This window comes from Chenopodium quinoa, unplaced genomic scaffold (genome assembly GCF_001683475.1).
Source record: "Chenopodium quinoa cultivar QQ74 unplaced genomic scaffold, ASM168347v1, whole genome shotgun sequence".
Classification (NCBI taxonomy): Eukaryota; Viridiplantae; Streptophyta; class Magnoliopsida; order Caryophyllales; family Amaranthaceae; genus Chenopodium; species Chenopodium quinoa.
In genome coordinates this window covers 6,501,327-6,645,505 of record NW_018742418.1, presented here as the reverse complement: position 1 = coordinate 6,645,505, position 144,179 = coordinate 6,501,327, and the positions used below count along the sequence as shown (strand labels likewise).

Genomic DNA, 144,179 nt, shown 5'->3' with positions numbered 1-144,179 from the left:
TGCTGTGCTTTGGTGTTGGTTGGTACTGTGCCTTTCCCAAACACTTCCTTGAAGTGCGTCTTCAGAAAAAGCTCATGAGCTGTTGGGAGCTGGCCTTTATTCTTTGTCGCCTTTGATTATACATGCAGAAAATGATAAACTTTAAATGTTAGAGCACCTTTACATAGTAATACACAATTCTCTTCTATTTTACCTGCCTATTAAACAATCTTACCATCCGTTTAGCATGTTGTACAGCTGACATCGAACCCTGGTAGTGGGTAGCTTCAATCGCATTTTCCATTGAGTCGCCCCTCCTATTCTTCTTGTTTTGGGCCGACCTCTTCTTGTAAGTTAGATCAGTGGAAACAATATCCATCATTTACTTGTGGACATCCTCATTGAGCCAGCCTGGCTTGGCGCCTCTCATCTTGTGCGTGACTGTGTAGAACACGTCACGTAGCCAAGTAGCAAATTTCTTTTCAAAAGTGTGCTTCACATCCTCGGTCAAATGAGGTGCCCATGTGAATTCTTTCTGCAAATGATAAACTTTATAAGTCATATACTCAACTTCATCTCATACTTTTCATAAAACATGTATTAATTAAGTTTAAAATAGCTTACGCTGAATAAGTTCCGCCAGTGTTGTTTCGTTGCTTCATCCACCTCTCCGTAATTCCTCCAAGGCTCTCGATAGTACCCGGTTAGCGTCCCGGAGGCCGCATTCCTCACCTTGTTGTCGTCAAACCTACATTTAAAGACGAAACCACAAAGTTAGATGATCATCAACAAAAAGTACTATAAAACTTGTTACAGATAATAAATAGGTTAATTTCTCAAAATTAAGAATATAAAACCAATTCATTGAATGTATGTACGTACCAGAGCACAGCAGGGTCTAATACCGGCAACTATGAATGCTCCGGTGTCTGATCTTGTGATGAGCTAGAAGTGGGCTCCTGAGTAGCTCTCAAATCATGTGCATCCGCATCCGCGATGTCCTCATCGGAGGAGTCGATCTCCATTGTCCGTTTACCTTTATCTTTACCGCCCGCCATGATCACCTGAAATAGTTGTTAATAAATAATAACATGACAACATATTATAAGTTACAAGTGTAGTACAATGTAATAAAATTTCAGCGTAAAAGTAATGATTTATTATAAGACCAAGTCAATTGTCTATTTTACAATAACAAGCAAATTTAAAGAAGGAGAGTAACATATTCTCCTATTCATTAATGTCATCACTACTATCACTACTGAAATCATCACTACTATCATCTAATAATACATCGATATCATCATCCTCGTCACTATCACTAGAGTTGATGCTAGATTCATCATCTTCATCGCTTGAGATAACAAAGCCATCGTCATCATCATCATCATCATCTCGGACATAGTCTGAATATCATTCGGTGGGCAAAGTGTTGCATGTACTTGTGGGGATGGTGCCTGCAAAAACTCTAAGTCCACCGGAGCATCAACCACCGATCTTGCCTGTGTTTTAAAAACAGCCCACCATTGTACTCGATCCCGTTTCAGGCTAGGGTATAATGCGTAGTACACTTGAGTCACTTGATAAGATAAAACAAAGGGATCGTACTTGGGGTATTTCTTAGTATGATTCACTTCGACAAACTTGTACTGTTCATGTATGTTCATTCCCCTACCACAATCCATCCAACTACACTTAAACAAAATAGTCTTGTACTCTTTTTCGGGACCAGTGTAGACCAGTTCAATAATGTCGTCTAAAATGCCGAAGTACTCTCCACCATAATTCATCGTAGATTTGTGCTTCCATGTTTGAACACGCTTGAAAGGGCGCATGCACAATGCTCGCAGCACATCCGAATTTGGTTCCTCCTCAACAACCTATCAACGTTTTGAATATAACCGTCACACTTCCCTAATTGAGTAAATTGAATAGCAAGGAATATTAAATCATAATTATGTCACGTTTAGACAGTTTATATCACCTTGCGATGAAACCAATCAGAGAATTCAACTTTACATTTCTCCATTTACTCGTCTCGGCCTCCATGTAAACGTTGAGAAGACGGAAGTTTTCTGGCCCATAGAGGACCCAAGTAGTCGTCTCGTAGATGTCTTTCCTCTAGATATTGCTCGTCCTATGCATGGTGTTAAGTTGCTTGGTGGTCATGTTAGTGCAGATTCCTCTTTTTGTGGTGAGCTTGTTTTGCAAAGAGTGTCGAAGACCATTGTGCTAATGGATGTTGTTGCTGAGCTTGATGATCCCCAATGTGAGTTGTTACTAATTCGTGCGTGTACTGGGGTTTCAAAACTCTACTTTGCTATGTGCACTTGTCCCCCTCATCCTTTTGAAGCGGCCCAGCTTTCTTTTGATCTGGCCCTTCGCGCTTCTTTCACTACTAGAAATAGGCCGTTTTCCGACGGATCTTAAAATTCCGTCGGAAAATTACAAATTTCCGACGAAATTTTATCCAACGGAATTTCCCTCGGAAATATTCCGACGGAAATTAATTCTGTCGGAATAAATAACTTCCGACTGAATATTCCCTCGGAATGTTTCCGACGGAAGTTAATTCTGTCAGAATTACAAGCTTCCGATGGAATTTTCCCTCGGAAAATATCTTTCGACGGAAAATTCCGTCAGAAGCAATTACTTCCGACGGAATTAATTTCCATTGGAACATGTTATCATCACATAGGATTCTCAGCCATAGGATTCCGCCTCTTTTTCTTTCCTCTTTCTCTTTCTCTCTCCTTCTCTTAAGAATCTGCTTCTTCTCTCTCCTCTTTTATTTCCTCTTCTTCTCTTTCCTCTTCTCTTTCCTCTTCTCTCTCCTCGTCTCTCACCACCGCCTCTCATTTTCTCTCTCCTCTCCTCTCATCTCATCACAAGCCTATCACCGGCCACAACAACACCGAGCAACACCTACATCCTCCAGCAAATTCGAGCCAAATCCCCTCATTTTCGAGCAAAAAAACGAACCAAAAACCCTAGGAAATATAAGCAAAGAATGAACCAAAAAAATCAAGAAAAAATCCCCCCATATTTGAGCAATGAACCACATAATATTCAATGAAAAAAATTAAGGAATTTCGCAACCCAATTCTCCAGCAAATTCGAGCAAACTGTAGCAAAAATAATTGAAATTCGACATGCACCACTTCGTTTGTCCAGCGTGTGCAGATCTGTTATCGCCTAATTTCATTCAATTTTTTTTTCGTTTTTTTCTATTTGTATTCTGTTTTTCAATTAATTTGCATAGATCAGGTGTTTTTTCAATATTTTTGTTTTGTTCCGATTTATATTCGTTCGTTTGCTCCAATTTGTATAGAATACGATTTTTTTGTTCCGATTTGTATTATAATCTGTATTTGGTTTCAATTTGTATAGATTTGTTTTTTTCAATATTTTTCGTTTTTTTTTTGTTTTTTTTGTTCCGAATCGTATTCGGAAAAATGGATTAGTGGAATGTGGTTACGGTGGGTGATCTTGGCTGGTGGGTTGGGTTAAATGGTGGCTACGGTGGGTGGGTGGGTGGAATGGTGAATACAATGGGTGGTCTGGGTTGGGTGGGGTGGGTGGTTGGGGGTTAGGTGGGTGGTGGTGGTTTGTAGATCTGGCGAGGTGGGTGGTGTGGGAAAAGGGGTTAGATGTGGTGGTGATGGGTGGTGTGGGCTGGTGGGGGGATGGTGCTAGCTGTTTTTTTTGTTTTTTATTGACTTTTTCGACGGAAATTTCCGTCGGAATATACCTCTTCCGACAGAAAATTCTGTCGGAAACCTCTCCAACTCTGACGGAAATTTTCGTCGAAAAATTGCGATGGAATTTCAATTAAAGTAAAAAAAGCGCCGAAAGAAATAAATCCGTCAGAAACTAGCCTTCTGACTGAAATTTCGTCGGAAAAGGTCGAATTTCCTACAAAGGGTTTTGCGACAGACTGATTCCGACAGAATTCTGTCGGAAGACCATTTTTTGACGGAATTTTCAATGTTTCCGACGGATTTTTTCCGTCAGAATCAAGCTGTTTTCTTTTAGTGTTTGGAGCGCATTGTCACTGCTTCGGGGCCTGGTTTTGGTGATTGGAAATGGAAACTTGCCACTTTACCTTTTGCTTATGGTGGATTGGGTGTTTATTCAGCGGGTAATGTTCGGCACTATGCTTTCCTTACATTGCGTTTGCAGTCTACTGGTCTTCAAGCTACGCTTCTTCTCAATTCAGGTATTGTTGGTCGGGGACCGTCCTTCGATGATGCTCTTAGTCTTTTTCAGAGGACTGTGGAAACTGACCTTATGAGTAACCCTAGTGAGATCGCTGCCCCTAAACTTATGAATAAATTGGCAGATATGTATTTCACGAAGGTTACTGCATCTGCAACATCTATTTTCTCCTTATCTTCGCGTCAGGTTGCCTTATGGAAGTCTCAGCAGGGGGATCACTATTCTGCCTGGTTACGGGCGGTCCCAATATCGGGGTTGGGTCAGACTATGAATGGTAAGGCTTACCGTTTTGTTCTTTGCTACCGGTTAGGTGTTCCTTTGTTCTCCGTTTCGACGCCGTGTTCTGCTTGCTCAAGGATTTTTGATGGGGATATTTATGGGGATCATGCAGGATCTTGTGCTGGGATGGTGGGTATTAAATATCGACACAACGTTGTTCATGATACCCTTGTTGATATTTGTTTTTGTTCTGGGATTTCTGCAAGAAAGGAGGTTAATGTTAGGTTGAGTGGAGGGAACGATGGGACTTTTCGACCTACAGATGTGTTGCTTTATTCCTGGGACAGAGGTCTTGATACATGTATTGACTTAGCGGGGTCTTCTCCTTTAACACAGTCTGGGTTGTCGGCTGCAGCTCAGCGGAAGGGGGAGAAGTATGGGGCGCGTTGCAGGGCAATTGGCTATGGTTTTCTTCCTTTTTTCTTTTCTTCGTTGGGGGAATTAGATAAGGATGATATTGCGTTGCTGAAGCGGATTCAGGCGTTCGCTAGGACTCGAAAAGTTAGAAGTTTGCATTTGTAAAGCATATATTCGTAGATTTTTGCAACTCCGTTGAGAAAGGATAATTATTGCATGAGACATATTACAGGGTAGAAATTAAAAGAAAATTAGCCAAAAACATCGGTTATTCCGGGAGTAATGTCTAGTGGCGGCCCCTCAATGATCGTTGACTGATAATGGTACTTGAATATCCCTCCCACCAAAGACATTACATACATTAATATCAAAGCAAAGATTTATGAATATAGAAAAGTTCCACTAACCCCAAAACACCACAAACATTTGGAATTATATATGATGCAATATAATGCGTACCTTTTTTTTTTTTTGTTGGGCCCCCTTACAAACAACTAGTAAAACTTACGCCTAAAGATAACTATTTCATCTATTTATACCTTCATATTCCCTTTACAATCTCGTTTTTATTATGTGTGTTTATAAGACATATTGCAATTTTTTGGTCTATATTTCTACAAAAATTTAAACTTTTCTCTGTTCGACTTAATTTACAGACTACTTAAGTGGTTATTATTAAAGATACTTATTACGATTATGGAAAAGAAGTTACTCATTTGTGATAAACAACCCCCTAAAAAGATCGAGGAGGTGGGAAAAGTTGTTTAGGGTAAAAAACTTAGGAAAACTTACTCCGTAGTAAGTAGTTGCATGTGTGAAAAGAAAAGGGTGATAGAACGTCGTTGCATTGCATGTTATAGTTTCTTGGAGGAAGATAATTAAGTGGGGTTTAAATAATTTGCTTTTATATTTTCTCTCCACTAACGTTATTTCGATTCCAGATGATATATATGCGTGCTTTTCCCTCCATGCATGCGTCATCGTGTTCTCATCAATCATCATCTTTTCCACTCCTCCCAACAGACTACAGTATATAACGCTCTACGTTTGTGTTTAGTTTTTTCTTTCGGATGAACATTAATTTTTTAGGTCAAACGAATAGTGTATTTTTTTTTTTTAATTCTGTAAGATACAGAGGATCCCCCACCCTATCACAGAAATGGGGGAATGAGGATCAAGTCCCCAACCACTTGGGGGGAGATGGAGTGACTAACCATCCCTCCATCTCCTATACCCTCAATCAAATGAATAGTTAAAAATCATCTCTTCCATCATTTTAAGCAATGAAACACTAATATTACACCGATCATATATATATATACTTCCTCCGTTTTTTTTTTTACTTGCAACACTTTGATTTTTCTACTATTTACATATCTTACTTTGACTAGCTTTGGTGATTTATAGGTTAGGAAATATATAATCTTGTGGGATCTTGTTAAACTCGTCTCGATTTATACTTTTATAATATCAAATTTATATGTTCCCTCCGTTTCAGTGTACAATGATGTTCTTATTTGGAATATTTTGACTTTTAAAAAATAAGTGAGAATGTTCTAAATTTCTCTCAATCTATAAGAACACATATAGTCAAATGGAATCTAGTTTGATTCGTCTTAGTGATTACATTATTAATATCTAACTTTTATAATTTTTGGTAGTGTGAGATTAAATATATTTAATTTACGGTCAAAAATTTGAAAAAAACTTGCATCGATTTACGTAAAAAGAAACATCATTCTAAAACGGAAGGAGTATTAGTAATTAAAGATATTAACGATTGAATTAGTGCATTGACAAGCGTGAAAAAAAATAAGTGTTCTTTTTTATTTCAATAGTATTATATTTTCGAAAAATAATTTTTGATTTCCAACAATAATTTTTTAAAAATTAGTTTTTGATTTAACAAATTATATTATTAAATTAAAAATTAAAATCACAAAATAATATAATATTCAATTATTTTCATACCATCATTTTTATGAAAAGTTTGTACGTGTTACATTTAAGAATGAAATTTGTTTCAAATGGAGCAAGAGAATTAATAAGTTTAAAGAAGTGTACGTAAGCAATGCAAGAGGCTAGGAGAAAGAATATTAGATGAGCATGCATGTGATTATAATGAGTGGAAATGGGCAGAGTATGCATGTGAGTGTGGGAGACTAATGAAAGTTAGTAATATTAAAATCAAATTAAATTGAATTTAGTTTAAAATTAATGGTGACTAATCAACATTAACGTGTTGGGACGAGAGTTAGTGGAGATAAACTGAGAGAGAATAGCAACGCAATATACGAGAGTATAGTTAGCATGCAGGGCGAGTGCCGGCAATTGTCAGCTTGGTTTGTGTTCCAATTTTTTGCATTGCCCGATTCATCTAAAAGTTTTACTAAAGTTTTTTATAAGTTTTAGGCTGGTCAAATTTAGTAAACAAATCCGTAAGGAGTGGTTTTCCCCGATGAGACTATGTTAAAAGCAAGTGCATGAGTAATATGTGTTTTTAATTAAAAGGTGAAGTAATGAATTTTCGCTTTATAATCTAAATGAAGGATCTACTTATTATATTCGCAATTGATTTTAGGATGAAACTCTCCTTTCCTTGTCATCTCTTCTCTATCTGTGGTATATATTTGAGTTAGGTTCCGTTGAATAAGTCGCACTTGTAATGAACGTTTTCAATCTATGTTAGGACTTGTGCCGATGAGGCCAGTACGTCTAGGCGGTGTCACCACAGTAATACAATAATGATGAAGTGTATATATACAACAAAAGAGGCAAAGTCAAATAATCATTTATTTTCACTTTCACAAGTAAAATTTTCCATCAAAGTAATGTTGTCAACGCGAATGGCAGTGATTGAGTATGACATATGTATGGGAGCAGAAAGTGAGGGGTGGATTTTGTTCTCATTTTTATTGTATTTTTACTTTTTTTTTTTTTTTTGTGCATTTCAATCGACCTTTGCTTCCAAACTAGGCAAACAAATTGGATGTCAGAGAAGTTTGAACTAGAAATTTCAACTGTTTTTAGTAAAGACCGGACGAGGTTCCTAATTCCAATTGTCATCCACAGGAATACAATCCGTAGCGTAGCTACTAGCTTGTTTATTTTTATTGTCAATATGACAATATCATCCGATTTTGTATCAATTTACATTGTTTGGGAAACTTGTTACCCTATAAATAATTCCACCATATGCCATTAATTCTTGTTACCCTATAAATAATTCCATCATATGACATTAATTAATGTGCACTTTATCCTTTAGCTTTATTTTAGTATCTCATAATCTTTACGGTTCAAGTTAAATGCAACACTTTAACTGACACATTTGTCAATGCACAACTTTAAATGTTGATATCTTTGATTATCAATTAATGCTCCCTTTTCAGAATAATTGTCACATTCAAACTTAACATATACATATCAAGTCATTTTATTATTTTGATCCAAAGGGCTATGTTTTTTTTTTATATAATTCTGTAGTAAAAATTGAATTTTTGACTAGCATTTGTGCAATGTCGGGACGACAAAAGTTAATTCCACTTCTACTATCAATTGCTTCAAATTTAGTTTGATTTTAAAACTAGAATAGATTGAAAGACCCCCTTATGAAAGATTGTATATATCAAACAATGATTTGAAAGAGATATTAATCAATAACATATCTCATACACATTGATTTTTCCCAATTAGAATTTTAATTGACCCAATTGATTTTATATTTGCTAGTTTTGATTTTATTATAGATGCCTAAACTATCCTATGGTTAATACGAAGTAATGTTAGGAAAGTTGGTAGGTTTAACAAATTGTTTGTTCTTCATTTTGATTAGGAAAGTAAGACCTAATTAGCCTTAACAAATTGTTCACTAGAATAATGAATCTCTATCTAAGAGTCAATTTAATCTATCAATGTTCAAATGGTAAAAAAAAACTTGTCATTGAAATAGCCGTGTTTGTGAAAATCCCAAAAAAAAAAAAAAAAAAAAAAAAAAAAAAAAAAAAAAAGGGCCGTCTTTATATAAAACTTGTTCTATATATTCAACTTATTTTCGGAAAGTTGTTCAAAATGAACTCCATATATAAATATAAATGAATATTGCATGAAGGTTTCACGCTCATCTATGGTAGTCATTTTATACGATCGAGTATGCAGTAAAATGGCAAAATTATCCAAATAATTAAAAGGAGGTCCATTTAAACCCTGATTCAGGAGTTTCATCTTTTTGAATAAATTGACAAATATCATAATAACATTGAGAAAAATTATAATTTAGAGGGTCCTCAAATGAATTGAAATTGCTGTAGATCGATAGATAGATGGTGGATGAAAGAAAGAGTATAATTTAATATATTAAAAGATAGATAAAAATAATAATGCGATGATAATACTTGAATTGTAACTCATTATTTGTTAACCTTTTCTTTTTCTTCGTTAGTGGATTGTGGGGAAGAGTTTCCTTTCCAAAGTGCAAAAGGCCACTTACTTTCTGCATGCTTCTCACCATTTCTAATTTTTTTTTTCTTTCTCTTTTTACGTTTTTAAGCATTTGCATGCTTTCTCACGTCTTCCTATTTTGTTTTTTTCAAATTGCATACTCAGCTATATATTTAGAGCCAATAGAGAAATTGTTAGTTTGGATGAACTACTACGATAGAGGGGCGAATTGTAGTAGGTTCCAATTAGGTCAATCTTTTTCAGAATATAAAAGCGAAACTTAAAAGGAACTTAAAGCACACAGTAAGTTTTACGAGGAATCCTTCCAGGGTCCAACTGGAAGTAAAACCTCGACCCTTCTCGAGATTTTCACACCAAAACTTCACTATAATAGAGCAACTCCTAGTTACAACCTACTAGACACAAACCTTTCTCACAAGTTCCTCCACGGCAACTTGCTACACTCACAAGTTCCTCCACGAACACTTGCTACCTGATAGGACCTTATCCTACCCAATCTAAGTCTCACACTCAGGTTCACTCAGCACTCTCAGAGTGCCTACACTCTGCTTCACACTAGAAGCTCACTCACTGTGCACTCACAGCTACAATCAAATTTTAGAGAATTCAAACTCACACCTACAATTGAATTTTAGAGAATTCAAACTCACACCCCAAAAACCAATTATAACACAAAGACTCGCTCTAATATATAAATGAAAAGCTACACATGAAACCCGAAATCAAAATGATAAAGTTTAAACCTTTGGCAAACTTACTCTTAAGCACTTAGTGGTTTTCACGCTTAAACTCCCACTCTACTTCAAAGAGCTTATTCCTTATTTATAGAAGATGTTAACTTAGTAAAGTAGGGTTTTGATAAAAATGATAAGTTCAAAGATAAATCAGAATTTCAACCTTATCATATTAAAACGAAAATCAAGTAAACTTAATTCCATTTTTCAAGAAACCTTTCCTTAGCTAAATCCATTTTATAAAAGATAGAGTTTTACATGTAAAAGATAAAACCAAGTACACCAGATTTTAAGAGATAAAATCAATTAAATTCTTTTTCATAAACTAAAGATAATCTTTTACAAATTAATTAGTTTGCCAAGCTTTATCTGATTTCTAATAAGTTCAATGCATATAAACCAATCATATATTTACATCAACCCTAAATAACAAACTTATCTTTAATACAACTTAAATTATGAAGTTCATCTTTCTGGTTAATATCTTGAGCTCTGCATTGGTTCTTAATTCTTAAAGTCACGTTCCAGCGTTACACTGAAACTCGCAGACCAAGTCAATACAACCTGTTGTCCTTCTTCTCCAGCATTACACTGGAACTTGCTTCTGTTAGGAAGCCCTTGACATGTTCCTGTTAGGGAACACCTTGTAGTTCCATCCAGCTTTGTTCAGAGAACTTCTTCCTAGAACTTTTCCTCTGATCTTACTTACCATCCTTAGTCTTCTTAAGTTCCTCAGTTTCAAACCTCACTTCAACTCCCAGAGATTACTTATTTTGCAAACATCAAAACACTATAAAACTTTTATTAGATAGAAGTTTGCTCAATCATCAACATCAAAACCTCTTAAGGGTCAACAGGTATATTCATGCATGAAAGAAAACATACACTTATTTCAGCTAATAGGTAGATAGATACTCGTACAGACTTACACAACTCCATCATCGATTTATAATATACTAATAACAAATTTAATTATTATGGATTATAATAATAATGCATGACATAGAACTATAGAAGACAAGACATTAAACATGATTATGAAAGTCAGAGTCAAGACATGAATTAGATGGTTTCAAACACCAAATAGGCATCTGAAGTCATTTAGGAACTTCGGATCGGATGCACCTTGAATAAATGAAAGAAAGTAATCCAAGTAAAATTAAGAAAAAATTACCACATCATACTAATCTACTAACAACAAAGGTCTTGTTCTTTTGAGTTGTATCTTTAATTTTTGCTCTGCTTAGCTCTACTGAAATCTACTCTGCTAACTATTATTATTATCGCTATAAGTGTCGTTATCAATTATAATTAGTAATTAATGACAACCCTTATAATAATAATAATAATAATAATAATAATAATAATAATAATTAGTTCCTTTGTCGGTGGTTGTTGATGAGGACCTTGATTTGGAAGAGCGTAATATCAAGCAGTGTCGTAGGAAGATTTGTGATGGCCATTACACCACTACAGTCCGGGTTCTTTCTTCTTCTGGCGTTGCTCCTTATAATGAGGCCACTCTTGTGGATTTACAGTCAAAGCACCCTTCTTCCCCAGCTCCATCCTTGCCTAATATACCTGTTGATCACTTTCATCTCGTTACGACTTCTGCTGTTGTTTTGGATCGGATTAAGAGTTTTCCTCGTGGCACATCATGTGGTAGGGATGGTTTACGTGCTCAAAACCTTATGGATTGCTTGAGTGGTGCTGCTGCGGCAGTCTCAGATGAGTTGGTTGACTCTATTACTGGGGTGGTTAATCTCTTTCTAGCTGGAAGATGTCCTTTGGAATTAGGAGGGTATATTGCTAGTGCTCCTCTAACACTACTTGTCAAGCCCGGCGGTGGTATTCGTCCTATAGCTATGGGTACTATTTGGAGACCTCTGGTTTCGAAGGTGGGTGCTGTTATGGTTGGCCAGTCTTTGGGAAGTTACTTTGATGGTTTTCAATTTGGTGTTGGGGTTTCTTCATGGGTGGTGAGGCAATTCTTCATGTTGTGAATCGGTTGATAGAGGATCGTGGTTCTGATGTTGGTCTTTCTATGTTGTTGGTGGATTTTCAAAATGCCTTCAATCTAGTTGATCGTACAATCATGTTACGTGAAGTTCGTTATCAGTATCCGGGCATTTTGCGATGGATTGAATTCTCCTATTCTAATCCAACCAAATTGTATTATAGGGACCACTCCTTATGGTCATCTCAGGGGGTGCAGCAGGGTGATCCCTTTGGTCCTCTTCTTTTTGCTTTGGTTTTACAACCCCTTGTATGTCTTCAGGTCTGGTATTTAGATGACGGCACTGTTATTGGTGACACATTGGTGATGGGGATGGTTCTGCAATTGATTATGGAGGAAAGACCTCGTTTTGGGTTACATCTTAATGTGGAAAAAACTAAAGTTTTCTGACCTACAGAAGACCCTCGAAGCAAGCTTGTGGGTGTTTTTCCACCTAATATTTCTCGACCTTTGCGTGGTGTTAAGTAGCTTGGTGGTCCTGCTAGTTCCGATTCCGGTTTTAGTGGTGAGCTTGTTGCAGAGGGTGACCCAGACTATTGCGCTTATGGATAAGGTTGTTATGCTTGATGATCCTCAGAGTGAGCTATTGTTACTTAGGGCATGTACCGGAGTTTCTAAACTCTACTTTGCATTGCGTACTTGTCCTCCTAATACTTTTGAGACGGCTCAGCGCACATTCGCCGGGGCTCTTCGATCTTCCTTGGAGCGTATTGTTACTGCTTCTGGGCCTGGGTTTGGTGATTGGCAGTGACGGCTTTCCACCTTACATTTGTGTTTGGAGGGCTCGAGGTATATTCCGCAGGTGATGTTCATCAGTATGCTTTTCTTGCTTCTCGGTTACAGTCTGCTGGGTTGCAGACAAAGCTTTTACGACATGCTGTCATTGTTAGTCTTGGACGAGCCTTTGAAGATGCGTTGAGTCTGTTTAATGGAATAGTGGAGTCTAACATTATGAGTAATCCTAGTGAGGTCGTTGCCCCTAAACTCATGAAGAAATTGGCAGATATATATTTCACAAAGGTTACCGCTTCTGCAGAATCCGCCTTTTCTTTGTCTCCTCGGCAATCAGCATTGTGGAAACGCAGCAGGGAGATCACACCTCTGCTTGGCTTCGGGCAGTCCCTATTTCTGGGTTGGGTCAGACGATGAACGCAAAGACCTACCGATGTGTGTTGTGCTAGCGGTTGGGTGTTCCATTGTTCTCTATCTCGACGTTGTGCTCTGCTTGTTCTCGGGTTTTTATTGCGTATATTTTCGGTGATCACGCGGTGTCGTGTGCTGGTATTGTGGGTATTAAATATCGGCATAATGTTGTCTAGGATACCCTTGTTGATATCTGCTACAGATCTGGGATTTCAGCAAGAAAGGAGGTTGACATAGGGTTGTCTTGAGGGAATGATGGGGCCTTCAGACCTGCAGATGTGTTACTTTAAACCTGGGATCGTGGTCGCGATGTATGTGTGGACTTAACAGGGTCTTCTCCTTTGGCACAGACATGGCTATCTGACTTTGTTCCTGGACGGGTTGTGGCTGATGCAGTTCATCAGAAGCGGGTGAAATATGAAGCTAGTTGTCGGCAGATTGGATATGGTTTCATTCCCTTCTCCTTTTCTTCGATTGGGGAATTAGAGAAGGAGGTTGTTGCGTTGCTGAAGCGGGTTCAGAGGTTCTCGATGACGCAAGACATTGGGGCTCGTGCTACAGCTCATATCTTCATTAGGGTAGGCTTTGCTATAGCTAGAGGAGTGGGGGCCTAGATTGTATCTCGGCTTCCCACTAATTTATTGTAGGTTGTATGACTTTGTCTATTTTTTTTAATAATAATAATAATTATTATTATTATTATTATTATAATAATAATAATAATAATAATAATAATAATAATAATAATAATAATAATAATAATGCAGTCTTCTGGCTTGAAGAAGCTTTTATGACATGTTGGTATTGTAAAATATTGATCGTGCCTTTGATGATGTGTTAAGTCTATTTAATAGAACTGTGGAGACTCACATTTTAAGTAATCCTAGTGAGATCGCTGCCCCAAAATTTATGAAGAAATTGGCAGTTATATATTTCCCAAAGGTTACTGAGTCTGCAAAATCCACTTATTCTTTATCACCTCGCTAGTCAACTTTGTGGAAGTCACACTAGGGAGAACACACCTTGGCTTGGCTTCGGGCAGTCCCTCTTTTTGGGTTGGGTCAGACGATGAATGCTAAGACTTATCGCTATGTGTTGTGTTATCGTTTGGGTGTTCTTTTGTTCTCTATTTCGACGTCATGCTCTACTTGCTCTAGGGTTTTTACTTTGGATATTTTTGGGGATCATGCGGTGTCGTGTACTAGTATTGTGGGTATTAAACATCGATATAATGTTGTTCGTGATATCCATCTTGATGTTTGCTAACTAACGGTCTGGGATTTCAGCAAGAAAGGGTGTTGACATTGGGTTGTCGGGGGGGACGACGAGGCCCTAAAACCAACAAATGTGTTACTTTACTCTTGGAAACGAGGTCACGATATGTGTGTTGACTTTACAGGGTTTTCTTCTTTGACTCAGTCAGTGTTGTCTGACTTTATTCCTGGGCGGGTTGTGATTGATGCGGCTCAACGTAAACGGGTCAAGTATGAAGCTAGTTGTCGTGCAATTGGGTACAAGTTTCCTTCCTTTCTCCTTCACTTTTCTTGGGAAATTAGAGAATGAGGTTGTTGCGTTGCTAAAACGAGTCCAGAATTTCTCGAAAACTCAAGATAATAGGGCACGTGTTGTCGTCCATATCTTCACTACGGTAGGCTTTGCTATAGCTAGAGGAGTGGGGGCCTAGATCGTATCTCGGCTTCCCCCTAATTTATTCTAAGTTGCATGACTTTGTTTTTATAATAATAACAATAATAATAATAATAATAATAATAATAGTAACTATTTTATAATTTGCTCTATTCTGTTGACACTACTAGAAAACACCTGATTTATGACGGAAAAATTCCGTCGGTACACCTTGTAAATCCGTCGGAACACGTTGTCGGAGACCAATTTGTCGGAAAAAACGGCCATTTTCGTCGGAAATTCCGTCGGAAAACACTATTCCGACGGAATTCCGTCGGAATTTTTTCGTCGGAAACGGTTTTTCCAGTACCGGAAAGTCCGTCGGAGATTTCCGACGGAAATTCCGTCGAAAAATTTAATAGAAAAAAAAAAAAAGCCCCACCCACCTCCCCCACCACCACCCCACCACCCCACCCCCCACGCCCCACAACCCAGATCCCCACCCACCAGCCCACCCCCACGCCCCACAACCCAGATCCCCACCCACATCCCCACCCACAAAACCCCCACAACCCAGATCCCCACCCACACCAGCCCACCCACCTCAACCACATTCCAAAAAAAAAAACAAATTCAAAATCAAAAACAAAAACAAAATCAAAATAAAAAAAACCAAAAATAGAAAATTCAGAGAAAAAAAAACAAATTAAACTGACAAATAATTCAAGAAAACGAAAAATCGGAACAAAGTGAACGAAAAATGGCGAAAAAAAAAACAAAAACACAAATTCAAAATTCAAAATCAAAAACAAAATCAAAATAAAAAAAAAATAAAAAAACCAAACATAGAAAATTCAGAGAAAAAAAAAACCAAAAAAACAGAAAAATCCGAAATAAAACACGAAAAAAAAAAAAAAAAAAAAAGGTAAAAATGCCGAAAAAAAAAAGAGAAAGAAAGTAAGAGAACTTACCTTAGATTCCATCAAAACCCCTAAATTGGCTTGAAATTGGGTTTTAAAAGTCAAATTCGACCATGAAAACCCTAGATCTAGGGTTTTCATGGTCGAATTAAACATAAAAAACCTTAGAATCGGTGGTGGAGGCTTTGTTGAGCAGCGGCGACGGTGGTGGTTTTGTTGAGCAACGACGGCGATGGTGGTTTTGTTGAGCAACGACGGCGATGGTGGTTTTGTTGAGCAACGGCGGTGGTTGTGGTTTTGTTGAGCAACGGAAGGAGACGGAGGGAGGAGGGAGGAGGAGAGAGACGATGGGAAGGAGGGAGGAGGAGAAAGAAACGAGGGGAAGGAGGAGGAGGAGAGAGAAACAAGGGGAAGGAGAAGGAGGAAAAAATGACGCTGGGAGAAGGAGGAGAGAGAAACGAGAGGAAGGAGGAGGAAAGAGGAAAGAAGGAGAAAGAGGAGAGAGAAATAAGAAAATCCGGGGTTTTTTTTTATATATATTAAGACTTTCCGACGGAATAATCCGTCGGAAAATTTTCGACGGATTAAAAATCCGTCGGAATAAGTGGCTTTTCCGAGGGATTATTCCGTAGGAAAATTCCGACGGATTTAAATTCCGTAGGTAAACCAACTTTCCGACGGAATATTCCGTCGAAAGCCTTTTATTCCGAGGGAATTAATTTCCGTCACAAAAGTTCCGACGGAGTTTCCGTCGTAAGGAACCTTTTCCAACGGAAAGTTCCGGCAGACCTTAATTCCGTCGGAAAATTCGGATTTTCCAACGGAATTTAGTTCCGTCGGAACGATTCCCTCAAAAAACGGCCTATTTCTAGTAGTGTGAAATCTGCTTTACTCTGCCTGCTAAGCCTTATTCTACTAAACTCAAAAGCTAAAAAAGACAAGGCCTAATCTTAATCATCAAACGCGAATGTAAACTGCGTAAGATAAAATTTGACTCCATAATTATCATTGATGAGCTACTATACGTGGTAAGATATTTGAAAGAAGGGTTTGTTTAATAATTGAAGTGTGGGGCAAATAAAGGAGGAAGGGGGACAGAAAAACGCACTGCGTAGTTTTGCATGGTCACAAAACCCCAAATATTCCAATCTTGTTTAATTTGATCTATCTGTAGTACGACTAATATAAACCCTTTTTAGCTCTTTCTTTTTGTACCTCAACGTTAACGTTTCCCCACTCAACATCATCACCACCGCCTCATCATTTTTAGCTCCTCTCTTTATTTCTTTCTACCATACCTTTTGCTCTAAATAATTATTCTGATGAAATACTTTACGATATTGAATAAAATTTCTGATTTTTTAAGAGATAAAAAAAGTTGAAGTAAAATGTTAAAAATAATATAAAATTTTAAATAAGACCATCTTATAGATAAACTAGCCAAAAAAACAGGGGAACGAAGATAAGGGTCACATACTTACAATGACTTACAAGTAGTCTTATAATAAATTAATAATATATAAGACGATCTTATGTAAATATTTCTCAAATAGAAAATAGAGACAATGAAAGTACACTTCTAATTTTGTATCACTGGCATTAGGGCATTACGTGCAAGAGTGGAGGGATGTCCGCCTGTTCGGGTTCCTATTAAAATTAACTAGTTTAGGTCCCGTGCCATGCACGATAAGTCTATTTTTTAAAAATATAAATAAATATATATAACAAATAAAAGTGACGCTTTAAAGTAATTTCTTTAATATCAATAATATGAATCAATTTTGCATCAAATAAAAAAAAAATATGAATCAATTTTATCACGGAGTATTACATTTTTGGCAAAATCTAATATCACTATGTTTTATCAGATAATTAAAAAGGAGTTGGAATAATATTTTAGGTAAATGTGTGTGGAAGAATTATGAACACCAAATAAAAAGGAATATATTTGTTATAAATATAATATAAAAGATTTGGAATGATATTATTATAGTATATTAAAAAAAAAAAAAAAAGGTTATAAAGGAAAGGGGAGTTTTGGAGGGAAAAAACAGCACCAGGATATGACACGTGTCACTCCCGGTGTGTTTTTTTTTTTGGTTCATATGAGCCACTAGGGCGGGGATGAGAATCGATCCCAGGATCACCTGAAACCGGGAGGAAAGCTCTTACCAGCTGAGCTATCCCTCACTCTCTCACTCCCGGTGTCTGTTTTAGTATTAAGTTATTGATTTATAACAAAAAATTAGCCTATAAATTTATTTATTTTCCTGTGACAAGATAAAAAATTGGAGTTGAATTGGCTAGATTTAGTTTGGTTACTGTCTGAAACAAACCATATACATAATCCCCTCAATTCCTAAATACTTATTATAACACTTGCTTCTTTCAACTGTTTCTAAATACTTACAACACTATCTAGGGGATATAATCAAAAGTGGAGATATTTATAGAAATTCTAATTAATCCCCTTTTATTTTAGGTTAATGGTGCTTCTTCCTTAACCCTAATATTTAGCTTTGAAAGTTCACTTAGCTTGCATTAATTAGGAGAGCACATAAGTTTTTTAATAATGAAATTAACTATATGAATGATGATAAATCGCAAGCCAATCGATATTAATATTTATATATAGTATTACAGCCTTATTGGCAATTCTCATGTTTTGGGATGTATAAATCTAATTAATAAATATCAAATATATAAATTAGAGATTTTATGTTTTATAATGTATCTCAAAAATCATAAAAGGTCAAATGAGACAAACAAATAAAAGTGAGGGAGTATTATTATTGACGATGCTCCTTGGAGTCCTTGATGACTTGATTGATCATCATTGTACATTATACATAGTTAACTATGAGCTTGCATGGATCTTACACGTTATCCTTGTGTTATTCACTTATTTGTCGATTTAAAACTCTAAGCATTAACATTATTACTTATGTATAGGTAAAAATTATAAAAAGTTAAAACTTTAATCCATCAGCTGCCTCTCGTTGTCTGCATAAGATATTCTATTAGATCAATTGACTGTTGAAATTTTAGTGAATTGAATGAATACACGAAACAACTAACTAACAATTAGGGATGTGCACCCTGGAGTGACGAAATAGACCTAATTGAGAGATTTCCGTCTATGATCCTTATAAACATATAAAATTGGCTTGATCTTGTCTAAACTCGAAAAAAATCAAGTTCAAATTGAAGACTCTTATTAATTTGTTTTATACTAATTTATTTTAGTGAAAATATTGAACTTATATATGTTTTATTTATTCAACACTGACTTTGCATTTTGATTAGGATGTTTTAACAATTTTGTGAAAAGAAAAAAATTACAAAATGTTTTTAGAAGTTTATAACCATGAAATTGGTTCAAAACTAATTTCTAAAGTAGGACTAATTTCTTAATCAGTCTGCTAATTAAGTGGACGATTAGAGTATTTCGATCCATCCGGTTTAGGACCGTACCGATGCACAATCCTAGCTTCCAACAATTAGAAGTGAGCTACTAATGCCATTACCAATAATTCTAGTAACAATGATGTTTCGGGTGAAAACAATGGGACCTTGCCGAAGGTCCGCTGAAACGGAGAAGGCTGGATTCGGTCCAAGTTATGTTGGGCCGAAGGTTTCCTGCACAGTAAACACACGTAAACTAGCCTCGGGGGTGTTGCCGAGGAAGGCCCCTCCGATGCTAAAGTCAGTACAATGTGTAAGAAGAGGACACTATGCAAGAGAGTTTGTTGCTTGAGGCTTTGATGGAATATATCAGAATATATCAATGAACATATGAATGAATGAACATATGAATGAATATCTGAAATGTATCAATATTGATGGCTTTTATACCTCATCATACATGGAGAGGTTGGGCCTTAGCCCAATTGGCTTGCTTTGTGGGCTGACCTTTGACTTTAGCACAATTGGAGAGTTGAACCTTGACCTTGGGCTTTTAATTGGATCATTTAATGCCTAGGCCCAATTGGACTAAATTGGACCCAAACAACTTGCCCCCCAGACCCGATTTGGAAGGATGACGGGTCGGGTTTGATTTAATTCAGAAAAGGAGGGAAGTAAATGATTTAATTAATCCAAAAATTTGAATTTAAACCGTAATTAATGAGATAACAACGGTTAAGGCGGATGATTGTGGAAGTTGGACGGATAATGGGCAGTTTAATCACAAGATCATGTGTTTAACGGTTACTTAGTGGAGTATTTAAGAGAAATTAAAATGCAGACTCCTCGTATCCCATTCCTGGAGATATAAACAGAGGCGCGTCATCTCTCCTCACTTATTCACCAACACAAACCCAGAATTCTCGAGAGAGAAACCAAGAACCCGCATCAAAACTTCGCAAATTCCCCGAGCATTAAGCTTAGAAACTGAGACTTGCCACTACGAACTCGTAAATCGGCAACTTTCGCTTCAGATTAAGGTAAATTCCTTTGATTTCAGTTTATTTTTCTTCGAATTCGAACTCCTTCCTCTTTTCTTTCGACTTTTTTCTTCGAAATAATCAATGGCAAGAGGAGTTAGAGGTAGAGCCCGTGCTCCAAGAAGAGCAAGGCCGATTCCCGATCCTAGGAACAGGATTGGGACCTGGAATGGACAAAGGCCAGAGTCTGACCCTGCTGAAGGGATTAGGGCGACTCCCCTTTCCTCGGCTCCTCCTCAGAGAACGGAGGAGCCGAGCGCTTCTGGACGGGATGATGAAGTTCCCGCTGTCCTTTGGGATATCCTCCCCGGGTTTTCAGAATGGGAGAATGCCGAAGTCGCTTCGGCCATGATAAAGAACCGCCCCTACCCATGGTGGGTGGAGAATGCCGATCAATATCGATTTGCCGAGCAAATTGAGTTGCATTACGGCATTTTTGAATCTGATGGGTATTGGTGCCGAATGCCCTCGGCATCCGATAGAATCCATCGTCCACCCCCGGGGTATATGGGGGTGTACACAAGACAGCTTCAGTACGGGCTGAGGTTCCCTTTGGACGTATTCGTCCGAGACTTGCTGATCCATTACAACATCTCTCTATGTCAGTTAACTCCCACCAGCATCCGAAGGGTGATGACATACTTATGGGTCTGCAAGTTCTTCAAGTATGTGCCGAACCTGCACTGCTTCAAAAAGCTCCATCGGCTAGTGCCAAATATTCAAAGTGGGCACGGAAGCCATGGTTCTGGGTGGTACCGGATTGAGTCCCGGCCCCAATACCTAACCATGTGGCCAAACGACTCTTCAGACAAGGACTGGAGAGGTCAATGGATTTGGGTTAGGGCACCCACAGATCCGGGCCACCCTTGCGTCTTCAGCGCTCCTCGGTACCTCGCTGAGCCTGATCCCGAAATGGGAAGTCTAGGTCCCCCCGCAGATAACGGGGCGGATCCGAACCTTGATCAGCAACATATCTTCGGCAAGCTGCCGAACCGGGGGGGCAGTGGCCGAATGCAGCATATCCCGGAGACTTGGCTCCCCGATACGCATTACGTTTTCCAAGAGAACATGCTAGCAGCTGTTGGCCTCAGCCGAAAGTTTAAGGATGGTAAGCTTCTTCGGCTGGGGCCGAGACTTTTTAATTATCTCTTTTTCTTCTCTCGCTTCTCTTTTTTATGATGTGCCAACCTATCTGAACTAACCTTTCCCCTTTCCTTTTTCAGAGCGGGACGAGACCAACGTTGGCATTAACTACGCTCGTCTTGGTGTCAACCGAGAACGAGTTGTAACTGAACGGGCCCCATCTATCACTGAGCCGAGGCATAGGGAAGTTCATCTAGACTCTTCCCACTTCCAAATTGAGGCTGTTGCTCTGTATCAGAGGCAGAAGCCTTGGTGGAAGAAGAGAGACCCCTGGTTTCAGCTGCTGGACGAAGAAGCTGAAGCTGCCCGCACAGCCGAAGAGGTTGCACGGGTTCTCGAAGCTTGCGAAGGAGGAGAAGGGTCCTCTAGAGCTGCTGAAGCAGAAGCTGCAGCTAGAGCAGCTGAAGAAGACGAGGCTTTGCTGAAGACCTCGGTGAGCTTTCAGACTTAACTTTGTCTTTCTTTTTTCTTTTCTTTTTTTTTTTTTTACTCACATTCTTCCTCCCCCCTGTCTGTTACAGTCTGAAGAGAGTAACAGACATAGAGAAGGGAAAGCTCCTGTTCGTCCCGAAGACCAAATACAAGGAGAGTCTTCAGACTCAGATATGGACGAGCAGCCCCTTCAGAAAAGGCGCCGAAGGATGGCCATCATCGGCCCTCATGACTTTCAGCGGAGGCCGATGACCATCGGCGTTGCAATAAGGGAACCCGAGGAAGGCAATGGATCGCCGAGGGTTCCCCGGCCACCACCCCAATCACCTCAAAAGACCCCTCCGCCACCTCCTGAGATGGAGGTGGATCAGAGAACTCCCGAATCTAAGGGAGGGGTCCAAGAAGAAATTAAGGAGAGTGCTGCTGAGCACGAAAAAAAGGATGCCGTGATGTCCAGTGCTGAGGGCTTCACGGCAGACATCGCAAGAGAGGTTGAGGCTTTCGTCCTCACCCCTGAAGAAGAGGAGGTCATAGTAATTGACTCCTCTGAGAAGGATGATGCTGAGCCATCCAAAGCTAATCAAGCTCCATCGTCATCCTTCCCTTCCTTCCAGACTCTGCAATCTGGAGAAATGGGTTTCTCGGCCCCCCGAATTCCAATCCCAGACCACATCTGGGACCTCATATGGGGTCAGAACCGAGAAGGAGCTGCAGCCTACTTCGGCGATTTTGCTGGCATGTCCGAAGTAGATAGGGCAAGGATCTGGTCGCTGAAGGCCACTGCTGGGATGGGCGAATCCAGCAGATCAGTTCCTGACCCAGCCAGGTCTAACCAACTGCTGATGATGCAGGTAATTTTCCTTGTCTTCATTTCCTCTGAAATTCAGCTCTATTTTTATTATTATAAATATATTTTTTTTTATTTATTATTTTTTTTTTGTCTTCCTGTTTTCAGTTCGTGCACAATCAGACTCTCACTGTAGAGCTGATAGATACCCTACAAGATAGGGTAGACGCTGCTGTGCACGACAAGAAGGTAGCTGAAGAGGAATTAAAGCTTGCTAAGCTGAAGCAAGCAGCAGCTGAAGAGAAGCAGCAGAAGGGTGAGGAGTACGAGAAAAGAGCTGTTGAAGCCCTCAAAACCTTCTGCGACGCTATGGAGAAGGAAGTTTTTCCCCCACTGATGGAAGGGGAAAAATTCCTCCAGGAGCATATGGGAGTGGACGTCTCCAAATTCAAGGCTGCTGTTGAGAGCCGTATTCAGGAAGGAGCTGCTGCACAAGCTGAAGTGCAGCAACGTCTAGAAGCTCTTGAAGCCAGCCGAATGGCTGCTGATGAGCTGCTCCAGGCCAAAGATGTCCAACTCTCAGAGGCTGCTGCTGCTGCCGAAGCTCAGAGAGCTAAACTCCATGAGGCTGAGGATCAACTGATGACCAAAAAAGTTGAAGTGGCCCAGGCTCAGACAAAGGCTTCCCAAGTTCAGCAGGAGCTGAATGAGCTGAAAGGTTCCTCCTCCAAGCTCGCTGATGAGCTGAAGAAATCCAAGGAAGACTTGGAGGAGACCCAGAAGAAGCTGGCTGATGCTGAGGCTCTACTCAAAGTCCGTGTCTATACCCAAGAGGAATATGAGATGGGTTTCAGAAACGGGTTCAGAGTATGCCGAAGAGTCTGCCTTCATGCTGAACCGAAGCTGGACTGGTCTAAATGTGTTGAATGGGTCCAGAATCCCGAAGACCCTCATATGAAGTATGCAACTCCAGTCGAAGCTGAAATTCTTAAGGCTGAGGAAGCCGAAGAGGAAGCTGAGAGAATGGAGTTGGAAGCTGAACAAAGGGAAAGGGAGGCTCGGCAGAGTGCAAAGCCCGCTTCTTCTGCTGCTGGGGCTGAGGCCACCATGGGGCTCAACGCTGATCAGTCTGATCCTCAGGCTGAAGCATAGGAACTCGGGCAGTCGTCTTCAGAATCTTGCGGTTCATCATGCGCTTAACTTTAGACTTGCCGCTTTCTGAATTTTTTGCCTTGTTTTTTGCTTCAGCTTGCCTTGCCGTACAACAGTTTATTTTTTTGCTTATGTACGTATTTCGGCAGCTGTTATTTTCCGCTTGTGGGCGGCTGCCGATACAGTTTAATTGAACTTGTAGCTCAATTTCTGAGCATCAATTTCTTCAGTTGCTTTGTTTTTGAATGCTTTACTGTTTCTGTTTCTTCAATTCTGCCGAACATACTTCAATTCTGCCGAACATACTTGCACTGAGAGTGCTTCTTGCCCCCCCAGAAATTGAAGTATGACTTCAGCTGAATAAGCAATTTCTTCACTTCTTCAAAATGGGTATCCGAAACACAGGGCCAACTGAAGGCAATGCTTCTGGGATACAAGTCTTACTGAAGATTTACTTCATCTGAAAGTTGGATATCCGAAACACAGGGCCAACTGAAGGCAATGCTTCGGATATTAGCTTTCTGGGATACAAGGCTCAGTTAAGGCAATATCCCAGAATTGTCCATGGACTAATGTCTTTGGAGAACAAGTCTTACTGAAGTTTGACTTCAGCTGAAAGACCAGTGTTCTTTAAAAAGACGAGTTTCGTCAGCAATCTGAAACCCAGTTACCCGAAGGCGAAGGTTTCAGACGAGGCTGATTTAAAAATTTTCAACTGTTGCTGTTATCCTTGATTTTCTGTCTATCTTTGAAAAATGGATACCCGAAACACAGGGCCAACTTAAGGCAATGTTTCGGATAATGGCTCTCTGGGATACAAGGCTCAGTTAAGGCAATATCCCAGAATTGTCCATGGACTCATGTCTTTGGAGAACAAGTCTTACTGAAGTTTGACTTCAGCTGAAAGACCAGTGTTCTTTAAAAAGACGAGTTTCGTCAGCAATCTGAAACCCAGTTACCCGAAGGCGAAGGTTTCAGACGAGGCTGATTTAAAAATTTTCAACTGTTGCTGTTATCCTTGATTTTCTGTCTATCTTTGAAAAATGGATACCCGAAACAAAGGGCCAACTTAAGGCAATGTTTCGGATAATGGCTCTCTGGGATACAAGGCTCAGTTAAGGCAATATCCCAGAATTGTCCATGGACTCATGTCTTTGGAGAACAAGTCTTACTGAAGTTTGACTTCAGCTGAAAGACCAGTGTTCTTTAAAAAGACGGATTTTGTCAGCAATCTGAAACCCAGTTACCCGAAGGCGAAGGTTTCAGACGAGGCTGAATAAAAAACCCTTAAAGAGTAGATAGAACAAAGAAAATTTTGAAAGGATAAAAAGTTGTAAACATTTATATAAATGGCGGCTCCAAGGCCTTTCATTAATTCAAAATGTACTTACAAAGATTGTTCTGCCCCGAAGGGTTTACACATGGTATTTTTTCAGTACATCAGCGTTCCAGTGATTTTTCAACTCAGTTCCATCCAACTGTCGAAGTCAGTATATGTCCCTGGCTGAAGCTCATCATAAATTTCATAAGGTCCTTCCCATGCAGCTGAGAGTTTCCCATGGATTCGGCCTTTCTGAACTGCAGCAGCATTCCGAAGGACAAGGTCTCCAATTTTGAGAGGCCATGCATGGACCCTTCGGTTATAAAATTTGCTGATTCTCTGCCTATAGGCGGCCATTCTGTCTCGGGCTGAGTCTCTTACTTCGTCGAGGAAATCGAGAGATTCCCTCATCAGTCGCTCATTCTCAGCCGAGAAGTGGTGCACTCGAAGGCTCTCAGAGCCAATTTCCACTGGAAGGACTGCTTCGGCACCATACACCAGTTCAAAAGGTGAGTGGCCCGTTGCCTCTTTTTCAGTTGTCCGAAGGGACCAAAGGGTTCCAGGGAGCTCCTCCAGCCACTTGGACTTTTGATCTTCCACCCTCTTCCTGAGGGCATTTAGGATCTGTTTATTTGCAGCTTCGGCTTGTCCGTTACTTTGCGGGTGGCATACCGCTGAATATGCCAGTTTGATGCCGAACTGATCTGTATACCGCTTCAGCGGCAAGTTATCGAATTGCCTCCCATGATCGAAGACAAATACTCTCGGGATGCCAAATCGAGTGATGATATTCTGCCAGATAAATTTTCTGACAGTTTGCTCTGTAATGTTCGAGGCTGCTTCGGCCTCGATCCATTTACTGAAGTAGTCGACACCAACTATCAGCCATTTTTTCTGGTACACAGCCTCTGGAAATGGTCCCAGTATATCCAGTCCCCATTGGGCAAACGGGAGTGGATTAAGGATCGGCTGAAGATCCCTTGCTGGCTGATGGATAATTGGAGCGTATTTTTGACATTTTTCGCATTTTCGAACCAGCTCCTTAGCATCTGCGATCATGGTGGGCCAGTAATATCCAGCCCTCAATGCCTTGTGGGCTAAGGTTCTTCCCCCAATGTGGTTCCCACAGATGCCGAGGTGAATCTCCCGTAGGATATAATCTGCATCTGTTGGTCCCACGCATTTCAGCAATGGGGCTGAGAAGGACTTTTTCAGAAGTTCCCCCCTGAAGACAATGAACCTAGAGCTGGTTCTCTTCATCTTGGAGGCCAAACCTTTATCTTCAGGAGTTTCTCCCCGAAGCTTGAAAGCTAGGATGGGGTCCATCCAACTAGGCTCTGGGTCAGCGCAGCACACTTCAGGTGCTTCGTCGAAACTTCTCTCTCGACGCACTTCTACATATACAGATCTCTTCAGCTCGGTAAAAGATGAACTAGCAAGTTTGGAGAGTGCATCGGCTTGAGTATTCTGACCCCTTGGGATCAGCTGAACCTCAAAAGTTTTCAGCTCTGCAATGACTGACTTGATCTTGGCAAGATAAGCTATCATGGAGGGCTCTTTGGCCTCGTAGCTGCCACTGATCTGATATGCAACTAGCTGAGAGTCTGTTTTTAAGCAGACATGATCGGCTTCCAGGGAGATGCACAATTCTAGGCCGGCGATTGCTGCCTCATACTCGGCTTCATTGTTCGAGGCCTTAAAAGAAAACTTTAGTGCATACTCAAAGGATTTGCCTTCGGGAGAAGTTATCACTACTCCTGCCCCTGAACCGTTTTCGGTGGAAGATCCATCCGTAAACACGGTCCAAACTTTCTTTTCACTGTCTAGCGCTTCTTGGTATGAGCATTCGGCCAGGAAATCCGCTAGAGCTTGAGCCTTAATGGCAGCCCTCGGACGGTAGCTGATGCTGAATTCGGTGAGCTCAAAAGCCCACTTGGCTAGCCTACCAGATTTTTCAACCTTGCCGAGAACTTTTTCCAACGGCTGATCAGTTAAGACCACTATCTGATGGCAATCAAAATAGGGTCTCAGCTTCCGAGCAGCTACTACTACTGCGAAAGCAACTTTCTCGAGTAGTGGATAGCGAGTCTCGGCATCCGTCAGTGTATGACTGACGAAGTAGATCGGTTGCTGACTTTTACTCTCTTCCTTCAGCAATACTGCGCTGATGATGGCAGGACTAACGGCCACATATAGGTATAAAGTTTCTCCTTCAGCTGGGCTAGCCAGCGTTGGGAGTTCAGCCAGATGCTCCCGAAGCTGTTTAAAGGCGTCTTTTTGCTCTTCCTCCCAAACGAGCTCTTTTGTTTTTGGGAGTTTCAAGGCTTTGAAGAAAGGTAACCCCTTATCCGAAGCTCTGGAAATGAACCTCGAGAGGGCTGCCATTCTTCCGGTGAGCCACTGAACATCCCGCTTTGTTTTCGGCTCAGGAAGGTCGAGTGCCGCTTTGACTTTAGAGGGATTGGCATCAATCCCCCTTTTGCTGACCATGAACCCAAGGAATTTCCCTGACTTCACGCCGAAGACACACTTCTTCGGATTCAGCTTCATTTGATGCTTTCTCAAGGTGGCGAAAGTTTCAGCCAGGTCCTTTACATGGTCCTCTAGTTTTTTGCTTTTGACGATCGAACCGTCAACATAGACTTCCATGTTTCGGCCCTTTTGATCGGCGAAAACTTGATCCACCAGCCTTTGATAGGTTGCCCCCGCATTTTTCAATCCGAAGGGCATCATTTTGTAATTGTACACCCCAGCGTTCGTGACGAATGTTGTCTTTGCTCGATCGTCGGGGTGCATAAAGATCTGATGATACCCCAAGAATGCGTCCATGAAACTAAGCAAGGCATGGCCACTTGTCGAATCGACTAGCTGATCGATCCTCGGCAAGGGATAGAAATCCTTTGGACAAGCCTTATTTAGGTCCGTGAAGTCAACGCACATCCTCCAGGTACCATTGGGCTTCTGAACCATCACCACATTTGCCAGCCATTCTGGATATTGGCAAGGTTCGATGAATCCTGCCTCCAATAATTTTTTGACCTCGGCTGCGATGTCTCGGTTCTTATTGGCGGAGTAATTCCGCTTCTTTTGCTTAACTGGTCGACACGTCGGGTCAACATTAAGCTTATGGGAGATGAGGTCTGAACTTATCCCGGGCATATCAGCTGCCGAGAAAGCAAACACATCTCTGTTGTCCCGAAGGAGCTGAATAAGTTCACAACGGGTGTTCGGATCAAGGTCCATCCCGATTGTTACACATTTCTCAACGTCTCCTTCGGCCAACTCAACTGTTTCAGTCTGTTGGTCCATGTCCATTGCTGATGGACTGGACTCTTCAGAATCTGGCCTGCTGCCAATGTCAGCAGGTGTCCCAGTCTTTTTGTTCTTCGGCTGGCTCTCTGAGTCTTGCGGCTCAGCTGAAGAGCTAGCCTTTTCCCTTTCGGGCCCTTTTTCTCTGGGCACAGATCCTTGGGCCGAAGCACTTAGGCCTTTTGGCTTTTTTGTGCTTGGCTCTCTTTCTTTTTCTTTCTCCTCCTCATCCTTGTCGTCATCTGGGCGACTACTGGATGGCTTGAGGTAGTTGCACCTTCGGGCGTCCTTTTGGTTGCCCTGTATCCTTTCGGGGAAGCCGGCGTCTGAGACGTAAATCATCAGTTGATGATAAGTTGAGACGACCCCTTGGATCTCGTGAATTATGGGTCTCCCCAAAATCACGTTGTACACTGAAGGAGCGTCGATGACCAAAAATTCAATCATGACGTTCCGGGCTGCCTCATCGCAACCGATGGTGACAGGAAGTGTCACCTTCCCATCTGGATAAGTTGAAGCCCCATTGAACCCGGATACCGGGTAGGGTACCGGCGTAAGGTGCTTGGGCTTCAGCTTAATTTGACTGTAGGCCTTTCGGAACAGAATGTTTGCTCCGCTGCCACCGTCAACAAGGACCTTACTGACGTCGTGGTTGGCCACCGTGGCGATGATCACCAACGGATCCTCGTGAGGGAACGTAATCCCCCGGCAGTCGGCGGCTGTGAACGTCATGTTCGGCACCGGCGACTGGGGAGATTGAATGTCAGCGTTGTTCACCTGGTGAGTCAAAGCTCTAAGGTGTCGCTTGTGCTCCCTCCGAGAGTATATTCCTCCCGAGATAACATTGATCGGAGGGAATTTTCCCTCCGGCTTTTTACTGTTTTTCCGGGGGAAGTCGAGGTCTTGCCGAGGGTCCTTTGCTGACCTCTCGGATTCTTTTTTCTCGCGGTGATCCGCGATGTATTTTTTCAAGTATCCCTTCCGGACCATGTCCTCTATCTGGTCCTTCAGTTGGATACACTCCTCAGTGTTGTGTCCCGAAGACTCGTGGAACTCGCACCACTGATTTTTATTTTTTCGCTGATACCACTCTGGGAGTGGTCTCGGCTTTCGGTAACTCTGCTCCTCCTTCGTCACGCTGTAAATTTTGGCGCGTGGAAGAGAGAGCGGAGTGTAGGACTCGTATCTGCCTGTGTATGAGGCAGATCTTTCCTTCTTTGGGTCGATGGCCAAAGATTGCTCCGGGGCCTTTGACTTTCCCTTTGCCTTATGGCCTTGGCCTTCAGACAAGGGTATTTGTCTCTGTTTCCCTCCCCCGAATTGAGGTTGGGTTTTCGCTTTGTTCCATTCTTCGGCTCGGATGAACTTATCCGAAGCATTAAGAGCTTCCTCCAAGGTCTGCGGGGTATGCATGACCATGAAGTCTAGGAACTTTCCGGGCTGAAGGCCATTCTGCATTGCGAAAACGGCTAGCCCCTGGTCCAGCTGGGAGACGCTTGATGACTCGTTACTGAAACGGGTCAGGTAGTCTCGGAGGCTTTCGGTTTCCCCCTGTTGCAGACTCATGAGCTCTGCGGTAGTCTTCTCTCGGCGGTTTGCCGTGGAAAACTTGATCCTGAACTTGGAGGACAGATCATCTCACCCTGTTATGGAGCCTTGCCTTACTCCCTTGGAGATCCACGCTTGCGCGACCCCCTTGAGAGTGGTTGGGAAATATTTGCACCAAGTCGCCTCGGATCTGGGGCAAAGATGCATATGAGTCTCATACGAGGCCACGTGATCCTTCGGATCCGTGGTCCCGTCATATGTGATGTGCGACGGTATTTTAACCGTGGGTACGCGCTCTTCCAGTATCCATTGCTCAAATGGTGAACTGGCGGGTAGCATAACGGCCTTGCCCTTGTTCCTGGCCGAAGGGACCGCGCTCCGCCCTCTTAGAGAGGTAGGAGTGGTTTTCGTCCCTGGCTGGGAAGTCTGGGCCTCGGCTGCAGGGAACGAGAGGCGACTGTGCACGCTCGGTTCCTTGCCGCCGAGTCGGTCAAGGACGCTTCTGCGAACAGTCTCAGGTTCTCGGTGAGTAGATTCTGGCCGAGAAGCTGAGCTGCTGCTCTTATGCGCTTCTGGTCTTGAGGATGAGGATCCTTTTAAAAATTGAGGGTTCTTTTTCCTCTGTTTTTCATTTTTCCAGGAATCCTCCTCCCACTCTTCCAGTTCCCGGAAGGAAGGAAGCTTCCCACCATCATGGTCTAACTTCCTCCGCTGATGCCGGGTATGCGGAGGAGTTCGATCACGAGGTGGTGGCATATTTTGTGCCCTCATCGCCTCCATGAGTACTGCCAGCGCTCTTGCCACCTCTTCCGAGCTGGGCCCCGTCAAAGGGGTCCTCGGCCGAGTGTGGGAATGAGGGCGCGCAGCCGATGGCTGGCTTTGGGACACTGAATGTGTCCTATGATCGGACTCACCCCTGCTAGACCGAGAGTAACTCGGCCTATAATGAGAGTCATGAATTACGGGAGATAGGGAATCCTCCTTGTATGATCCTCCCCCCGAGCCGGCACCCTTGGGAGAGTTCCGGTCCGGCGAGGGTGATGGTGTAGGGGTTTTAGGCTTTTCGCCCGCTCCTTGACGGAGGCTTTTGCTCTTGCGGTTCTTAGCCATTGCTGCTAAGATAATTGCAAGATGATCTTGGTTAGGAATTTGGCTTAAAGATTTTTGAAAGTCTTCCCCACAGACGGCGCCAAATTGTTTCGGGTGAAAACAATGGGACCTTGCCGAAGGTCCGCTGAAACGGAGAAGGCTGGATTCGGTCCAAGTTATGTTGGGCCGAAGGTTTCCTGCACAGTAAACACACGTAAACTAGCCTCGGGGGTGTTGCCGAGGAAGGCCCCTCCGATGCTAAAGTCAGTACAATGTGTAAGAAGAGGACACTATGCAAGAGAGTTTGTTGCTTGAGGCTTTGATGGAATATATCAGAATATATCAATGAACATATGAATGAATGAACATATGAATGAATGAACATATGAATGAATATCTGAAATGTATCAATATTGATGGCTTTTATACCTCATCATACATGGAGAGGTTGGGCCTTAGCCCAATTGGCTTGCTTTGTGGGCTGACCTTTGACTTTAGCACAATTGGAGAGTTGAACCTTGACCTTGGGCTTTTAATTGGATCATTTAATGCCTAGGCCCAATTGGACTAAATTGGACCCAAACAAATGATAACATATTTAGGGATACTTTTCGAATCCATGATGATAATAATGTTGATTGTCTCATTGGTAAATGGTTAAAAGTATAATTTTAAGAGAGTTAAGTGATTAATATTAGAGGTAAAGTGGCCCCCACAAGATGAAAAACCTAGCAAATGCAAATGCACGCGCAGTCAGGAATTTTATGCACGTCCATGCAAAAAGCTAAGCGTGGAATTTTATGGCCTTTTTTTTAAAAAAAAATTAATATTTTTTGGGCTTCCAAATTCTGCTGAGGAGCGTTTTACGAGTACTAAACTCTCTCTCTATCAAAAGCGCATGGCATTTTCACGTTGTTTTGTCTTCTTATTGTTCCTTCACTTTTAGTTTTTATTAAACTCCGACACTTAACATACTATTGTATTAAAATATACTTTTTTGTTTTCCTTTTACTTGACTTATTTCTTTTATCACGATTTTCAATGTAAAACTTTAATGATCAATAACTTTATTCTTCATAAGTAAAAATTATATATATTATGATAGTACTTATTGAAATGAATTCAAAATAATTCCATATAAATATATTTTTCCTTATATATTATTCACAAAAAACGGTTAAAAGAGGGGTGATGAATAGTGTAAAAGTCAAAGCGGGTCAAGTAAAAAAAACGAAGGAAGTATGTACTCTATTAGTGTTCCTTCTTGATTAACATTAATTAACTTACTCCCTCCATCTCTAATTTACATGCATACTTCCCATTTTACACGAGAATTAAGGAACTTAAAAGTCATGATTAGGAAGTACAAATATGCATGTGGGGTTAGAGAGAGATAGAGGAAAAGAAAAAGTAGTTGGTAATTATTAAAGAGATAGAGTAGAAAGTGTTGGAAAATGATGTCAAAAGTACACAAAAAAAAATGCATGTAAATAAAGGACGGAGGGAGTATTAATTAATCAAATATTGTTTGTTATTCTCGATAAGTCTTGAACTGTTATTAGCAAGAATGTTTGATATTATGGTTCGTTATATACTTTGTGTATATAAAATTAAGTTCTCGATTATGTAATTTGATTCTTATGCGTTATAATCTATTCTTTTTAGAATACTCTAATCTTATTATTTGTATATAATGAAGTATAATCGTTTGTTTAATCATCACAACTTACAAAGGTATCTAATAACATAAATTACTACTATAATTATACACATAAAAGATACATACAAAAGGGACACAAAAGTGGTTGATTGGACCATAATTAGATAATCCATGTATCATTCCTCAACAAAAAAAAAGATAATCCATGTATCAATGCATGATTTTGGTATAATACTACATTGTTATACTTTTCCATTATTATTAGATAAGTTCATTCTCGACATTCTCTCAATATTATTCTTTCTCAACAACCACACTTCTATTCCATATTTCCATGTAATATATACCGAGCCTTTAAAATGACGTGTACTTCGTATTAAAGTATTTTTGAGCTTTTACATGTTTATATTTATTATCTTATTATTCTGTATGTGCGTGATTACATGGCATGAAATCATCATTTATCTACTTTTATATGGCATGGCATGGTATATTGGTATAGCTAGCCCTAAATAGTAGATACCCTATTTGATGACAAAATTTACTCCCTTTTTATTAGTTACCCCCTCATTGTTTAAATAAAAGAAACATTTTCCTTGTGCACATATGTCAATATAAAACTTTGACTAAAAATATCTTTGATTATCATTAAGTAAAAATTATAACAATTGAATATTAATAAATTATTCATTGAGACGAATCCAACAAATACCCACAAGACTATATTTATTCTTATGTATAAATCACAAACATTAATCAAAGTGAATTAGATGTCTCAAAACATTTCTCATATTTTTACAACAATGTAGATTTCTGATTAGGTTTTTTAATGTTATTACTCGAAATTAATTGATTGCAAAAGGATAAATTATCACAAAGTATTATTTTTTTTTTTTCTTTTTCGTAAAATCATATATTAGTATATTACAGTAATTCATTTGAGATTGAAACAATGTGATACTAACAACTATTCGCGTTGTTTCTAAATGAGAGTAGCTTGTCATCCATTCTCACTACGATTAACCACATTAAAATTACATTATAACGATAATCAATAGAATAAAGGTTGTTGTTACTCAATGATTACTACTAACTTTACCCTTATCAATATGAAGTGTAATTGCAACTGTTTTGAAAGATTATTTTCAATACTTCTTATAATACATCTATTATAAGAAAAATACTCACTTTTACACATTTCACATAAATAAACATACTTTGCACAAAAACTACAACATTAGATGCGAGAATGACATATATAATGTCAAAGATTCTAACCACTTATGCCATACCTTGAACAGTTGCATCGATAATGGTAGTTAGCATTTTAAAATGCACCTGTTTAAAGTCGGTAACTCTATACATTCGAAAGCATAATCAGTGTAATTGAGGCCAATTATTCAAAAATAAACACAGAAGAATAACACTTAATAAACCAGAGGGGTTATTATAATCATACATTGACCACAAAAATGGGAGAATTCTAGATTGTAAGGTTAAAATTCAAATAGAAAATCAAATTTACAAGGATGGAAAAGTGCAATAGCATCAACCTTTTTTAGCAGAAATTTTTAATAAATATAAAAGGATGGAAAAGTGCAATAGTATCAACCCTTTTTAGTAATAATGTACGAAATGAGTTCATGATTCTTGCCTTAGGAAGGAGTACGTTGTTACTAGTTAGGGCTTTGATTTGTCTCCTAACTTAAATTATTCCCTAATCTTGGCCCAATATCGCGTGGGTCAAGGGATCAATCCTTTACATGCTTTTTTTAAAAAAAAAAAATCTGCAACATATAGTGTATAACGATTTGAATCTCATACTACGTACAATTTTCCACACTATAAAAGCACAATCAAAGTATAAAATCTTGATATTAACAGTATAATTCTCGATGGTTATGAGTATTTTATCTCAAATAATTATATACTACTTGTTTTATACTTCCTCTATTCTACAAATATTACAACAAAGATGAAATTACGCATCCCAAAATACATTTTATATGTTAAATATCTATAATTATATTAGAGTAAAAATCTTAAATAGTTGATATTTGAAAGTATTTTATGAGACAAGTCTAACAAGACCCTACATGACTATATTTTACTTAACGTATAAATCATAATTTATGGTCAAATAAGCATGAAAATAGTGCAAAAATCCAATTGTTGCAATATTACTAGAACAGAGGAAGTATTACTTACAACGATTAGACATTTTCTGCTCATTTCACGTCAAATCGTTGTAAATAGTATGAAATGGAGGTAGTAGAAAGATTAGATAGAACTAAGTTTAACAATAATATAATGCCGCATCAAACAAGTTGCATTGGAATCTCAATTGATTTCGTTCGACAATCTCAGCTTTTCAACTAAAAAGTGTCATTTCACAAACCAGTTGAATATGAATAGAGCTCAAATGATCAAACATTACGCAGTGGACAATGCAAAAATGAATGCAATCTTATTTACAGGCAACGCAAAACTTAGGAAAGTTGCCTACTTGCCTACCGCCACCACCTTATTACTTTACTACCAAGATATGGAAGGTTGATGTCCCCCTCTAACACCTACTACTTGTATGTGGAAGTATACAATATCCCAAAATAATTCGATTATGATTCACAAGGACAAATCAGCATATATCCTATTCTGCGAAGCAAGGTGCCATAACTCGGCTACGTGCTAGAGCTGCAGCTGATGCAAGTGCTTCAGCAACTTGTTTATGCACAAGCTGCATACAAAAGGTAGTCCAATTCTGATGTGGAATTCCTTCCCCAAAGAGTTGAAATTTTGTTCCACATATTCTGCCTGCGTCATGAAAACCATAAGGAAAAATCATCCGCATGCTATCAAACTATTCAAAGATATATATGTCTGAAAATTGTTCATAAATGGAGAATAATCAAATGACATTGACCAGGTCTGCAGACAGTTTCAGCTTGACTACAAATAATCAGAAACTAGAATTTTAACTTTTATAGCTCATTGAGAGATTTCACTACAATCAATTGTATATGAGCTGATCCACATGAATAAGCTACTAAACATGAGAATATAAGAACTAGATATTAAGCGCTCAGTAAAGAGGATACACTGATACACAGAGCAGGCATAAAAAAATATGTAATGAAGACACTTGAATCAGCAAATAATGTGAAAAACTTAGTGGCGAGTAGAATCTGGTTAGGATCTTAGAGCAAGGTTTCCCAAGTTTACTCCATGTGAAATGTCTTATATTAATAAGTAACAACCTTCTAGTAACCAACAAGAAAGAAAAACAATAGCTCAAGTACACTCCAAAGCTACTTGCATTTCAACACTGTCCAGAGCACAAAGTACAAATTATGCAGAATGGCGAGTTAAGATATATAACTCCATTCGTACTGCTCGAGAAAAATGATTCAAAGTTAGGTAGTCAATGAATATAGGTCCACTCACAGCACCATAAATATGCAGCTTGTGGCTAAGGCAGCAGAAAACGAAAGTACATATGCAAAGAGTAGAGTTATATACCATGCTAGGACTAGACAGTGGTTACCCATTCTAAAAACGAGGTTATCTAGCGTTCTTTAGTTGAACACATTTGAAAATACCATTACCCTTTTTAGCACCAGAATCAGTTATCTCATAATTCAACTGAGTGAATAAAATTGCATCATTACTCTGGTTTGCTAATAAATGATACAGCAAACAAGCTTTAATAGACTAGGGGTAGTAGATCTAAAGTTGAGAAGGGAATAATAACTCCCAAAAAAAAAAAAGGGTCTGTATGTTACACCATAATACTAAGATATACAAAAAAGATGAAATTACCATAACTAAATGCATAAATAAGGAATATTGTGGTTGCTTTGTCATTTTAGGGCATTACTTTAGCAGCAAATCTATTCAATGTTTGAAGAAGATGAAATGTTGCTTTCTGAGAGATATTTCACTTAGAAAGTAGATGGGATTAGACACAAGAGAAAGTTTACATCAAACAGTCCAAACCTGATTATTCATTCATTAATTTCAATAAGAAAATACTCAAACACAGCCCTAAAGGCTCAAAGATGTGGAGTGAGCATGTTATACATGTCATACAACCTCCTAAAATATGAACTAGTTAAGACACATGTTTCGCGGCCAGATAATCCTATTATAAAGCCTCTAAAAATCACTTCATTGACTTGTAACTAACAAGCTCCAACATTGCAATCTAGCAGATCATATCAAAACTCAGCTACTCTAATCATTTGCAATACTCTTACTGCCTGTTAAGTAGACAGCAATGGTAATGATCATGATTTTGTATGTAATTTTGTAAGAAAAGCTCCCCAAACATATGTTTTTCTTCCTAAATTTTCATTACCTCCCACCAAAATGATAATGGATGGTAATAAAATTTTATGAAGAAAAAGTGACATTTGGGGAAGACAAGGCATTACCATGAAAATTGACATGGGACTTTCCTTAACAATACATCAATTTATTACCACCCACCAAACGGGTCGTTACCGAAGCAATGTCATCTATATAACAGGAAAACCCACAACCTCGCCAGTGGCTAGATCATTTCGGCCACCATGATTGCTGTGTGCACTTCATAGTATAATGAGAGAAAAAACTAAGAGTAGTCTTTCGAAATTGATTCATTGTCAGTGACAATGATGTTTATTACTCTTTAATGTCCACTGCTGATCCACTATAAATATCAAGGAAGCTGCATGTCACATCTGTGGCTTTGCATATTACTAATTTCCTATACTCTTTCACCTAAAGGGGCATGACCACCAAACTCAATTTCCAAATCCAATTTATCCAAGCAAGAGAACAAAAAAGACAGAGACTAGACTCCAACTTTATAGTCCCACAGAGAATGATTTAAGCAATGGAATACTGCATTAAATTGTCGTAAGACATGTTAAACTCCGTTAGTCAGTTAGTGCGGACAATGTAATCAAGAAGATAAGAATCGTAAAAGTCAAAAGTTCATTGAATGTAGATGCACTAAATAACACCACAAATATCACATCATGTAGCACTTCAAGTGATGGGTCACCTAACTCTCCTTAGAGTATCATTGTCAAACTTGGGCTGCGTCTACTACAATATGTAACTGAGTGCTTAAATCTAACGAATAAATTTCCACTGCTTTAAGTTTGCATATAATTGCAAAATCTGTGATGTTATAGCAAACAAATCTAATCCCTTGAGAATATATGAAATGACTGTAATAATTGGAAATCTTCCACTAGACCCCCAGTAAGGACACCCAGATGGCCAGACATGTGCATGACACTTGGGACACTTTTGAACAAAACATATAAACTAGAAAGTATCTCAAAAAAGCCAAGTCTGATCTCCCTCCAGCACCACAACTAAAATATACGTCTTTAATCAAATGGGACGTGGATCTACGTCATGCTTCAGATAATAATAGCCAAAAGGTTTAACCTACCTCTATGGCTCAAATAAACTCCCGATTATGCTTTTCTATTCAGTTCAATACATTACCATAATACTCTGAAAAAGGCTCCTACCTCCATTTCCAAGATAACAGGACGAGAAAAAGAGAGGAATTGTTACTTGGCTCCCTATTGAATTCTTCAGTGTGAAATTTATGTTGATTGCAGAATCAAGGTAGCACTCAACAGATTCAGAGCATCAGTAACACAATCTACATTAGCCTAGGGGTTTTTAAGCAAGAAAAGACAACAAGAAACATGCAAGTTGTGATATTAAGAGAGAAAATTACATGAAAGAACAGATACAGGGTATGGAAAGTAACTCAGGCATCCCAACTGAAATACTAAAAAGCTAATAAGATAAAGCATCTTTTAATTTCTACAGCATGCATTATCTCCATCTATGAAAAGTTAGATATTTGGTTATGCAACATGTACTTCAAATGAGCATCCGAGTAATTTAAGCTCTCAAGTTCACACAACCACAAGACTTAAGCCTCTACAGGTCTAAGGGATTAGGCAGGAAGGAAGGAAAGTGAAAAGACAACCTTTTCTGATATCTATAGCACAGAAGCAGATGAGGGATCAAAGGGGGCATTCCTGAAATGTTACCTTAAGGAACGTTTCCCGTCTTCCAGAATCCATTCATAATCACCTGCAGTTGATAGAATTTAAGTAAAGCAGCTTAGTTATCACCATCATTTCAGCAACTCACATTTCAGCTCATAAAATAAGCATATACATTCTTAATTCTGCCACCACTCAGCAACATCAACTCAGCGAAGGAAATTTAAATCTAAAAATCAACTTATTCATCAGCAACTCACCTCTGGTTGAAACATCTTTAGATAGGTCTTAGTTATCCCATTTTTATTACCAACAAGCCCACCAGAATTGAGCTCCTTAGCTCTGATAAAGGATAAGGTATGCAAAGGTATTAAATTCATTTATAGAAACCAAAAGCAGCTATGAAAATGTATAAATGGAAAATATAGATACCAAGTGCATCAAAATGCAACCAGGCAATCAAAGATAGACTAGTACTGAAAGAAAAATAATTTTAAAAAAAAATATACATATATATATATGAACAACAATCTCTGAACTAAAACCCGAAACAACAAAACTCATAATAACAAGCAATTTTTTGGCATCCCACAGCAGTAAATGAATCATGGTTTGACTCTTGAGTTGTACATGACTTTAATTCCTCAAAAACTCTCCATGTGGCCCCAGCCATGTAAAATTGGTATAGTTATTTCTTGCATTATTATTGCTCATTACATCCCAACAACAATAAATGTTTAATTAAGGCAAGAAATAAGCTAACATCATCATATGTATTAGCCAACAGAACCACCACCCATTTCTATGTTAATACTTAAAAATGCCCCTTCAATACTTGAGTGCTAATTTGAACCTGCATTAAGCATTTACTCTGCACCGTTAATCACATTGACACGATCAATACACATTCCACCACTGGCGGGGTATGATGAGATCATGAAAATCTTAATGAGTTGAAAGTTTGACAAAGCCATGATGCAATAAATGTTTTTATAGGGGCAGTGATGAACATTGGATTAAGTTAAATAACAATATTTCATAGAAATACATCATCACTACTCCATACTTGTCAGTCGCCATGCTTGCTGATATGACGGAAACTTGTATGCATTCTAATAATCAAAACAAATTACATAAAGTATGCTGAAATGACAGTTAGCAAAGACTACAAGGTCAAATAGACATATCCAATGCCAACATTACGAGATGATTTGATGATGTATATATGAAAAGAAGTCAAGGTAGACTAAGGAAGACCTGGATGGATTGTATAAAACAGAAGTAAGAATTGAGGGAAGAGGAAACCATAGAATGCATTATAATCAAGATAGATATTTATTCTGGAATTAATTACTTTAAAACAATAGCAAGAGGACAAGGTATACTATAGGGAAAACATCTACAAAAAATCAGTAAAATAGATATTAAATACGACTTACCAGAAACCATAGAATGCAAAAATTAAAACTTAAAAGGAGGAGCATAGGATGTTTAGTTTTAGACAGCACACAAAGAGTATCCATTAGATGACTCAATGAACTAAATCTTGGACATAAAAAGTTCAAATTAGCTGAGATAAGAGTAGTACCTGTAGTCTCTTGATATTGGGAAAAGCAAGTGACACCAAAGTCAAGAGACACGCTGCTAAGGAGCTATATTGATTGCCTTCACATATTTATGCCCATTTTAAATAGCTTCAGAGCGTACCTTTAGTCCCATGGGATGAAAGATGGACTCGTCTTCAAAAGAATGGCACTGCTGCATCATCTGAATTTGCATTTAAATCATCCACTGTCAATATTAAACATTGGAATGAAAATGGAAAACAACTATGCACAGAGTCAGTCATTAGTAAACTGTCAAGGAAAGACTGGGGACAATGATAAGTGCATAGAGTTGCCCCTAAATAAAAGACATAGGTCTCCAATGACCTGCATACCAAGAACAGGGGCAGTTCGATAAATAAATATTAAAATGGGAAAAGAAATTAAATATATGAGAAATTTGTATAATAAGAAAATGAGAGTACTACAAGATTATAGCTTCTTTGTAGCTTAATTCGATTTTATTTTATTTTTCTGCATCTTTTGATTCTAAATCATCTTATTCCTTATTTGTCTGTTATACTATATTCTGCATCACTGATCAAACCACAACTTTTGCTTTACATTCATGGACAAAAATCATTCATAATGCTAGGAGTAGATACAGACATACTTAATCTGGATATTAGAGGTGCCTGACCCTCAATATAAAGGCCAGAATATGAGCTTATAAGTACATAAGCAATTGCCTTAAAAATTACTCCACTTGGAAATCTGTAGTCACATGTTTTAAAGTGGACTATAAATTTAAGATGGGGCAACACAAAGAATCTACAATCCATATGATTCTACCAAATAATTAGAACATGTCAAAGTCTAAACTTTGGAAGTCTAAGATTGCTCAAGAAATAGTCTTAAACAATGAAATATATAAAATTAGTACGGTCAAGACAAGGCAGGGGCACAAAGCAAAGTCATGGGCCGAGGCATGAATTAGTTGGTTCCAATTGGCAACCACCACCGAATAGGCCTCTCTAGGTCCAATGGAACCATGAGAATCACCTCAATGTCCAAAAAAGTTATCCAGTTGCAAAATTGAAGGTTAATGCACAAGATAGGATTATTTTTGGAGATTTTGGACCCAAGTTCAAAATATGATGTGATTGAGCCCTCCTGAGGTCATAAATGGTTGTTTAGAGCAAAAAACGCACACTAGTGGGTCGCAAATAGAGCTGGCAAAAAGTTGTATTGTGTCGTGTTCGTGTTTGGTCTCGTGTTCATTTCATGTTCACAAAATCTATCAAAAACTATGTTAAATGTAGGACAATTGCATAATTTGACCAATTTATTAAAATCAGTCGTGTTAGTTGGTTTGGCAGTGTGTCGTGTTGACTTTGTGTTTTCTCTTAGTAATTTTGTGTTCGTGTCGTACCGGTTTCAGTCGTGTTGTCGTGTCTCGCAAAGAATCTTGAAAAGGCCATCATTCAATGACATTAAGAGGCAAAGTAGGTGCCACCGAGGGTGTCATGGGGTGAGAGCATCTCAATCTCCGACCTTTGAAGGTTCAAAAAAGTGAATAATGTTCCCGTTATGAAGGCATGCACGATCTTGAAGCATTTTTAAGAAAAAAATTTGAAATTGATGTGGATGTAGGGGATGTCTCCCAGCATCATAAAAGTTGGGTTGGAGCCATATACGACCTACAAGTTGGTCTCTAAAATCCTGAGAATGAGTTTTGTTCATATGATGGAGAATCAATTGGTCAAAATCTAGAATATTATATGTACCATTTGCAATTACAAAATGAAAACCTTATATTTGGATCTCTCTTAAGTTGACAAGAAACTATATAGAGATCCCTATAAACAAAAAACAAGATTTTGAGTGCCTCTCAGGTCCAAAATATAAAGCTTGCTTCAAAAGGATAGTAATCAACTATCTAGAATCCCGTCAATAAGTTGCAATTTTCTCATCTACAGAGAGCAGCATTTACTTGCAATCACTAATGAGAAATCTATTTCTGAAAAAGGTGAAACTCATGGTACAAGCAAATTCAAGTGCAACCAAAGCAAGCCAAGATTGTTTCATCAAGAGCAACCAAGACATATTAGAGTATCGACCATGTGTACTTGAACCAAGACAAATCTCAACCAACAACAATAATAACAATGACGACCAACTGCCAAATCAAAAATGTATGCAACCTTACAACTATATACACTAAACTAGATGGAAGGCTGGAAAACAGAAAACCTCAAAGAAATACAATATCATATACTGCAGACATATTTTGCACCAGCAACAGCTAAGACTCTAAGAAGCACTAACAGGAACTTACCATACTGGTGACTTGAAAATTTTGACGAGCATCTAAAATCAGCTTGATCTAACTCCATATCAACTGATGTACATGGCCAGATGATGTTCCATCAATGAAAGAAAATTTCAGGCTACAGATTCTTTTCAATTGTGTGACTGGTGAAAAAGATGAAACATGTAATGTTTAAAACTCGTAGCTCTACAAGAGTTCACCAATAATCACCACAGGAGCAGATGCCATCCTCAAAGTGGTGGAACCGATTTATATCTCGGACGACAATTTCTCGTTGAACAACCTTTGATATAAGCTTAACTGCCGCATGGCAATCTGCACATATTCGAAGATTTTTAAGTATACACACAGGACTACCCAATGGCGTCCTAACTAAAGCAAACGCCAAAGCTAGTCTTTCACTGTGTGACCACACAAGGCGCTCTTTTTCTTCATCTTCTACATCAAGCAGAATCACATTGCAATTAGCAATATATTTCCTGCTCTGTTGACTTTCATCCTCAACCATTCAAGCATCCCCTTTATTAACCGGATATCAGGATGTGATGCATCACCTACAGTGAAGTAATGTGTCTCACCTTGTATCTCGACCCAGCTTAATCCTGGTTCTTTCTTGACTCCTTTATTTTTCATGCTTTTCCTGACTTGAGCTACATGCCCCCATCTCTTTAGCGAGGCAAAGATGTTTGATAGTAATACATAAGCTGTCTGGTCTTGTGGATCCATTTCAAGCACATGTTCAGCAGCAACTTTTCCAAGCTCAACATTCTTGTGTATGACACATGCTCCAAGAACAGCACGCCATATCATGATACTAGGCTCAAAGGGCACTTCCCTAATCAGTTCCATAGCCTTATCAAGATTCCCTGATCCCCCCAAAAGCCAAACCATACATGTGTAATGCTCTATGCATGGTTCTATGCCATAATCACTGATCATTGAGGTGAAATAAGTTTGCCCCTCATCTAATAGTCCCATGTTGCTGCAAGCTGACAGAACACCAACAAAAGTTAGCTTGTTTGGCTTACAGTCTGTTCCCTGCATCCTCTCAAACATTATTAGTGCCTCCTTTCCAAGGCCATGCATCGCATATGCTGAAATAATAGTATTCCATGAAACTTCATCCCACTTTCCCATTGTATCAAATATTAAACGAGCAGGCTTAATGTTTCCACACTTGGCATACATATCTATTAATGAATTGCCGACTACACTATCTTTGTCAAATTTTGTTTTAATGGTAAAAGCATGTATCTGCATTCCAGGATCAACTGTCGCTAAGCTGGCACAAGCACGAAGTGTACTAGAATACGTAACCTCAGTTGGCAGCACGTTGTGCTCAAGCATACCCCTAAACAATATCAATGCTCTCTCGCCATCCCCTAATTGGCCATAGCCGACAATCATAGTGTTCCAGGTGACATCATTTTTGTTTGCCGAGGCCTCAAACAATACCAAAGAGTCCTCAATCCTTTCACACTTTGCATAAACGTCCATAAGGGCATTAGAGACAAATACATTAGAATCAAGGCCAACCTTCATGACAATGCAATGCATTTGCTTCCCCATATTCAAACTGGCCATGCTTGCACAAGCTTGCAATAAACTAGCAAGAGTATACTCATTAGGCATGACAAAAGCTTTCCTCATCTGATGAAATATATCCACAGCCAAAACACTCTGGTCAGTCTGTGCACAGTGCGTAATCATGAAGCTCCACGGGATCACATCCTTTTTTGGCATATCTTTAAATACTAACTCAGCTTCACTAAAGTCGCCAAATTTAGTGTACAAGCCAAGTAAAGCAATGCCAACATAGTTGTCCTTCTCAAACCCAGTCTTTAAAGTACACCCATGAATACTCTTTGCGGAACACACTGCCCCCAAACCAATGCAAGCCTTCAACCCACTAGCTAAAGTAAAATTGTTGGGCATGAATCCCACCATCCGCATCTCCAAATAAAGTTGCAAAGCCTCCTCAAAGCAAGCATTCTCAACATAGCCAGCAACCATTCCACTCCAAGAAATCATGTCTTTGTATAAAATCCCATCAAAGACGTCCCTCGCGATATCCACAAGCCCACACATGGAATAGGAATCAATAAGAGCAGTACCCACAAACGCATTACAATCCTGTCCAAGCTTATAAATACAAGCATGAATATTCCAACCCAATTCCGGCCGTTCCATACTAACAAATAATTTCAAAACTGTAGTAAATACAAAGGGATTCAACTCATGGCCATCCCTATGAAGCACAGAGAAAAACCCCAGAGCGTCGGTAAAGCGACCAGCTTTACCTAACCCCTGAATTAAAGTAACCAATGAAATGGTATTTCTCTCAGGCATTTCATCAAACAGTTTACATGCATCAGGAAGAAGGTCAGATTTGACATAAAAATTAAGCAAAACATTGCGGGCAAAAAGGTCAAGACAATTACCTTTCTTGAGAATTTGACTATGTAAAGCTTGACCTTTGATAATGTCGTGATTGAATAAACATTCCTGAATCGAACTTCCATAAAAATGGGAATTGAGCTCCTCAAATGGGGAAGAAGGTGTTGGGTTTGCATAATCTATGGAGTAGTAATCTCCATTTTGTAGAGCAGCTTGGGCTGAAAACCCTTGCCCTTTTGAAATGAATGAAGATGATGGGTTGTTCTTGTTCATCCATAGCAGTCGCACAGCAGTTTGGCGCAACAATTTAATCATACGCCTTGCAATTCAACGACTAAAGAAAGCTTTTTTGATTTGGATTAGAGGAGAGTGAGAGTGGGAGAGAATGAATTAGCATAATGGTCTCAGAAATTTTGCAGCAAATCTCAAAGTACGGGTCGAAATAAGTATGACACTTTCAATTCAAAATCATGTACAGTAATTTTTTTACTTCAAATAGTTTAATAAGACGCTTAAACACATACTCGTGTTGGATATAGGTATCTTGTCCATGTAACATAGGGCTATAGGCCTATAGCTACTAGCTAGTACTAAAGTGGAGCAACAATTTAAAGGGGCTTTTTTTTCCGATTTAATTTTTTATTAAAATAATAATTCATTAATGCTAAAAAAACCAAATGAAAATCTTTTAATTAGAATACTTTAAAATGAGAAAGTCTATAAATTTTCTTTTACAATTCTTCAATCATCATTCACGTATTTAATTCCTTATTAAAAGGGAATAATCTATTTTTGTAACATGTCAAAACACATTAGACAAGTTGTTTCTTTGTTTAATATTTTCAATCATCAACTTGTCATCCTGGAATTTTATTATTACTATATAAAATTTTAAGAAGTGTTAAGAAATATCCGATGTCATCCCAGGGTTCATTGTAAGATGTGAGGAAGGGGTTTTCCAAAAGTTCATTTTGAAGTGGATAATTCACCAATGAAATCCATTTTAAATATTTTAAGCTAGGACCTTGTGTCAAAAACTCAAGTAATAACAATGGAGGCACCCTAGGATCATATGATGCTATTGGAATCATATATGACCACCACTTGGTCACATAAAGACATATGGATGCTGCCTTTGAGTTAATGAAAAAAGTTGTATACATAACTAGTTAACTTAACATTTTAAAGGTAAGATAGGAAGTTTCAACCATCCATATGCCCTCCCATGGTCTTTGTAAGGTTCATGGAAAGAACTTCGACCCCTTTCCTTTTATGGACTCATAAAAATTCAAAAAATGTCCAAAGCTGAAAGATATAATTCACATTTTTTAATCAATTTTGATACATTGTTCCCAAAATGAAGTGAATGTGTGAGGTGTCTTCCGAGGTCATAAAACTAATTTTGGAATGATAATAGACTTTCCAATAGGTCGAACTCTCAATAATTAGTTTAGTTCAACTATGTGGCTATTTTAAAATCATGTTGCATTGTCTAGCAAGAACTATGTGGTGGGCTTAAGTTAAAACATAAAAAGTGTGTACATAATCACTAAATTGGCAATTTAGGGCAAAAACAGACGTTTTCCATTGCCCAAATGGCCTTTCAGGGTTTTTGTGGGCTTCATGATAAGCATCTCAACCTCTTCCTTTTTTTTTCAAAAAATGTTTATAATTTTCCAAAAATAAAGGCTAAAGCAAAATTTATCATCTAGTAAACACTCTCGGTCTCAAGACATCATGGACTCAGGGTGTTTCGGTGTTTCCTGTGTTTCTTGATGGAACTTGGGAAACCTAGTTAATGATCGGACTATAACTTTATGCACAAATGAGGTTCATCGACAAACGAACCAATCTTGGACTAAAACTCTTACCAAACCATTTTTTTAAGAAGCCTAGTTGATTCTCCGGAAGCTTAGCTCCGACTACATCCGAATTCGACCAGTGTTGCACACCTAGCTTATGGTGGGTGAGTCTCCCAACAAGAGTTTACGCATACGGTGAGGCTCGAACAGGAGACCTCCTTTAATCGGCAGTAAGTTGCTTACTACTTGAACCAACCCTTGTTGGTTAAAAAACACTTACCAAACCAATCCTAATTTTGTCGTCTTATTTATTTATTTATTTATTCTATTTATTTTATTTTATTTTAATACTAAGGATAAAAATTAGGAAACACAAAAGTGGTTGGGACATTTTTGTTGTTAGTTTTCAAAATCATGATGACTTTAATAAGTTTGACTACTTTTATGAATTATTTTTAATGAAATACATCATATGACTTTTCAAATTAATTTTTAGGGATTTTCCATGTGGTACCATTGTAGTTTTGGTTTTTCCATATGGTACCCAATTCTTAGTTTTACATGGTACCATTGTTTACTATAACATCTTGTCAAATGTAATATTAGTTTGGGGCAATTGTGGTCCTTTTTTCTAATTTTGACTGCAAATTTTAACCTTTTAAGGTCATAATGACTCTCAAAACCTTAATCAGACATTTTTTTTTTTTGTAAAACAATTTGAAATATACAAATTGAGACATTTTTCTTACACATAAACCGCGACATTTTTAAGCGCTTTTTTTTTTTTTTTTTTTTTGCGCTAACTTCGACCTCAAACTTGAACCTTAAGGCCGTTAAGGGCTAAAACATCCTCTGAAAATTTTAACCGATCAATTTTAATGACACCCAAATCGAAGAATACATAATATATTTGATGGAATGCTATAGTAGAAAATAAATTGAAAGTATAATGGTATCATGTAAAATAAAACTAAAAATTGAATATCGAGTAGATAAGCCCAAACTATAATAGTACCAAATGAAAACCACAGTAAAGCTGAACGAGCCCGAACATCGTTAGCAATTTTGTTCATGTCCACAACCCAATGGACATATTTAAGATTTTAGGCTAATAAAAAGGTTTTGAGTTTAGGCTGAAATTAACCCAGGCCCACTGGCCAGCTTGCAACCCAAAAGTAACAAACATGAGAACACAGCATAAAACTTGGTGGCGCGGCCCACTACATACACCACCACATCTAGGGTTTCACTTGGCCGCCTTTAAATGGGGATCCTCTTCTTCTTCCCTCCCTCATCGCTCATCTGTAAAGTTTCAATCTTTCATCTTCAGATCTTCTTTTTCTTTCTGATTTCTGCTTCGTTTTTTTATAAATGTTTTTCGCCTGAGTTCTAATTTCTTATCTTTCATTACTCTTTCTTGTTTCCTGATAAAAGTATTGAATTTGATTAATCAAATGTTATGATATGGGGGCGATGAATTAGTGAGCATATGATGATACACATGATATAACAGCTGAGTTGTAATGCATGATGTTACAAAAATCGAGCTTTTTAAAACTGATGCTCCTATGATCAACCTCATTTCTTCTTATTATAGATAATTAGCAATTTAATTAATCAATTAGCTGTTTAGTTTATAATTTAAATAGAAAAAAGTACTGTGCACAATAAGCCGATGCTCTGGATAAAAAAATGATGAAGGAAGCATGGTAGTGTGCACAGAGAGTGAAGTTTAGGTCGACATGTCTGCCCCCTCTGAATTTCTCTGATTTGGGGGCCTGGTCAAGACCTATATTTTTTCTAATTAATCTAGTAAAAAATTGTAAGTGTATAAGATTTTATTATATTTTGGTACAATTTTGTTCCATCTTACGCTTGGATTCTGCTTCTGCTTTGATGGAGTTCAATTGTTGGTAGCTAATGGAGGGGAAGGGGGACTAACATGGAAACTTGACTATCATAATACGACTATACTTTAATTCAACAGTTTTTTTTTTTTTTTTACAAAGAGAACTTCATAAATAAAAAGCAAATTACAACCTAGACTAAAAGAAAGAAACTAAAATACTAGACACTAAATTTCTATTACATGCTTTGGTAATATAACCTAGGCGAAGGAGAGCACTGTTACCGCGAACATTTGGTCAGAAACCTGCAAGATAAACCCTGTTAAGACTTACCTGGGAGTCATGAACTTTCCGCCACCATAAAATACCCAAATCAGAGCGAAGAAGGTGAGGAAGCTAAAAATAGGAGTAGCATAGGGGCCTAGCAAAGAGAATGTCGATGTGAGCAAAATACTACTTCTTCAAAACTCAAGTGCCATAACACGAAATGTAGCGAAAATCCACACTCGCCACTAAGGTCATCCCAAGGTCTCGACAAACAACAAACATCCTTGGATCCTTGACCAGGAGCTACTTACCCTAGTAACTCGAAGCCGGACATCTCTTGATTAAGAGAATGTCGGACCTGCAAGGAGAAACTTGCTTCCCTCAACTGATCCAGATGAGGAGCCTCTGTCAAGATTTGATTTATAATCTGGCTATTATCATCAAACACAAGGTTGAGGAGTTTACTTTAATCCCCCACCTAACCCACACCACCACAACATTCATAACTGAAGAAAGGAATCCCACATCTAAAGCAGACAACATAATTTGAGAACTGCCTTGAGAATCTTGAATAGGATCTCTAATGATCTCTTCCATCATACCTAAATTAATGTACCTGCCACCACAATTCATCGGTGGCACACACCAGCTAAGGAACCAAATTCCTAAGATATAAATTCGGATCCTACAACCTAAACCATTGCTACCCTAAACATTTGAGCGGATACCTGCAAGACAAACCCAGTGAAAACTTATCTGCAAATTATGAACCTACTGCCACCACACGATGTCTAATAAAGAGCTAATTAGGTGAGGAAATTGAAAAAGAAAGTTATAAAGGGGCCTAGAACAAAGGTAGAGAATCAACATGATGGAAGACGATGTGAGCTGAACACTACCTCTTCAGAACTTGATTGCCATGTCACAATATGCGAGTACCTGCACTCGCCACTAAGGTCATCCCAAGGCCCTAACAAGCAACTAACAGCTTGGGATCCTTGACCGGGAGTTACTTTCCCTAGTAACTCAATACCAGACATCACCTGACTAGGAGCATGTCCGGCTTTCAAGGAGGAACTTGCTTCCCTCACCGTTTTCAAGTGAGGAGCCTCCATCAAGATTTGATTGACAACGATCATGGCTCTACTAGCCATCATCATCACCAAACACGAGGTTGATGGGTTCTTTGTAATCGCTAACCTAACCCACAACATCATAGCAATTGTAACTGAAGAAATGAATCCCACATCTAAAACAAACAATAAAAATTGAGAATTGTCTTGAGAATCCTGAATTGGATCTCCTATGAACTCTTCCATCATCTCTAAATGAAAACACCGGCCACCACACTCTATTAATGGCACACACCAACAAAGGAACCAAAATTCTAAGGAATAATTTTGTAACCTACAACCTAAATTCCAAATTGAAACTTGAGCCCCAACATTAGCAAACAGGGCCTTAATCCCACCATGCTAAAAAAACATCAGAAACACAAATACAACCCAATACAATTGCAGCAAGAACACATAATATCCCCAACCAACAGTGACAGCATAATAACCACCCAAATCATACAAAAACCAAAGCAAGAGCTTACAACACACCCAAAACAGACTAAACCACACCAACAGGAGAATAGAAAAGGACGATATTACTGAACGAAACTAACGGTGCCATAATCAAAATCCCCTGCACATAAGCCCTCTGAAAGAACTCAAACCACACAAAAAGAAATCAAAGTTAATCGCAGCTTCGGTATTTGACTGGAGTTTTCCCTAAACTAAACTTGCAAAAACAACAAGCCCAAACCACACCCATTGGCGGACCTGCCCTTGTGCATGGTGAGTCAAATGACTCACCAGGGCCCAAAAAAAATTTCTAAGTTTTTTTTTTTTAAAAAAAAAAAAAAAAAAAAAAATTATTTTCTTTGGTTGATTTTGTTGTTGTTTGTTTGGTAAACTTTGAACCTTTTGTTAATGTTGTTGGGTTTTTGATGAAATTTGAACCTTTTTGACCATGTGAATTGTAATCAGTGTTTATTTAGGGTGTTTATTGATGTTAATTATGTCTGTCAAATTGTCAATACACCATTGACTTTGGTAGATTTATATGGGGTTTTGCATATGTGCTGATTTGATTGGCGACTCGGACGATTGCTTATGATATAGTCGACCCACCCTAATGATATAGTCAATTATGTTTGTCAAATTGTGAATACACCCTAATGCTTGTACAGATTTTAATCTTGTCAATTATTAGAGAGCTAAGCTTGTCATGTTGTCAAATTTTTTTTTTTACATATTTGGTTATCGATTGTGACTCATCAGTCGGAAATTCCTGGGTCTGCCACTGCCGGCCACACCAAAACTGACCAAAAACAGAAAGAAAGATAAAGATAATTGAAAAGCTCGCCGGCGAGAGCAGCCACGAAGGGTAGAGCCACCCTTCGTCGACAAGCAGAAGATTGAGGCAGTGGAAGGATAAGCTCTAGGATTTCTAGAGAGAAGATTGAGGCGGTGACCTCTCTCTAGAAAATTCGACTCCGATAAAGTTAATTACCAATGCTTTTTACTTTAATTTAACAATTAAACACAATATTACACTTGAAAATTTTGTACCGGTTTCATGACCTGTAAAACAATACTTTGTACATTGAACTCTAGGGAATTAAACTTTTCTATTGTAGTATTTTCTATATCCAGACTAGAGGCATTTGGGGTGGGGGATTCGAAGAATTCTAATATAGTCTTATGATTTTTTATTACCACAATTTTTTAAAATAGACGGTTGAGATTATTTGTTTTTTGATTTATTTTTAATTAGTAATTTTAATTAAAAATAATTTAATTAAAAATAATTTTTTACTTATTTTAAATATATTTTTATCTTCCACAAATTATTTCTTAATATTTTTGAAATTCTAGAAATAATATATATATATATATATATATATATATATCAAATAATTAAAAAATGATTTTTAATTAAAATTACTAATTAAAAATAAATCAAAAAAACAAATAATCTCAGCCGTCCATTTTAAAAAATTGTGATAGTCAAAAGTCATAAGACTATAGTAGAATTTTCACCTTCTCCCTCACTTCCAATGTTAACACGGGCTGGGAGAACCTGTGAGAGATTTTGGTTTGGTAGGCCCTTTTTACTTACCAACCAAAAAAAAAATTTGGATAGGATTTGAAGTTTATGTTTGGTGGGTCATGTTATAGATATGGAGAGTACTCGATTGTAGATTTGTAGTTTGTAAACTTTATAGTTATGGTGTGTTCTATATATCTGAACTTATTAAAACTTAGTTTTCCTAAATTGAACTTATATTAATTAATTAAACTTATTAGACTTGAAATAAGTGAAAATAATGTGAACAGACGTGGATTGAATTCACTCACAATCTAATGTCTAAAATGCTTAATATTAGACATTTAGACAATATATAGTCTAAAATGCTTAATATTAGACATTTAGACAATCAGTATTCATTTAATGAATTAAAGTCATATTCTCTTATCAAATATTTGCATATGCCACGCCACTAAAATTAAGATATTAAGTGTGAATACTATGCAAAGTATTAATTTGAAGTTTTCAGTCTTTTCACAAATAATCAGATACATCATACATCAAACAATTGAAAGGACCACATATAACAATGGAAGAATAGACTACATCTAATAGTATAAATATTCGATTATTCAACGTCATATCAATAACATAAAGTTAGTTGGCCTAGAAGAACAAGTCAATGAGAAACGTGACTAAAACATTAAGCATTAATATAACCAAACAATTAAATAAAAGCATCATTATTTCTAATAAGGAAGCACCCACTCCATTGTTTGACTAATTAAAGCTAAACAAATTATATAGTCATTAAAGCTGGGCACGGGCCGGGCTGGCATGTGGGCCGCCCGACACGGCACGCATCTCGACGGGGCACGACACAGCTCGGGGTGGTGGCCCGGCACGGTGGCCCGCCGGCGTGCCATGGGCCGTGCCACGGACAGGAGCTGCACTTTTCGGCACGGCACGGCACGAGCCCGCCGTGCCGGCCCACTCAGGCACGCCTTTTATATATATATAAAAAGAAGAAGAAGAAAAGCACGGCGGCTTACAGGCCAGCACGAAGGTCGGCACGACACGAGCCCGCCAAGCACGAGGGTCGTGCCAGGCCGTGGGCTGGCCTTTGAAATTGGTCGGCACGGCACGACACGAAAACTTGGGCACGCCGACACGCCCGGCACGACACGCCGGTGACCATGGCCCGCCAGGCACGGCCCGCGGCAGCCAGGCATAGCACGATGCCCGGGTTTAATAGTCATTCTATACTACTCCGTAGATGGTTGGTATAGAATAGAACCTAGCTATTTTTTTTTATTTTTTTTAATACAAATAATACTACCTCTGTTTCGTATTATCTGCAACATTTTTCAAAAACGGATGTTACACATTATCTGCAACGAACCAAAAGTTTCCTCTTTTAGTAATTTTTGTGTAAAATTACCACCATACCCTTACTAAATTTTTCTTAACTTCAATAAACAACATATTAACTCTTTAACCCAAATTAATTTATCCAAAATTAAAACCCTAACTCACATTCTCTCTCCTCCCTCACAACCACATCCACCACCTAACACCACCAATTTTTCTCTCTCCTCCCTCTCAACCACCACCAGCAGCAACCCTATTCTCTCTTCTCTCACAACCACCGCACCACCACCACCATCACCACTCAGATCCAGTTACCGACCATTTCACCTCACTAGTTCGCCGTCGCCGCCTCTTTTCCCCTTTTCAAAGTTCGCCCCTTTCAAAATCGAAATTGAATGTTTTTTTTAACCAATACGAGGTGAGGTCTTGGTGATGTTGCGTTTTGGATCTTGGTTGTGGTAAGGTGGGGTTTGAGATCTTTGTGGTGGTGAGGTGGGGTTTCGGATCTTTGTGGTGGTGAGGTGGGATTTCGATTTGTTTCCTTGGTGGTGGTAATTGGGGTTTTAGATCTAAATTATTGGTGGTTTGTTGGGTTTCGGTTTGTTGGAGGTGGTAAGGTGGTTGTTTCGGTTCATTGGTGGTCGTCGCTGGTGCTCGTGCGAGTTGGTTGGGTGGGTTCGTTGATGGTCGGCTGGTCGGTGGTGGTTGTGTGAGTTAGTTGGGGTTTCGGTTTGTTGGAGGTGGTAAAGTGGTCGGTTGGTCGCTGGTGGTCGTGCGAGTTGGTTGGGTGGGTTTGTTGGTGGTCGCTGGTGACGTGGGGCTTCGATTGGTGGTGGTGCGAGTTGGTAGGGTGGGTTTTGGGTGGTTGTGGTGGAGTTTCAGATATTCATGGTGGTGAGAGGGTGGTTACAAGGTGGGTGTTGGTGGTGTTTATTTTCTCTATCATCCAATTAATCACATGCCCTTTTTTTACTAATTTTTGCTTTAGAAATTTTGTTGAGGAATGTGCAACCAAGTTGATATAGACATATATAATAAAATAAAAACGTGCAGAATTCCCATAAGAAAAGGAAAGAGGGTGGAAGTTGCAAGAAGACATTTATACAGGGAATTGAAAGATAGTGTTTGGTTAATCTTTGAAATAAGATAACAAAAACAATACGGCAAAATAATTGACGTGGGTAATCAACGTTTTTGTCTGCTACTGTGACATTTGCATATTAATTTAGGTCTTTTGCTGGTAGACTCCGGTAACCATGTGTTCCATGTTTGCATATGGTGACACCAACCTGCATCAATTAATCAATACTGCTTCCTTAGTTCCGGCCTTTTACCAAGTAGTTTCAAGTTTCAAACATTATGTCAGTATGTCACGGACTAAGACTTTTTAACAAGTTACGGGAGCATAGCATATTATTGTTGATCCTTGAGAAGAGTGGATCCTTCAACTGCTTATGAAAATTCAACTAATAACTCTAAAAAAAATTAAATTTGAATAGCAAGTAACCCGAACTTTTGAAAATAAAAGTGTCAGAATACTCCGATAATTCATAGAACAAACATGCATGCATTATTGAGTCCTTGAACATTAAAAGTCGGTTGGTTATGTTAATATCTTGTTGTGTTGTTATTTTGATAAATACATCCATAACATTGAGCCACAACCCAATACGTGTTACCTACCCACCATTGATTAATGAAGAAAATTGTCCAACATTAATAAATATTCTCTACTATCATAATGTATGAATGAAAAAGGAAAAATTGTTGAAAATCAGGCAAGAATCTGTACGAGCAGCATTTAAAGGAGCCAGGAAGCAAAGAATATCGTACGGGATAAATGGTAATGCTACTTTTGCGGGTAATCTTTACAATGGCATCTTATAAAAGGAAGATGTGATTAAGAGTTTTGAATCTTTTGATGATTGTAATTTGTAAGCAAAGGGAAAGACCCACTCAACCTCAACCAATTCATACTTGAGAGATAATAGACAAATCACATTATTTGACGTTTCCAAGAGCTTTCCAGGAAAGAATGAAGTAGTTTCCCAAACCAAAAAATAAATTAAAAACGTGGACACTTCGATTTTTAGAATATTATTATATATTAATTTATATGTCTATATGATATCTTTACCTATCATGTAAAAGTCCAAAATGTACATCATTGTTTTTTAAAATAGACTCGAGTTATATGTATCTTGTCAATCATGATCTCTATTTTGCAGAAAATAATAACAAATAAGGTAGGGATATGTAGCACTAACAAGGTACTATCAAAGACTAGTTCCTAATAGAGTAATATTTGTAGGTTCCCCCCCTAATGTATTCATAAAAAAATAAAAAATTGAACCACCATGCTAAAGTTAAAAGTATACATAAGCGACTAACCATCTACCATCCTTCGTTTCAGTAATTTGTACTTTAACCATTTGTTACTATTAGCTTATCACCAATTGTTTCAGGACAACAATCTTTGCGGATTTCAGTTAATGACTCTGTTAAAGTGGAGAAAGTTTGGAGAAAACGGCTTAACCTTTTGTATTGATAATAATCACATATATATACACAATACATAACTAGCCTAAAACTCCTAATAAGATAAACTTAACAAAGATACAATATTAACAAATATATCCAAACCGACTCTAATAGACTCAATGGAGTATAGGCTAGGTTAGTTGACAACAAGGAAAAATAAACGTGTGTTTATGTTGAATTGAACTTTGAAGTTTGACCATTAATCAATACTTTTATTAAAGAAGGAGGGCACTCTAATTGGCTATGCATATCAACACCTCTATAATAATGCATATATAGTTTACCAATTGATAAAGGGTATTACATTAGGAATTTCTCTCGTGAGGAGGGCTTCCTAATGTTTATTTCTTCTTACCTTTTAAAAAATAAAATAAAATGATAAAGGGTATTTATATTGAAAAACATTGAAATAAAAGGTAATCTAACTAAAATGAAATGAAGATTATTTGAACTATGTTCAATTCACTTGACCTAGTCAATTATAATCTGATTTCATGATAAGATTAAATTTTGACCTTATTCTACTATGTATAATCTGTAAGGAAAAAAAATTAATCTTATTAAGTGAAATGGGTTTTGGTTTTAGATTCTTATTAATGTATATTCTAATATGATTTTTTTTAAAGCTTTTAATTAGAATTTTAAAGATATTTCACAAATACATATAAAATGATATAATATGATCATTTATGAAGTAAGCTAATATTTGCTTATATACTCTTATATTCACATGAATCACATTACTTATTTAAGAGGACACATAGGAAAAGGCAATAAGTACTCCTTCCAACTTTAATAATAGGCATGTGGAGGTGATCCCATTATTTACTTTCTCATCAACCAACCATATACAATTTCACTAATTTACCTTTTCATCAACTCCACTTAACCAAACTTTAAAAACCATTCCCATAAAAAATACCAAGTAATACAAATACTACTCATATGATTTAAATGGACCTTTTTCTTACATTTAATCACAAACTTATTATTATGAAGCTACTAAACCATCCACAAAGGTGCATAAAATAAGAATGATAAAAGAAGTAAGAAAATACCTCTCTTTGCGCTTCTCAAAGAACCTCTGAAGTGATTTCTTACGTTTGATAGGCATATCAGCATCATCTAAACAAACATATCCTCAATTTAATGCAAACATTTTAAGGAATCTTAATTCAAACAGTAACACACACATGCATGCTTAAATAATTAATTACCTCCAAATCATAATTAAAAGTAGATTAATACTCCACTAACCTCCATCATCACTTAGTGATCCTTGTATTAGTTGTATATTCTCAGTATTAGTACTTATTTTGGGTGTCTTTAAACTTGAATCATCCAACACTTTTCCATACTTTTCCATTGCTAGCTTCATTACGTGCTCTGCCTGTCAATCATCATCACGATTGTTTATCATACTACTACGGCCTAATTATATGCGTGCTATATTTTTCTCGTATATAATTTACAAAAGACGATCAAAATATTAACCAAAACAGAAACGGAGGGAATATATATTTAAATCTGGTAAAGAGAAGAAAAGGTATACAAGTAGAAACCTTGTCGTGGGGCAGATCAAAAACAGAAACGGTGCCATTATAAAATATGGTCATTGGGGCAGTTTCTCCAGCCTTCTCCATGCTACCTGCCCTGTTTACTTTTCTCAATTATTAAATTAATAAATCCCTTCATTTTAATTCATTGATTAAATTTGAATAATTAAAGAATAATAATTAGATTAGATTTTTTTTTTTTTGACGGGAAAAATTAGATTAGATATTTAAGTTGACCAATAATAATAAAAAAAAAAAAAAACACGTTTATAAAAAGAAATAATATTAAATAAAATGAAAACAAACCGAGGTTGAGGTTGAGGTTGAGGTTGAGGATGAAAGACGGGGAGTTGAGAAAATCCAAGACGAGGAGTCCCAGGAAGAGACACGGACTTAGGATTATTATCAGCTGCGGCAGGTGCACCATACTTGCTTGCTATCACATTCTTCACTATTTCCGGATTTATCTTTGCTATTCCTGTTTCACAATTAACATTTTCCGCTAAATAAGAATCATATCATATCGTATCGTATCATATCATATCGATCGGTGTTTGTTAGTACATACCACGGAAACTTTCACGGCGATCAAGGCGATGCCGAGGCTGAGGAGGATGGGGCAAGGACTGCAAACCAAAGAAGTCGAGTTCAACGTGAGACTTAGCCATGACTTTGTATATTGGGATTTGGGACTTTGTCACTTATGTAATAGTTGATCAAGATTACAAGCAGTGTGTTTAAATTTGTGGAATATTTGTAATAGCAAGGAATTTAAGGAGCTTAATGGATGTTAATTTAATGTGAGAGGGGGTGGAATTCTAACAGCTTGACTTCACTCACACATATTTTAAACAAGCTATAAAGAAATAGTAGTTGGAATTGTACTTTGTTTGTTTTGAATGGAAAAAGGAGGAGGGAGAAACGGATGAGAAGGGGGGCTTTAATTTATTTGAGTCACGACGTTCACGAGATGAATGGGGCATTCCTGCAGAGGTGGGGGTACAAGTGTCAAAGGCCGTGATTCACCTTTTATTCTCTCTATTGCCTCTGTCTAGTCACTACTCCTCCCTTCTTATTTTTTAACGTATCGATTTGATCGGCATACGTTTTTAGGGGTGAGCATAATAGGTATCATGTCAAAATCGAACCTGTACCCGAACCCAAAACTTGTTACAACGGTTCCTTGAAACGGAAGATCGGATCCCATTCCCTTGTTACATAGTCACAACTCTTAAACAAATAATTTTTACTTTATTTATTTTTGAACTTGGGATTTAAGCAATTAATTGGTGTATGATTTGCTCTTTATTGGTCTTCGTGTTTTTTTTATCAGGTTTCGGGTTTAATTTCACGTAATTGGTATTGATTATTTTCTTTTAAGGTAAGATGAATTATCCTATTAAATTAGCACCTCTCACAAGTTCAGCCAGTTTTTGCAGGTTAACATTTGAGAGTAGAGGGGAGAGGTAACAGGTAAGGGAATCTCCCTTCTATAAAGCAATGTAGTTATTTAGTCCATAGTTAATTCACCTTAATTTTACTTATTTCTGAAAAAATAAATTCAAATCAAATCAGAATACCAAAAAATAAGTACAAATTATAATAGAAAAAAATAAGTTTTGCTCAAATCGACGTTTTATGTGCGTTTTTTACAGAGACATATCTTTAATTTCGTACTGAAAAAATTACGAAAAATTACATATTAATAAAATACACATTATTACGAATCTAACAAAACCTCACTTGATACATTTTTTTCTTTTATAGATTGTTGTACACATAAGGTCAAATCAGACAATCTATCAAATTAAATCAAACCAAACCAAACCAAACCAAATTATATCAACAAAAATAAGGTGAACTAAACAAACCATATAACCTCAAAGTCACACATAATATGCATTTTTTTAAATGATAAGAAGGACACTGACCAGAACTCAACCCTTACAATTTTTTTGGTCTAGTATTTATGGGGCAGTTACTTGGAAATATAGGGGAGGGTAAGGAAATTCCTACCCCCTAAGTATCCTTTGTTGGTAGGATTTAAACCCCACACTTCTAAAATCTGAGGTAAGAATTTACCAACACTCTTTTTTTAAGGTTAGATGAATGACCAAACTAAACCAGCTCCTTTCATAGATTAAGCGCACATAACTTTGTAAGTTAACGTTTGAGAGTAGAAGGGGAATGTAAGGGAATTCCTCTACTCATAAACAAATGTAATTATATTGGTGGGGCTCGACCTCGTGACCTCAAAGTCATACGGCGAGTTCCCCTCCAACTTCGAGATTTACTTGGTATTTTCTCTGTTTTTTTGAAGTGTCCCACTTCCCAAAAACAATCGTTTATTTTTAAGTGTCACATTACCAAAAGTGAAAACCCTACTCATATAATATACTACTATTTCTCATTTTATAATATTTTCTCTCTCTCGCATTATTTTTAGCGGTTCCCATTCATATTTCTCTCTCTCACTTTTCTAATTTTTTTTTTCGGGAAATTTTGTCAACAACTACTATTTAAATGACCATTTTTTAAAACAACTACCTTTTTAATTTTTTGTTTGAAAAAATTACTACAAAAACACAAAAATTTTGAATAACACACTACCACATATGATTTCCCCGCAACAATCTCCGGTTGAGGGAGCCTATTTTACAAAATTTTAATCAATTGCGATAGAGAAAATAAATTATAGGTAAATTGTTTTTAATTTCGCATTGTAGTTGATTTAATTTTTCAATTAAATCTCAAAATTAGGGTTGTTGGTCAAAAAATTAATTTAGAATTTTATGAAATTGGAGGATTTGGGGCAATTGAAGTGTATTACCTAATCTAAGGTTAATTTAGAACAATGTTGTCATTTAATATGAGTTTTTTGGAGGGAAATTTTAAAAAATAGGCCCGAAATGAAGATTCTTATCGGAAAAACTAATAGTGGTAGTGCTATTAAAAGTTTTTCTATTTGGGTAATTTTTTCAAAAGCAAAATTAAAAGGTAGTTATTTTGAAAAACAGTCATTTAAATGATAGTTGTTGACAAAATTTTCTAAATAACGATTACACGTATTACTCCATACATTCGTAGAGCGTGCTTTTAGTATCTTGCACAATCCAATCTTTTTGAATTTAGGATTGAATTGAAAGAGGTGGATCATGCCTCACGCAACTGCAGAAAGAGAATTAGTTTCAACAACTCCTTAGTTCACGCAAGCTGTACCTTGTATTTACCTTTATTCTTGAAAAAAGGGATAAGAGAGCGGCACATTAAATCAAATTAATTGTAGCAATATAAAAAACGTGGCCTTGGAAATTGGGAATTCTACGGTTGAATTTGAACAAGCAGAACAGAACATTTAATTAGAAAGAAAGACAAGTAATTCAACACAAAAAAGGATGTCCCCCTTACACCAAACTTACCCTTTTCTACGTTTTAGGCCTAACCACGTGCTTTTTGATTATGCACTTAATTATCTTTAGCACCAAGCAATTCTTGTATGAATTGATTATACGGCTTATTAACATGTTTTTGACGTTTAATACGTTTTCATTCATTGCTTACTGTTCAGGTTGAATTAGTTACACTTTTACAGTCTACTATACGGACTATGGAGGGTTCTATTGCCGACATCTATATCGATGAATCAAACAACCATTTCCACTCTATAATATTTATATTAGGAACTACCCTACGTAAATAAAACAACAAAAATGTAATTCCAAAAATAAAAAAGACATTAGTTTATATTCCCTTTGATTGAAAACGATACAAAATATTAAGATTCAAAAACAAGATTTTTCTAACATACTTTTTACATGTGTGTTTCATTATTTTTAAAAGACCAACTAAACAAACGGCTTCGAATCTCATCCACCCCTCCTTTCAGAGTGGAATATTAAGCGCATGGTACGAGAAGGACACATGATGCATCAGTGCATCCACACTTCAAGCCCAACGAGCTCTCGGGGCGTGATAGAGTATAATACATATTTTTGGGCCTCAATCATCGGTTTAAATTTATCTCATCCACCCTAATTTCATGCAATGGGCTTTTATCGAGAATTGAACTCCTCTCACATGGATGAAATGAAGGCCTTTAAGCCATTAGTTAGTTTAACATTAATACATACAGAGTACTACGTACAAAGTAATTCTCTACGGCCATTTAAGATAGGCAGATAGCCATTTGTCAAAATGGACTGATTTTAAGAATGGGCTCATGTCCATTTCTCTAGTGGGCCTCATGACCTAGTTTACAGGGATATCTCCTTGTGATAAAGTTGAAGGCTGTTGGACAACTTCCAACAAATACTAGCAAGTAGCAGCTATACCGGCCTCAACAACCTGCCACTATTGCTACTTTGGCTAGCTAGTAGCTAGTGCCTCAAAATATAATAAATAAAGTGATTAACAATTTAACGTTTCAGATTACTACATCGTTGTCAAGTAATTAATAAACAAAGTTTGTGAAAATAATACATGACTTAAATTGCATGAGTATCACTACACAAAATCACCAGAAACTGCAGCACTGCTCCAGGACGCAGCAGCAACAAAGAGCAGTAAAGCTGCATCCACAACAAAGTCAACAACTAGTTATAACTCTATTCAATATACTTCCTTGCTTAAAGAGCCAATTATATTACTATATTAGATGGTAGTTTGATTAATTAAACGTTTGAAGAAATACATTATATTAGTAATAAATTGGTTTTCCATGTCCCTTTTTTTTTAGAGTGAAGATTAGGGGTGAGCAAAGACCCAGGGTACCCGGTACCGGACCCGGAACCGGTTAGGATCCGCCGGGTCCGGACCCGGAACTGGTCCCACCGGTTCCGGGACCGGGTCCAAAATGTCGGACCCGGTTGTAACCGGTTCCGGGACCGGGTCCTAAAATTTCGGACCCGGTACCCACTGGGTACCCGGTTTAAACCAATTCCAGTTCCGGGTACCCGGTCCCGGATCCAGACAATCCGGGTACCCGGAACCGGTACTGATTTAGTTATAAAAAATTATTTTTTTTTTAAAAAACCCAACAATCCACAGTCCAATACAACATTAGGCCCATTTCATCCAATTCATTTCTGCTAGGGTTTCTGTCAGCCACTAAACAAATGAAATATTGGGCCTTTTTTGTTATTACCAGCCCACTTACTCACAACCCATTCATCTTATAAGGAGTACTTATTATTAAAACCCTAAAACTACTCTTCACCGCCCACCAAATGCACTATCTTCACAAATTTCACCAGCCAATATCACCTTATAATTCATCAACCACCCTTTTCCATATTCTTAGATCTATATCAAATTCTTATTTTTTTTATTTTTTGTTTTTTTTTTTGACGAAAAACATATTATGAACCTGTTCTCTCTTACAAATTCTCATTCATGGCATATGAAGAAGTCGGAACCACCACCACATCAACGAAGAACACGTCAATGTTAAGAGAATGAGAGAAGAGGTGATAGTTAAGGGCGGTGACCCGAAGAAGAAGCTCGATTATATATTAAATTATAATTTATATAGATTATTTGACTCATACTAATTTGGTAGTGTATAATTCATGTATTGGTTAGATTTTAGATCTTAATTTGTTCATCTCAATATTCTGGAAATTTTCTATGGTTTCAAGTTTTTTAATGGCTGGTCAACTATAACACCGGGTACCCGGTTCTAGAACCGGTACCCACCGTTTCCGGTTCCGGGTCTAAAATTTTGGGACCCGGTTGATACCGGTTCCGGGACCAGTTGCAAAATCTTAGACCCGGTACTAACCGGTTCCGGGACTGGGTCCTTAGTTTTTGACCGGGTACCCGGTTTTGCTCACCCCTAGTGAAGATTGGTTAATCTCTAACAGACCAAGTGATAAAACTTTCTTCACTTTATTTCACCTATCCAAAGTTATTCCAAATAATTATGTAAGGCTCCTTGTAGATGATTGGATGTGTGCATAACAAAAGCTCATGAAATTCATATTCACCTTTATTTTATTTTATTTATTTATTTATTTTTTTGACAATAGCAAAGGTGAAAAAGCAAACCTACAACAAATTAGAAAGGGTAACCCGACATTTTCTTGCAATGTCATTCACCCTTTGTACCTGATCTCTATGAACTTTTAAGATCGTGCATTGTTGATACAATGCCCCCACTACCCTTAACTCCTTTAGTATCCAAGTTATCGAAATCTCCTTGCCACGGTTATCCTGTAAGTTGTTCAGAAGGGAAATGGAGTCAGATAAGGGAAGGATTCCATGCCTACCTTTAGCTCGAGCCCATTTCATTGCTTCAAGGCAAGCCCAAGCCTCATTGGATGACTGACGATGCTGCTCTGTGTTTTCCGCCCTCATCAAGGGCATGGCCTTGGAGATTAGTCTTAACTGCCCAACCAATCCCTGCTCTCGTAGTCTTCTTATCCCAGGAGCCATCGGCTTCCACAATGAAATCATCATAACCAATCTTTTCCTTTCCTAGATGCACGTGATTGAAGCCCGGGGGGATGATTAGATTATCCCTACTAGTATCCTCCAACTCATTTATTGGGCTTGCTTGTTGTTTAAAAGTCTCATGGTCTTGCATTGCTAGACTTATAAACTCTATCACTAAGCTTGTTGCATCCTTCCTATAGTCCCCATAATGTTGCAATAAACAAAGCACAACAGTTACTATGCTTACCATCATTGTGATAAAAAAGCAGGATATAGTGATGAATCCATCTTTTCAAAGAATTGGACCCAGGAGAGTCAGGGCAAATAGTTAGGGAGCCATTCTCCTAAACTTCCTTTGCCAGATTACAGAATCTAAATAGGTGTTGGCTATCTTCCAAGTCCACCCCGCAGTGATCACAAGCTGCTCCAACTTGTATCCCCCTTCTAGCCAGATTAACTTTGACTGCAATGCCATCATGAAAGAGCCTCCACAAAAAAACCTTCACTTCGGCTGAATATCCATTCTCCAAACCAACTTAACAAACTTTTGATCCCTTGCCAAGAAGGTAGCCCTTTCTAACCCCAAATCCTTTGATAGGTAGTAGTACCCAGTTTTAACCATATACCTACCCGAACGATGGTATTTCCAGTAGAGGAAATCATCCTCAATTGAATGCAGAAGCTCCATTGACAGAATTGATTTTGCACTATCCCAATCGAAACATTCTCTAATCTTCCCTGCATTCCAGGTGCTAGTATCGCTGTCAATAAAATCACTCACTTTCCAATTCAAAGCGGCCCTCAGAGTTTGGCCTGAGTTTACTAATGGGATTTCCCCTTTCACCCAAGGCATACTAATGGACTTAATGTTATTACCATTCCTCACCTTCCATGCAAAACCTCCTTGAAAGATTGAGTGACTTTTTGTAGACTTGACCTCCCCATTGAAGGATTCCCTTTTTTTTATTTAAGGACTAGCGATAGCATATGCCACACGGTTGGAAACCTTTGTGTACTCTTGAGAGTAGAAGCTGTGGGTTGAGGTGCATCCTTGTTGCTTGTTTGAAGAGGAGGGCATCGTTGAGACTTGAAGAGCCTCTAATTCCCAGTCCTCCCATACTCTTAAGGAGTTGGGTGACACTCTTACTCACCCAATGCAACCCTTTGTTCCCATTACTAGACCACCAAAATCGAGTAATTAACGAATCAATCTTGCTTGCAATGCTCCGAGGGAGTTTTAGGCACTTCATGACATGAGCAGACATGCTTACGAGCATAGTGTTGATAAGGATTAACTTTGCCGCTTGGGAGTGGTGTAAAGAAGCCCATGAGATGATTTTTTTCCGATACTTTGTCAACTAAGAATTGGAAAAAAAGAGCTCTTCTACCCATAAAAAGTTAATCGGAGCTCCCAGATGAGTCCCCACATTTTCAGTTTCAGGCATAGCAATGGCTGTTTCATAGCTAATATTTTATCATTGTCTACCCCCGGCGAGAACTTTATAAAGGACTTCTGGAGATTTATCTGTTGACCAGATGCTTTGCCAAACCTATTAAGAATGTTAGAGATGCACAAACATGACTCTTCATTTGCCTTGAAGAAGAGCATAGCATCATTTGCAAAGAAGAGATGAGAAATCGAAGGAGACCTGCGAGAGACTTTCAATCCTTGGAATTGATTGATATCCTCTTCCAGAGTCAGCATCCTCAAAAGGAAATTCATATAGAAAATAAAAAGATACGGGGAAAGAGGGTCCCCTAGTCTCAACCCACAATTTGGAGCAAAGTGTTAAGTTGTTTTCCTATTGATGATTGTTTTGAAACTTACCGTCGAAACACACTATGAGATCATCTTTATCCAGTGGTTGGAAACCCATAAGCTTGCAAGACTTTCAGGAGAAAGAGCCAATCCACTCTATCATAAGGTTTTGACACATCGATCTTAACTGCTGTGAAGTTCGAGCCTTTCCTCGAATTTATAAGGTGCATCAGTTCATGGCTAGGAGAATGTTGTCCTCCATATACCTCCCTGGAATAAAAGCATACTGGTTCTCCGTAATAAGACTTGGGAGAATCGACTTTAGCCTATTAACCAAGCATTTTGAAATGCACTTATAAACCGTATTGCACAAACTTATCGGTCTAAACTGACTAGCAAGCTCCGGGACCTTTACCTTTGGAATTAACACTAGAAGAGATTGGTTCCATTCTTTGAGCATGTTTCCTGTCCTCAAGAATTGCTTTACACTATCTACCACCAACTACCCTACGTCCTTCCAGTAGGTCTTGAAAAAATCCACCGTAAACCCACCGGACCTGGAGACTTGGAACAGTGTATATTGAACATAGCCTTTTTTAATTTCACATTCCGTAAAAGCCTTGTCAAGCCAAATCCGATCTTCTTCCAAGAGGAGGGGAATATCAAGTTGTCGAAGTAAAAGGTCTATGTCTTCTGCATGATTGTTGATAGTAATCGGGTTGTAGATATCCTTGATTGAGGTTAAGATCACCTCTTCCACCTCCTTTTGCCTTTCTACCCATGTATCATTTTCATTCCTAAGAGTCAAGATCGCATTTTGTAACTGCCTTCGTTTCACTTTCCTGCACATTGAAGGCGTGGGGCAGTCCCCGAGCCTAACCCAGTTCGCCTTCATTCTTTGTTTCCAAAAACTAAAACAGAATTGGCTTTCCGGAATAAGGAGGTTAATCCGCTGGATGTAACCTTCCCCTTCTTGAAGCGAGCTAATATTCATCCCCGTACTTTGAAGATCTTTGGTAAGGTTTCTCCAGTTGATCCCCCAAACCTTCTTATTTTCCAAGCACCAGTATTGGAGCTTTGACCTTATCCTATCAAGCTTCCTTGAAAGTTGAAACTTGTACGAACCCTGAAACTCCTCCTTCCACGAATTCTCCACTATTTCTTTGATTTCCGGGAAGGCAAGACACCAATTCTCAATTTGATAAGGCCTATTAGAAGTAGTAGACCTAGGCTGATCATGATAAGTGATGGTTGCATGGTCGGAGCAAACTGTCGGTTCATGTGTAATCCTCCCATATTCCTACGTGATGTAAGCTCGATCAAGCCTCTCTAGAATGAGATCGTTCCCTTCCCTCTTGTTACTCCAAGTGAACCTTGGTCCCGAAAAAGGAACGTAACTTCCGTCACATTACTACTAAATCTCCAATCTAGGAAGGCATCAATTCCTCTTATTCGAGCCGAACCCCCTAGCTTGTCACTCCCACTTCCACTTGGTTAAAATCTCCTATGACTAGAACATTTTTGAATTCTTCTAAAAACCATTGAAGTTGTTCCCATACTATTCTTCTATTTCTACTTGAGGCTCACCATAAAAAAAACAGTACATACTTCATACTTCCATTTGATTCAATCATTTTACAAAGGATAAAGTTTTTTGAGGAATACAAGCATTCTACTACATCATTAGACCAACTTAAAACTAGGAGACCTCCACTACTTCCATCCGAATTCCAACCAAAAGTGGAAGTAGGGCCTAGAACACTTAACCTAGCTGCCGCCATAGCAAAATCCATTTGATTCATTCATATTCACCTTTATATTAATTGTATTATTTCAATTTTTGATGTGCATTCATAGTTTCATACTTATTATTTTTTTGCATGTATTTACACACCAATATCCCTTATCTTTTATACAATTCAAGTTCTAAATGACAATGTATTATGTTTAAATCAAATGGTGCAATTAGAAAAAACGAAAAACAGTATTGTAAAAATTTTATAATCTAGATAGCAATTAGGGCTGTACACAGTTTGGTCTAAACCATAATTAAACCGGACCAAACCGCATTTTAATGGTTTAGTTTGGTTTACGGTTTATAAAATACGGTTTGGTTTAGAATTTTTTGTAAATACGGGTTACGGTTTGGTTTGGTTTTTCAAAAATTACAGACCAAACCAAACCGTAAACTAGTTAACTGTATTTTAATATTTATATAAATTTTAATAAAATAATAATAACATTAAAAAACAAAATACATATACGGTCAGTAGGTTGCTGCCAATTTGTTGCTGCCAATCAGACTTATGTGTAATAATGTATTATGTTATATGATGATCAATTGATTGTTACTTTTACTATGTGTTATTTCTATTGTAAATTTGTAGTACAATTTAATCCATTTGGACTAATTATTTTAACTTTATTATAAGTTAATGAAGTATCATTTCGCAATTTTTAGAAAAAAATGTCATCTCGTTATAAACCGCAAACCAAATCATATTATTACGGTTTGATTTGATCTGGTTAGGATACTAATACGATTTGGTTTGATTTGAAAAATTGACCAAATCGTATTTTGTGGCTTGGTTTGGTTTGGTACTCAAACCGCACCAAACCGAACCGTGTTCATCCCTAGGCAAAGAACATAAAACAAGAAAAGAAAAAAAAAAAGAAGATGGTAATAATACCAAGCCCTAAGGAAGGGTGGACAGCCAGAATCATAGGAGTAATCATAGCCTTCATAGGGCTGCTGATAGGGATAATGAGTTGGGCCACTGTGGTGGACGTGGGCTACTGGTGGTGGGTAATTGTCACTGAAGTAACCTTGATACCCAGGCCCTGGAGGCGGCCTTGATCCATACCCCTGCTCAAAACCTGGCCGAGGCGGTGGAGGCGGTGCAGTTTCCGGTCCAGGTCCAGGATACCAACCTGCTCAATTCATTAGCACCAAAATTAAAGTTATGCACCATACTATACATGTAAAATTAAAAGTATAAAATTATGAAATTTAGAAGGAAAAATAAAAGAAGGTATTTGCCTTGAGATGGAGGGTATGATTCATGACCAACATGGGTAACATTAGAGTAGCTCATAATTTTTGTTCGAATTTAGGAATTGTATGAGTAGTATTTAAAACATTTGATTAGCAAATTAAACTTGTGAATATGAGTAGAGAGACAATTAAAAGGATAAGATATAGAGGCAAATTAAGTTTGTTGGTATAATATTAATGAAGTCGAAGTTTGTAAAATCCTACTTTTGCTTTTAAGGATTAACACTACCTTTCCTTCCTACGTTAATTTTAGAAGTATTGGCGAAATTTCTATATTTCGTCGTTATCCTTATTGCCAAACTAACAGCTAGCTAGCTAGCTAACAACAAATGCATGCACGATGATGAACCCTTTGCCAAACACATCATGTCACATGTACATTTATTACACATGTACATCAGTACATCTATTAAATCGGTCTATACACGTGTCTCACACTTGGCTTATGCTGAAAGGTGAATCTCCTATTAAGAAATTTTGCATGTGGTGAGGCTTTAACCCGGACCCCCCTTAAGTATCATCAAGTTGCTTAGCATTTGAGCCAAGTAGCCAATCTTTGTTGGTTTGATATAGAAGTGTTATTAACTTGATATTATACTCTTGAATACTCGTACCAAATTGCCAACAACAAAAAAAAAAAAAAAAAAAAAAAAAACCTCAAACGGTAGTCTTTTTGGGCCTCTTGGAAAACTATACTTAAGCTTTTAAATGATGGGCCTGGACCATATGCTCACATATTTATGGGCTTATGAATACGGTCCACGCTACTGAAAATTGGACATCTACTCCAGAAACATCTCTGCCATTTATTTATTTTTATTTTTAGTTTTGAATTTGTAATTAAAGTTTGGTGTTTCAATCAGCAATATTGCTAGTCATCAACATATGTCGACATCAGTCATCTTCTAAACAAATCCAAACTACCCAGCCGCATTTCTGGAGAGTCCCATATATTTCCACCACATCCTACATTAAATTCATATCTCTACCTGTCTAATTCACATCTTTAGCATTTATTTATTTATTTATTTATTATACTGTATAAAAGTTAAGGATAGATACATGAGTCGATGACGATTAATAAAATAAATTTGATCATAATTTATAAATAATCGATACATTTTTAACAAAACGGAGGGAGTACTTGATATGTTTGTTAATTGTTAATTGGAAATTATAAATTTGAAACTATGAACATGTATAACATAGGTTGAAGTTAATGGTTAACAATAAGTCACCAAAAATTGTGATCTTACTTAACAAGAAAGGAATTACAACACCGCGTGGAAATGACATCTTCAATTTGGAACAACTCAACTTGTATTTGCTTGCTTAGAATATCTGATTAGTATATAAATAAATCATCTTAGACCAATTTTATGTGTACCTAACAAAGCATAACACCTCATTAATCTACTTGCCTAATTTGTTCGCATTGTGTTCAACTGATCAAACAAACCACCAATGGCGGGAACACATCAAGAAGAACAGACACAGCCACAACCACAACCACAACCGCAACCACAGGAAGCGGTCCCGGATCATGAAGATACAAAGAAGTGGGGGACTCACATGATGGGGCCGCCGGCTAATCCGACAGCCCATCCAGACAACCAGCAAGCGGCCTTGTGGAGGGCAGATGAGCACCAAAGACAGTTTTTTCATGATCAACCTTACTTGGTATACTCTCCTTTGGATAAAGCCCCTACTAATAACCCTCTTGAGCCTGTTATACATGCCTTCAACACTTGGAGCCAGAAGGCTGAGACTATTGCTCGTAACATCTGGTCTAACTGTAAGTCTCCTTTAACCAGTAAATATCCAATGCAACCGTTGTATAGCTAACTCGTCCGAACCCTTCTAAAATTAATTACTTCAGAAGATCAAGATTTTTAATTGATTGTTTCTGATTGGCTCTTGCCTCTTTGAATTGATTGTTTTCGTTCATCAAATATGGAGATATGTATGTCATATAAATGGTTTAAGTCTAAAAACGTCAATTTTTAAGAGAAACTTTGACCGAGAGTAGTAAGAAAATTGTTTGGATGCAGTGAAAACAGGGCCGTCAATATCAGAAGCAGCCTGGGGAAAGATCAATCTGACGGCAAAGGCACTCACAGAGGGTGGATTTGAGCCGATGTTCAAGCAGATTTTTGAAACACAGCCCGACGAGAAGCTCAAAAAGACCTTTGCTTGTTACCTCTCCACCACCAAAGGACCTGTTGCAGGAACCCTGTACCTGTCTAATGTCAGGGTTGGCTTCTGCAGTGATCGTCCACTTTCTTTCATTGCTCCTTCTGGCCAAGAGGCTTGGAGCTACTACAAGGTACTGAAACTATATACGCGATATATAGATTAATTGATGATCAAATGCCATCTTCGTTACTGTTATTTATTGGTTTAAGTACTAAAATGTGCTATTTCATGTGACAGGTTATGATACCACTGGCACAAATAAGCACGATTAACCCGACGACTATGGGAGCGAATTCTAATGAAAGATACATTCAGATGACAACAATAGACAACCATGAGTTCTGGTTCATGGGATTTGTCAATTTTGACAAGGCAACCCATCATCTCTTGGAGACCCTTACTCACTTTAGGGCCTCTGATTATGGTCCCCATGCCGCTGCATCGCACTAGCTAGAACCTGATCTATATCATCTTCTTGATAGCGAAATGCGGTTGTGCTTTATGGTACAAGTATTTTGGGTTCACTCGGTATGATTTTAGCATATTTAGGATTCTATTTCTGCCTCATGTTTTGTTGTAGGATTTGTAGTTTGTAATTGTATGTTTCTTGTTTTTATTGTATTGATGTGATGTACATTATTATTTATGTTTTTAAGTACTCATATGATTATTATTGGTTTATTAGTGTATACAAAGTATGTAAGAATGAGTTTTATCAATGTCATTTTACCTTAAATTCTATCTACAAAACAATCAATACATGGTATTCAATGATTCAATCTTTACACTTGTGTCATCCTCCATCCTGCATGCCTTGGGGTATATCTTCTTTGAAGTACATCTGAGTGCATGATAGAATGTGAAAAACTTACATACGTCCATCGAATATTATGGTTCAAAATGGACCAAATGTCCTAAGAATAGTTGGAAAAGATGGTTTCAGCTTTCAACTCAACCCAAAGTGTATGCGATCTGCAAACATTCTAGTGGTTAGAGAGACCTTTGGACCATAGTAAAATGGGATTTTTGTGGTTGGAAGTTGCGGATGAAAGTATAAACCCATTAAGCTGTTTCTCTTTTCTGACAAGTAACTGAACTACAAAGCCTGGCCCATTTGGAAAAACAAGTGGCTGATCCATATTACATCTTCAACAACATACTCGGATCCAAGTACTACCATCATTTCAAGATGGCACAACATAGCATATTGGCATTTTAATTGATTTTAAGACTTAAATGATTGGTAAAACCTTTTAAAGAATTATAAATGATATAAATGTAATTAGATTAACCAACATGATTATTCATATTAATTCAATTCCCTACCGATAATTTTTTTTTTTGTTCGGAAAAGTGAGATACTTCTCCCGGTTTATTTTATACTTGCAACATTTTGAATTTATACTATTCATTTGCTTCACTTTGACTAGCATTGATGATTAATAGCTAAGAACATATATAATCATGTGGGATTTTGTTAAGCTCGTCTCGTCTCGTCGTCTCGATTTATACTATTTTAATATAATATGTTTATAAATTTTAGGAAAAATTGTCAAAAATAATACAAACTTTGAGCAGTCTGCCAAAAACAAGTCAATCTTTTAATTATTTCTAAATAATAAAAACTTTGGGAGGGTGTTCGCTTTAAACAAGATAATTACCTACAACTTATATGAGCGATTAACTTTTTTTTTTTTTAATAAAAGTGTTTAACTATATAATTTACTTCTAATCAAAACTTTAAGCATGGTTATTTTCTCATATAACTCTTAATTAAATATTAAATAAATCCTAACTAAAAAATTAATTAATTTTGTGTTAAAAAGAATATAATTAATTAACTATTATTATTATTTTTTAAAAAAAAAACCACCACCACCACCCTTCCCACTCCCTCCAACAGCCGAGCCACCCTCGCCTTACACCCAGCTGCCGTCCAAACCACCTCCCTCCCCCTCGCGCCGGTAGGCCGACCAGCCTAGCCTCACCCCTTCCCTTTCCCTTCCCCGATTCCCCACACAACCCCTTTCCCCTCCTCGTCACCGGAACCAAAAACCCCCAGCCTAAACCCTAACGAATTGAGGATGGTTTAGGTCTGGGGTTTTGGGTTTTGGTCGCGCCGGCTTACGGCGGAGAAAGGGGAGGGGGGTTCGACGTTCCGGTTAGGGGGGAGGGGAGGGGTCGAATCGGGGCAAGGCAAGGGGAAGGGTCGAATCGAGGCAGGGCATGGGGAGGGGCTGGTCGGTCGGTCGGCCGGCCAACTTGAGGGGGATGGAGGGGTCTGGGCAGCGACTGGCGGTGGGAGAGGGGGTGGTGGCTGGGCTGTGGTGGTGGGTGGTTTTTTTCTTTTCTTTTTTTTTTTTATTAAGGTTTTTTTCATTAAAAAAAATAATAATAATAAAAGGTCTGCCTCCGTTGTCCAGCTCTCTCGTGTTGGGTTGAATTCTGTTACTCTTCTCCAGTCAGACTGTTTTATGGAAATCATACCTTAAGGTCATGTTAGGGAGTGCAGCAGGGTGATCCTCTTGGCCCTTTGCTTTTTGCTTTGGTGCTCCATTCGTTGGTGTGCCGAATCAGGGATTCTTTCGACTTGTGTTTGCAGGCTTGGTATTTGGATGATGGCACTATTATTGGTGATACCTTGGAGTTGATTTTGGTGGAGGGACCTCGTCTCGGCCTCCATGTAAACGTTCAAAAAACGGAAGTTTTCTGGCCCACGGAGGACCCACGTAACCGTCTGGTCGGTGTCTTTCCTCCTAATATTGCTCGTCATGTTCATGGTGTTAAGTTGCTTGGCGGTCCTGTCAGTTCGGATTCTTCTTTCTGTGGTGAGCTTGTTTCGCAGAGAGTGTCAAAGACCATCGAGTTAATGGATGCTGTTGCTGAGCTTGATGACCCCCAATGTGAGTTGTTACTACTTCGTGCATGTACTGGGTTTCAAAACTCTACTTTTCTATGCGCACTTGTCCTCCTTATCTTTTTGAAGCAACCCATATTTCTTTTGATATGGCCCTTCGAGCTTATTTGCAACGTATTGTAACTGCTTCGGGGCTAGGTTTTGGTGATTGACAATGGCAACTTGCCACCTTACCTTTTTCTTCTGGTGGATTGGGTGTCTATTCAGCGGGTGATGTCCGGCACTATGCTTTCCTTGCGTCGTGTTTGCAGTCTTCTGGTTGCAGGTTTCGCTTCTTCGCAATTCTGGTATTGTTGATCCAGGACCAGCCTTCGATGGTGCTCTTAGTCTTTTTAATAGGACTTTAGAGACTGACCTTATGCGTAACCCTAGTGAGATCGCTGCCCCCAAACTCATGAAGAAATTGGCAGATATATATTTCACGAAGGTCACTGTATCTGTAGAATCCACTTTCTCCTTATCTCCGCGTCAGGTTGCCTCGCAGTGAACTTCTTCATTTAGCAGATAGCTCGGTTTTGAGACTAATAGGAGATGGAAATCCCAGTAGGGGGATCACACTTCTGCCTAGTTGCGAGCGATCCCAATATCAGGTTTGGGTCAAACTATGAATGGTAAGACTTACTGTTGTGTTCTTTGCTACCGGTTGGGCGTTCCCTTGTTCTCTGTTTCGACACCGTGTTCAGCTTGCTCAAGGGTTTTTGATGGGGATATTTATGGGGATCATGCAGTGTCCTATGCTGGGTTGTGGGTATTAAACATCGGCACAACGTTGTTCGTGATACCCTTGTTGATATTTGTTTTCGCTCTGGGATTTCTGCAAGAAAGGAGGTTAACGTTGGGTTGACTGGAGGGAACAACAGGGCTCTTCGACCAGCAGATGTGTTGCTTTATTCCTGGGATAGAGGCCTTGATGTATGTGTTGACTTGACGGGGTCTTCCCCTTTGACGCTATCTGGGTTGTCTAACTTCGTCCCTGGTCGTGTTGTGTCGGTTGCGGCTCAGCGGAAGCGAGACAAGTATGGGGCGCGTTGCAGGGCTATTGGCTATGGTTTTCTTCCTTTCTCCTTTTCTTCTTTGGGGGAATTAGAGAGGGATGTTGTTGTGCTGCTAAAGCGGGTTCAGGCATTCGCTAGGACTCAGGATATTGGTGCTCGTGCAGCTGCTCACATCTTCAACAGGATCGGGTTCGCTATAGCTAGAGGGGTGGGGGCCCAGATTGTATCTCGACTCCCCACTAATTTCTTGTAAATCGATTGACTTTGTAGGTTTTTGTGTATAATAATAATAATAATAATAATAATAATAATAATAATAATAATAATAATAATAATAATAATAATAATAATAATAATGTTTTCAAAAGAAATTAGAAGTTTTAATAATAATAATTGGTGGCTTTTTTTTAATAATAATAATTAATATTAATTAAATTTTTAATAATTAAAAACATTAAATAAATTAAAAAGATGTAAAAAAAATAATTGTCAAACCGATAAAACGATGACACGTGTCCCATATAACCTGTTAAATAAGTCATCAATAGGTCATAACTTGTTCAAAACGGACCCCCCCTCAAAGTTTGTATTATTTAGAAATAATCAAAAGATTAACTTGTTTTTGGCGGACAGTTCAAAGTTTGTATTATTTTTGACAATTTTTTCTAATTTTTACATATTGTTAAATAAATATAACAGCGATTGAAATAATGTATCGACAAGCGTAAAAAGAGAAGTGTTGCAAGTAAAAAGAAAAACATAGGAAGTATTAGATATTTAGATTTGATTACACAATAACACGTCTTAACCCAATTAGTATTTGAAATACGGTTTGAAATTGATTTTATAGCGAAATAAGTTGGGAATTAATTTAAGCTTTGACAATCAAATATTGTTCTAATAGACTTTTAGTTTAAGGCAGTGATCACTAAACAATTAAATAAGCTATTTTAGCTAAGTTAAGCAAATACAAATGAGAAATAAAATTTCATTATTAATCAAATACATATTTGATTTATTTTGAGTGGCACATATTTTGATAGTTAAGCCATAAGATTTACTAATTACGGATGGAATACATCATCAAAGAGACAAATGTACATAGATTTACATGTAGTGAGTTGAGTTTATAAGTGTGGGGATTTTCTTTTGAAAATTCATACATATACCCTCAAGTGCACTTTTTTTTTGGAATTTTGGTATACCTTATACCCGAAGGTATGTAAATAATATTCGTATATGATATTATATACCAGAATGTATATAAAAATGTCTACGTGAACCAAGTACACCGTACTAATCTTTACAGAAGAGAACAATAACTCAGTCTTTTGATTGTAACAAAGTGGGTAACGAGTTTTAACTTACCGAGAAGGGGGAGAGTTTTGAGAGAAATATGAAAACAAAAATGTGGCTAACTTTAAAAAAAAAAAAAAAAAAAAAACGATTGGTGGATAAAAGAGTATAACAACAACAAGAAGAAGAAAGAAAAGAAGTCAGAAAGGAGGACAAAAAAGCCCCACAAAAAGCAGATTCTCTTTTCTGGAGTTTCCAGACTATCAGAAACCCACTGATGTAGATATTTTTTTTTTTTTAGCCTGCTCTTTCTCTCCATCTATTTTCTGTCACCTGGACCTCTTTCTTTTTTGCCCTTCAATCTTCAATGTAGCTTAATATTCTTTCTTAATCTTAATTTAACTTAGTAACTCTAATTACTACAGTACATATTGGCCTTGATCTAAACTTATCTCTTGATTTTATGTTTCAATTTCGGCGTGTTTGGATCACTGAGCGGAGTTATTCTAACTTAAACACATCTCTTGGGTTTAAGTTTTAGAAATGTTTTCTCTATTTTTTAAGTTACATTACTTTGTAAATTGCAGACTGATAGACAATTTTAGGAGATGTGAGGCATAGAGAGAATAAAAAAGTGGACCCATGTGATAAAGAGCGTTTATAAACTAAAAAGAAAAGTGATGCAGCGTTTTAAAACTTTCGTTTTAAAAAAAGTGATGTAACAAAAAAAACGAAAGTAGTACGGAATATAACAAAATCGAAAGGGAGAGGTTTCACTCTATAAAAGTCGACCTATCTCAAATCCATATTAGATAGAGTCTATTAAGCACAGGATACCCGTGATCTTAGCTAAAAGAACAATAAGAGAGGGAATATTTGCAACACTGTAACATGGACCATAACGAAATGGATAGTAGTAGTACAAGTCATGTTACTATCAAGAAAGAAAATGAACACAGTATAGGTTCTCTTTCATCCTGCTGCTGCTGCTGTTGGTGGTGGCAATTTTAACAGCAAAAACCTGCTTAGATTCCCCTGACGAATGACAATGAGAAACCAAACGAAGAAAGGTCCCTTTAGATTTTCTTGTTTGCTAGTGTTTCCTACATACTGTATACTCTGTAACTTTATAGCTTAAATATAGAGGTGTTTTGCCTCTATACCAAACTACCAATCCATTCTACCACCAGACAAATACCATTGTTTACAGCTCATCTCTTCCCATTCTATGAGTCCATTTTTTATGTTCAAATATTATCGTTCTTATTTGTTCGTCCTATTTGGATATACGGAGTAAAAGGAAAAACAAAATTAAGGGAACAGATGGAGTAATAATATTTCAAGTGGTTTAAAATACAATGTCAATAATAAGGAATGCAAGAAGTAATACTTTAGGTATCAATTTAAATCAAATTCGCTTGCATTATGAATCACATGTGATCAAGAAATAAACCAAAACAAAATTTGAAAAATATGAAGTAGATTAATCAAGAATTAAGGCAACTAATAATAGTTGGGGAAAAGATAATAATAATAATAATAATGTGGGTTAATTAAAAAAAATAGATTTGCTAAAGGATAACAATCTAATTGATTTAAAATTAATATAAGTGGACTGACTTGGAGCAGGTGGTAAATGATTGTGCAAACCCCATTATATACAAGCTTCTTCGTATATAACTTCAACTTGTGACATTGATGATTTGATGAGTATGGATATCACCTCCCGTAGAATAAGGGTCAAACTACTTGATCATACTTTCGGTTTTAACTTAGCTTTTATTCTTTTAAAAAGGGGGAAGAAAAAGATGGGCAAAAAAATAAAGCTTTCCTAGTCAACCATGATAAACGTAAGGGTTAGGACTGCTATAACTACATGGCGACGGCTGATTTGCTAGCATTTCAACAAACAAGATAAATATATAGGTAAAAATGGCCTCTTCTATGACTAATTAAGCTTTGATCATGGTCTTATGAATGCTTATGCCTTACTTGAGTTACTTCTATAAGTAAAAGACAGAATGGTAGTCAATATCACAGGGTTATCTTGTAATGGCATGATTGTGAATGTGGGAAGAATTGTGTAATGTTCATTTGAAGGGTTTTTATCATGCCATTACAAAACTATGTGGAGAAAATAAATGTTTGTCGGGCACAAAATCAACGACATTGACAAACTGACATCCACGTATTAACAAGTTTCAATGTACAACTAAACGACCACTACATAAGTACTCAGTATGTATTGTGATCAATATGGTGCATAGACAACACATTCTACGAGTATTATATTGGATTCTAGTAGCTCACAAGAAGTATTTAAGTAATAACCAAAGGAGTAAGAATTAAGCATCTTTGTTAAGTAGTACAGCTCATTGCGAACACTATAACATGAAAGACCAATAAATGACATAAATTTTAAAAAATTGCAGTCATCAAGAAGCATGTTTGTATACATATGCAATATGCCAATATGCATGTACCAGAACACAATCAATCATTTGTTTTAACACTTTGTAGTTTTTGACATTCAATCACTCAATATATTAAATGTCAAAGGCACAAACATACATAGTATTAAAATAACTACTCTATAGTCAATGACTAACTCATAAATCATGGATATAATTTTCTTAATGAAATAATCTTGCATAATTTATGGAGTCAAAAATATATAAAAAGAGACGAATTATATTAAAGAAAAAGAGAGAGTAGACTAAAATAAAAGAAAATTGAAAATATAATATTTATGTGAGCATGGGAGATAAGAGAAAGAACAAAGCTACAGAATGTCACAATCAAGAATCAACCATTCATCCACCCCTCTCACTCTTTCTTCTATCTACCATCAATTCACCTTAATTAACAAACTAAACCACTAAAAATTTAAAAAATAAAATACAATTTCCTCCTCCATTTCTAGGATTATAACTAAAAAAAAAAAGATTATATAGACTTCAGAAAAAGGGAGTTGATTTATAATAATAATAATGATGATGATAATAAATAATGTCGGTTTAATTTGATATTAAAATTCTAAGGGGAGGAATTATTGGCAGCAAAGTGAAGAAGCTGACCAGAACATTTGGGGCAGTCTTCCTCATGTTTAGGCACCATGTAGTACATAAAGCAACTCTTGCAACCTGCCACTACTAATACTGATTCTTGGTTCAATTCTGGCTCTTGTTGTTGTTGTTGTTGTTTCTTGAGTGATCGGAAACTCCCTTTCCGATTACTCGAACACGGAGATGATTCAGTTGATGAACTCTCACTATCATAGCAGTTGCTCTCCTCTTCTTCATCCTCGTCCTCATCTTCATCATCATCCGCCTCGCCTTCTGAGTAATAATCACCATTGTAACCTGTAGTTCTTGGATCTTCCTTTGCTTTCATCCCATTACTCCAATTTATGTAATATAACTCCCCTGTCTGTCATTATACATAACGATTTTCATACTATTAGGCTTATTTATGTATGACATTGCTGAAAATTAAACAACATATGACTTCTATCTCCAAATAGAAGAAAGCTAAATGAAAAGGCATACAAATTTGCAATTGTTTCTTGCGCCATTTCAAGATATTTTTTTTTTTTTTTTTTTTGGAGTATTGCATGCAAATTAAAAAAGAATAAAATTATAATAACAACTGCAACCTATCTATAAATCTATTGCAATTTTAATTTTAATATTGAATTAGGGTTTTATACAAAGAAGAAAAAAATCTAAGAACGAAAAATTCCTAATGAATGAACATTGAATGCAAGTAGTAAAATCAATCGATAGAAGTAATTAATAGAAGGGTATTTATTGACAAGAAAACATTCATAAATGGAAGAATCATACAAAAATTAACTACACAAAAGTATCCCTATCAACCCCACAAAAATAGAGATGAGCCCAAAAAAAATAAAAGTAAACGAACCTTCAAATCAAGGCATTGCTCCCAATGGTAAGGTAGAGAAACATGGGAGTTAAGTTCTACGAATGTTGAATTTTCATCTGATGAAGATGCGGCGTTTGAGCAGTGTTGTTGTGTTGTTGTTGTCGTCGTCGCGCCTACCAAAGATTGATCGTTAGCACGCCGTCTAACACGGTTGTCATTTTTATGATTGTGAATAATTTCCGGCGAATCAGACGACGATGACCGCTCTAAACCACCGCCACCTCCGCCGCCACCTCGGCGGGTTCTGGTGGTTTGGTTTAAAGAGCAGTTTTGAAGTGATCGCTCTAATGATGCGGTTATTGTTGCCATTTTATGTAATTGATTTATTGATTTTTAAGCAAAAATAACTTTGCTTACCAAAATCTTTCTTCTCCAAATATGAAACCAAATTGGAAAAAAAAAGGTCTTCTTTCAAAAAAAAAGTTTCTTCCAAAAATGAGAGAAAGATTAGAGAAAAGGGGAGGAGAGAGAAAGATGGGGTTTGTTATGAGAGAGAGATGAAAGAGGAAAGAGCGTGTAATTGTAAAAGAAGGTGTTGAAAGACAGAAAGAAGCAAACACAAAATACACAATGGTGGTGGTGGGGGAAGACTTTCATGAGGGTATTTTGGTAAATTTGTAAAATTACAACTAACAAGTTAACAACAAGTATACACGCGCCAGCCTATTATTTCATTTTTATTTTACTGTCAATCATCATTAAAATTGATTGATTTCATTTATGGAAGTCGTGGAATCTCATTATTGACTTAACTAATTTTCCTGATTTTTATGGTTAAATACATGCCTATATGTTTTTTTTTTTTTTTTTTTTTTAATGCAATTTGTTTCTTTTACATTATTAATATTGGTATATTTGGAAAATGTTTAAAAATTTTCTTTATAAATCGAAATCAAATTCAATAATCTTAGAATTCGTCAATTATTATTCACTGTTGAATTATAATTTTGCCTTTATCCTTTAACCAAAAAATATTGAATATATTAAGCTACATCAAAGAAAAAGTTCAACCTGATTGTTAAGTCGTTGCGTACATTCACTTGTCATGTGACACCCTCAATCACGTTATATCTATCTTTCTAATATACTATCCTCATAGCTTTACGTAAAAGGAATTACATATCAACTTGTATAGTTAAAACGCATGACCTCATAATTATTAGAGAATAGATTTCAAAAATTGTTAAACAATCCACTTTTTATTTTTTTTTCTCGGTTATGACCTTTTAAATTTTCACGCTTGTTTGTGCATAAAAATGTTCATAATATAATTTAAATCATCAATGAGTGAAAGTTGTAAAATGTTATAAATATACATTGACACGAATTTAACAAAATGTCATATGATCTAATGTTTTCTTAAGTTTAATTCATCTTCCTGTCAAATAATATACGAAGTATATGTTAAAAAATAGTGCAAAAAACAAAGCTTTAGTATCATGATTATTGGTTTTGGATTTCTATATACATCAATAATCTTTTCAATATCAATAATCTTAGGATTTTGTCATATCATTGTTAAATTTCGTCCTATTCTATTGAACTTATTTCGGGTCTTATAAGTTTCGATAAGTTAATTATTTCGAGATAAAATGTTTCATAAGAGTTATTCAAATTCAAATTTCAACTAAAATAAGATTTAAATAAGTTTAATTAAATTCAGATTAATAGAAATAAGTGAATTAGACATGCTCAATGATATGGTTATAAGTTATTGCATAACAAACTAAAGATTACTCGCTCATATGTCTTATTTCATAAAATATGCTCAAATATATAGCCAATAGAAAAGAAAATAACTTGTTGCTTAACCATGTCGGACACTTACTTATAGAGAATGTATTGTGTGCGGACTATCGTACGCATAATTACGTGCGGCAGGCTTTGCTGATATGTTTTATTTGTTGGCTGATATGTTTTTTTGTGTTGGATGATATATTCCTTTTGTTGGCTGGAATGCTTTTTTTTTTTTTTTTTTTTTTTTTTAATGTTTGATATGTTTCTTTTGTTGGCTGCTATTAGACATCAATTGACTGATATGTTTCTTTAGTTAATTGATATCTTTATTTTGTTATTAATTTAAGGAAATTTGAAATTAATGTCATCTCAAACCAAAACTTATAATTTGATCTCATCAATCCAATTTTTCAATTGAAACTATAACCTTTTTAAGTTTCCAATACATTTCAATTACTTGTTTTTTCAATTTGAAAAGAGAATTTTATTAATTCTACTAACACACTTTTTTTTTCCTTTTCTTTTTCTAAAACCTTTATATAAGTTAAACTAGTCAAATGTCAAAGTTACGAAATGTAATAGAGAGTTAACTCAATTAAATCGCTATCGACATAAATACAATTTGAAACTATATTATAGCAAACATGGTAATAGTAGGTAATGTAAAAAACAAACTTCTTTTTATGATGGAAAGAGGACTATTAACTTTATTGTTTTCGTGATAAATATAATAAGTCTTTCAAAATTATACCCCCTCCATTCCTTATTTACATGTCTATTTCTTTTTATTATATGAGTAATAAATATTAAAAATAGGCATGTAAATAAGGGATGGAGGAAGTAATTAACTTTATTAAGATAAACATCGACAATAATAATAATAATCCTGAAAGAGAAATAAAAGATTGGTCAAATAGTTTGCGAAAAATACAATTCAATCTAAAAGTATTTTGTTTTAACCGGCAGTAGCTTTCCTAATTAATATGAGATGTAACATTTAATTTGCAACTTAAATTTCAACAAAGTTAGAGCCTATCTTAAGAAAACATTCGTGGAAAGCTCCTTTTGCCGCCTCCTATATAAGTATATAAGAATATATGACATCTTATTTTATTTTTTTGTTACAATTAAACCAGTTGGCTCATCTACATTTCGTCCACTACCCTTTTTCATTAACAAATTTGTCAATTTATCAAGCAAGTCAACCAATTTCCATCTACTAGCTTAGTTAATTATATATAGCTCATCTTATCTTAACTAAAAAATATGTGAAATTGAAATTAAAATTGATTGAGAAGTTTAACCTTAGGTAGGTTTCAAAATATTTCACGTGTACCAAACATAATTTTTGGTTGGGTTAAAAAAGATGAAAGGTGAATAGATGTTGGCTAAAAGACGATTAATACAAACAAAATCGAAGTTTAGTCTATCTTGTTAATTAGTTAATTATTTGGTACTCCGTAATATATAACTAATTAAAATGTTAGAGTGCAGCATTTATATATTTAGAAAATATACTAGTTAATTAGTGTACTAGTCAACTATATTAAGAACTATTGTATGTACTCGTAGCAAAAGCATGAACTATTTCGGCTAAGGGTGGAAAGGAAATACTCAGAAGAAAGCAAATGGAGAACCATTTGTCTAAGACTACCATAATATCATAAGACGCGACTACTTTTGTTGTTTTGTGGAAGCTTGTGATTCTATCCTAATTTCTTTTTTCCCTTGTCTAAACTCACAAATTAGGTAGTTTTATAATAATAAGACGGTCTTAAAAAATTACTATGTAACTCATGTATTAGTCAAGAAAGTGGAGTCAGTGTGTAGATAGTAAGAGAAGGGTCAGAGTCAAAAAAGAATAAAAATAAGTGAATAAAAAGAGCATTTGCAAACAAAATAAAAACAACTTCTAGCTAAGAAGGGTGACACAGAGACACATGATACAGTACGTACGTACAGGAGCTATAATATATGGTTGCAAAGTGGAATACATAATACAATTCAGTATTATTAATAAAATGATAACGAGAGAGAGAGACTGACTGATAGATGGAATTGAAGGAAGGACTAAATTAATTAGGAAGAAGGTCCAAGCTCAGCTAAGACATGGCCATGCTAATGGTATTGTTGTCCTTGTTATTTTGCCTGTTGTAGGAATCTCTGCTGCCATTTTTTCAGACACTTTCGACTCTTTACCCCTCATTCCAACTCTACCAAATATTCCCTTTGGCCCTCCTCATTCATTTCTCATTTTCCTTTTCTTTTTTCTTTGCTTTCGCATAGTTCGTTCTTTTCATCTTATTTTCATTTATTTCTTATTTCAGGTATACGAAGTGTTTAGTTAAAGATAATATATAATGGTTGAAAAGTTTAGATATAAAATAATGACTCATAAGTTTCAATAAAGTCAATTAAGTTAAGAGAATTTCGAGAACACTACTAATCTACTATACTTTAATAAGAGTCAAATTCCAAACCTCTATAATTCAATGTAAGAAGCTTAACAAGTGAGCCAACCCTTGTTTAGAACCATTAAGAATTATATGAATGCTGCCTAATAGATGGAGTATTCCGTAATATTTTGACAAGTCAAAAGTCAACATGAATTAGAGACAAAGGGAATAAATAGTTTTAAATGTAAGTGATGAATAACAATATTAACTCAATTAAATCATGAAAGTTCAATTGAAGACGAGCTAAGTTAGGTTGAAACGCATTGTATTGGAAGTATAACTAGGTAGAATTATAGTATAATTGTAAAAATTCCATTCCCTTAAAGCTTAAGCACAGTCAACGAGGGATAATTATGTGATCTTTTACAAGCACAAGAAAAATAGCAGTATTAGGGAACAAATCCGAGTGGGTGGAGGGCATGGCGTGCTACCCCATATTTATCCACCCATACACATATACAGATGATATATCATACCAAGTATGTTTAGTTTTTTACCCATTCAGCTCTTAATATAGTGTACTTATTGATTAATTAAGCTTTTATAGTTTGCTTTTTTATAAAATAGAGGTAATTAAAACAATCATTCTTTCCATATGCTCTTGTGCGTGCTTTTTTTTTTTTGTGAACCCCAACACCAGGGAAATCCTCCGGCTACCGCGCGCTTATCTATATTTTACAATTTTTTTTGTTACTGCTTCACTCTTCTCTAGAACTTCAACCACGTTACTCCTTATATTGTTATACGGAGTACTATGGTATATTGTTACCAAGCTTTATTCTCTTCTTCTTATTTAAACTGTTTGAATTATTTTTAGTCTGATTTGGTATTATTTGATTTTTCTTTAACTATTAGTATAAGTAACTTATAAGTAATAAGATTAAGGTGAAAGAAAACTAAACCTAGCTTACCTATATATATTGGCCATTTTAATTAATATGGTACACACTAGTACACTACACCATGGGTTTCTTGTTGATTAGTGACTAACCGACTATGGTGGGATAGTGAGGGATACCCATGGCTCATGAAAATGAGGTCGGTGGTGAGGAGCCTCGAACATGAGACTGAATGAGTGGAACCATGAAAGGGTTAACCTTCTACAAGTCGTTCATTTAAGCTAGGGACACTCACAAACTCACTCAACAACCAAGTACGCAACCATAAATCTTAGTATGAACATGACAATAAGGACGGTCTTGTGCAGTGTTTTAGTGATACCCCCAATTTTCCTAGATAGTTTTACTTGTGTTTCGGGCACACAAGTTTTACTTGTGTGCAATGCAAGAAAAGTTTCAATATTATACATTTGTACTCGTATTATCTTGCTTGGTTGGATTGTTTGTACACAAATATGCGTAAGCTAATCTTGGGGTGTTTGTGGGAACTCTCTCTGATGCCTGAGTTAAAAACTCATCATTCTTACTTTCTTAGTATCAATGTAAATTGGAAAAAAAAAAACCCTTGGAATCACCCTTCGTTATTTATTAATACAATAGAGACATTTATTACTTTTGGCAGTTGGGCTTGGGTTGTATCTGGGCTTTAAAACTTTTCTAGTGGGCCAAGTTCCTATTGCTGGACCTCAATTCCTTAATGGGCTCTCAATCAATAGGCCTAAAGTTGGTGGCCATTTTGGGCACTGAAACAACTACTTAAAATGGTGATTTCAATACTTAAAATGGCCATTAGCAATAACATATTAACATATAATTACTCCTTCTAATTCCTAGTTGCTAAGAAGCATTAAAACAGTGGCTGATGCTTCCCTATTTAATTCAAAAGTACAACTTAACAAAACCTGATTACCACTTTGATCATAAATTATATATACTAAGGTACTAATGCAATGGAATGCTGAGCATGTATCGCACTTTGGTCATTTGAATATTGCTGCCGCACCGCCATTTTATCCCAACATTACTGTACTAAGCATTGTGCACCTTACAAAGTTAAAATTTCAACTCTATTAAAAATAAAATGTTCTCAACTTCTTAAGTAATCCAGCCTAGTTTTTCACTTAGAAATTCCACATCACCAACCTCTTTGCTAGCTCATCCACCAATTTTTCTAGGATAAATATGTATGTAGTTCATGTATATATATTATATAGCCTCGTTTATGTTCGTCATCACCTTGCAACATTCGCTCTCACAATCGATCACTAAAGGTATATATACACTACAAGAAACACTCGCAGTTACTATGTCTAGAGGACTTGTGCCATCAGCAATAATACTACTATTTAGCAACTTAATCGTAGGAGCATTGAGTGGAAATTTCATCAAGGATTTTGATATAACTTGGGGTGATCAACATGCCGCGATTTTAAACAATGGGAAGCTTCTCACTCTTTCTTTGGATCAATCATCTGGCTCGGGATTCAAGTCCAAGAATGAGTATTTGTTTGGGAAGATCGATATGCAAATCAAACTCGTCCCTGACAACTCAGCAGGCGTTGTCACTGCATACTATGTACGTAGTAAATTAAATTTTATTTTCGTACTGTTTGTTAATTCTTGATTCTTGAACAATGAGCACGCAATGTTAGAGATTGATTTTATGTACGTAGTGACATAGTGTACTAACTTATTATCGATCTTGATTTGTGCAGCTATCTTCACTAGGAGCGACACACGATGAAATTGACTTGGAGTTCTTAGGCAACATGTCTGGCCAACCTTATATGCTACACACCAACATCTTCACCCAAGGCCAAGGCAACCGAGAGCAGCAGTTTTACCTTTGGTTTGATCCGACTGCTAATTTCCACACTTACTCCATCCTTTGGAATCCCCAACTCATTGCGTTAGTACCTATATTATATAGCATCTCATTACAACTTTACATACTTCTTTTGTCCGAAATTAATTCACATTACAAAAATGTACTAACTTGACGCTAAGATGGTTATGCATCCATTATTTAAGCTCTCACTTGACGCCAAGATGGTTCTGCATCCATTATTTAAGCTCTCACCAGTCGTAATAGACTAATGGTAGGCAAGCTTCCAATTGGGCCAAGGCCTACAATACTTGGCCCAGAGTTATCATGCCCAAATGAAATTGACAAAATGCTGACACAGGGAAATATGGTCTTGACAATGCAACACTTTTTATTTATCTACTATGCTCAATATAATGCTTACACTAAGCTGTTATTATATGTTTCAGTTTCTATGTAGATGGAACATACATAAAATGAGTAGAACAATACAATTAGTGATTGTCACATTCTCGGTAATACAGATACAAGTGAAATCGAGTTGCTCTATGTTATGATAAGTATGTGGATTACCGATCTAACCATCAATAGTCCACTAATGGTTAAGTATACCCCCTCTTTTCTCATCAAGTCCTTCATGATGGTCCATGAGGATTGAACCCCTGCCACAGCCAATAGGGTTGGGGGAAGGCTAAGAGGGGTTATCAAGTTAATTAACTCCAGTATCATATAGTATATGATCATTAAAAAAACTAGACTTAACCCACATGCAACTTTAATTAGATCCCTATAAATTGAGCAACATATTAATGCGTATAATTATGTAATCACATATTATTAAGTGCACCTAATAATTTTTTCCATATAAAAAAACAGTACACTGCATATTTGTATAAGACATCTCTCACAAAAGATAAAAAAAAAAAATAAAGGAACAATTCTATGAGGAAAAAACAAATGCATCGAAAACAAGTACTCGTACAATAGAGTTATTACAATGAAATATATCATATAAACAAATACTTCGTATAAGGTATATATATCATATAATAAATGACTAATGTTTGCAATCCAATCCAATTAAATCATAGCTGCGTATCTAGAAAAAAAGGAAAAATAAACATGATGATGATCAAGAAATAACCAAACATTAAAAACACCCAATTTCTGCCGGCTTAGAAATTTCAAAAGCGCGTCCCAAATTCATCATATTCACTCCCCCCACGAAAATTCCATCTTCACTCCCATATTTTTCATTCACCCAAATCAAACAATCAACAATCAAACATCACATTGATCCATCTTCGAATTTCTCCTTAATCTCAATTTCTGAATGGGGAACAAAGATGAAGAACCAGTGCTCGGAATTCCGTACACCACCGGACATCCGCCGCCGCAACCGCAACCGCCGCTCCCATCACAACCGCCGCAATATTACTACGTCGCAGAAAACCCTTATCAAAGAGGAACTCTTCCTCCCAACGCCATTTTTGATGATCCTAAAGGTGCCCCAATTCACCAGACTTTTTACAGAGATACCCCTGCTCCTTTTTCCTGCGTTTTCTGCTCTCATTCTTCCGTTACTTCCGTCAAGTTTGTCTCTTTCTCTCTCTTCTCCCTTTTCTTCGTTTTTATGTTTTCTCAAAAATCTAGATTCTTGGGGTTTTTTTTTTTGATTGGTTTGATTTATGTGAAATTAAGCTCAATTGGGGATTAAGCGATGGATTGGTTTGCCCCTTTTATATGAAATTATACAACTTTCTTGTAATCTTTAGGTCAATTAGTATTATTGTTTATGGAAATTAGCTTGAGTGAATTGCTGTATTACCCACAATTTAATTTCCCAAAAATTGATATCAGTGGACGTAATTTGATAGAATTGTGCATTTAAAAGCTATGACCTTTGTCATTGATGATTTGAACCAGCATACATTTTCTAGTGATTTCTTTGGATATGCATACATTGTAATTCTAGATGCCACTAAAATTTGATTCTTTGTTAATTGTGTTTCTACCAGGTTATCATCTAATGTCAATCATATCAAAATTAGGATATAAGTTAATCTTGGTGATTTTAAGCTACCCTTTGGTGATTTCACATGAAAATACTTGTGTATGAATTAATAGGTAATATTAATGTAGTTTAGCAAGTTTTTCTTAGTAATCATTATTGTTCATTGCATGTTCAATGCTCTATGGGCTATTAATCTTAAGATCCCTAATTTTCTAGTTTGAAAATGCAATCCAGGTCAAAACCTAGTCTTGCAGCTTTTATTGGTTGCATGATGCCGATGATGCTCGGATTTTGCTTCCTCTGCCCTTCCATGGATTGCCTCTGGCATAAGTATCACTATTGCCCTAGATGTGGAGAAAAGGTGTTAAATCACTAAAACCTTATATTGACAATTCATTTTTGACTTTTTTCGTTTTAGCTTCTGGTGCTTTTAACTATCATACTATCAGTAGTTCAGTACTTTGTGGAGTAAAACTTAATTTTTTTTTGCTTATTGCCCTTAATGTAGGTTGCCGACTTTGAGAAATCAGATCCTTGTGCTGTGATGGATCCTCCACATTGGGTAGAGAGAAGTTTTGCATTAACCAGCTGAAGCTAATATGGCGATGGTTAGTTTGTCTGATGTTAAACGACTTAAACCTTCTCTCGATGCCCTTTCTCTATTGTATGTCCTCTATAGATTATGATTGTAGCACGAGCTGAGGTGTGAATAAGTTAAATGTGTGTCATGTGTTGGAACTTGGTGCATTGTAATTGTACTAGTACTGCTTATATAGTCTATACAAATGGTCTTGCACAAAGGCTATTGTGTGTGTGTGATATTTTTTGCTCAGGCTTGTGAAATTGCGAATACAAATAGGGGTCAACAGGAAAAAGAAATTTACGCTGTATTTGTCACGTCACTGGACCACATGCCTGTGTACATGGTTCATGCTTCTTGTCTGGCATATTGGCTTATGCCTTATAGCAGGTAGAATGGATGAGGTGGGAAAGTAGATGCGTTTTAAACTCATTTATGCATTTGATAGTACACATAAATTAAGCTATAAATGCATCTTGAATGATATACCTTAATTACTTACCTGATGCTTAATGCTGCATCTTGCATTTGTTGAAACTAGAAAAGATGAACAAAGCGCTTCAACGACCTTAACTGAAGAGCTTGGAAAAGGAGTTCCAGCATGAGGGATTAGAGTCTGCCAGGGTAGCCAAGGATGACCTGCCTCCAAAATCTCACTTTAGGACATACTATGATAGCTCTTTTCATCGAAGGCACTTGGGTGGGTGTATAATGTGGATCATCTTTGGCTTTATCTTTACATAGAATAGGCTATCTTGTGCATAGAAAACCTACAGAGAACTGTAGGCAAGTCATCCTTGGCTGCCTGAAAATGACTCTCCATCCTCATGCAGGGACTCTCTTCCTCTAACACAGCTGTTTAGAGAACCTCAGTTTTACTTGAATTTATACATGTTGTGTGTAGGCAGAATAGTCATTTATACTGAATTTTGCTTTGTGGTTTAACTAGAATCTGATTGTTTGCCATATAAATCAGCATCCTCTAAGATTTTAGTGATTCTGAATTAATGGACTGGAATCAATTCTACGAACTTTATGGCTGGATATGCACAATCTCTCTATCTCTCTCTCTATATTTGAGACTTTTGTTGATTGTTGGATGTACTAATGTTATTAAGAGGGTGTAATACACTTTACCGTGGGGAGTCTTTTCTTATGTAAATCGGCCTTAGCAATCTTTTCAAATTCTTTGTCGCTTTCAGAGGAGTGGATAGGGAAAGGGTAATTGGCTTTGTATCACCACATAATTGCTGACCATAGTGAAGATAGAGAGCAGTGAGGATGAAATAAAACAACCCGACCAATGACCTTGACTTCTGAGCTGAACAGGGCAAGTAATTTGCTGGTTGGCTAATGATGTTATATCTCTGACTAACATTTAAGAACTTATGTGCCTATTCCCGTGTTTTTTTTGCCTGACTATAGATTTAACCAACTCTTCATAAGTTATGAACTTTCATTCTTTTTTCTTTTCTTAAAAGGTTATTATATTGGCATGACTCTCACTCCACATGGAAAACAAGTGTGTTTTTTCATTTGTGAAATGTAAATGACTTAATCACATGACCCCTGAGAAGGACTAGTCATTTTGGACAGCGATTGAATGTTGTCTTGTCAATTATAACAACCTGTATTAGTTCAACGGAATAGAAGGTCGCAAGAGTTTTTTATTTTTAGCTATGTCTTTAATGTGATTAGATGATTGATTTTGGTCATTAGGAGTAATAGTGGTCACAAGTTAATTGATCTAAGGGAGATTGACACGTAAAACAGTCTGACACTGGCCTTCTTATATTCGGGATAGATGAAGATTATGTGGGGAACTTGACTTATAATCTGTTCCTCTTAGTGGCATAAATTGTATTCGTATATGTTATGTGATTTCTTTGAGAGGTGCTGTAATTCCTTGAGAAGTTGACTGCGAGCAGTCGAAAATTCTACTGACAGATGGCTTACTTAGAAAGGCCCAGCTAATAGAAGGATGCAGTCTTTGATAAGAGAGTAGGAATATAATAGGATGGTCAATAATTAAAGTGAAAGGTCAAACTGAATAATATATGCATATAAGAGAGAGTAGATTTTATTCTTGTTTTATTAGTGAAAGTCAAAAGAATCCACACTTCTTCTCCCATAGAAGTACTACTCTGAAGCATAGGATCAAAGAGTTATCCTATTTGATCTAAGGTCATCTTTGTACATTGCTTTCACTTGTCCCTACTAGGAAACCATGGCACATACACTGACTTAGGCTCTCAAAGTAAAGCAAGGGCCACCTATACGTCCAATAGTGTTTTTTTTTTCTTTTGCAGATCATGATGCACAAAATCCTCATCCAAATTTGTCTTAAGACTTGTTTGAACTAATCTTATTTGTGAATTGAATTTTTGTTTTTTGCTGTGAGTTGTATCTTGTATGCCTTACAACTTATTGACCCTTGCAGACTTTTTGAACTTGTTGGCGCTTTACTTTTCGTGAAACTGATCTATTAAAGTGTAAAGATTTAAGCCTTAGGGGGCGCTTGGATTGGGAGTATTAAATTAAGGGGTAATAAAAGTCAAACCAAGCAAAATTAAAGTAAACATAGGAGAGGGGGAAGTAGTGATGATGTGATTGTAAGAAGATTTATATAGTGATGATGTGGTGATAGGTGAAGAAAGGGAACTATTACCCTTATTTTAGGGGTAATAGGTTACACTAGGGGGAGGGTGGGTAACCTATTACCCTTATTTTGAGGGTAATGATTCCTCCACCCCTCTTTTTTCCTTATGTCACTACAATCTTAATTCATTAATAAACATCTTGTCTCCCTACAATAATACCTCTAATCAACTATAATTTACCTAGTTTGACTTTTATTACCCCCTTAATTTATTACCTTCATTCCAAGCGCCCCTTAGTGTAACTTAAATATTCCACTCTTACCCAAAAAACTGTCATGTATTTCTTAGAATTAGATTTTTAGAAGGGACAATATGATTAATGTAACCCTGTCTAGTGCTTTATTGTGTTGCGAGATGAATTCAGTTAAGATGCTCTAAGGTGATACAATTTTTTATGCGTTGCTTCTTCAGATTCTTAAAATCTATTCCGTTGATTGGTTTAGAGCACGACATTAGATATTTGCTTCAGCTCAAGAACAGGTTTCTGGGCACTACAGTGCATAAGGCAATTTTTAAAGTATGCAACTTTGTGACAATACTGTTTAAGTATGCAACCTTCAAGTGATACTCAAAGCAGACATACAATATAAGCTGCTGCAGCATTGCAACATGCAGAATAGAAACTGATGCAAAGCTCAAAAGCATATATAGTGCATGCGATCTCTGTTACTTCTACACTCAAAAAAGCTTCTTCTAACCCACCTGCCTGCCCGGTAAGGTGGTTACACCTTTCACCTACCAAGATCCCGTGAAGAATAAAAAAAATACTAGGAGACCAAACTGACTACTCATATTCGATTAATCAATTCGAGTTGCCCTATGAAAACCCAAACTCTACTAGAAAGTACATCTCAAATTCTCAACATCACTTGGATTAAAAACTAAATGACTTGTCTGAATATGACCTAAATTGAATTACTTGTATGCCCAAATAAGATTTGCCACCTGTCTAATTTAGTACTTTGATGTAATCCTAATCATATTTTGTTCAATTAGTAAGCGGCCACAAGACTTGTATTAATTGATTAAGCACAAATCGGTGCTCAATACAAGTTGAGCATTTTCTTACCACACTCTAGTTGAGTAATCAAGTGGAGTAGCATTGGACCTCGCATGTGTCACTTCATGAGCCTCTCTAAAACTTAATATATATCAATATGCAAAAAGTTAATTTATGTAAAAATCTCTTTAATAATCACTCCTCTCTTTTTTGAGCGGAAAATCGAGTTAATGCATTAATCAAGGGGCATAGTGTTTGAAAATACATAGGGACTAAGGAGCAATCTTGGTAGGAGAGTGATTTACCCACACTTATTCAACATCAAATGGCACTAACTTAGCAAGGTGATGAGCAACGAAATTGCTATATATCCCTTTTTACATGAAACCAACTAAGAGAGTTAAATTCAGCACTTAGGGGCAGATTATCTTCAAGAACACCATCGAAATCGATGAAGTATGTTGCAGATTATCTTCAAGAACACCATCGAAATCGGTGAAGTATGTTGCAGACTTCAAAAGACGGTTGATAAGGACTTCACAATTGGATCTCTAGCACATTTTAACCATGCAACATAACATTGTGTTCTATCTGTGCCAAAACTCATTTCCCATTTCTATCAAATTTCTTCAAGCCCTTCCAAATAAATCCTTCAACGCCCTTTAAATTATGCAGCTCTTTGGTCAGATGTTGTGAATTTAGACAATCCATTAATTGAAAATCCAATAAGCCCTGATCAAGAGAATGTCAATGCTGATTTCATTTGTCTCAATCGTTTATTAATGTGTAAGCAATAAATTAAGATTAGATACCTCAACCTGTAAATTTACTTAATTATACATTCATCATGAATGATTACATGATTAACAAATTGAAACTGTAACAATGCAACATGTTTTAAAAACTCATGTCTCCTTCGCAAAAAATTGCAATAGAGGCCGGTTAAGTACCGAGATTCGTGTTTAGAGAAAGATTAAGTGTAATATTTACAATAAGACAAAGAGCTTCATCCTGAAGACTCAACAGTCCAAGTATACATAAATAAAAACTATAGCATAAAAAAACCATTACAATACTAGTAGAAGAAATGGTGGTACTGGTATTGTTTAGCATTGTTATTGAACAATTAAAGAGAAAAGGAAAGATAAGGTTTTAATTATTAAAAGGGAAGTTTCGTAGGGAATCTTGGGCTTTGTCGGATGGTGCAGATGTTAGGATTATCTTTGAGCAAAAGTCTACGCATATACGACGTAGACAGAATCAAAAGAAAAAAAAAAAAAAAAAAAATCCCATTTTTGTTGTTGATTTTCAACTTCATTCCTTGGTGATTCTCAAATCTCAAGCTATAATTTACTATTCCTTTCTTTCCTGCCGTCTAACATAATTAAAGTACTAACGATGAAACAAAAGTAGTGATAAGGTAGGTAAGTAGGTGGGTAAGATGAAGAGTTGGTTACATTACGAAATCAGTTGGATGGATCCTTGACGGAAGAGTCTGGAGTCGGGTTAGCCTTAGTCATACTCATCCCATTTCCGTTGTTGTCTCCTTCTGACGGGATAAGGGCATGATGATTTATGTCATGGTGGTGGTTGCCGTTGTTGTTGATGTCATGGTGGTTGCCGTTGTTGATGTGAGGCCGAGGTGGAGGCAGAGGAGTCCTGGAGAGCGATGTTGCTGTGGAAATGGCTGTAGCTAAAGAGATGGGCATGAGACACAGCCCTTTCCCTTGCAGATACTGCATGGCTGAACCCATGTCTTCCTCCATCAACTTTGCCACCTGATGTTCCGTTATTGTCATGCTGTCGTTTGTTGACGTTGGCTGGTTTCCGTTGCTGTTCCGCCCTACTCCTCCCTGTTCCATAACCCACATTAAGTACCAGTATCCAATTATATAACATGACATTTTCACTATTAAAATACATGGAATACTGACTTGTTATTAACAATATTGTACACCGTTTACTAGTAACCAAGTTATGACTTTCACAATAATCATCCAAAAAGATTTAAAGGTTAGGGAATCTGCAAAAAGATTAGTAGTACTAAGAACTAAACCTTTTTCTTTTTATACTTTTACGAGTAAGAAAATTTCTACCACAATAACAAAAGCTGTTTGGAAAAGTCCTAGCACCAATATGTTAAAAGAAAAAGGGCCAAAAAAATAATGTAAAGAATAGTAAAGCAGCAAATTGAAAAAGCTCAACAAGGTTTTGGTACCTCAGAGGCTGCAACCAGTGGAGCTACAGCAGCTGCACCGCCTAATCTGCTCATGCTTAGTACCTGAGGCCACCATATTAGTGTCCAACCAAAGTCACACACCAAAATAATATTAGCGTATGATGATGAAATTCACTCGTAACAAACATTTTGATAGGGCAATTTCTAAATACTTCGAGTATTAACTTGATAATCAATTACCTAGACTGTCATTTTACTTCAGAAATTAGCCATCTAAATATCAACTTGTTTTATAACTTAGATATGTTACATAGTATTAGATTCACAATTTTTTTCATGTAAAACTGCAAATAAATGCAAATTCTAAATCTCCATTGACATGTTAAATATATGTATGGACTTTACAGAGTAATGATGAGATCAAAGATTAGAAGGCAGCGAAAAACCATGATCCAAAAACTAAGTCTGATATTAAGCTTATTAGATTTTGTTCTATAAAAAAAAATGAATAAATTTAAGTTCAATAAATAAGCCAGTTTGCGAGATGATGACAGAAAGCGAGAGGGAGAGAGAGGACCTTGACTTGGAGCTGGAGAAACTTGACATAGTCGATGATCTCATCAAGCATAGAGGCCTTGTCAGTCTGCCATTCCATAAAAAATCCCAGAATTCAGTATAATATTTACAAGAATGTAACTAATTTTATAGAAAATAATATCACTTCTTTGTTTTAGATCATGTTTACATAAAAAAGAATCACGAGTCAGAGGTCCAAATTTAAGATGTCTCCAACACATATGCAGACTTAGCTTAATGTAATCACAAGAATCAGATCGATGTCTCATCTCTTATTCCCTAACCATTAAATGCAGTGACTGTAATCAATCCGTAATCGTACACTACATAATTAATAATGATAATTTTTGTTAATAACTTATGGTAGTTGCAACTCCAACACCCTATTACTAGTAATAATATATACTAGTCATAATAGTCAGACGACCTCATGGGTCATGCAGAAGCAGTGCTCCATTTCTGTGCACATATCCAACAGCAACAGCAGTTTTTAAAATATAAAACCGACCTTAACAACATCGTGCTTAGGAGTTGGACATAGCCATTTACTACCCCTTTCCGCTAAGGAATATACCTCTCCCGATGATCAATGGTCAATCATGAATTATGAATGAGAATCTCTTTATCCCCCACGGCCTAACCCCCTCATCACGTCTTGTCACACTACTCACTACCAACATGATTCATCGGCCATTTCCACACTTTCGGTACTTGTAAGGAGTAACCATCTAGATACGTTTGTTGAACAAATCTTTAGCTTAACTTAGTCCGTCCTTAAATTTTTTTTTTTAAATAAGAACACCAGTCCACCATGTAGGTAGATTGGGCCAATGGAAGAGGCAAATAATGATAAGGCGGTCTTATACAAATGTTTTTCTACTTATTTTGTTAGAAACTAATAAAATTACTCTCACTTCACCATCATATATGGTAATGTAACTAATGTTATATATACTTGGTGTTACAATTTTATTTATTTATTCAGTAAATATGGTAGTGCTGCTAACATTAAATCGAACAATTTAGGTAATAGACTGAGGAGGTTACCTTGTTTGCATTCGGAACCAGTTCTTGTAAACCTTTCATTCTCTCTGCAATTCTCTCTCTCCGAAGCTGCATTGCAATGAATGCCAACCTTAATCAACATTAACAAAACAAAAACGCGTACTTCGTACTAAATAATTGACATAAATGAAATGTAGTCAGTCAAAGCAAAAGTTCAAACCTACTCCGTATACACCTAAATCATACAAGTATATGCTAAACTAATGTTGTGAATTTCCATGACAAAATCACATGTCGTTAATTGCAATTATCCCAATTAAATGTTTACTACTATTTCAAAAATAGCCCTAGCTACATGTGTAATACTTATACAAGTTTAACAAAAATAGATTAGTAATTTTTTTTTAAAAAAGGGTGCATACTCTTTCAGCAATGCTATGCGGGTCGGTGGCCTGGCCTCTGCGAGCCCTAACCCTCTGCCTTTGAGGAGCGCCAGCACCACTACTCCCTCCTGTCGATGCGCTCGCTGGCGGTGCTTGATTCATTCCTCCTCCCTGTCCTCCAAAGTTCTGTCCGCCGCTCATATTTCCACCCTACATTAATCATTTACGAACCATTAGATTTGATTCAAGGAAAATTTTTAAAATCTTCAAGAAGAAAAGCATCGTTTTTTTTAATAAAAATAATGAGACCTGAGGAGGAGGAGGTGGAGGAGGGTGAAAATGCTGCTGATTGGGAGGCGGAGGCTGCGCATTAACATGAAGAGATCCAACAAAACCATTGTACAATCCTTGAACTGATGCTTCTGCTCCAACCTAATAATTAATACAATACTTTCATCATTCATTTTAATTGAACTGGTCATTTAATAATACACACAAATTACTATTAATAAATAATGTACTCCCTCCGTTTCATATTGTTCCATCTTTTCTGCGATGAAATTGGTTAAAGTAAGAAGAACAGTATGAAACGGAGGAATCGGTAATAAAATGAGAAAGAATAATACATACCTGAGATTTGAATGAAGAAGGATCAACAGAATCAGTATTACCAAGGGTCAAAGGCATAGGCAACATCCCAGGTGGAGCAGCATCAGCAGGCGACCTACGAGACAACAGAAACTGCTGCTGATGCTGCAGAAGCAATGATTTGGCTGTCATCTGCTGCTGATGTTGTTGCTGCCTGAGTTTCGATACCAAAGACGCCTCGTCGAAAGGGTATCGATGATGATCATCCGGGGGAGAATGCGAATCCCCGGGTTTAAGAGAAAGATTGGAATTAGAATTGTTGGGATTATGATTATTAGAAGAGGGAGAAGGAAGGTCATGATGTGGGGTTGGAGGCCAAGAACAGTTAGGAATAGTTGACAGCATCTGATCCAAGAAATCGTCGTTTTGAGATTCTTGATACTGTTGTTGTGATTGAGACTCACCGTTTTGTTGTTGTTGTAAATCATCTAAGTTTACTTCACACTCAGAATGCTGCATTCCTCCTGCTCCTTCCATTTTGTATTAATCTTTCTCTCTTTCTCTTTCTTCTGCTGTGTTATTTTTCTGATTCCAATTCTCTCTCTTCTTCTTCTGAATTTGAATTAATGTGTTACAGAAATTAACTGTTTAAATATGAGTTTAGGAATTCTATTTTGACTTGCCCAATAATACCCTCAACAACTTCTCATTTTATATTCTCTTTTAGAATAACAAATTCAATTTTTAATTTTTTTTTGAATTTGAAAAAAAAAATGGAAAAGAAAGAAGAGTGAGTTGAGAAACAGCATACCGGCCCACGTTTCCTTCTATTATGCAGGTTGTTATCTTTTCACTTGCAAATATGGGGGAATTTTTTTTTTTTTTATTTTCAAAAAGGTGTAGTTTATCTACATTTCTTCTCTAAGATTATAAAGTGTTAAAAATGGATGACATTGAGTAGTGTCACTAGTGTGAGTACCCACGGTCTAGCATTTGTTCTAGTAACTACTAATGGTCATTTGGATGAATAAACAATGAATGAAGCTAATTCAGAAATGTAATTCGACAAATTTTAGACTATTGATAAAGACTGATAGGTTAAAAAAAAAAAAGTTACAAGTTCAATTTACAAATATAACATGTTTATTTCAAGTTGAATAAACTTAAGTATTCAATAGTTAACTTATATTCTAAATTTGTTTTTCACCAAAAAAAACATATTCCAAATTTGTATATTATTCCCTCTGTTTTCAAATATTAGCTCCATTTTTTATTTTCGACCGTTTTTAAATACTTGCTCCATTTACTTATTTGGAAACCTTATACAATATTTAATTCATTTCCCTCAACTAATGGACCCAACATAAATTATATTTTATTAATTTCATATTCTCTCACCTCTAATTCTCTCAACTACTTTTGCTTTTTACAATTTTTATTCTTTCATCTATCTCACTAACTCCATATTTTATTACTTTCTCCAATTTCTCTTAAAACTCTGCGCATGGAGAAATGGAGCAAGTATTTAAAAACAAAGGGAGTATAAAAAATTTACATATTTATACTAAGGGGGAGTCTTTTTTGGAGGGTTCTTTTTTTTTTTGGCAAAATTATTAATTTATATACAAATTTCATTATTTACTTATTTATTTATAGATTGACTATTAACTTACATTTTTTTTTTTGAACAAATATGGAGACTTACATTTATATAGAGACTTCTACAAGTATATTTCAATTATTACTCCGTATTAATTTTAAGAAAGCAAGCATGACTAGGACATTATCTAATTTTGTGTAAAAGATACTACTTGTATGCATTAATGGGTGTTGTAGACTTAAAAGACTTTGAGCTTTCTTTATCAACTTTTTTTTTTGACGAGATTCTTTATCAACCTTAAGTGAGCCTTGATGCCTTAATTTTTTGATAACAAATTCTAAAAATAAAATGAACCTATCTATCCAATACGTAAAAAAAAAAAAAAAAAAAAAAAAAAAAAAAAAAAAAAAAAAGGGTAGCATTTCACTATCATTGCACAAGTAAGATTAAAGGACTAAACGAGCATCCTGAGTTGATACACGATTGAAAACTTGTAAAAGGAACAAATATAAAGTTATACAATAACATATAACGATAAGGAATATCCTTTGCATCAGCATTTCAATTTGAAGGTAGTAAAAGGCAGATTGCAAATTAGGTCCGTCTCTAACTAGGCCCAATAAGGCCATCATTTGAGGCCCATCTCAACTTGGTTTTTGATACCCCACTTTTCTGTTTTTGGAAACAGACTCCTCCTAGTGTTAGGGTATTACATGGTATATCAAGATGTCCTAGAATCTAAGTCCAATTATCGTCTAAAGGTCCAAGAGCTCCACCTAGCAAAGGTATGTCTGAGACCTCCGCCTTGACGCCTGAGAGCTAGGCCTGCAAAACAGAAAGTGTTAGCTGCCCCGGGGGTGTGACCTGCGAAAGCCCCTCCGATGCTTAAGTTAGCGAATGTACTTTCTAGTGAGAGAAAGTAGAGAGAGAATTAGGAAAAAAACCCTCTCATTAATGAATGATGAGCTATTTATAGATGTTTTTTCAGGTGGCAAAGCTGTACTTAGTTGGACAGATTAGGGGTAAATCTGTACTTTGCAACGATTAATGATGGGCTGGATCATGGAGAGGTATTTTCCTCATTTCAGGTCACTGGGCTTAGAACAATGGACTTGGCCCAAACATTTAGCCCCACGCGTGATATGTGAACGAGATCGCATGAAGTTCGGATGTCACGCAGAATGAGTGAAATTGAGGCTGAGAGGTTGTCATGTGAGTCGAAATAGCTTTTTAGGCATAGCCGAGGGCTAAAACGAGCCCCAAACGACTTGTAAGGGCGAATACCAGCCCCAAGCAATGCATAAGAGGCGTTTTAGTTGCATTAGCTGAGTTATTTTGAGAAATTGTCTGAGAGCTAAGCCTAATAATGGATTGACGGCTTACAAACAATTGAGAGCTTTTTTCTTTTTGTATAATCTTCTGAGGGTTGAGTCCCATATATGTTGCTGAAGGCATGATTTATTTGAACTTCGACTAAGCTTGTATTAAGAAGTAATTGATGATAGTTGAATGTTAAATTAGCTTGTAATTATTATTAGTGACATCCTAGGCTCAAGTAACACTTGAGCCCATCTGAGCCAGGGTTTTGAGGGGATCACCTTTCCTCTCCTTTCAATATATGAATTCCCCCCTCACTTTCCTTTGCTTCACATTCTCATTTGCCTCAAAGAAATTCTCAAAATTTTCTCCAATTCTCTCCAAAATTCTTGAGAGTTTGAGTGTTCAAGAGTCACATCGCTCGGATTCGTCAAAGTTCATCAAGATCTTCAAGAGGTATGTGAAAGATTTCCAACTTTTGATTCGTTTTTTGGTATATCTGAAAGCTTGAATTTTGTTTGTGAATTTCGAATTTCTATCCAGCCGAGAGATATGTATATGTATATATTCTTATTATTATGTATTTATTTATTTATTTTGGGAAGCATATGCTGAGCGCTCAGCTTTCTTGAGCTATACCTGCGCGTCAGTCCGAGGGCTCGGCTATGGCTGAGGGGTTGTGTTAGGCGAAAGACTCTTGTTGGCTGGAGGTCGAGGTGCTGAAGGTCTCGTGTGCCCTGCTTCAGGATATACCGAGCGTGCCTTTCTCTAGACTGAGCGCTCGGGTGTTTAAGGGAGTGTGAGGGAGATATGTCAAGAGCTTGTTGGGCCGAGAAATTGACTAGATTCGCCTCGAGAGTGGGCAATGAATGCCAAGAGGTGAGCGTACCAGCCCCATGGCCGAGGGATGTGCATTATTGCCGAGGGGCTGGGTTTGTGAGGCTGAGCGAAGAGTATTTTAAGTGCTGAAAACTGGAGGTGTGGTAATTGCCGAAGGCCTTATCTTTATTGAGAATTGACCTAAGAGACAGCCGAGAGCCTGGGGGTGGCATAGTAAAAGAGTGGTCGGGAGCCTGGGGGTTGGATAGATCCGAAGGCTTCGGCAGCTTAGCTGAATTTTTGCTTTATTTTGAGGATCCCTAGCTCTCGGATTTGAATCCGAAACCAAAATTATACATCTTTATTTTATGGTTGTTGAAAACCGTAGGCTTGTAGAAATCCGAGAGCTTAGCACTTTAGTGAGAAACCCAAAAGACCTCTCTTTTTGCTTTGGATGAAGACTAGGCATTACGTGATAGAATTTCTTTATTTTTTGTTGAGAAATATCGAGGGAGTATGTAGAGCCGAGAGCCCCGGGGTAAGAATGGATGAGAACTTCGGCATGGCGGCCAAGAGCTTGGGGTTTCCATGATGAGGGGGTAGCAGGCCTATTGAGGTCTTGTGTGGGATCGATGACGGCACGCCTAGCTCTTGGCGTAGGATTGAATTTTTCTATTTTATTTTATTTTATGTGACATGCCGAGGGCATAGAAGTAGTGCCGAGAGGGTAGCCTCGCGAGTCGAGTGCTAGGGGTGTGCAACAGGCTTAGCGCTCGGCATGCTCGGTAATGGGCCTGCGAGTTTTGCCTTTTGCCGCGAGCTCGACCTTTGCATCGTGCTGGTGCCACGGGCTTTGTGTGCCTTGCTTCAAGGTATGCCGAGCTCTCGGGATTTGCCTTGCACTTTTTAAAATTGTCGTTGGCTTAGGGGCCGCATTACCAAATGAGTTTAGTAGGTAGGCCGAGCGGTTGGACTTAAAACGCCGAGGGTAGGTAGGTGTAGGCTATACAGCGGGCCGGCTTATGCCGAGGGCATGATCGACTGCCAAGGGCCTAGTGCTCGGATGCCGCGAGTCACTTGTTCACTGAGGGGTAAACCCACTACCTAAGCGCTTGGGGTAGTGTAGACACCTTATTGTGTCTCCCCAAAAACCAAACCCAGTGATGAGTACCTTTCACATATTTGATTATCGAGTTAGGTGAAAAGTTGAAAAGTCTCGTAAAGTTCCCTTAAGCCTTGACCATTTCTAACCTTTCCCTAAATGTTTTAAACCAAAATCATTTATTTCGTGCCTTTAAAGCCAAAATCATTCATTTCGTTTCCTCTTTATAAAAACGTCCAAACCAGTTTATTTTGGTCCATAATCCTGGTCGAATTATTGTTTAGTTGGATGAGGCTTGAAAAGAGTTTTCCAACGATATATTATAAGCCCAAATCCGAGTTATAATGAAGAAGTTATGGCCAAAATATTGAACCGAGCCCAAACCGAGCCTTACCTGCGACCCAATGACCATGTGGAGGGTCCATTAACCTTAACCTCATTCCTAAACCAATTAGGATTTATTATTAGCTTCTAGAATCCTCTAGAAGGTTCTAATTTATTCTGTTTTTGAAAAGATAAAGATTTAAGAATTTTATATCGGATAAAACACTTGTTTTTCAATAATTTTAATTCTGATAAAATTAGAATACGTACGGAAATTCGATTAACCCAATTTGATTGGAAGTTGGATTCCGTACGGATTCTATCTTCTAAAAGTATCGCTGAGCAATAGAAATATCGCTCTGCGATAAGCCTATCGCGCAGCGATAAATTTGTCGCATCGCGATAGAAACCTGTTTTACTCCGAGTCGGATTCTGACTCATTTCTGATCTTCGACCCTCATTTTTTCTTATAAATAGAGGTTATTTCACCCCGTTTTCAATCATCGACAAGCTTGAGCACCAATAGTCATCATCTAATCCCCTCTCTAAGCTAAAAGCTTTTCTCTCTATCTCTTTCTTTCTTAGCCTAGCCTAAACATATCCCAACACCTTCTTGATATCTGATAGGGCCGTAAAAATATAATATTTATATCTATTAAACTCTTGATTTTATATTGGTATTTGATTAATTAAAGGTATATTACGTAATTTTCTTATTTAGACACGAGTGACTACTATTTATTCTTATTGTCTGTAGGAAGAAGATTATGGTAGCAAAATACATTTGACCATTGCTCGGATCAAAAGAAGCATAGCTCACAAGACTGAAGTAAGTTACATATATTAAGTCCAATGATGTTTGAGTGCAAATTGCCACGTGGGCCTTGAGGTACACCAACATGTCACTCAGCCAACACAAATAAAAAAGCAGCAGTGAAGAGTTCATCTCAATACTCTTGTGGGTATCAAATATCAGCGTAGAGAAGAAAAAGATAAAAAAAATCAGATAATTATTGGAGCGAAATACTCGGAGCTACGGAGAGGAATCAGAAACGAATTTTCTTATCTTTCGGTTTTGGGAGTTCCGTATTTTTGGGGGGGCAGCGAATTGAGCGGAAAAAAAGACCAGAAAATTGTTACAAAAGTTTCTGGGTTGAAAAGAATAATGGTGAAGACGAAGTGGCGGCAACATTATTGATATAATTGGAGTATTGTTCGTGGCTTTCTTCCAATCTCCATTGTAGTATTGGTAAATGGAATTCAATGTTTGACTTAAAGTTCTTTGCATGTTGAATTTCAATTAGTAGCATTCTGGTTCAGTAAGGTTATACAATTTATTAGTTATTTTTGTTTTTGTTATTTCATTGTTTTACTAGATTAGGTGGTTTAGAGTAATTTTATTTAGATTTAGTTGAATAATTTTATTGGTGGTTTCAGTTTAATTGTTATTCTCTTATTTTAGAACTATGATTTATATAATTGTCGTTGTTATTATTTCAGTTTTGAGTATGTCAGGCTAGATTTAATACGGGTACGGAGATATATTATACATTGGATTATTGTTGCGAGAATAAGATGGGTAATTTGATAGTATAATGTTTATTTCTTGATTGGTTTGATAATATGTTTTATTAGTATGAATTACCAGATTATATTTTAGACCGGCCATCTTTAGTATAATTTGTTAGTTTAATTGCTAGAGTATTATCTTGTGATTCGTAATTGTCCGGTTAGTACTCCTTAGTAGCACTTAGGTGTTTAATAGGTGACTGAAACTTGTCCGATGCTTATGATTATCAGCTCTTTAAGTTGCACAAACCCGAGCTTGGGAGATTTGTGGCTTAAGTTAGCTACTTCCTAGTTATTAATGCTGCTAATTAATCGAGTCTAGAGAGCTTGTTCTAGATTGTTAGTTAGTTAGACAATACTCCAAGAGCTTGTTCGGTTTATTTGCAATTAAGGAAAGTGTTGAATGTTTGTTTGTGTTCATCGGCTAACATTGAGATAAGAACATAATTTTTATAATACGATGATCAATAAATACTCCAATGCTATAATATGTCTCCCGATCCCTATTTCGTCATTCTTGATTTTTAATATTTATTCGTACTGTTAATTTTACATCTCCGTACTTAGCTTATTTTCAAATCCGTAGTTTTTTTTATTTTAGATCGTAATAGTCATTGTTCAAAACAGGGGTTTCTAACTTACACAAGCTATAATTTAATAAACCAATTCTATGTGGGATCGACCCTAGCTTACCCTACTACATTTTAGGAGGTTGGCGTTAGGTTTATTTTTGGTAGACACGCGACAGTCGTACCAATATCATACACCATACTTCCTTCACGAGATTCGAATACTCCAAGCCAATCTCGTAGTTGCCTTCGACCTCGACGTGAAAGGTTGATAATTTTGAGGGTTTGGTCCCTAATCTATATTTCAATTATTATTTGATTTATTTGTTTTGATTTAATCTTTCTTGAAATTACTAACGTGTGTATTGTTTTGATAGAAAGAGGTACGAGGCATCAAAGTGAGTAGATCTACTATCCTTATTCCTCGCTTTTGATATAGAAATCATGCTAGAATATTATTTTAATTCCCAGTATCATGATTTCTAGTATCATGTTTAGGGTGTTAACTAATATTTCTAATATCATGTTTCTAGTATCATGTTTAGGCTAAAGCTTTGATCTTTATTATTAGTGACAGCTAGGGTTTGTTATCAATATGTTTAGTATCATGCCTAGGATCTTGCTATTAATCATGTTTTGATGATGATTGTCATGTCAATAATTATTATATATTGCTTGATTATTTATTATTTATTGTTATTGCTTGATCACGCCCTTTCTTGCAGGTTTAAAGGGAATTTGTAATTAAAATCACGCCTAATAAGATAATTAATAATTTGATTTAGGCTTAATATGATTTTAATTCAAGTTATGCATTAATAATCAACCAACATAGATTAAATAGGTTTAGGGCTAACTTGTTGGATGTATGTTGATCGAAAAACGCACATGAATATCATAAGAATTAAGTAGAGGCCGATTTAGGGCGGGGTCAATTTCTTATAGGTTGGATTCGTACTATCATCCCCGAATATTCAGTCATGGTTTCGGACTACTATGGAGTTAGCGATCTCCGTGATCGTGAATGGGGTGTAACCTTCACACCCGTGAACGGTTTACAAGTTCCTAAAACTTGTTGGCGACTCTTTTATCTTTAGCTTCTTTCCCTTTGGACACCACCATGCTTAAATGTATGATCACAGTGGGGCTCAAGGTTGATATGTGAAACATTCCCTGCAGGTAGTCATGCCTAAGGGGTGTGAGGCATAAGGGACGCGCTGTGGGCAGCTTAGGCCGAGAGAGCTGAGGGGGTTGATATGCGAGCAGGCCGAGAGATTCCTAGCTCAGATGATGAGAGCTTTGGTTGGGCCTCTTGGCCGAGCGCTTGGCCGATATGCTAAAGCCAATGTTGAGATTCTTGAAATGCTATGTAATTTCTAGCGGCCATTTTATTGTTTGAGCACTGGGCTTGAGTATTTAGTTTCCTTCTCTTATAATGCCGGGAGCTGAACGTTTTTATTTTTTGTTATTGTGGCATAGCTGGTGGGCCAAGAGGTGCACTGACCCTTCCGATAGCTCGGCTTGACTGAGAATTATATATGAAATTGATATCCGCTAGGCTTGACTCTTGAGGTTTTTCTAACACTTTGAATTGTTTGACATTGTAGGAGAACTTCGCTCCGGGGAGCACTTGACTTGCTGCAAAGAAGTCTTCTGGCCTCTTTGACCACTTGGTGAGCATTCAACACTTAGTTTTTTCAACTTTTAAGTATCATATCTTCATGTTTAGTAATTATTTGCTATTTTTCTTTGTATGCTTGAATATTCCTCAGTTGCGCTATTGATGATGCTTAGGCTTAGAGGTACGTCTGTTTTGCTTTTCTATGTACATTAGAACATCCTTTGGGTAATCTTGAGTTGAGCTGTTGTAGACACCTGATTATGTCTCCCTAAAAACCAAACTCAGTGATGAGTACCTTTCACGTATTTGATTATCGAGTTAGGTGAATAGTTGAAGAGTCTCATGAATTCCTCATAAGCCTTAACCATTTCTAACCTTTTCTAAAATGTTTTAATCCAAAATCATTCATTTCGTGTCCTTAAAATCGTTCATTTCGTGTCCAACTTATAAAATCATCCTAACCAGATTATTTTGTTCCATAATCTCGGTCTAATTATTATGTATTTGGGTGGGGATTGAAAAGAGTTTTCCAACGATATATTATAAGCCCAAATCCGACTTATAATGAAGAAGCTATGGCCAAAATACTAAACTAAGCCCGAATAAAGCCTTACCTACGACCCAATGATCATGTGGAGGGTCCATTTACCTTAACCTCATTCCTAAACCAATTAGGATTTATTGTGAGCTTCTAGAATCCTCTAGAAGGTTCTAATTTATCCTGTTTTCGAAAAGATAAAGATTTAAGAATTTTACATCGGATAAAACATCTGTTTTTCAATGATCCTAATCCCGGTCAAATTAGAATACATACTGAAGTTTGATTAACCCAATTCGATTGGAAATCGGATTCCGTACAAATCCTATCTTTCTAAAACCATCGCTGAGTGACAGCACTATCGCGCCGCGACAAGGCAGTCGTACCGCGATGGACCTATCGCGTCGCGATGAGAAGCGTTTTACTCTGATTCGGATTCTGACTCTTTTCTGATCCTTCGACCCTCTTTTTTCCTTATAAATAGAGGTCGTTTCACCCCGTTTTCAATCACCAACAATCATCATCTAATACCCTCTCTAATACTTTATCTCTCTTGATTCTTTTCTAAGCCTTAGCCTAAACACATCCTTGATACTTCCCCAAGCAAACACCATAACTCCCTTATGAGCTTTAAATACTCCTAGCCAATCTCGAAGTTGCCTTCGACCTCGACGTGAACAGTTGATAGTTCTGAGGGTTTGGCCCCAAATCTATATTTCAATTCTTATTTGATTTCATCTTTCTTGAAGTTTACTAACGTGTATTGTTTTGATAGAAATAGATACGAGGCATCAAAGTAAGTAATTTGATTACTTAATTGTTCTTTTGATAGAAATCATGCTTAGAATATTATATTAATTCCTAGTATCATGTTAGGATGTTGATTTTGATTCCTAGTATCATGTTTAGGGTGTTAACTAATATTTCTTATATCATGTCGATTTCTAGTATCATGTTTAGGCCAAAACTTTGATCTTTATTATTAGTGACATGTTAGGGTTTGTTATTAATCCGTTTAGTATCATGCCTAGAATCTTGCTAATCATTAATAATGTTTTGATGATGTTTTGATTATGATGATGATTGTTGTGTCAATTATTACATTGTTTGATTATTCATGATTGACTGTAATTGCTTGATCACGCCCCTTCTTGCAGGTTTAAAGGGAATTTGTATTTGAAATCACGCCCAATAAGATAATTAATAATTTGTTATAGGAAAATATGATTTTAATTCAAGTGATCGCCAATAATAGATTTAATTATGCATTAATAATCAACCAACGTAGATTAAATATGCTTGGGATTAACTCGATGTATGTATGTTGATCGGAAAGCGCACATGAATATCACAAGAATGAAGTAGAGGCCGATTTAGGGCAGGTTCAATCTCCTTTAGGTTGGATTCGTACCATCATCCTCGAATATCCAGTTATGGTTCCGGACCACTATGGAGTTAGCGATCTCCGTGATCGTGAATAGGGTGTAACCTTCACACCCGTGAACGGTTTACAAGTTCCTAAAACTTATTGGCGACTCTTTTATCTCTAACTTCCTTTCCTTTGGACGCCACCATGCCTAAAAGCATGATCATAGTGGGGCTACAGTTTTTGGCGACCTTGCTGGGAAGGATTTCTAATTTTAATTCCTAAAATTTATTTTGGCAATTGATTTAGAATGAGTGGATGAGACTTGAAAGATTCTAGATATTCATTATGCGTAATTTTAATTAACATTGTGGCATAAGCATAAAAAGGTTCGCATTGAAAAGACCATCCGTAATGCGTAAAAAAATAGGATTTTTACACGTAGGAAAAGATGGAAATATCTTTCACAACTAAAATCAAATAAACATTGCGAAAAACCGGAAAAAAATATCGAATTCCAGAATTGTCGCGACGCGCTGGAATTGTCGCGAGACGACAGAAACTGTCACCATACGACAGCTTTATCGCGCCGTCGTTGCACGATAGTCTCTGTTTTCTCGCGTTGAGTTCTCGCGACATTGCCAGTTTTTAGCTTTTGTGTTTTGACCGGTTCTAATACTATTTTGACGATTTTACTTCCCGATTGAGTTTTTCTAACTTTTCTTAGCCCATATGTGTTCTACATATGGTCTTATCCCCTGGAAACTCACGCTCCATCCACCCTAATGAACGCTCTGTCCAACAATGGGTGCATCCGAGTTTGTGAATTCACCAAATCATGGAAGCAAGTTTAACTTGCGGGGTCCTATCCATCGTGTCAACCCTTCTAAAGTAAGGCTTCCGCGCAATGTATCCGGACTCATAACCATGGACCCTCTTTGACACCATAATCCTAGCCTTTAGAGAACTAGAGCCATGGTTAGGTTGCAAACCCATTGCATCATGTTGTGATTATTTGACTACTTGTGCATCTCTTACTTGTGTATTCTTACTTGTGATTAAACTAACTTTTTTGTGTTGACTTGTGGAGTGGAGAATGCCTCAAGACCATAGCGGCCAACCTAGGGCTATCTCAATTATTAAGTATAGCTAGGCTAGCATCTTTCCCCAAACATTAGAACAAATTTGTCATTACATATAGCTTAGCGAACCGGAATGCCCTAGGCCAGGGATCGAGTGCTTTGAATGCGTGTTGGCTATGCTAATATTATAAAATTAATTGCAGAAATAAACTAAGTAAAGATTGCAAAAAAGTAAAGGGCGAACATCCTCAGCTGAGGGAGTTTTTCATTATATTAACATAAAGCAAAAAAGTATTACAATGATGCACTATTAAAAAATTGATCTCCTCGTATCGGTTCTTATTGCCTCTAGGACATCATTGTAAGAGAAAGACATGCTTAAGCATAAAATCTACGTAGGTTATCTGCATTCCATGGCCGAGGGAGGTCCTTGTCATTAGGAGTCTGTAAGCGGAAGGTCACTGGGCGAATGACTTCTTTTATCTTGTAAGGCCCACCTAATTTGGGCTCAACTTTCCCAATGCTGGGGGGGGGGGGGGTTGCTAGCAGCTTCACATTTTTTGAGCACCCAATCTCCCTCAGCTAAGGGTTTAGCCTTGACTCTATTGTTGTAGTAACGAGTGACCCTCTGCTTATATTCTATAGAGCGAAGCAAAGCATCTCCTTTTATCTCTGGGAGTAGGTCCAAGGCCAAGGGCTTCAATTCATCATTTTAGGCATAGTCATAAAAGGTGACTTTGGGGGAATGGGATCCAACTTCCAGTGGAAGCACAACATCGCTACCATATACTAAGGCAAATGGAGTATTCCCCGTAGCCTCCTTGGTAGTGGTACGAATGGACCACAAGATCTCGGGTAGTTCATCAACCAAGAACCTTTCGTACCTTCGAGCATTGTCTTTAGCCCCTTCAAGATAGTTTTATTAGTTGCCTCTGCTTGCCAATTTGTTTGAGATCGGCATACAGCTGAAAACATTGTTTAAATTCCAAATCGCCCACAATATTCTCTGGTTAACTTGCTGTTGAATTGACGACCATTGTATGAGATTAAGATTTGGGGTACCCCCAAAGCGAGTGATAATATTTCTCCGTATGAACTTCTGAAATTGCTTGTCAGTGATTGTTGCCACAGGCTCCACCTCAACCCACTTAGTAAAATAATCGACAACCACTATTAGAAACTTCCTTTGTCCCGAGGCCACGAGAAAGGGTCCTAGGATATCCATGCCCCACCGGTCAAAGGGTAGGACCGATTGGATGCTTGCGAGGGCGTTGGCTGGGATTTGGGGGATGTTAGCAAACATTTGCCATCTATCACGTTTTTTTACATGTTTCATGGCATCGTGCCTTAGGGTTGGCCAATAAAACCCGGCCCTTAGCGCTTTTCCTGTTACGGTTCTTCTGCCTTGATGGCTGTTGCATGTTCCTTCATGAATTTCTTTGAGAATGTAATTTCCCTCCTCTGGAGTGATACATTTGAGCAACGAGTGAGTGAAGGATTTCTTGTAAAGGATCCCATCATGCAGTATGAACCACTCGACTCTCTTTTTGATTGTCTGATAGCTGGGGTGTCAGGTGGCAATTTTCCCTTTAAGAAAAGAATGATCTGGTCCATCCAAGTATCCCCTCTATCAATTTCATGATGGCGGGCTCATGGATACTTGGTTTTTCTAAGACCTCTCACATAGTTGTTCGAGGGGACGTTCCCTCGGCTGAGCTTGCTAGACGAGCAAGAGCATCAGCTTGCTGATTCTCTGAGCGGGGAATATGCTTTATCTCAAGACTTTCAAACGTCTTTGCAAGCTTCTCAGCCTTTTCAAAATAGGCCTTCATATTTTCTTCTTTCACTTGAAATTCTTTTGTCATCTGTCCCGCAATGAGCTGAGAGTTTGAGCATACTTGAACTGACTTGATCTTCATGAATTGACACAAATTTACCCCCAAGATAAGAGCTTCGTATTCAGCTTCATTATTGAATGCATGGAAAGCGAACTTAATTGCATATTCAAATTTCTCTTCTTCCGGGGAGGTGATGACTAGCCAGCTCCACTCCTGGCCTTACTAGACGACCAATCAACGAAAAGATTTTAGGGGGTTGAGGTGTCCATTGGAGTAGGCTGGTGAGCACATTCGGCTATAAAATCGGCTAAGGCTTGGGCTTTATAACTTTGCAGGGTTCAAATTCAATAACGAAGTCTACTAGCTGGTCTGACCAATCTGTTATCCGAGATGAGTGATTCTTACTCTATAGTACTTTTTTGATTGGCTGGCTGGTGAGCACTTTTGGGTGTACTTGAAAGTATGGCTTCAACTTCCTGCTAGCCATCATTAAAGCGTACACCACCTTCTCGATGAGAGTGTATCTCATCTCAGCCCCCCTTATGGCATGACTGACAAAATAGATGGGAATTTGGCCTTCTTCCCTCTCGGCAACAAGGACAACACTTAGGGCATAATCAGATATGGCTAAGTACACAAACAATGTCTCCCCGGGTAGGGGGCTAACAAGCTTCGGGATATTCATTAAGTCCTCTTTCAATTGCTGGAAGGCTTTCTCAGCCTCCTCATCCCACATGAACTTAGGCCGCTTTAGGGCCTTGAAAAAGAATAAGCTTTTGTCAGCTAAGCGAGATAGAAACCGTCCAAGCGTAGCTAAGCAACCTGTGAGGCGTTGTACTTCTTTCACATTCCGGGGGGATTCCACGTCAAGGATTGCTTGAATTTTGTCCGGGTTGGAATCAATGCCACGTTGATCCACCATAAAGCCGAGGCAATCCCCCCCTTGAACCTCGAAGACACATTTGCTGGAGTTGAGTTTCATTTTATATTTTCTAAGGGTGGTGAATGTCTCCTATAGGTCTGCAATGTGATCTGAGCTTTCTTTGCTTTTAACAATCATGTTATCAACATAAGCTTTAATGTTTCGGCCTAGCTGTCCTTCAAAGATCTTGTTCATCAAGCGTTGGTATGTAGCCCCAGCGTTTTTTAGGCTAAAGGGCATGACATTATAGCAGTACACCCCTGGCTTGTGATGAAAGATGTGTGGGCTTGATCTTTCTTGGACATGGGAATTTGATGATACCCGACATTGACATCCATAAAACTCAGGAGAGCGTGACCGGTGTTCGAATCCACCAACCTATCAATCTTTGGCAGAGGGTGATCATCTTTTGGGCAGGGTTTATTCAGGTCTGTAAAATCCACACACATACGCCAAGAGCCATTTGGCTTTTTTACAAGCACAATATTGGATAACCACTCAGTGAATAGGCATTCTCGAATGAAACCCGCTTCGAGAAGCTTTTTGACCTCTGGTGCTGCTGCTTGATTTCTCTCCAGCCCGACATGCCTTAGCTTTTCCTTGACTAGCTTGTAGCCTTCCTTGATGTTCAACTCATGTGTCATGACTTCGGGGTATATGCCCGACATCTCGTCTGCTATAAAAGCAAAGACATCTTCAAATTCTCTAAGTGTTTCAATGATTTCTACCCTGAGCTGAGTGTCTAAGTTCTTTCCCACTCTTACAGCCCGAGCGGGCATCTCTCAAGGGTGTGCTTTCATCTTCTTCAATAGGCTTAGGCCTTTTATACTGCTTGGGGTTCTCTATAACACCCCCAAATCTTCTAGAGATGGACTTAGGCGTATTACTGTCGCGTGATTACGCAAAGGCTACTCAAAATACTTAACTCAATACAAACTTGCAGCGGAAAACTCAACTCTTCATTTATTAATACTTATAAACCATTGTCATGAGTACTCAAAAATAGAAACAAAGACCAACATTCCTAACTAGGTGAAGAATATCCCGGGACTCCCAAATGCTCATTTATTGACTCCCCCTGAAAATAATCAACACTGCTAACCATTAAAGTAAATAGGGCGAACCAAAATAAATAGGAAATATGGATTAGCAAAATATGCTAAGTACGATAAGTGCAAGATAAGTAAACTCAATTTATTTGCAAACATGCTTTTAAAACCAATCATGAAATTCCAATAATTAATTCAATAACTCACACCTCATAATTCAAAACCAATTCTCAAAATTCTCAAAACAATTCCAAAAACTCAATAATAATTTGAATAATAATTCAAGTAATAAAAACCAATTCCTTTTTAAAAACCCAATTTCTCTCCTGAGTGTGCACACCCCCCAAGCTAGTATCTTAATATTGAAAGGCTATTCTTGAGAAAAGACTAGGTCATACAAAGTCCAAAGTCTTCAATGAATTCGCATAGTGAGATTAATATATAATCATGCTTGTAAAGATTTTAATAAATAATTCAATAATTCTCATGAAATTCCTCTTTTGAATAAAATCAAACTTTATAATCGAATAACTCAAAAACCCTTTTGGATTTAATTTAACAAGCTTTTAAAATCAAACCTTTCTAAAAACTCTTCAAATCAATCCAACATACTGTTAAAAAAACCAAATTCCTTTAAACATAATAAATAATTTTAAACCATTCAAAACAAGATAGAAATCCATTCTCTAAACATATTTATTAAAACATGAATTCTCAAGGTTAATATAAATCATAATTCAAAACAATTTAATTAAAATCACACAAACATGCTTATTCATTCAACAATTTCGACGATATCTAGCCACCTGAATGTACCTAAATTCCGAATCTCAATCAACACTTCGCACTTTCAAAGTTCAATCACGAATACACCTTCCAATTAAGATAACCATAAGGTTGTCACAACGTCCTTTGACATAAACTCAAATTTAATGTGCATGGACTACAAAATTCTTTTAAAAAAAATAATACTTTAGTATAAAATTATAGCTTTGAAATAGGTATTTATATTTTAGAAAACTAACCATGAATAAAATAAAGGAATAGGATTAAAAAGAATTGAATTTGCGTTGAAAAGAATAGGCAGAACTTGCAGAGGCTATAACTCCTTCCATATAACTATTGGGTGATTCTTGAGCCTAACCACAAGGATTTTTCGAGAGGAACAACTTTATGTGAAATAGAAAAACCCCAAAACCGGCCAGAAGTTCCCGAAAATTGGCTCCAAAGATATACGGGCTGATTTTCTTTTAGAAAAAAGGAAAAGAAAAGTAGGAAAAGGTTAAGGGAAAAGAAGAGTAAGAGAGAAGAAGAGAATTGAGTATTGGTGTGAAGAATATGAGAGGTACGAGGGGGTATTTATAAGCTCATGAATGAAAGAATTAAGGTAAAATTTTGTAGGAAGAATTATGGTAAATGTAGTTTAAGGAATTACTTGGAAAAGAGAGTTTAAGAATTAAGGAAGGTTTAGTTTATGGTGATTAAGAAATAAAGAATTAAGATAAGTAGCTTGATCATGAAATGGAAGATGGCAAGTGAGCTTGCTTGGAGAATAATCAAGAAGGATTTAAGGCAATTAAATTGTATGATCAAATCTTTGTGAGATGGAAAATAGAAATTAAGGAAATAAGGAAATTTAAAGAAGATAATTAAAATACAAAACTACCAAAATAATTAAAGCAAAATTATCATAAGGTGGCCGAAAATATTGAGCCTATTCATGCTCATATTTTCGGACCTCATTGCTTAGTTTTAGGAAATATTTTGCTAGATTTTAAGGATTAAAAATGATTTTGTAAATAATATATTTTGTAGAAAATAATTAATTAGAAAAATACCAACTTTAAACTAATTAATTAATCATGAAAAATCAGATTTTCTATGCCTAGTAAAATCCAAAATTCCTAGCTTAATTAAATAGATTTTCGGCCCTTTTAAATAAATAAGAAAGATATAATTTTTGCTTAATTAAAATATCCGAATTATATATAATTCGGTTTTTGAAATAAAATAAGTGGATAATAAATCTTATCTAAAATCCAAAATAATAATTAAGTTTGAAAAATATTTTTGGCGCCAAAATTCACATATCATTTTGGCTCCAAAATTCAAATAGAAAATAATTTTCTGAAATACCCTTTTTAGAAAATTATTAATAATTAATTAGTTAGAAAATATGTCTAAAAAATACGGGGTATTACATTCTCAGCCATGTATATACTCATCACCGGTGGTGGTGATTCATCTACCTCCATTGTTTTCCGCTTGGACCCCTTATCCTTTTGATTGACCGAGGCTTTAGGTTGTCTCAAGCTGTACACGTAACATCTCCTCCCTTCATACTGATCTCCATATAACTTCCCAACAGAGCCATAATCAGTTTCGAATTGGAGAAGTAAATGATAGGTTGAGATGGCGGCTTTGACCTTGTTGAGCAAGTGTATGGAAGAGGGGTGTCAACAACTAAGAATGTGAATTGGAGCTTCTTCCTTTACCCTTCTCCCTCACAAGATAAAGCCGTATCTCCTAATCAAATTACCTAAGTCCTCTAACTAAATCAGATAGGGAAGTAGGGTCGAATCCACAAGGAAACAAGTCTTTCTATTCCTAATTAATTTATATAATCTAAACTATTAAGTAACCAATTTATTTTTTATGGAAATAAACTAAAGGAACTAATTAAATTAACACGATTAAGAATTATTAGAATAATAATAAAACAAATCCTAGGGTATAGGTTTACCAATAAATAATATTTCAGGGTAAAACATAGTAATCAATCATCAATACATCAATTAATCAGATCATAAAGGGTTTTCGCTACGTATTACAATCACAGAATTAATCTACCGGCATTAAAACGCATCTATCGGATCTTGACTTAACCATTTATAAATTAACTTGCCTATTAAAACTAAGCCTAAACATTAATTCTCATCTCTCGAATCTCGAATCAATATTGCAAAACTCATACAATTAAACCAGGCCTAATCTAATTGCATACCATTAAATCAATCAATAGGAAATCAATCAAAGCATTGAAATTCAACAATAATAATTCACCCCTTCATATTATTTATGGATCCCCACAACCCTAGAAATAAATCTACTCATACATATTAAAATCTAAACTAAGCAAAGCAAATAAACAAGACATGATTAAGCAAAGCAATTAAATTACCGAAAATGAAAGGGGAAGAAATTGTTACCAAAGTAAATGGAAATAATGAATTGCATAAACCAAAAGTGTAGAGAGAGAACAATAGTAATAATCCAAAGCCTAAAGCTAAATCTGAGAAATTAACTAATGAGAAGAGGTACCCGTATCTAGCTTAACAAAATTCATTTATACTTAAGCTAAAAAAAAAAATAAAAAAATCCTAATTAAAAACAAAGTAAAAAATCTTCGAAACCCTCTTCAGAATCACGCGCCCGATCGGGCAAAGATTCGCCCGGTCGGGCCCGCCCTTTTGCTTCAGTGGAGTCTCGCTCACGCCTGGTCGGGCGCGAACCAAGGCGAAGCATTCTTCTTCTTTCTTCCTCGCCCGATCGAGCGAGCCTTAGGGCGAGGCCACTACCCAGTCAGGCGAGCTCTCGGGCAAGGGATCATCTTTGATTAGGCCATTTTCTTGGCCCAATCCGGATTTTCTCTTTGGGGCCTTTATAGCTCGGTCCAATGCCTCAATCTCTTCTTTGTCGAGCCCTTAATCACTGATTTGATAACTCTAACCGGTCTTGGGCTACGGAAAATGGCCATATATATCTCTAATGCTCGTAGTGGCTCCCATAAGTCCAGGAAAATGCTCCAAATCTGCAATTTCCTATAAAACAATACCACATCTACGAAAACACTAGAATACGCCTATTAGTAATAAAAGTGGCTCTAAAGAGCCAAAAATACTCCTAAATATGACCAAGGAACGGGGGTAAAACACTATATAAAATGAACATATCACTCCCCTAGGCGGATAGGTAGCTTGATTGTTCCCAAGGGAAAAACATGTTGCCTCCGAAGCCGACTAATGGCTTGTCAAGGGGTGTGAGGTCTCCTCTGCCAAAGCGCATTTGTTCAAGGCACTTCCAAGTAATTATGTCAGTTGAGCTCCCATTATCCACTAAGATCTTCTTAACCCGAGCGTTGTCCACCTTCATATGAATCACTAGAGGGTGATCATGGGGCCTTTGGATCTTCTTTGCAGCATCATCCCCAAAGACCATGATATAGTCCTTAGGGGTGGATGAGAGGGTGACGATATCATAGATACGCTCCTCAAGCGACCGCAAATGGTTTTTCCGTGCTCTATTAGACAAGCCCTAGGAGGCATATCCTCCTGCTATGATATTGATGCTTATGTTGGTGTTGGCTGATCTATGAACCTCTTGTGCGACTCTGGAAGCTTTGCTTCTTTGTTTGTCTCTTAGAGGATGCTTGAGGTACCGGTTAAGATTGTCTTCATCTACTAGCTTATCAAGTGCTCTCTTGAGTTCACGACAATACCGAGTGGTATGACCACACTCTCGATGGTACTCACACCACAGCTTTTCACTAGTAGAAAAAAGCAAATGGCCAGCCACAAATGGAAAGTGGTTATTGAAATCCGCTGCTCAAAAACCCACTTTAGCTTAAAAAATAAATAAAGATACAAATGAGAAGCGGTTTGAAAGTTGAACCGCTGGCCATTATGTTATTAGTTTCTTATTAAGTTTATTTTCCCTCTCTCCTCCCTCTCAACTCTTAGGGGGTGTTTGGTATTTGGAAATTGAGGGTGGGATTGGGAGTTTTAATCTCAATTCAAGAAAAAAAAATTTGTTTGTTTGATGACAATGAGAATATTTAGGGGAGAATTCCCACCATTTTATTACCTAGGGAGGGTAGGTAATAAATGGATGGGAATGGGAATAAGTTTAAAACAATGAAAGGAAATATTAGTAAGGGTAAATTTGTAAAAGTGTTATTAATTCCTTATCTATTTCAATTCACTATCCAAACAAAATATTGGTATATTTTCATAAATTCCCTCCAAACTCCCATTCCCACATTCCAAACGCCCTATTAGCGTAGCTAATATATTCTCTCTCCTTTTTTTCATTTCGTTCTCTCTCTCTCTCTCACTCTCTCTATTCACTACCAGCCAGATCTTGCAGGCTTGCAGCTCCTTGAGTTTCTCCTTCTTCTTTAATTCTCTTTAATTTCTGCATATTCTACTTCTTAGATTATTTTTTTCCGGTTTTTTTTTTCTGCAGATCTTCGTCGGTGGTGGCATATACGAAGAATGGAGATAGATTGGTGGGCAGATTGCGAAGCGGAAGGTGCTCGTTAATCCCGAGGTGCTCCATTGTAACTCTGAATCCTTGGTTTCTCTCCTCCATTAAAGCAGCGTCTCAGGTGAAATTGATTTTTTGCTTTAACCATCTACTACCAATTTCACAACCTAGGGTTTCGTTAATTCAATCCGGTATAGTCAATTTAGGGTTCTAATTATTAACTTTTGTTTATAAATACTTGAATAATTTAATTCGCCTACTATGAAATTTAGGAATATAGTTGTATTTGGTTTTTATGTCTAGTGCTCTTTGCTTAAATTTTTCTGTTAATTTTGATTAATTGTGTGTCTATTCATATGATTAGCTTGTTTTGTGATTCTGGGTTTTTTTTAGATAAATTAATTGTGGGATTTTCTGGGTTAATTTTGATTATTTGTGTACTTTTCTGGGTTGATTTTGATTACTTGTGTGTTTTTCTGGGTTATTTTGATCACTTGTGTATTTTTCTGGGTATATTTTGATTTGGGTTATTGATTCTTGATTGCTTATGGTTTGATTATTTTATGATTCTGGGGTCTTTTACAGTAATTATTAATTCTGGGTTAAATTCTTGTTGGTAGTCTTGTTATAAATTCTGGGTTTGTTTGTTAGTTCTTGGTTTGATTAAGGTTTAATTTGTTTGTTTATGGGAAGAAATATTGGCTAATTATAATTATGGATTTGATTATGTTAGTTTAATAAATGTTTTTGTACTACTCCCTACGTCACTCCCTTCCTTCTCCTGCTGGCCTCGCAAGGCTGCTGCTGCCTTGCCAATTTAAGTTTCACCATCTAACTTCTGCTTTCTAATTGCCAATTTGAATGCATATGTGGATTGATTGTGGTGGTCAGGGGCAATATGGTTTTGTCATACATACATGGTGTCTGGAAATAGGATCTTGATCATGATCTATTAAATAAGTCTTCGTTGCACAACTCTTTAGATGATGCATGATGTTATTCGTACAAGAGTTGGTGGTAATATTGAGTTGACTTGAATTCTCATATGTTTTTTGCAAGATCTTGACATATAGTCTGACCTCTTTCAACTATTTTCTGCAACTATTCATTGAATCATTTCTGACCTCTTGAGAATCCCGCTCTATATCTCTGATTGTTTGGGCGCTAACTTTTGAATGATACAAGATAAAAAGTATTTATGTATCTCATCGACACATCTCAAAATGAGCTATAAGATCTCAATTTTCAAAGTGCATGACTTTGTTATGCTTCTAATTGTTTGAAGAGTTGTGGAAGCTTATTTTTTCTTTTGTTTCATCGTAATTGAATGCCTTTATCTTTGCTTGTAGGGTGGCTATGAGGCCTATGACTATGTGATTGGAACTTTAGAGCATGGCCAAGTCGTCAAGTCATTTGAGCTTTGTATACCTGTGTTTAGGTGTGTGTCTTTTTCAAAATTATATTTTCAGTTTTTGATTTAACAAGTTCTAAAGAACTACTTAATCAAAAGGGTTCAATGAGTTCAAACATAAATGGCAATGGCTATATCCTTTATTCATTGTATCTACCAGTGTCATTGTAGTCTCCACTATCCACTCATTGTCTTAAATTCATTGTAATTTGCTCACGGAACTTAGGATGATTCATGTAATCGGCTTGGCTATTATTTCTTACAAAAATATTGTAAATCTTCCTTTTATGATAATTGAGTATTTCAAGAACAATGCCTAGGCTGTGTGATACTGGTTAAATTTGTTTAAAATGGAATGTGCTTAGTTGAATTTTTTGCCCCACTGAAACATAGAATCGTTTCTTATTTTGTGCTGGTCTTCCACTGACATTCCTGTTTTTCATCATGATGAATTTCATGGAAATCTTGACAGTTTACTTGCTCCAATATATGCTCAGATGATGAAGTCTTACTTTTGGCTTCAGATTGCTGATGGTTCTATTCAACAAGTTAAACAAGAGGTGGTGATTGATGATAGACTATTTCTTAGATGTAGAGAGTGACTTTTATTAATTTTTTAAATGAAGAATTCACCTTTTTAGGCTATTTAGTATCTCAGATACAAGCAAATGCATAGCCTGACATGTCTTTATTTCCTTAGGAACGGAAATCCTTTGATGAAAAGTTCATTCAAATGGATACAAAAAGGCTCTGCAAGTTGGCATCTAGTGCTGATAGCCTGCAATTGAAGCCCCTGGTTGAGCCCTTGCTGATATTTTTTTTCATATTTTTTCAAATGTAAAATTACAGATTTTTTTATGAATATATGAGTTTTATGTTTATTATGTATATGTATAAGTGTTTGGCAATCAATTTAGGTGAAAAAAGCAAAAAAAAAAAAAAAAAAAAAAAAAAAAAAAAACAATATATATATATATATGAAAGGGCAGCGGTTCTGTGGGCCAAACCGTTGCCCATTATGCCTGACAATTAACCTGTAAAGAACAAATGGGCAGCGGTTTGTTGAGTGAATCGCTGCACATTTCCTATGAATGGGAAGCGGTTTGTACCGCTGCCCATTTAATTAGGGCAGTGGGCGACCCCCTTAGGGCCAGCGGTTCAAAATCACTATCCATAAGGGGTTTTGAACCGCTTGCCATTTGCGTTTTTTTACTAGTGTTTTGTTCCTTTGTTCTATTGGCGTGTTCATTGGATTCGACTTAGGGAGGATAACCTTGTTTTTTATGTTCATGTAGATCTCATGCCTATCAGCATTGTATCTAAACCCTTCATCATTACTCTTGGCCCTCCTGGGCTTTTTGTCCTTGGGCTTTCTCTTTAGCTAAGGGGGTCTTGCAAACATCACTTGCTTCAATGATTCTTTCGGCCTTCTCCATAGCCTCAGAGAAGGAGGTCAGGTATGAGCTGAGGCTCGGTGTTGAATCTCTTGATGTAGTCTTTCAAACTTTCATTCTCCCCTTGTTTCACAATTATCAAGTGAACGCTAGTTTTCGTCTGCCTACAACTAGCAATGAAATGCTTCTTGAACAAGTTGGATAGCTTCTCAAATGTTTTGATGCTCCTCGAGGCGAGGTAATTGAACCATGTCTGAGGAATGCCCTTGAGGGTGGTAGGAAAGAACCTACACCATGATGCCTCACACCCGGTTTGGACGCCCATTTGTGCTTTGTTAGCGTTCAAATGGTCTGTCGGGTCGGTTATACCATCTTAGGGCTCCAAAGTAGGTATCTTGACCTTCAGAGGAATCAGGGTGTTCATGATCTCTTGGCTGAAGGGAGTGATGTTCTTAACAGTTTCAAGCCTCCCCAGCTCGGGAGAGGGGGAACGTTCAAGACTTCCACTTGTTGAGCGAGCAGGCCGAGCGGAGGCTCTTCTCCTTTGCCGTGAAGTGGCTGAGTTGGCCAGGCTATCATGGTACCTAGTTGAGCCATGCTGAGAGTGAACTCAAGTTTATTATCTCACGGGCGTCTATCAATTCCTCCTTCTGACATCTCTTTGTCGGCTCGGTTGACCCGACTCACGCTGAGCCACAGGAGATTGGTGCAGTCGTGACCGATGAGATTCTTGGTGCTGAGGCCGAGAGGATGCCTAATGGGGCTAGGACAAGTGAGGTTGAGAGCTCAGCTAGGGAGTGTCTCCCATCCTACCTTACCCCCCGCCGTGGTTGACAAGTGCCCTTAGGCTTTCCTCAAGGGTTTTTGTTGATTAGGGCTGCAAGCTGTTCCAAATCCCGACGAATGACTACATGGGGGCTAGTCACCTCTCCTACGGGCTCACTTTGAGCTTGGGGTACAATCTCTTCGACTACATGAGCATGTCAAGCCGAGTGAACTGGAGCTAGTCTAGTAGCATCTTGAGACTTTCAAGGACGTCTAGCGTTCACCATGGCTTTTAGTTTGTTTCAGACAAATCCATAATAAGTAAAGTAATGCTTGTATACTGAGTAATATATATAAATCAATTGTGTTTTATATGCATCCAAAAGATATGAGGTTTTTACAAATCAAATCATTATACTCTCAAAATAAAGTTGGATAGAATATAAAGTGGGGTTTGGCTTATTAAGGATGACACAAATTCTTACATGTGGTCAGGCATCATGGGGGGTTATTCGTTAGTGTTATAGGGATTACTCGGTCAGTATACTTTGTCAATGTTATAGGGGTTACTTCGTCAGTATTATAAGGGTTACTCGGTCAGTGTTATAGGGGTTATTTTGTTTTTTTATAAGTGGCCACATGGTGTGGTCAACCGCACACAAGATGTGTTGTGAGGATGAAAATATATAAAAGTACAAAAAAAAAAAAAAAAAGTAAGGTTTGTGAGATTAAAGTGATTAATAAAAAATAGTGGGATTTTGATTGATTAAAACAAATATATAATTAGATAAAAGTTAAACGAAAGAGTTTCAGGTGAAATAAAGTCTTTATTGAGTTTTGGGTTAAATAAAAATTTATTTAGGAGAGTGAGGGATAGCTCATGTTATTAGAGCTTCTCTTTCGTTTTCAAGGGATTCCAGGATCGATTCTCATCATTTGTCCCTGTGGTTTGGATTGACCTTGTATTAATGAAACTGGATACATAATCTTTAAATTAATAGTTTAAAGGCAAATTAGAAGGTTCCAACCGTTCAAATGGTTTCCAGGGTTCCGTGGATAGGGTTGGTTAAAAACCAGTTCGGACAAACGATCTTCGGTCTAGTCTAGTTCAAAACGCCTTGTTTAACCATTAAAAAATCGCTTAAACTTAACTTTCTTTCATTTTCTTAATTGTTACCATAGATTTTAATGAGGTAATAAATAGGTGATAACTATTACCCTTGGCCTTAGGTAATGCTGTAATGGTAATAGTACCTAATAAATCTTCCAATTAACCAAACACTCGGTAACAGTAATGGTAATTGTACCTAATAAATAGACTTAATCAAGATGGGGCCGACCCAACTCAACCCGACTCAGCTTGATTTTGGAGAAATTCAGCTCAAACTTGACCCGAAAATATTTTTTTGGGCGAGCCTTGGACAAGCTTTCCATAGATTTTAGGTTTTTTTTGCCCGATCTGAAAAGCCCGCTAATCAGAACATGGCCCGACATGACTTGATGGGTTAATATTTTAGGCTTAGGCCCGGCCTGCCCAACCTCTACTAACAAATCTTCTATATGAGTACATGTATGGGGCAACTCAAAGGTGAATTGGTGAAACACTAAATGTGAGGGTTTGAATTAGTAGTTGAGTAGCTCTAAAACAGTCCAAGTTTAGTCATGAAGAAGGTTGTGTCTTTTTTTTTTTTTTTTTTTTTTTTTTTTTTTTTTTTAACTATTCATGTGTGTTAATTTTAATGATTTACTTAGTGCCACCTCTATTCTTTTTGTTCTTCTACTTTGAATATATCTGTGTTCACATATAAAATTTTATACTATGAAATACTTCATCTGTTTTCTTTTAAATACAACACTTCTAATTACACGCTTGTCAATATATGGTTTCAATCATTAATATGTTAAATTATATAAATTTGATATTAATAAAGTATAAATCAAGACGAATCTAACAAAATCTTACATGACTATTTTTTCTTTGCTATAAATCATCAAAACTAGTCAAAATCAAATATATGAATAGTGTAAAAGTCAAAGTGTAGCGTTTAAAAGAAAACGGAGGAAGTATATTACAGGGTTGCATCAAGCTCCATGAAAATATTGAACTCCATCGAATATTCAATTTCACTCTGATTTTTTAAAAAATCGAAATAATAAAGTTTCGAATTGAACAGTATAATTCCAAATAATGGACATCTTTAAATGTCAAGAACATTTTTACTCATTACAGTAGTGGATTCTTACCAAACAAGGAAGTATTGCAACTTTGCAAGTATTATAAAAATAACGAAATAGATGAAAAAAAAAAAAAAAAGTAGCGTGATTATTACAAAATGGAGAACGGGGGAGTAACACTTAACAATTTTTTTTTTCTAAACGGTAAGATATGAAGAAGACCACCCATCCTATCAAAAAAATGGGGGATGTAGGATTGAACCCCATCGTTTAGGGGAACTATCCCTCCATCTTCTAGATCCTTAGTACTTCGTACTACTTAACAATTAGCATACATGCACATACAAGAATTTATCGGCAAGTTTTATGACTTTGTTCCAACTATTTTCTCCTTACTGTAGTACATTTAAAGAGTGTTCTAGATCATCTTTTAAAGACTTAGCAAGCTGGCGTCATTTTCAAGCCTTTTCTCGTCTATTATATTATGGTTGGCCCAATATAACCGGTACTCATTATTACGTTCTTGTAAAGTCTGTTATTCAAACTCATGAATTAGAACTCGATCTCTTCACCTGAAATCAGGTTTTGTCTAAATATTTTAAGATTTAGTATGATTTGAATTTTTTATTTGATGTCACTGTTTTAAAAAGTCTATCTGATTTGTTCTAAATTTTTCTAGTCTGAACTAATCTAAATTTTTCTGATCTTAACAAAAATCTAAAATAAGTATTCGAAATAAGTTAAAGAGCTAGAACAAGCCCTTAATACCTGGATGATTTAGAAAATTACTAGTTAACCCTTTAATCACTATAATTAATTACAAATTAAGAAAACTCATGCCTCAATCTAATCCACTCCACCGCATTAATCAATTATTGAAATCATCAAAAGGAAAAAAAAAGGATAATTACATGGCAAAGCATTAAAAATAGGGAAAGGATATGAGCAAAAAGATGGTGGTGGGGGTTTTGGAGGATTGAGCCACAGCATAATGTAGGGAGATATACGTCACCATGCATGTCATCATACCTAGGGAGCCGCAAAAATAAGTATTATCTTATTATTTTTATTTTATTTTTTGTGTGTATTTCTTTTTATTTCTTTTAGAATCAGATGCCATTCCATGTGCTTTTTCTCTTTTGATATTTCGCAACTATATTGTACGATATTCGACCATACTTATTATACACATAGCATACGTACACATCATCACCATCACCATCACCATCACCATCACCGTCACCGTCACCGTCACCGTCACCGTCCTCTTCTAAATCTAAAAGTCACCTTTTCAATTTCGTGACATGTATATTTATCAAGTTTTCATAGTATCGTATATCACTATATTGGATAATCTTTAAGGATTAGAGGGAGTACCTAGTGGCTGATCTTGAACATTTTTTTTTTGGGGGCCAATTATTTTTTTAACATAAATATATATCTAAAACAAAAAATAATAAAATAAGTATTGGTATGTTAGGATTATAATATGAACAAAAATAAGAAACTAACTCTAAACAATTAAACCCATAAAGTAATTATTGAATGAATATGCCTTACTTTCATATGTTTAGCAGTGACTTAATTTAGTTATTATCAATGCATCACAATTCACAAATCACAAGTATTGTAAAAGTTAAATAACAAGTTGACAATCGATAGATAATTTTTTTAAAAAAACTGATATATCGAAGGAAAAAACTCTATAGTCAGCAATCTATTACCTCAATATCATCTTATCACCTACTATACAATCATCAATTTGTTTTTGAGTGGTAAAATTAGTCAGAGTACTAATTTGACTACACAAAAAAATAATTGAAAATTGAATTCATAAAATAATTACTCCTTAAAAAAAATGAATTGAAACAATAATATACTCCGTAACTCGTAAATTACCTGATGAAGTGATGATTGTAGACGAAAATCATGAAAATATGAAATACATTGGAATTGGGAAAAGTATCATTGAAAACGGTTAGAGGAATGAGTCATGAGTGTAGTCAAGCTTTTCTAGTTTATACTCTTTCTAGTAAATAAAAAGGCAGTCAGTTATTCCTAGTTGTATTTTATTGGGCATTTCACATTTTTACCCAATATTATCTTATTGGAATACAAGTATAATTATATCAGCCCTTTACATGTAAATTTTTATTTTTTTATAAATCTATCAGGGGCCAAGCCCCGTTCATTCTTTTATATAGTCCGTCCAATGCATTATATATTCATATCGACATATATATATATTGTATATTATCACATTTCTGTTCTTTTGAGAGTGAGGGATAGCTCAGTTGGTAAGAGCTTTTTTCCCGGTTCCAGGTGATATTGGGATCGATTCTCATCCCCGCCCTAAGTGGCTCATATGAACCAAAAAAACATTTCTCTTCTTTTCTTTCAATTGATCTCGTACTTGTCATTTTTATCTATACTATTGAATAATTCATGTATGGGTTTTGATACTAGCCTTGTTTAGTTCAACTTATTTTTACTTATTTCAGAAAAAATAAGTTTAGATCAGATCATCGTTTTATGTGCAATTTTTTATCGTTAAATATCTTTAATTTCGTAATGAAAAAAATTATGAAAATTACATATTAATAAAATTCACACTATTACGAATCTAATAAGATCCCACTTGATATATTTTTTCCTTACAGATTATCGTACACTTAAGGTCAAAGTTTGGTCAAATCAAACAATAAGATAAGATAAGATTATATTAGACCTGATCAGATCAAATAAGTTCAAATAAGCAAAAATAAGGTAAAATAAACAGGACCTAAGGTTAAGGTGGAAAAAAAGCTGAATGGATCAATCTTATTGATGTGGTTATCTACATACTATGTAGTTAAGAATATGAACAGAGAAAAGAAATGATCAACATTAGAGCAGAGTTGACACCTTATTTGTAAATGTTTTTACAAGAGAATTGTCTGCAATGAAAGTATAACTCTCCTAAAGAAAATTGTTGCAATATATAAAGAATGAAGGCCTGAGTCACCCACCTTGTTGGGCCGCACGAACACTGCACTTTACATTAGTATGATATTTGTCCACTTTAGACCTAATCCGTACGGTTTTGTTTTTGGGCACATTCTCAAAAGGTCTCACACTAATGGAGTGTGCACTCACTTATGGAGCTCTTCACCTCTTTACTCCTTCCATGTGAAACTTGAGATGAACAACTCCAACAAACCTCCCCTCAGACCAAAGACCACATAACTCATGGTCTGCCCTCCAGCGAAACTATCTTGCACTGTACGTCGCTATCACCACGGGACACGCCGCCTGAGCCACAATATCAGGAGGACTTTCGACGCAAGGCACCACAACCGGGAGACCACACATTTGAGGGAACCGTCCCACACACATAGCGCCCATTTTTATCTCGCCGAATCATTGACTCTGATACCACTTGTTGGGCCTAAGTTACCCACCTTGCCGGGCCGCACACTCCACTCAACTCCATATTAGTATGATTTTGTCCGTTTTGGATCTAGCCTACACAGATTTGTTTTTAGCCACCTTCCCAAAAAGCCTCATACCAATGGAGTGTGCACTCACTTATTAGGAGCTCTTCACCTCCTTACTCCTTCAATGTGGGACTTGAGATGAACAACCCTGACATATATTACTAGTACATTTTTTAGCTCTCATAATAATTAATTGATAATCATAAAATTCTAATATTTATTTTAAAAATTTACACATTCAACTACATATCATTAAAAGGCAAAATTTTCAAATTATCACCTCTAAAATTAGGGAAAAAAAAGCAAGTGAATAGCTAGCTGAATAGGTTACAAAGACTGAAAACTAGGATCGTTTGTTCAAGAACTCAGAATTAATCAGTGTGAGTGAAAGAATATTACGACCAAACCTCAGTATTAGGATCAATTGATGTCAAGTTGATAATTATTTCTAGCCATTTAGCTGAGTTAGGGGGAAAAAAAAAGGTACGGAGTACAATTGATGTAGTACTATTATTATCACTTATCAACGATATCCATCATCAATGAAATGTACTAATGTGAACGAAGGAATTGTATTCAAATTTTTATCTATAGATAAAAGTATCACTTTTTTAAAAACTACTTGACTTTGATAATTTTGCTAGCTTAGTAAAAATATCACTCCATATCATTTTATATATGTAACTATAAGTTGAACAAAAGATTTCTCCTATTTAATCATTTTTGCGTAAGTACTTGTGAAAATTGACACAATAAAAAAAAAAAAAAAATATATATATATATATATATATATATATATATATATATATATATATATATATGATATATAGATGAATCTCATATGGACAATTATAATCCTCCTCTATATTATTTGCCTCTCACATCCATAATATAACACCTTCCCTTTCTGTCGATATTTAATATATACTTCGCACATTTTAATCCTTTAGAGATTTATACATGAAGTATTGTACTAAATTTGGATAACATAGGACTAAGGTTATTTTCAAAAATTGTTATCATACTCTTCTATATATGTATATACAATCAACTTCTATTTAAGTTGAGTCAGTCACCTTAATTCTTCTTAATTAAGAATAAATTAACCTTGCAAAAAAGGCAAAAAAAAAAAAAAAAAAAAAAAAAAAAACATGTGAAGTACATTACATAGTGCACAACAATTATATAAAATTGTCGTTCCTCAAGTTTGTCTTTTATATTGTTCATGTACTAATCGTTGAGCTTATACATATATAAAAACAATTGTTATCATGTCTCAAACTCTCAAGGTAATCTAATCTAATATATATAAATAAAGTAGGCATTTTTGGAGAGTATTTAGAGAGCCACGTAAGAAATATACTTGAGTATTCGAAGCGCCACGTAAGAAATATACTTATTTCGACCAATAAGAAGAAAGATTTGTATTTTATTTTTGAATTAAAAAATTATGTCCCCACCTAGATAAAAGTAACGAATTAGATTTGATATATCTAAAATTTTAATGCCACGTAGATTATAATCCACGAATTAAATTATTTTAATGAAAAAAAATAAAGTAAAAGATAAATTTATTGATTCAATAATACTTATTAGAAATCCAAAAAAAATATACTAAAAAAATATTCAAATGAAAAACGCTTATAATAAAGTTTGATACCTATCATTATAAGATAAATTTTGATAGTATTTATGATAAGAAATACAAATTTGATTTTATATCGCAACAGATTTTCATTTATTGGTAAATATATTGATTTATTTTATATAAATATAAAAATGTAATTTATATCAATTTCGGTTTGGCTAACATAATTTATGTGTTGATGTAGTAGCACTACTACATTTTTAATCAAATGCAACGGCTAAAAAAGAGCTAGTGCAACGGCTCATTTTATCGTCGTTGCATTAGATAATCCTAATACAACGGCATAAACTTTGTACATCAAAAGGTGGAGCTAACGCAACGGCTTTAAGAAGCCGTTGCATTAGGTGTATTAATACAACGACCTGAAAGGCTATTGCCATGACAATGATATTAAATACTCCGTATGAAAATGCGCTTAAAGTTCACTTTCCTCAGACCTCACTACTCAGTTCTCTCTCCTCTCTCTTTCTCTCCTTCTCCCTCTTCTCTTCCTCAAAGACGAAGGCAACCATCGCCGCAGCCGCAACCACATCCACAACCACCATCGCTCACAAATCAAATTCTCTTTCTTTCTTCTCCCTCCTCATTCACTGATGGTCATGGCGGTGATTGTGGTCGCGAGTGATAACGACGGTGCGGTTTGATTTTTAGGGTTTTGATTGGTGTTCATGGTATGAGTTTCCTTAAACTTTCCTCTTTAAATTTCAAATTTAGGGTTCCTTTGCATAATTACTAGTTCAAATTTTTGATTTTTTTCGATTTCTGGGGTTTCGATTTGTAACTATTGGCTGTGGTGGAGAGCAGCGATGGTGAGTTTCGATTTCTAATTGATGGCGGTGGTGGAGAGTTGCTGAACTAACGTCGCTCAAACTCCAGCTTTGTGCCCTGATCTTTGAGTAAGCCTTCTCTCTTTATCTCTCCTTTTTCTTCTTTCTCGCTCATCTCTAATTCATCTCTTTTGCATTCATCAGGAAACAGAAAAATCTGCTAAAAAACAAGTCCATGTTTAGGCTTTGATTTATATGATTTCAGATTTATGTCTAATTTTGGGGAATTTATGAGTCTTATTAACTATTTTTGCTAGGTTGTGTATTTTGATTGCTTTATCTTGTGTTCACTGGAAATGTTTTGATGTTTATTTTCTAAATTTTTGAGTTATCAGATGTTTTCTATGTATTGTAACAATGAGAATTTGTTTAATTAGGTTAATTAGGGTTTAATTATAAGTATTTATTATATGTATTGTTCATTTGATTGTATAATTAGGGTTTAATTATTTAGGTTCTGAGTTGATTACTTTATTAGTGTTATTTTTGGGGTTTATTTGCTATAAATTCTGTAATTGCGTTATTGTTTGATTTTGCTTTTTGAATGATTTTAGAATTGCTTGTTGATAGAATTCTTACTTAATTGATTGCAATTTTAGTACTTTGTGGAGAGGTTTTATATCGAATTTCTTGTTCTCGCGATTGAACTTTAATGCCCTGAATCTGAAATGTGCAGTTGTGAATTGTTATCTGTGTGTAATCTGAACTCTTCTTGGTGATGATAAAACTTTAGTAAAAGTATCCACATGTTTAAGCTTGTAGTCGCTTTGAGAGTTGCACATTTTTAGGTTCGGAATCCAGTTATTACTACCGCGACATGAATTAAGGCCCGTGTCAGTCCCATAAAGTCATAGATTGCCTTGCCTTTTCCATTTATAGACTTACAGGAATCCAAGATCAATGTTGCTCATTCTAGTGCATTGAGCTTTCGATTTGATCAAGAATATTTACGAGAGAAAAGGGAAAACATTGCTACTAATATGGGTAATACATACTGCAGCTTATAAGAATTCCTTAAAAATGAGAAGATTGATTTCTGGGTTTAGTTCAAGTGCTTTATTGCTTGCTTATTCTCTTGTTGATTTGGTGAACACTGTCAGTTGAAACAACTTTGCTTGATTGCACAGGAAAGTATTTGTTCTGATTTCACGAGTAATCTAGTCTAAAAAACTTTACAGGTCTTTTTGTTATCTTTCTTCTAACTGACACTTTTCAGATGCGTGCTTTAGCAGAAGGAGATACTTTACAATTTGTTTTTCTTTTTTCTTTTCCTGCAAGCGGTTTTCTGTGATAAAAGACCAATGTGTTTTGTGGTAGGTTGAAGAATGAGCATTATGGACATTCTATGATTAAATTTGATAAATCTATTGAATAAGATTAGGCAATTTAATACCTGACTGTTCTAGTAAGCTGCATTTAGATTTTGTGATGCAAATATATCTAGAATTCTAGATATCCTTTTCAAATCTGTCCAAACTATACATTGAGCATTACTAGAAAAACCTATCAATTGGTATTTCTTTGAGTTATGACTCCTATAATAATTTTCCTCTCAATTGGTGTTTCTTTGAGTTATGACTCCTTTATATCCGTAAAATTAAGCTACATTTGTATGTATCAGTAATTTTAAGCTTATAAACTAGTAAACCAAAAATGTGTGACATGTTTTTGTACAACTAAGGTAATTAAAACCAATTAATTCTATCTCGTTTCTTTTTAGCTAAATTGTGAAATCAGGTCAGTCTTAGTGAACTCTTGTTCTGAATTTTTCTTATTTTAATTCTGCAAATAATATAGTTGTTCGATTGTTTTTAATTAAATATGAATAATATCTCACTCTTGTCTAAGTCATTTGAGAGAGGGAGTGAGAGATTAAGAGAGAATAAAAAACCTACAAGTATATGATTATGTTTAGCCTCCTTAAAGACGGATTATTGTTATTCTAATGATGCTTATTATAAGAGAAGCTTTCAAAGTTTTGAAGTTGGTATCTGTCATAAGCCCTGTTGAATGTGATGATTGTTTAAAAGCTAGTCTTATCTAATAGCATATTAGCTGATGGCTTTGTAAGATAGTGTTTTCTATGTTGTTGATTATCCTATGTGCTTGGAACAAAAATATGGTTATTGAACAGCATGCAGGTACACGAATATACTTTTGGAACTTCGAGTTTATTTTTTACTTCTTTTTTTTGCTTGAATTATATATGAGAAAAGACGAATGATGGATGTTTATATTCTTTTTTTATTCTGAATTCTTGAAATTGGATTGTGTTTTTATAAGGTTTTTGGGTTTTATTTGATATATGCAGGTTGTAGGGAATTGAGTACACTGTTTTTTGACTTTGATTTTTTTACTGGTATAGCTTGCAATTATTATTCATGAGCTAATTAGTTTTTGACGATAAGAATGAACTGACCTATATTTAGGATGATGTTGGTGTAAACAATTACTTGAGCACATCAACGATTGCTATGACAAGAGTTGGACTCGATTAAGGAAACTTTGAACACTGAGTTGCAAAGAGCTCCAGCAGCATTCAACATCATCAAGTACTAGTAAAATAGGTGGATACTGAAGTTGAAGAAGGTGCTTCCCAAATTGCTTTACTTGAGAAATTGGAGAAGTGGGAGAAAGAAATGATAATGCGGTCCAAAAATTGATGAAAATATGGTTTGGGGGACAAAATGATTTTGTTTTAACATTTTAATTGTTTTTTTCTTAGTTTAACTAGTGATGGTTTAATTATGGAATTTTTCTTATAGATAACAATGTACAAACTTTTAATTTATGTTAATAAATTCTGGTTTTTTTTAAAAAAAATTTGATTATTATTATTGGCATTAGGGTATAGGGAACCGTGGCAGTAGGTATAGCAAACCGTGGCATTAGACATTATAGCTAACTCCACGACAATAATGTTGCCGTTGCATCAGGTGTTGATCTAATGCAACAGATCATTGATGTCGTGGCATTAAGTGTCATATGTCGTTGCATTAGACCTACTGCAATTCCATCAGATGCCACGGTACATGGCCGTTGCATTAGGCCTAATGTCACGGATTTTGACGCCTAATGCAACGGATTTGAGGGTTGCAATAGGTAAAAAAATGTAGTAGTGTAGGTTAGTTGTGGACAAGGTTGGTGATTCTATCGAAATAAAAGATATGGTAAAACAATGAATAATGATTTAGGATTTAAATTATTAAAAATTTATCATTTCACATTAAATATTTTATATAACGGAAAAAAAAATCACATTTACAATTTATTTATATTCAAAATTTCGTATCAATAAAAAAAAACCCCATCAAGCGAATTTTGTGTTAATTTTTGGTCATTAATGGCCGAGTAATTTTTAGCTTAATTTTTAAAATCCTATATTTAAATTAGTATTTCTAATTATTACTTACATTGTATTAATGTGAGATACTCAACGATTATATGTTTATGTTTTATTTACTAAATGTTTTTTTACATGCAGATCTAACACATCATACGACACAAATAAAATTTCGTATCAATACAAAACCCCATCAAGCGAATTTTGTGTTAGTAATTTTGTGTTAGTTTTAGGTCATTAATGTCCGGGTAATTTTTAAAATCTTATGTTTAAATTTATATTTGTAATTATTAGTTATATTGTATTTATTTAGGATACTTAACGATTATTTGTTTATGTAATGGCATACGATTAGGTGTTGTATACTTAATATATGGATGACTTTGGTTATTTTTGGAGATAGATGATGAAAAAATTCCAATGCATAGATTTGATTTTATATCGCAACAATTTTTCATTTATTGGTAAATATATTGATTTATTTTATATGAATGTAAAGATTTAATTTATATCAATTTCAGTTTGGCTAACATTTCAAGGTTCAATTTATCCATTGATGTATTAGGTTGGTTGTGGACGAGGTTGGTGATTCTATCGACATAAAAGATATGATAAAACAATGAATAATGATTTAGGATTTAAATTATTAAAAATTTATCATTTCACATTAAAGATTTTATATAACGGAAAAAATTTCATATTTACAATTTATTTATATTGAAAAAATTCATTATAAATTATAGTAAAAATAAATAAATATTAAACTTTTGTAATTTTGTCTGAAATTATTAAATATAATAAATCAAATAATTAAAAATCTTAGATGAAAAAACCGTGCATAGCACGGGTTTCCATCTAGTCATAACTAATTGACGAATATTTATAAATTCATAATATTCAATGCATATCTTTTTATGAGCAACAATATCTTCAATTACATATAACTAAAAATAAAGATTTTTTTTTAAAAAAAAATACGCTAAAACATATTAAACAAGATAACACATAAATGAACAATATAGGCCAAGCTTTTCTCTTCAAATGAAATATTCCAAGAAAGGCAAATATAAGGAAAGAAAAGGAGTATTGATAATCATTTCCTCAAAAAAAAAAAAAAAAAAATTGATAATCAATGTTATGAAATCAACAAACATAAAATTCACATTATTTAAAATTTAAAGAAACAAGGAAAATATTAAACATGGTATACGCTATGCACCTAACTATCCAAGTATGTCATGCATAGTACACTCAAACTCACAATTTGTCTTGTTTATTAGATGCATATACGAAACAACAATTTAATCAAAACCGTTATTTATTTATAGCATAAAACCGACAGAGTGTAAGCAAAGATGTACAACGTATGTATGTGTGTGAGAATATGACACACAATAAAATGGAAATGGCATATGACATGTGAGTATATCATAGCAACACAGTCCATAGTCGATGATCCACCTCAGCCTTAAAAAGGGAAAGTTTTTATACTCAAAGAAAGGAGTATTTGCATTTTGTAAAAATTCATATTTATTTCTAGACTATATACTTACTCTTTTCCCTTCTCTTTTTGTTTTTTTTTTGGTTCCCTCAAAATTCTCTAATTAATTCCCCCTTTCCTCCTCTCCTTTTCTTTCCTCCCACAAAACCCACCCTTCCATTCCTATTTCCTACTCTTCTTCATACCCAAATTTCTTATAAAAATGGGAAAATCATCAAAAATAGGATTAGTGGGAGAAGAAGAGATATTAAATGTAGATACAATTACCAACACAACTCGAAATCAATCTCAAAATCCAATTACAAATTATAACGACAATAATAATATTAATAATAATAGTCGTAATAGTGATGAAAACTTGTGTGATTTTTGTAACCAACAAACGCCAGTTCTATACTGCCGCGCTGACTCCGCCAAGTTTTGCTTATTATGTGATCAACACGTTCACTCCGCGAACACCCTTTCCAAGAAACACGTCCGTAACCTCCTTTGCGACGCTTGTGGGTCCCAACCCGCCACCGTCAAATGTTTCACCCACAACAACTTTTGCTTTTGTCAGGATTGCGACTGGGATCTCCACCAGTCCACCGCCAACCACGACCGTTCCGCCGCTATCGACGGCTTCTCCGGCTGTCCGACCGCCTCCGACATCTCTTCTTTCCTCGGCTTCGATATCTCCAATAGTAAGAAACAACTCAACAACAGCAAAAACAGTAACAACAACAACAACAACAACAACAACAAATCAGTTGTTGATGTGGTTGACGATGATGATCTGTTCGCTTTCTTCATTGATGGGGGTGACGTCACTCACGATCCTTGGTCGGATTTAATGGTGCCAGCTCATCACAACAACCACCTCAATGTGGGGCCGAGTTTTCCATGGGGGTTTGATGATAACGCTAATCATGATTTAGGGTTTGTTAATGGCTTAATCAAGAAATCTTCTAATGCGAAGAAACAACAGGCGGTGATTAAGCAGCTTTTGCACCTTCAACGACGTCGTCGAGATTCGTCTTGTGATGATGCTGATGAAGATGTTGATAACAATAATAACATTAACAATCTTCTTGTTCCTGCTGTGGTTGCGAATAATGATGATTATATTTTACAATTACCGAATAATAATGATGGGATTACTACTTATAATCTTATTCAAAACCAATTTCAATGTCAGCAGCAAGGACAGGAAGAAGCTAATTTCTCATCTTTTATGGGTTTGAACACAATTAATAATAATAATAATAATAATAATAATAATAATAATAATAATAATAATAATAATAATAATAATAATGTGGATGGTCCGGCAGCTGGAAATGTGATGTGGGATGCTAGTCCCACCAATCCTACTACACAGGTTAGTTTTTAATTACTTTCTAATTTTTTAATGATTTTTTTTTTTGCTAATTTAAATTTGAGATTGGTTTACTTTTTAGATTGGTTATTGTATATTCAATTCATTTGGGAAATGTGCTGTTTGCCTCATTTGGAATGGTTACCTGAATTAGTAAGGATGATCTTTGACCTCTGTAGGTTTACCTGATTAAGTAAGAATACACCTGATTAAGTAGGATTAATTCACTTTATATTCAGTAAACTTGCCTGAATTAGTAAGGATGCTTTTCATGTGTTTATAAAGAGATCGAGCTCGGATTTCAGCTTAATTTGTGACCATTTTATGTTATGTATGTATCATGTATGTATGTTTGACTGTAGAGTGAGAATAGTGTGTATGTAGTATTAGGCTCCTCCCTGCCCCTCTTTTTTGAAATTGTTGAGTATTCAACTGTAATTTTCCAGTACTCAAGAATTCATCTTTAACTGTAAACAAAGAAAGATTTTATAAGCTATACCAAGTACATACATACTAGAAAGTTGCCCCCTTTATCTTCCTCTCTTTGTTAAAATAATGAATTCGGATGGCCAAGTAGGTATTAGAGTATAGTAGTTATTTGTGACTTAGAATTTGTGATGTGCCATTTACATAGATTGAGTTTGATTATTTAATGTGCTGTACACCTTTGTGAGTGTCAGAGTATAGTAGTTTTATGTGATTAGACTTCAACTCTTCAAGTGCCATTTATATAGCTGAGTTTTAGTTGTTTGTGATTAGAATTCACAATGTGCCTGTTATATACGGAGTATATTGAGTTTGATTAGCTTTAGTTTGTTGTGTGCCTTTGAAAGTATTAGAGTATAGTAGTGGAGTGTGCTTAGATTTCACAATGTGCCATTTATAATAATTGAAGTTTGATTAGCTTTAATATGTTGTCACCATTGTGAGTTAGATTATAGTAGCTGTTTGTGATTAGACTTAAGTTCACAGTTTGCCTCCTATATAAATTGAGTTTGATACTTTGATTAGCTTTGGTTTGCTGTTAATCATCAGTTGCATCTCAGGAATCCTAGAGGATGCGATTATCTTTGGTAGCTATGCTCAAATGTATTTAGGATATTTCTATTGGTTATGTTGGTGTTATGCTTCTGCTTGGTAACTTGATAAGTGTGCATAGTACATTGTTTTTTCATCACTCAATTGCTCAAATGAATAATCATGTGTATTTTCACTCTGCAGATATGGGATTTCAACTCAGGAAGGATGAGAGATCATGAAGAATCTGGAAGATTGGATGATGGTTACCGTGAAAGTGATGTGGGATTTATGATCAACAGCTACAACTCACTTCTACAAGATACTGGTTTGGCAAATTCAAAGATCTTAGGGGACATGTATGACATGAATTGTTCCACCACTCCGAATGATATCCGAATTTTTAATGTAAGACATCCCCTTCTGGACTGCAGTTATTAGGTTCAATGTATAGCCATTTCAAAGTCACTGAATTTTTAAACTTACATGCTTCAGCTTTCTTAAAAAACATTATCCTTCTCTGTGGAATTCTATATGATTAATCTATTATTTTTTTATTCTGCATTCGTTGTTAGTGTTTTAGGAGAATTTTCTATCTGTTTTAATTAGATATATAATACTCTTAATTGTTTAATTGTGATGTTACTGAAATTGTGATTTGTCACTACAGAGTAACATGCAGAATTCAGCAGCAAGCCAGGGTCCAGCTACATCAGAGAGCAATAATATGCCTATCATAAGGCCATCTTCGGGTTCAGTTTTTGGAAAAACTAAAAGTGTTGGCTCCGCAGATATTCACTTTATGGAGGAATCTGTATTTCTTGGAGGCGATAACGCACTAAATGCAGTCAAAACAGTGGCTGACATGGAAATTCTGGCACAGAATAGAGGCAACGCCATGCAACGTTACAAGGAGAAGAAGAAAACAAGAAGGTACACTTAACACTTTGTACATGTTTCCCCGTCGTTTATTTTTCTTGTATTTTAAACGTTTAATTTGGCCTGGCTGTCTGTGCATCCCTTTAATAACTCTGATTTTCCTGAATGAATAGATATGAGAAGCATATACGTTATGAGTCAAGAAAGGCAAGAGCTGATACGCGAAAAAGAGTGAAAGGACGATTTGTGAAGATCAATGGTGCTCCATTCGGTTGAAATAAGTCCGTGCTGTGTAAATATTTTGAATTTGCTGTGGAGATCTATTTTTTTCTTCCAATTTTGAAATCAGTTTTGTCTACTACATCATTATCTATGCGATTGTTGCTTCTAGCATAGAATGATGACATTTCAGATGAGATTTTTAGTTCATGTAACTCCCATACCGGCCACGTAATAGCTGTAAAAAGAAAAAATTAAATAACTATGATAAAGAAGAATTAAGGAAGTCACTGCTAAGAACAGTAGAATTTGAATAAACAAAATAAGTTCTGTTGAATGACTTGTATGAAATTTTGATCATAGTAATGTTTTCCTTTCAAGTGAGAGTTCCTATGGAATACATTTTTTTTTTCTTTTTCCTATGGAATACATTATTGAAACACTTGTTTGCTGCTTTCCAAGCCAATAGTGCGTCCAAGTTTTCACTTTTCAGGTAACTTGGATATTTGCAGTCGAGTCTTAGTAGCATAGCTTTTCACCCTCCCTGGGTGTGCTGAGTACGAAAATATGATGCTGTTCTACCATACTGGTAAGCATGACTTGAAAATTTCTTTTTCATTCCTTTGATGTCAGAAGCAACGGGGGCAAGAAAAAGGAAATGGTCTGATAATATGAACTGAAACTATGCATCTGGCTAAAGCTGGAGAATGTCATGTTAGAATTATCATGATTTTCAACAACCTTGTAATACATTATCATATGAGAAACCCTAGCTGTAAGAATTCTAATAGGTGTAGTTGATTTGGTATGTTTTTGACTAGTATGGAATGTCTTTATTTTAAACAATCAGCTCTGCTGCATGAGAGAAAATTTTCTTATCAGAAGCTACACCAGAGAGAAAGAAGGCAGGGATTAAATCCCGCCTGTGGTTTTTTTTGATTCTTGCATATGATTTTCCATCTTTCCCTCGAGTTTTTGATCGAATGAGATGCTCTTTGTTTTTGTTGTTGTTGTTGTTGCCGGATAACTGTTCTGTGCTTATCAGGTGGATTAGCCAAGGGTAAAGGCTTCACTGTAATCTATGACTTGGTGTTTGCTGTTAGGTTGCTTTTTGCTATTCTTGAAGTCTTAAGTCAAAGAATTGAGTGTTCAAAGATTGTAAAATGATATGTCAATTTGTGCTAGCTATTAATCTAATCAAACAAGTTATTAAACACTCCGAAGTCCGGCACTCCTGGTATAATAGAACAGAAGAACATGCAGATTGCAGATTTCGGGACCTCCTTTTATCTTATAAGAGGTAAATTTTCGATGAGATTTTGTACTCCTGCTCGCACACTTCATCGCCTTCACTGTTGTGAATGTAAAAATTGAAGTTATGCCAAATAGAACCTACCCTGCAAGATTTAATTCTCCGCAAATATAAAGAAAGGAATGATTGTTAATTTCAACTGAAAATGTACTTACTGATAGATGGGAAATATAAATGACCCAAACAACGTGCTGCATAGTTGGGATGCAAACTCGGTCAATTCGTGCACTTGGTTTCATATTGGTATATTACTTGCAACAGCGCTGACGATGTAAGTGAATACTGCATAATCTCTAATGGCTGCTTGGTTAACCAAGTCCAGAAACTGACAAAATAAACTTTGCAATTTCAGGAATTCAATTTTTGATTGCAAACCCTCAAGGCCAACTCCATCTCTATTGATTTTGTAACAGTTTAGATGTCAGATGGTTGAAACTAATTTCAATACATCTGAAGGGACCCTTTTACCTTGTCTGGCACAAAAAAGCACCGGTTTCCTGTGCAGTCTCTTGATAATTTTTTTATGTAATTGTGGATAGCTTTGGCAGAGAATGTAGAAACAACCTCACTGAATTGACAAATCTGATCAGCCTGAATCTTTACAATAATTAACTTTCAGAACTAATTCCAACGGCTCTTGGCATCTGAAGTCATTTCGGTACCTGTAAGTGTCTCTTGATCACTATAAACCTCGTCTATTTTAAACAATCTTCATGTGTACATCCACAAGATCAAAAGGTTAAATTATTATCTTAATTTCTCCTTTTCACAAACCGTAGGTTTCACTATAAATTTCACGAATCAACAACAGTGCAGCATTAGCAACACTTAATTAAACTCAATGGCGTAAACTGCAGATGGATAATGCTGTTCATGCATGATTACTGTGGACATTGAATATTGCTTCCATTTATCTTGAAGTGTTGTAGATATCCAGTTAACCACCATCATACAAGAACCAAGAGCTTGCACATGGTAACGGCCCAACTCGAATGCCATTGATCAAATAACATCCTTGTATATGAATTACTGGATTAGCAGATATGAATAAAAACAATTGCATATTTTTTTTCTGTAAAGATAAAACAGGTTAAACGGAGTATTATGTTTTCCACAATAATAAAAACCATGTGGGTTGAGCCCTTTACTCAATGGAAATCTAAACTGTTGGGCTTTTTTGCTTTTGTACAGGCTGGTTGGAGATTTGGACCACGGTTCTTAGCCCATGTAAAACTGCAGCTAACTATGAGTAATGAAAATGCTTCAAATAAGTTTTCTCCTAGTGCTCTCTTCTACAGTAATAATTTAAGTTCGTATAACAGATCTAAATTATCAAATCAGAAAAAAATAAAAAAAAAATAAAAAATAAAAAAATTACATCATATTTATCGGTTTTATGTGCGATATTTTATCACTAAATATCTTTAATTATGTAATAAAAAAATTATGAAAATTATCCCATAAACCTCATTTGATACTTCGTGCAATTTTTCCTTGTGGGTTAATGTACAAATAAAGTCATAATTTAGTCAAATCAGCCATCAATCAAAACTGCTCGTGTTATCATAAATTTTTTTTATTTTTGTTTCTCAAAGTTTCAAGACATCTAACTTCTCACAAATATACTACCTCCTTTTTTATTAGTTGACACGTTTTGACTTTAGCACTATTCGCACAATTTTCTTTGACTGTGTTTTGTGATTTATATGTAATGAAAAATATAGTGATGTGAGATCTTGTTAGAATCATCACAATATATATTTTCTAAATATCAACTTTTTATAATTTTTAAATTAAAGATATTAATAGTTGAATTTGTGTATTGACAAACGTGACTAAAGAAACGTGTCAATTAAAAAAAAACGAAAGAAGTATTAAAATTGTGATCACGCAACCCCCAAAAAATTAAGAATAGCGTATGCTAGTACACTACTATTTTAAAAAATCATATAGAGTAATAACAAAATCGTGCAACACATGAGACTATAATAAGACATTATTTGTAAGTTCTAAAACCTTTTTTTCCCTTTGAGGAAAAGGCCTAAACTTTTGTTCATCCATGTCTTGAAAAGAAATGGAAGAATGTAGAAGGTCAGAGCACCAACACAACAAAAAAATGCTCGGGGAGAGGCAGAAAGAATGGAAACAAAACTTAAATTGAGGGAATATCACTTTAGACTTTACTACAAAAAGCAAATGCACTTCCTATTTCAAATTCTATTTCTCGTTGGATAATTTAATTTGCTGCAATTTGGTTTACCTTTACATTGAACAAATGGGTCATGACTCATCATTAATTTTGAATCTACGATAATTAGAGATTTGTCCTTGACTTTTAATTATTCCAATATAATCTTCATTTATATATGTTGGGCAGGCTGATTATATGCTTTTATCCATATTCTTTTTTCAAGTCTATGAATCTTTGACCTATTATTTGTCACAATCATCAACAATACTTGTATATCTTTTAATGACTATAAGATAAATAATGCACTAAATTAAGTTGAGCTTCATATTTTATAATTATATTTTTCATTTTGGAGTTGACTTTTATTGGAAAAATGATTATCTTTGATGAACTATTGTTATATTCTTAGCACTTTGGCTTCATTTTAGAATTAGTTATTTGTTTAAAACTATCCAATAATAACTAAAAGACTTTTATCTCAAAAGCTTACAAAACATCCTAAGAGTAGACAAGTATATGAATAGACAAAAAGATTAATTTAAAAGGGCGAGAAATATATTTGTCGAGGTTATTATAATCCCTGAATAGTTGTCCGTTACTCATTTATTAAGTAATTTAGACATGCATCTAATTGCTATTGTAGAATTAAAAAAGTTTTCATTCTCTTAAAGGGAGGGTTAATAGTGGTTTTTTGTTAACAATAATTTTAAATAAATTAATAATAGAGTTATCAAATTTAGCTCAAAAATATCTACCGTAAATTCCACCCAGGTTCTAGTTCAAATTTTCCCTCCATATGTAACATTGAATTATTGAAACCAAAATGATGATAATTAAAGTATAATAAGTACAAATAAACTTACACATTCGTGGCGCGAAAGTTGCATATATGAGCAATGATGAACTATGAACAAAAGCTAACATCAATCGTGCAAGGTAATTTATACACTTGATGGTGATCGTATATAGAAAACTTTTTGGTTTGAAGAAGGTAAACTTTCCAGAGATTGTAATGCACCTTTAACTTTGCCTCTTTGAAATTGATCAAAATTCTAAACTTTGATTGGAGCAACACAAGAAACACAAAAGAAAAGAAAAGAAAAAGAAAACTTTATTTTTTATTATTTTCATATAGTGCGTTATGGCTTAGTCAAGTCACCTCTTTTGAGGAACAAATTCTATAGTTGGTCAAACTACGTTCGTATTTTCCATTTGTTGACCCACCATCTTCTCATTGTAATTTGTCTGCTCTAGAAGAAAGTGCAATCTTTTTTCATAAAGAACATAATAATAAAACTAAAGTTAACATATGAAATGTAATGCAACATATTTCCTCCTTTCTATTAATATTGCAACAAGGATAAAATTATGCACTTTAAAGCACATTTTATATGCTAAATATCTATAACTGTGTAAGAGTAAAAATTATAAAAAGTTGATATTGTGAAAGTATTTTATGAGATGAATCCAACAACATCTCACATGACTATATTTTGCTTAATGTATAAATCATATTATATGGTCAAATAAGAGTGATGAATAATGCAAAAAGTCCATTGTTGCAATATTAATGGCTTTAGCCTTATCTTGAGGTGTTTCCTTATTAGCCTCTTTAATTGTTTCACCAAACCCTTTAGCATCTAGGTGTATTTCAGCATCTAGGTGTATTTCAGCATCTAACACCCATGATAAATAATTCTTTCCCGTGATATCAAGGGCCACAAATTCAAGTTTGGCAAGGTTGACATTTTCACTATATAAAATAATATTTAAAAATTAGATCTCATAAAATATCAAACATATACGTA

General features: G+C 36.4%; 10 protein-coding genes and 2 long non-coding RNA genes across 14 annotated transcripts in view; 6 read left to right on the top strand and 6 right to left on the bottom strand.

Moving 5' to 3' along the window:
* The window catches only part of LOC110714039, a 1,823-nt gene extending 1,465 nt beyond the window's left edge, over nt 1–358 (bottom strand). Inside the window, exons 1-2 of the mRNA XM_021892503.1 lie at nt 215–358; nt 1–110 (exon numbers count right to left, since the gene is read on the bottom strand). The exon at nt 1–110 is cut by the window's left edge and continues 7 nt beyond it. Coding sequence (XP_021748195.1) covers nt 1–110; nt 215–358 — 254 coding nt within the window. The remainder of the gene's footprint in view (nt 111–214) is intronic.
* Nucleotides 359–34,931: 34,573 nt separating this feature from the next.
* On the bottom strand, nt 34,932–45,401 carry LOC110711718 (putative pentatricopeptide repeat-containing protein At5g13230, mitochondrial). The gene is given in 5 exon segments (XM_021890138.1): nt 34,932–35,434; nt 38,686–38,728; nt 38,901–40,407; nt 42,523–42,991; nt 42,994–45,401. Coding segments are annotated over 2 exon segments (2,514 nt in total). The 5' UTR covers nt 45,229–45,401; the 3' UTR covers nt 34,932–35,434; nt 38,686–38,728; nt 38,901–40,407; nt 42,523–42,712.
* An 8,915-nt stretch (nt 45,402–54,316) lies between these two features.
* On the bottom strand, nt 54,317–58,461 carry LOC110711702 (protein TIFY 9-like). Of its 2 annotated transcripts, none has more exons than XM_021890129.1 (6): nt 57,947–58,461; nt 57,692–57,856; nt 57,385–57,476; nt 57,080–57,212; nt 56,881–56,947; nt 54,317–54,570 (listed from the first exon to the last, which is right to left on the bottom strand). In XM_021890129.1, the coding sequence occupies exons 1-6, from the start codon at nt 58,044–58,046 to the stop codon at nt 54,507–54,509; spliced, it is 621 nt and encodes a 206-aa protein (XP_021745821.1). In that variant the 5' UTR covers nt 58,047–58,461; the 3' UTR covers nt 54,317–54,506. The 2 variants fall into 2 exon arrangements, with proteins under 2 accessions (XP_021745821.1, XP_021745813.1); XM_021890121.1 differs by having other exon boundaries at nt 57,385–57,475; nt 57,685–57,856; nt 57,947–58,456.
* A 2,999-nt stretch (nt 58,462–61,460) lies between these two features.
* LOC110711691 (cysteine-rich and transmembrane domain-containing protein WIH2-like) lies at nt 61,461–68,865 on the bottom strand. The gene is made up of 3 exons (XM_021890112.1): nt 68,610–68,865; nt 68,260–68,500; nt 61,461–61,946 (listed from the first exon to the last, which is right to left on the bottom strand). Exons 1-3 carry the CDS (start codon nt 68,662–68,664, stop codon nt 61,892–61,894), a joined length of 351 nt encoding a protein of 116 aa, XP_021745804.1. The 5' UTR covers nt 68,665–68,865; the 3' UTR covers nt 61,461–61,891.
* A 915-nt stretch (nt 68,866–69,780) lies between these two features.
* Nucleotides 69,781–71,539, top strand: LOC110711683 (GEM-like protein 5). Its single transcript, XM_021890102.1, has 3 exons — nt 69,781–70,419; nt 70,676–70,950; nt 71,058–71,539. The coding sequence occupies exons 1-3, from the start codon at nt 70,089–70,091 to the stop codon at nt 71,268–71,270; spliced, it is 819 nt and encodes a 272-aa protein (XP_021745794.1). The 5' UTR covers nt 69,781–70,088; the 3' UTR covers nt 71,271–71,539.
* A 7,206-nt stretch (nt 71,540–78,745) lies between these two features.
* Nucleotides 78,746–80,982, bottom strand: LOC110711672. Its single transcript, XM_021890093.1, has 2 exons — nt 79,953–80,982; nt 78,746–79,457 (listed from the first exon to the last, which is right to left on the bottom strand). The coding sequence occupies exons 1-2, from the start codon at nt 80,280–80,282 to the stop codon at nt 79,065–79,067; spliced, it is 723 nt and encodes a 240-aa protein (XP_021745785.1). The 5' UTR covers nt 80,283–80,982; the 3' UTR covers nt 78,746–79,064.
* A 5,229-nt stretch (nt 80,983–86,211) lies between these two features.
* LOC110707249 (xyloglucan endotransglucosylase/hydrolase 2-like) lies at nt 86,212–87,267 on the top strand. The gene is made up of 2 exons (XM_021885269.1): nt 86,212–86,641; nt 86,781–87,267. Exons 1-2 carry the CDS (start codon nt 86,261–86,263, stop codon nt 87,063–87,065), a joined length of 666 nt encoding a protein of 221 aa, XP_021740961.1. The 5' UTR covers nt 86,212–86,260; the 3' UTR covers nt 87,066–87,267.
* Nucleotides 87,268–87,913: 646 nt separating this feature from the next.
* LOC110711662 (GSH-induced LITAF domain protein-like) lies at nt 87,914–89,742 on the top strand. Its single transcript, XM_021890082.1, has 3 exons — nt 87,914–88,483; nt 89,139–89,265; nt 89,413–89,742. The coding sequence occupies exons 1-3, from the start codon at nt 88,224–88,226 to the stop codon at nt 89,494–89,496; spliced, it is 471 nt and encodes a 156-aa protein (XP_021745774.1). The 5' UTR covers nt 87,914–88,223; the 3' UTR covers nt 89,497–89,742.
* Nucleotides 89,743–93,957: 4,215 nt separating this feature from the next.
* On the bottom strand, nt 93,958–99,358 carry LOC110711653 (transcription factor APG-like). The gene is made up of 7 exons (XM_021890073.1): nt 97,918–99,358; nt 97,597–97,719; nt 97,327–97,497; nt 96,947–97,012; nt 95,901–95,966; nt 95,363–95,425; nt 93,958–94,997 (listed from the first exon to the last, which is right to left on the bottom strand). Exons 1-7 carry the CDS (start codon nt 98,410–98,412, stop codon nt 94,611–94,613), a joined length of 1,371 nt encoding a protein of 456 aa, XP_021745765.1. The 5' UTR covers nt 98,413–99,358; the 3' UTR covers nt 93,958–94,610.
* Nucleotides 99,359–118,471: 19,113 nt separating this feature from the next.
* LOC110711643 lies at nt 118,472–121,155 on the top strand. Of its 2 annotated transcripts, XR_002509389.1 has the most exons (4): nt 118,472–118,977; nt 120,206–120,294; nt 120,740–120,827; nt 120,968–121,155. It is a non-coding gene; the product is annotated as an uncharacterized LOC110711643 (long non-coding RNA). The 2 variants fall into 2 exon arrangements; XR_002509388.1 differs by having other exon boundaries at nt 118,483–118,977; nt 120,740–121,155.
* Nucleotides 121,156–130,121: 8,966 nt separating this feature from the next.
* On the top strand, nt 130,122–133,366 carry LOC110711636. The gene is made up of 3 exons (XR_002509386.1): nt 130,122–130,396; nt 130,530–130,621; nt 132,982–133,366. It is a non-coding gene; the product is annotated as an uncharacterized LOC110711636 (long non-coding RNA).
* Nucleotides 133,367–135,383: 2,017 nt separating this feature from the next.
* Nucleotides 135,384–139,205, top strand: LOC110711627 (zinc finger protein CONSTANS-LIKE 15-like). The gene is made up of 4 exons (XM_021890047.1): nt 135,384–136,756; nt 137,975–138,178; nt 138,441–138,703; nt 138,823–139,205. The coding sequence occupies exons 1-4, from the start codon at nt 135,599–135,601 to the stop codon at nt 138,923–138,925; spliced, it is 1,728 nt and encodes a 575-aa protein (XP_021745739.1). The 5' UTR covers nt 135,384–135,598; the 3' UTR covers nt 138,926–139,205.
* Nucleotides 139,206–144,179: the final 4,974 nt, after the last annotated feature.

Bases quoted from the DNA above. Each gene is read 5' to 3' on its own strand.
- LOC110711702 (XM_021890121.1), bottom strand. From the start codon at position 58,046: ATGGCTAAGTCTCACGTTGAACTCGACTTCTTTGGTTTGCAGTCCTTG. The intron at 57,213-57,384 runs GTTTCTACTTGT...GATGATTGACAG, and splicing joins TTGATCTGCCCCACGACAAG to GCAGAGCACGTAATGAAGCT. The intron at 54,571-56,880 runs GTATTTTCTTAC...TAATTGATGCAG, and splicing joins TTTGAGAAGCGCAAAGAGAG to GTTGGTGTCACCATATGCAA.
- LOC110711691 (XM_021890112.1), bottom strand. From the start codon at position 68,664: ATGAGCTACTCTAATGTTACCCATGTTGGTCATGAATCATACCCTCCA. The intron at 68,501-68,609 runs GCAAATACCTTC...TGAATTGAGCAG, and splicing joins ATCATACCCTCCATCTCAAG to GTTGGTATCCTGGACCTGGA. The intron at 61,947-68,259 runs GTATTATTACCA...TTGTGGATGCAG, and splicing joins CCACCCTTCCTTAGGGCTTG to CTTTACTGCTCTTTGTTGCT.
- LOC110711683 (XM_021890102.1), top strand. From the start codon at position 70,089: ATGGCGGGAACACATCAAGAAGAACAGACACAGCCACAACCACAACCA. The intron at 70,420-70,675 runs GTAAGTCTCCTT...GTTTGGATGCAG, and splicing joins TCGTAACATCTGGTCTAACT to TGAAAACAGGGCCGTCAATA. The intron at 70,951-71,057 runs GTACTGAAACTA...TTCATGTGACAG, and splicing joins AGGCTTGGAGCTACTACAAG to GTTATGATACCACTGGCACA.
- LOC110711672 (XM_021890093.1), bottom strand. From the start codon at position 80,282: ATGGCAACAATAACCGCATCATTAGAGCGATCACTTCAAAACTGCTCT. The intron at 79,458-79,952 runs GTTCGTTTACTT...GTATAATGACAG, and splicing joins AGCAATGCCTTGATTTGAAG to ACAGGGGAGTTATATTACAT.
- LOC110707249 (XM_021885269.1), top strand. From the start codon at position 86,261: ATGTATATATATTATATAGCCTCGTTTATGTTCGTCATCACCTTGCAA. The intron at 86,642-86,780 runs GTACGTAGTAAA...TGATTTGTGCAG, and splicing joins GCGTTGTCACTGCATACTAT to CTATCTTCACTAGGAGCGAC.
- LOC110711662 (XM_021890082.1), top strand. From the start codon at position 88,224: ATGGGGAACAAAGATGAAGAACCAGTGCTCGGAATTCCGTACACCACC. The intron at 88,484-89,138 runs GTTTGTCTCTTT...AATGCAATCCAG, and splicing joins TCTTCCGTTACTTCCGTCAA to GTCAAAACCTAGTCTTGCAG. The intron at 89,266-89,412 runs GTGTTAAATCAC...CCCTTAATGTAG, and splicing joins GCCCTAGATGTGGAGAAAAG to GTTGCCGACTTTGAGAAATC.
- LOC110711653 (XM_021890073.1), bottom strand. From the start codon at position 98,412: ATGGAAGGAGCAGGAGGAATGCAGCATTCTGAGTGTGAAGTAAACTTA. The intron at 97,013-97,326 runs GTATGCACCCTT...ATTGCAATGCAG, and splicing joins CGCATAGCATTGCTGAAAGA to CTTCGGAGAGAGAGAATTGC. The intron at 95,967-96,946 runs GTAACCTCCTCA...ATGGAATGGCAG, and splicing joins TGGTTCCGAATGCAAACAAG to ACTGACAAGGCCTCTATGCT.
- LOC110711627 (XM_021890047.1), top strand. From the start codon at position 135,599: ATGGGAAAATCATCAAAAATAGGATTAGTGGGAGAAGAAGAGATATTA. The intron at 138,179-138,440 runs GTAAGACATCCC...TTGTCACTACAG, and splicing joins ATGATATCCGAATTTTTAAT to AGTAACATGCAGAATTCAGC. The intron at 138,704-138,822 runs GTACACTTAACA...CTGAATGAATAG, and splicing joins GAGAAGAAGAAAACAAGAAG to ATATGAGAAGCATATACGTT.